Here is a 121896-nt window from a genome sequence, read left to right on the forward strand (position 1 = left end):
CCCATGGCTACTTAATGAAAATGAGAAGACCCCAAGATGATGACTTTAAGTCCTCATGGCACTTATTAAGAACAAGGTGCATTTCACTATTGTACTATAGCACTCAGACATCTCATCAGGACATAGATTTAGGACATGACATCTGCGAGCAAGAAAAGACAACTAAACCCTGGACCAACCTGGAGATATGAAGAATGTTATCTACAAAAGCCTATACATAATATAAAAATGTGGCGTACTCTGTCTATAAGCAGAAGACACGAATAACTTAAAGACTATCTATATGTGTATATGTACACACACATAGAGAGAATATTATCAACTGTGAGTCCATATCACACCACATCTCTGGTTGCAAAGTAAAAAACGCAACTGTGTGGATGCTTGGTTTTATAGCTATAAAATATCTGGGATTCTGAGAATTTTTCACTTTTTCTTGTAGTCAGGTTCACAGATACCTGATCAGGGAGACTTCATTCTCTTCTTCAGCTGAGGAGAGCACTTCCTAGGACATGAAAAATAATGGTGGCTTCTCTGGCCTTGAATCTGGACCAAGTTGTGGTCCCTGCAGCAGTGGTTAGTTGCTCGGCCTGCACACACACTACCTGTGGACTGAGTGTTTGCAGGTCTCCCTTCCCACCTCAAGGAGTGTGGTGAGGTAGCCACTCTGCGTCCTAATAGCACTTCTCTGTTGTAGGGCAGAGAAATCGGCCCTGCTCCTTTGCCAAGGAAACGAAGTCAACTTCTAGCTTCCCTTTTCTGGTTTATGAGCCCAACTTCCAACTGACCAACACAGTCCTCCCTCTGACACCTAGGAGGAGCCTATTAACTCCCCTCTCTAGACTAAGTCCCTTGCCCTTGGAGTTGGACGTAGGGCAGACGTGGACAAAGGGCAACATCCCTTCCCAGGTACACAGCCCACAGGATCTCAGGAGAGGATCTTTGCAATGTCACTTCAAATCCGAGGCCTGTGAGCAGCCCCCCAAAAGAAGGGCAACACTGTGGCGCTCTGCTGGACCAGAGGGTGACTGGCTGCTCCCTAGCACGTGGCAGGGACTCTGAGTACTCAGCCATACGTAAGGGAGTAGAGTCTTCTCCGAATAATGATGATGGCGATCACTCAGTCTGACATTCAGCAAATAGTTATTGAGGACCTACTGTGTACCAGGCATTGTTCTAGGTGCTGAAAATAGAGCAACAGATGAGACAAAGTCTACTGGAGAAGAGCAGTACACTGACGACAATAAATAATAGTTAACTTCAGGTATTGCTCAAGGCTATGAAGAAAAATAAAGCAAGGTAAGGAAATAGAGAATGGCAGCTGAGGGTGCTGGTGGAGGGTATTATTTTAGATAGAGCTGTCAGGAAAGGCCTCTCTGAGGAGGAAACCTCTGAGTAGCCACCTAGCTCTGCCTAACCAGCAGCCTCCACAATTGCTGCCCCTCGTGCCCTTTCTTCTAGCATCCTGTTAACCTGACCTGTGCTCAGGCCACCAACACAGCTCTTGGGGATCACTCACCATTCCCCACTGGCAGCAGCCTCACCCTTCACCCCCAGCTTGCTCCCTCTGTAGGCAGACCTGGGACCACAGTTCCTCCAACTACTCCTTACCCCTTTTGCTCTCTGTCCCCACTGCCCAGCAACTCACCAGGGCATTGCTGCTCCCCAGAAAACTCAGCCCCACCTGGCCCAGCTGATAAGGACACCTGGGCTGCATATTTCTATGCCCAAATGTCCCCTCACATCTGCCACTGTTCGGAGACATCCAGAGAAAAGGGGCAAAGGCTCTGGGCAAGGGCTTTCCTGGTGGCGCAGTGGTTGAGAGTCCGCCTGCCGATCCAGGGGACGCGGGTTCGTTCGTGTCCCGGTCCGGGAAGATCCCACATGCCGCGGAGCGGCTGGGCCCCTGGGCCATGGCCGCTGAGCCTGCGCGTCTGGAGCCTGTGCTCCGCAACGGGAGAGGCCACAACAGTGAGAGGCCCGTGTACAGCAAAAAAAAAAAAAAAAAAGCTCTGGGCAAAAAAACCCCAAACAAAAAACCCTTCCCTTGCATGGGGAAGAGAACGGGAGGAGCAGCGGCAGAGGGCGTGGGTGGTGGGATGCAACGGGAAAGGAAGAGCAGCCTGAGGTCAGGGGAAATGGGTACAGAAAAAATGAGGCTGAGTGGAGGTGGAGGGCTGGGGCCGGGAATGCCTGCTTCCCACATGAACCCTGTTCCTGGGGCTTCCTCCAGTGGCCCTGCCCCTTGAACAAGCATCGCCTGATGCTATGATGAGGTTAGTAGACAGAGCCGACCTCTGTAACACTGGGATTTATCCAGTTCCCATCGCTGCTGTCTGTTTTTGGATGCCTGTCTTCCTCCCATGGAGGTTCAGGGCAGCAGGAGTTAGGGGAGTGGGGACAGCTAATGTGAACGTGTGCACAGCTGATACACTTTTTCTGGGCTTAGAAGGGCTATCTCATTCAGTACTGGTAGTGGTAGAAATATTAATAGCTAACATGTATTGAGTGTATACTATGTGCTTACCGAGTTAAGTGCTTTGCAGGCATGATCTCATTTAACTCACAACAGCCCAATGCAGTAGGTACTTTTGTCTCCATTTAACATATGAGGAGCTTGAGGCTTAGAGAAATAAAATAACTTGCCCAGGGTCACAAAGTCATGTTTGTCAGTTCATCAAAACCCCTGCTCTTACCCATCATACTCCATGGCTTTCCTTTGCCAGAGGGACGGCGGGGCCATGCACATACCCCCACCCTTAGCTCCTGCACCCCATCTCTCCACCCATGTGATCAGGGGAAGCTTCAGATCAGACATACCAAAGGAGTGCAGGATCTGCAGTGCACGCACCAGCTACCAAACCAAGGGGCCACGTGGAGGCTACGACTGAGCCTCTGTTCCGCTTGCCGGGTCAAGCATGTGCCCTGACTTGGGGCTAAACTCTTGGGAAGACACTGCGGGCTAGTGGCAGTCCTGAATCAGCCCCTCCTGCAGGAGTCTGGCGCTGACACTGTCCATGGTACTACTCTTCACCACCACACGGGTGAGCCTGACTCCTCAGCCTCCCCCATCCACACGCCTCTGCACATCAAGGCCCATCCTCACACTGCACACCATCCCTTGCCTGGACATTTTTCTTGACTCTTCAATGCCTATAAAAAAATAAAACTCCAATTCTTTCTCTGGGCACAGAAATCTTTCACAACCTTGTTTCAGATCCTCTCTAGCATCACCTTCAGCCACTTTCCCTGAAGTTAAGTGTTCCTGCCAAATTCAGATTTCCTCACTTCCCTGGAGATGCCTGTCCTTTATAACCTCTACTTGTTTTCTCTCTGCCTAGAATGCTCTCCTCCAACTTTATTTTTGCCCAGAAAATTCCGATGACGCCATTGTCACCCAACTCAAGTGTAACCACTTTACAAAACTTTCCTCAATTTCTTTGGGCAGCGTGAGCTGCTCTGCTCTCTGAATCCCAGGTACAATTGTCATTATGCCAGAACTTATCTTTCTCCCATCCCTGTGTTTGAGACCTAAAACTCTGGGGCCAGGTTCAGACCCTGGCTCCAACTTACTCTAAATGTATGATGTTGGGCTTCCCTGGTGGCGCAGTGGTTGAGAGTCCTCCTGCCGATGCAGAGGACACGGGTTCGTGCCCCGGTCCAGGAGGATCCCACATGCCATGGAGTGGCTGGGCCCGTGAGCCATGGCCGCTGAGCCTGCACGTCCGGAGCCTGGGCTCTGCAACGGGAGAGGCCACAACAGTGAGAGGCCCGCGTACCACCAAAAAAAAAAAAAAAAAAAAAAAGTATGATGTTGAACATGTGACTGTATTTCCTTCCTTTTCAAATGTGTGGGATGGGACAATGCATGCACCTTTCTCAAATGCTGCTGTGAGGCTTCCATGGGATAAGGCAGAGTGTTTCCAGAGCAGGAAGAACATAGTAAGTGCTTGATAAATGGGAACGATTATTATTAACTTTGTATTTATAGTATGCATAGGAAGCTGTATGAGAGAAGCTAAAAATAATAATCCATTCATAATTCATTTATGTATTCATGATTTGTGGTCTCTACCAACTGTATTCATCTGCATATGACACATGATTAACTCTACAGAAAGTCAGACGGTAATAATCCCAGTCCTATAAAACAGAAAACATCATAGGTAAGTAAATAGGAATCCACGGAATAGACCATAAACATACGCATCTAAAGTTACGTGCAGGTCTGAGAATCCCACTCCACTCCATGTGGGAGGCCCGGCCAATGCCTTTTCTTTTATCATCTTGGTTTTTCCCATCGCACTTAATGCTGTGAACTCCGGATCTCCTACTAACTAGCTGTGGCCTTGAAAAATTACTTAATTCTGTGCCTCAGGTTTCTCACCTGTAAAATGGGGGGCGGGGGTGATAGTAGTACCTACCCTGTAGCTTTATTAGGAGGATTAATTAAGTTAATTCACGTAAATCACTTAGAACATATCCAGTGCACCTTCAGATCTCAATAGCATTTTCTGTATTAGCTCTTATGGCAGATAACTTTTTCAAAAGTTAAATAGTTAAATTATTTTTGAGGTAATGAAGAGAGAAATCGTTGAAATTTCCTAATGAATTTTGCTAAGTATTTCTGGGTCAGGAGGGAGCTTCCTCATCTCCTTGCTAATCATTCCAGAAATATACCAAGAAAAGGGAAGAGTTCATAATGCCATTTGGATCATCGTGGATGGACCTAGAGATTATAATACTAAGTGAAGTCAGACAGAGAAAGACAAATACCATATGACATCACTCATATGTGGAATCTGAAGAAATGATACAAATGAACTTATTTACACAACAGAAATAGACTCACAGACAGAAAACAAACTTATGGTTACCAAAGGGGAAAGGGGGTCAGGTAGGGAGGGATAAATTAGAAGTTTGGGATTAGCAGATATACACTACTATATACAAAATAAACAACAAGGACCTACTGTATAGCACAGAGAACTATATTCAATATCTTATAATAACCTAAAATGGAAAAGAATATGAAAAAGAATAAAATATATATATATAAATCTGAATCGTTTTGCTGTACACCTGAAACTAACACAACATTGTAATCAACTATACTTCAATTAAAAAAAAAAAGAAAGAAAAGTAGGGAAGATTTCATGAGCTTCTTGAATCACAGGAAAAGTGGTAAGATTTGGTGGATGGAGGAGAAGGGGCAGACTCCCTAGGATCACCTGGAATCAGGATGGGAGAAGTAGGAGGAAAAGGACATTGGGGTCTGCCTGCCTGAGAGGGTCAGACTGATGGAAGGGCAAGAGAGGAAAGAAAATCCTCGAGAGGCGATTCTGTGGAGCAGTATGAGGGCTGGGGCTTATCCCCTGAGCAGCGGGAGGTGAGCTGCACTGGAGGGGGAGGTGAGGATGAGGGGGGAGGTTACCTTAGTTCAGGTGCGAGTCAAGTGGGGCCTGGTGAGTAAAAATCAATCTGCATGAACTTTCTGAGCAACTACATTAAAAACAAAACCAAAATAAACAAACAAAAAACACTCTTATGGATGATTTAAGAACATCTACCAAAGCTAAGGGGTTTCTTAGCTAAGGGGTTTCTAATGTAACTGACATTTCTTTGTACACTTACCCATGCTTCCTCATTACCACTTCGGGCGATTTGAAGCAAATCCCAAACATCACACAATTTCATTCATAAATACACCAGTAAGTATCTCTAAAAGTTAAGGGACTCTTTTTCTTTTATTATTTTAACAAAACTGAAATGCCATTATTACAGTGAAAAAAATTAATAGTATTTCCTGAATACTGTCGGTGAGCACCTACATTTTTGAGGGGAATTTCACAGCTGGTCTAACCCATGTTTCCTGATTATCTTTTTTCGCCAGCCAGTTGGATTGTCTCTCCGGTAGTCTTCCTTCTATTTTAAAAATCCATCCCCTGTCCTCCTTAACTTTGGCATGTTCTCTTACTCACATATCGGACAAGAGTGCCCCTCTGGCCACCCTCCCCCTGCCCCATCATGGATGGACGTAACTGGCCACTTCGGCACAGAAAGCCATTCCACACTCACGGCTGCTGTGTGGGCCGTGCTGGGGTAGCTGGTGGCTGGTGGCTGGCTAGCTACAGCTCAGGGTGATGGAGAAGGGATCGCTAGAACACGACAGAGTGGACATATGGCCAGAGTACAACTTAGGCTGATTTTAAAGATGTAAAAACAAAAAGTCAGATGGATTCTTTTAGCTGTGGATGAAGAACTAGGGTGAGGGGCTGACGTGGCATAGAAAGCATTCTGGGGACTCGGGAGTGAGGACCTGCCAGACCCCCTGGACAGCAGCACCTATGAAGGCCTGAGGACCACTAACAACAGTAACAAGCTCCCCTAGCACGTCCTTTCAGGTCACAAATCTGTCACACATGCTGTATCTGTGAGTCCCTCAGGCCTGGCACCGGGGTACGACCAACACTCTGAGGGGTTAAGTGACTCACCCAGTCTCACACCCTCTCAGCGCCAGAACCGCCTAGAAGCCTTTGACACCAATCCCATGCTCGTTCTCCACACCGACCTCACACTGTCTGCCCTGGCGTGTAGTTAGTAGCCCGGTGACTAATAATAATATCATCAAAAACAACTGCAAACACTTAGCACTCACCCTATGCCTTCCCATTAACTCACTTAACCCTCCGACAGCTCAGTGAGACAGGGGCTCTTATTATTTCTAAGTTACAGACAAGACCCCAGGAGACAGAGAAGTCAAGTAACATGGCCAAGGTCATGCTGCTAGTAAGGACTTGCATGGGAAAATAAGGCTGAAGGGCAGTAAAATTCAAAAGCTTATACTTTGAAAAGAAGGAAAAAATACAAAAGTTTCTCTTTTGTGAAAATCATAAAATAAAAAACTACAGCAATTGAAAGAGCAAATTTTCTCTTCTAAGCAGCCTTGGCCCTGGACTAGACATTGGCCTGGGCCCCTGGACTTGTCCTCTCCTGTTGAGAGACCTCAGTGTCGCAAAGAAGAGGATCAGGTGACAAGGCATACAGGCAAGGCATGTTCTGAGTGTGGCTGTAGAGGATTGGGGACTGACAGCGCCGCACCTTATTGGTCTGCATCAAGCCTCAGGACAAGCCAGAACGAGTCACTCTAGCGGGACCATCCTGACAACACTTTAGACTTTGGAAAATGTTCAGAAAAGCCTAGTGGTTAGCGTCCCGGTCCAATTCTAAATAAATGGAAAAAAGAAATGAGTGTTCTTACTAGGGAGGCTGTGTGTGGGCACTGAACACTTACACGAAGAAAATGAGCCCATCCAGGAACGGAACATCTACTGTGTCGTGGGTGTGACAGACCGCCAGGGGTCTAGGGCTGTCACATCTACGTATCTCAATTCCCCTGTCCCTCTATTTTGGAACTTAGCTATCAGGACCTCCAGTGGCAGCCACTTTGTTTTAGTGTCTTGTGGTGTGAGCGGGAGGAGATATTACTTACTACAATCGCTAATGATTACTTTTTTAAAACTAATGATTTTTAGTGGTTGGAACCTCAAGCGGGCTTTGATGTTCTTGGTCTGTGGGCAGAATGCGGCGAGTGGCCGAGCTGCAGGCCGCGCTGCTGCCCCTGTGCTGTCGTATTTGCATGTGGGCCCAGATTTGTCTTTGGCTGCTTGCATGGTTTGGGATGAGACCCTCGCATCCCAGGGGAGGGGGGCAGGTGTTGCTCCAGTCGAGCGAATGGAACCAAATTACAGGCCCGTCTGTCACCTCCTCTGGGAGAAGGTGGAGGGAGGGAGAGGACGGGTGATGGGAGGGAGGGAGGAAGGGGGAGGCGGGGGAGGGGAGAGGACACTCTGCTTGCCTCCTGAGGAGCCTGGCCAGCGCCGGGGATGTGGAGCAGGGAGACACTGCCACCCTGGGGATGCGGCGTGGGCCTGCGACCCCAGGCTCTTCACTGATCTGCCGCGCTCTGCGGCCACTTTGGCCGCGTCTACGCGGCTCTGGCCAACACTCAGGCTGGAACTGGTTTTCACTAAATTGACTGATATATTTTCTGACTGCACTGATTTGGGGGCTGAGTCTCTATTCCACCCAATCTCCTGAAAAGAGACACACACACACTCTCTCTCTCTAATTAAGCCACACCAATTTGCAGGTGTAGACACAGATGCACCTCTGTGATTGTAGCCCTGGGTGGGCACAGCTACTGCACCTCTGCAGGGATTTGTCCTGCAGCGAGAGAGCCAGAGGGGGCAGTGGTAGAGAGAGATAATGCTGATTCTACCCTCGTGACGTCCTGCAGCTTCATTAACATTTGGAAGTCACTTTGAGGACGCCAGAGATAAGCAGAGATAATGTGAACACTTTGCTGTCTGGGGCAGCCCCTAGAGACTCTAGGGCCTTCTCCTGAAGGCCCCAGTGTGGCAGAGCAATGTTTTTCTAAGCTGCCTGAGAAAAATGCAAACAGATAATGTGGGCCTTTCATGAAACACCATGGACAGGAATAATAAAGTGTCATCATTTTGCTTTCTCTCATAGAGTGGTACCAAGAATACAAGAGAGAATGGGGGGAGTGGGGGAAACCTCAAACCAGATAGAGTGGTTCTAATAAGAAACAAGTTCTTGTCAAATTCTCCAGACTTGTGTGGAGAAAACCATGTTTCACATGTCTTACCCTTTCTTCTTCCTGCCTCTGGGGTGGGAAAGGTCAAAGCAATTGTCAGCTCCCACTAGCTCTTTCAATAAGAAAAGAACTGAGGCATAGAGTGATGATGTACTGCAGGCCCAAGAAGAGACACGTTTCTTCCCCTTTTCTTCAACAATGAAATGATTGACAGAGATAATTCCCTGAGAGGAGAAAAGAATTGCTCGCAGATAATGGGCTGTGCTCAGGTTGTGGCTGGACCCTGTCCATCCGATGTCAGGTGATGACTGAAAAGTAAGAAATTAATTCCAGTATCCAGCTGTTGTTGCTGCAGGGTGCCAAACTGCCCAGATGTTTGGAAACATCTGCGTATTTGACAGCATGTTCGCACCGTACACCCAGATGCTTGCTATTGTGTAGACAAAGGCCGAACCTAGACGTGGAGGAGGAAAATAACTAACTGGGAAGAGGGAGGCCAAGAGATGGAGGAAGAAAAGGAGAAATTAAAGGGAAAAAATGTGAAAAGAGGTAAAAAGGAAAACAAGTAAATATTCAAAAAGAGAACAACTTTCTGTTTCCTGACAGCCCACCTCCTGGCCTCACTCTTACCTGGCTTCCTGAGAAGCATTTCTGCTTGTCCACATCTGGGTGAGGGAAAAGGGGACAAAAGGATGACCTGGAAGACACCCAGGAGGAGAATAGAGGAGCCTGTGCCCAGACATTAGGCTCTCCCTGGGTGGGCAGCTGTGTGTCTGAAAAGAGGTGCAACTACCAAGTGAAAAAGTGATGAATGTATTGGGAGGAGGTGTTCTCACACACAGGAATGAAAAGGCAAAATTCCTGTCAAGGATGCCCGCATCAAGCAAAGCATTGAAATGTCCCGATTAGTCAACTCTGTTTCCAGTTATCAATCAGGATGATGAGCTTGGTATAGACAGAACCAGTGACGGTGTAACGGAAGGAAAAGGGTAATTGACTGGGGGAAGGTTGCACCGTTGGGTGACAGATTTAGAGGAGGGGACGTGATGTGATTGAGGTGATGGTGGGAGTGTTAGGGTTTCAGAACAGCTCACAAAGCCTCCTGTAATTCCCAAGCTGTCTGTTATCTATGAAATGCAAATCAGGAGGGGAGTGACATCATGTCGGATTCTGGCCACAGGGAGTAATTATTTAGACATTAAAAGCTACTGAAGGGAGTGGTTGACAATATTAATGATGTCCAGATGGACAGAGTGTGATGCTAAAATTATTTTCTAGTACAAAGGACAGGGGAATTTTTATCAGGTTTTCTCTTCTATTGGACGATCTCTATCTCTTGGAGGTGTGCCCCTCAAAGAGGTGGTGACACTATAGGAGATGACCTTTGGAAGCAAAGCACAATGGGTTTTGCAGAAGGGACCAGTCTCCAGCTCCTTGGAGGAAAGGCACAGTTAACACGTGAAAACATTCACATAATAATTATGATTTTAAAAGGAGGAAATAATCTCAAGGTGGTATGTAACAGGCTGCTGTTTGGAAACCCTTCTCTTCCACCACTTGCCCCACCCCACCCAGGCTTTCTTACCCAAACGCAGCAGTGTGCAGCAACTTAGTGTCTTCGTGGCCCTCTCCCCTCCCCTCCCCCTGCAATACAAACACTAGTCCAGAAGCCTTGCCCATTAGTACCGGTATCGACTGTATAAGCACAGGTGATGATATTCTCAGCTGTTGATAAACATGAAGAGAAGTGCAGCCTGGCCAAGCCCACAGCGTGAACAAAAAAAAGGAGGAAGCCACATCCTGGGATCCAAATCGGGAAAGATTAAAGAAAGGTTAAAGAGAATCAGTTTCAAGGAAATTAAGAGGCAAAGTATGGTGATCTGAACTGTAGATCTAACAATGCTGCCTGGAGTTCTACTCTCTTCCCAGAGCAGGAGGTGAGATTTGAGTGGGGATCCACCAGGCTTCCAAACCTGCTGCTCATCTTTCTGACCCATACCAGAGTGAACGGTGCAGCCAGGAGAAACCAAAATTCCTCTCCAATATATGTGGCGTTCCTGCATAAAATTAAAGGGATCGGGGCACAGAGGATGTTTTAGCCTCTTACATTTGAAAGTCATTAAACGGGTAAAGAGGAGGATTCAGAAAGTGAATAGATAACTGCAAAGATGGTTTCAAAGATTCCCCTCTGGTAATTCTTTTTGTCTTAGGTTATATACCACTAGAGATACATAGTCATATTTATTGTATTTTAAAATTACTTGAAATAGTTTCTCTCTGGATGGTAACACCACCAACTGGATTTATAGTTGGGAATCATTTATTTCATTTTGCTTTCAATTTTCCAGAACTGCTTCTTTAAATTTAATTTTGTTTTAGAATTATGCAGACTATTTACATGTTTCAAAAACCATATCTATAGAATTAGGTGTATATATATATATATATATATTTTTTTTTTTTTTTTGCGGTACGCGGGCCTCTCACTGTTGTGGTCTCTCCCATTGCGGAGCAACAGGCTCCGGACGCGCAGGCTCAGTGGCCATGGCTCACGGGCCCAGCCGCTCTGCGGTATGTGGGATCTTCCTGGACCGGGGCGCGAACCCATGTCCCCTGCATCGGCAGGCGGACTCTCAACCACTGCGCCACCAGGGAAGCCCCTATATATATATATATATATATATTTTAAATACATTTATTTTATTTATTTATTTTTGGCTGCTTTGGGTCTTCGTTGCAGCACGCGGGTTTTCTCTAGCTGTGGTGAGCAGGGGCTACTCTTCGTTGTGGTGTGCGGGCTTCTCATTTCAGTGGCTTCTCTTGTTGCTGAGCACGGGCTCTAAGCACGCGGGCTTCAGTAGCTGTGGCATGTGGGCTCAGTAGTTGTGGCACAATGGGCCTAGTTGCTCTGCGGCATATGGGATCTTCCCGGATCAGGGATCGAACCCATGTCTCCTGCATTGGCAGGTGGATTCTTAACCACTGCGCCACCAGGGAAGCCCAGAATTAGGTATATTTAAAGAATCAACTTTATATTCCCATCATTGCCTCCACTATATTTCCTCCCTCTCCCTACAGAAAACTCGTTTTTATGGTTTATCCTTCTCTTTTTTATATAAGAAAAAATATATATATATAAGCAAAATATGGATAGAGAGATATCATATCTTTCAATTTCTTAAACAGTGGCATGTTATATGTACTTCTTTTCATATTGTGTTTTCATTTAATATATCCTGGAAATCACTCTATAAGAACATGTAGACATAGTCACATGTCTTTAAAAAATATTTTAAGGGTGTAATGGAAAGATAATAAACTACAAATGTTTAAAGTGTAAACTTTTATCCATTTTGACATGTGTGTACACCACAACCAAGACAACAAACACATCTACTACTCCCAGAAGTTTCCTTGTGTCTCTTTCTAATTCATTCCTCCATCCACCCTTGTCCCCAGCCCATTTCCAATTTTTCTGTCACTATAGATTCAAGTTCACCTTCTAGAATTTTACACAAATGTAATCATATCATCTGTATTCCTTTTTCACCGGCTTCCTTCACTCTGCACAATAATTTTAAGATTCATCCATGTTGTTGCATGTGTCAGTAGTCTGTTCCTTTTTATCTGCTGAGTAGTGTTCCATTAAGTGGATAAACCACAATATTTACTCATTCACCTACTTGTGGATATTTGGGTTACCTTCAGGTTGGAGCTATTCCACATAAAGCTGCTATGAACATTCATGTGCCAGTATTCGTGTGAACATATTTTGTGGATTTCTTCAAAAGTGCAACATACACTTATATTACAACCCAGTCATTCCACTCCTAGGTATTTCCTTTTTTGTAGCCACACTATACTCTGTTGTGTAGAGGTACCAGTTCCCTATTGATGAACATTAGGGTTGTTTTTAGTCTTTTACTATTATAAATAGCACTGCAATATATAACCTTGAGCATCTGTCCTTGATGTTTTTGCCAGTGTATGTGAAGGGCAGATGCCTGGAAGTGGGATTTTTACCCAAGTTTTTCCAGTGGAGGAGGGGCTAGTAAGCAGAGATATCATTTAGTTATATGCATTCTCATAGTGATTGGATTCTGGAAACTTATCAGAGTAGAATCCAAACGTGAACCAAAAGTATCTGAAATTACAGTCTATCCCAACATTCTCCTAGGGCAAATCATGACAAGATCAAAGAGAGATTCACTTTAAATTCAAAGTTCCAATAGTTTAAAAGCACAAGGATGGAAAAAGGTATACTCTGCAAATAGTAATAATAAGAAATCTGATGTGGCTATATTAATAACAGACAAAGTAGAATTTAAGACAAGAAGTACTACCAGAGGTAAAGAGGGTACTTCATATGATAAGGTCAATTTACCAAGAAGACACGACCCTAAATTAACAGAATTTATAACAGAATTTATAAATTCTAATAACAGAATTTCTCCTTAATCCTATACCAAATTTCCATATGCCGTTGAGTATTTCGGGATTTTATAAGATCTTTTTCCATTGTTCTGTCTATTCATGGACAAATACCGTCTTGTTTTCATTACGGTTTACAAAGCTTTGTAAGGTTCTTTTAATACCTGGTAGATCTCGGCCCTCAACCCAGCCCCACTGCTCTTCTTCTCAGAGTTTTTCTAGCTATCCTTGCTTGTTTTTTGTTTTCTGAATGGACTTTATAATCAACTTATCTAGCCCAGAAAAAAAGGTCCGATAGTATTTTTATTGTATTACATTAAATTTGTAAACTAATTTAGGAAGACAAGACCTTTTTGTATGTTGAATCTTCCTATTCAGGAAAGGGTTATTTTAGAATTACCGTATGACCCAACAGTCCCACTACTGGGCATATACCCAGAGAAAACCATGATTCAGAAAGACACATGCACCCCAATGTTCATTGCAGAACTATTTAGAATAGCCAGGTTATGGAAGCAACCTAGATGCCCATCGACAGATGAATGGATAAAGAAGATGTGGTACATATATACAATGGAATATTACTCAGCCATAAAAAGGAATGAAATTGGGTCATTTGTAGAGACATGGGTGGATCTAGAGGCTGTTATACAGAGTGAAGTAAGTCAGAAAGAGAAAACCAAATATCGTATATTAACGCATGTATGTGGAACCTAGAAAAATGGTACAGATGAACAGGTTTGCAGGGCAGAAATAGAGACACAGATGTAGAGAACAAAGGTATGGACACCAAGGGGGGAAGGGGGCTGGGGGTGGTGGTGGGATGAATTGGGAGATTGGGACTGACATGTATACACTAATGTGTATAAAATAGATAACTAATAAGAACCTGCTGTATAGAAAAATAAATAAAATAAAATTCAAAAAAAATATATAACAGACCACAAGTATGAGCCACATATGTAATTTTAAATTCTCTAGTAACCAGATTAAAAAGTATAAAAATAAACAGATAGAATTTTAAAAAAAAGAAAGTGTATGTTTTCATTGATTCAAATCTCTTTTGTTTATTGATCTTTAAATTATAGAATAAAGCTATAGACAAATTATGGCAGGCTTAATAATGCTTACAAAATAGATGTTATCAACCTTGGAAATGCAAAAGAAAGAGCACAGCTGATCGTACTTGCAGGAGAGAAGGGAAGGTGGGAAGAAGCGTAGGGCTTTTACTATCCTTAACTTACAGATTAAGAAATCAGAGTTGATAAAACAAGAAAGAGGGGTTTACATATTTTTGCTGAAGTTAGAGAAATTAAAAAATAGTTATTTTACTATGTTGTGGGAATGAAGAAGGGTGGAGAAAGGTGTATAAAGTATTGCCCACCTTAAATGGAGTTAACAGGGAATGTCTAACTGATAATCTGATGATTTAGAGGTATGGAAGGAACCACCCTAAGAATTAAAAACAATTACCATTAAAAGTGGTTGCCTCGGGCTTCGCTGGTGGCGCAGTGGTTGAGAGTCCGCCTGCCGAAGCAGGGGACACGGGTTCGTGTCCCGGCCCGGGAAGATCTCACATGCCGCGGAGCGGCTGGGCCCGTGAGCCACAGCCGCTGAGTCTGCGCGTCCAGAGCCTGTGCTCCGCAACGGGAGAGGCCACAACAGTGAGAGGCCCGCGTACCGCAAAAAAAAAAAAAAAAAGAAAGTGGTTGCCTGTGGAAAGCAGACTTGGGCAGAGGGGCAAAGACTTGTGGCATTTCACTTTTGGACCATTTACTTTCGTAACTATTTGCTTAGGTAAATTTTTAAAACTAATTTTCATGTGACACAAATTAAAAGATAGCTTTCTATTGATCGACTGTAAATAAAATATTGTGATTTATGCACATTTCCCTAAGTAGGAGAAAGTAGTTGAGGCAATAGTAATTAGACTTCTGCCCGGATATTAGCAGACAATAGCTAATGAAAGATCAGCCTCACACTTCTGATATAATGGCCTTGGGGGAGTCAGACCATGGGAATATGGTTATGTGATGGACGGTTTCGGAAAGTAGGACACCCTTAAAGATTTGGGCCCCGTTCTCAAACTTGGGTTGGTAACACTTAGGTTGCCTTCTTTACATCAGTTGGATCTATAGGTGTCCAACTATAGATCCAACCTTATTTTGGAGGTTTTCCTCCTGACCAGCAGAGATGGGAAATTGCTCACCAGTTCATGTGAGATAATCCCCAACCTTAGGGGGAGCACGCCAGGACCAGGGGTTGGGAAATAAGAACTAGATGATAGCTATCTTTCTGTCTTTCCCATCTGATCCCTGTGCCCCAAGAGGGACTTCTTTTCTTTTTCTTAAGTTCCAAGAGTTGATTTGATTCCTCATGCATACTAGGGATAAGTAAGTAGGCTGTAAATTACTGAAGTGAGTTTGCTGAGTTCAGTCTACAATCACAGGCAGTAATTTGGGAAAGTAAATGATGGAGTAAAAGGACAAGGCTCCCTCAGTCAGGGCTTTGAAAAGCCCCAGGCTCAACCACACAACCAGCCCCTACGTCCTTCCATGACTCTGCAGCCAAGCTTCTCCCCTCTCCCAGCTGCTCCCCTCTGGTACTTTTACCTTTTAGTGCTGTCCATTTATTCATTTATTAGATAGAAACACATGGACTGGTGGGGAGAGAGTGGGAGCCAGGGAACACAAGACAGAGTATGTAGTGCTGTCTCCAGTCTTATATCATTTCCCCCCTTCTTTCCCAGATCACATCCCAAGTGTTAACTTTACCATGAGAAGTATGATTATTAGCAGACTGTATTCTCAAGGCTGCTGCCCACCACATCATCTTTCTGTGGTGAGCCTACAAGGCCGAGGGAATTATGATCCGAAAGAGTCCTTGGTGATCATGGAATAAAAGCAGTGAAAGCTGGACAGGGCTGCAGGACAACCCTCTACCAAGAGCAGAGAAAAACTTGGCAATGACAAGCCCCCTCGTAGTCTCCAACCTCTTACCTCTGGGCCTCACGGAGCACCTTAGGTGTTAGCTTTCCAGGAAAGTTGTCCACCAAAGCCTAATTAAATAAAACAGAATGATAATTTCCTACGGTGTTTGTTCAAAGCCAAAGTTATATGATGGTACATTTTGCATGTCCAGCCCAACCATGATGGGAGAGTATAGACAGGGTCGGCACAAGGACAGTCAAGTCCCAAATCCTTCATTCCCAAATCCCGTGTGATGGAAAACGCCCCATCTTACGTGACTTTCCTGATACTTTTCATTGGGGATCATCACATACTTACACTAGGAAAATAAAGTGTTTGTAAACATTAGCCTGAAACAAGGAAGCTGATGGTCTGGGCATTGACACAGTTACCAAGGACAAGGTGACCCAAGGTGACTCCGATATGGGCAGGAATGAAGAAGAGAAAAAGAATTGACAAGAGAAAGGGAGAGAAAAGGCCAGCAGGAATGAAGGAAAAGTAGGGCAGTTTTGTGTCTGGGAAGGAGTTGTGACAGAATATGAGTTGGGGAACATGTTTTCCTTTGCCCCAAGGCCCACCCTCTCTTGTCCATCACAGGCTCAAAGGACTGGGCTCCCCTCAAAGCCACGTGCAGGAGGGATCACATTTCCTCTCACACTGGGTTCATAGTTAGGGGTCTCCTCTCTCTAACCCTCTCCTTTGCCTGACTTGGGACAATGCATAGAGTTGGAGCCTGTGCTCATCTCATTACTGGTGAGGGATGGAGCTGCAGTTATAAACTACCTCCGTTTTCTGGTGTCTCTCAGGCAGCTTGGCCCCTGAGGCTGTGGAGACAGTTAATCTTCAATCAGTCTCCACTCAGATAAAGTCAACATCCTCTCTGAAGAGCAGACATCTTCCCTGGACCACTGATGCCAGATCTCTCTGGTGCCTGGAAGCCCAGCTTGGCTGCCCCGACACGGATAAGCTTCCCTTGGCCTACTGTCCTCGCACGCCTTCTCCAACAAATTCAACTACAACAGCCTTTCTTGCAGTTCTGTTTCGCAGGCTGGGTCTGCCTCACCCACATAGTTTCTATCACTTGTTGCCAACATCTCCTGTATTCAACAATTCAAACATGTTTTTGGACTTCAGGTTCATTCTCTCGTTGAAAGAAGTCTGATAACAGAACTTACTAACACAAACATAGGGCAAAAGTGGGTAGGGTGGAAATATAAATTAAACCCTATGGGAGCCCAAGAGAAAAGGTGATCAATTACAACTAAGTGAATCAGGAAATGCTTCATGGACATTGTATATGCACTGGGCCTCAGTGGGCAGGTTGCAACAGGCAGAATGGAAAAATGCATTCCAAGGGGGAGGAATGCCATAGGACAAGGGCAAAGCTGAAAAAGTTCAGGGTCCATGGAGTTCTGACCATTGAGGGTCTTGAATGCTGTGCTCAGAAATTTGAACTTCATTCTGTAAACCGTGGGGAACCAAGTGAAAGTTTCTAAGTAGAGGAATGACATCATCAAATCTGACAGTATGGACCGTTTATGGAGTGAGTCCTCACTGCGATCCAGGCTTTGTGCTCAGCACTTCACAGGCACTCACTCACTTAACCTTCATAATGACCCCTGAGCATGGTGAACTCACACAGTAGTTCGAGGATGGACCAGAGGCAGATGGTTAGGGGAGAGAGAGTAGGAGAGGACGTAACTTCAGCGGCTTAGGGTCCAGGGATAAGGGCCTGGACTCTACAGTCTGCTAGCAGTAACATGACAACTGGAGTTAGAATTCTGAGAGGGTGGAATCAGAGGACCTGGTGGCCAATTTGCTCCTGGAATCAAGGAGGGCAAGCGCCTAGGAGATGGAGAAGGAAAGGCTCCAAGTAAACAGCAGACCCCCGGCTTGGCATTTAGGTCCCCTCCCTCCCAGCCGAATGCCAATCTCAGGAGGATGGGGCATTCTGCCATCCGCTGACTGTAAGCATTGGAGATTCAGGGGAGTCACAGCCATGAGGGTTTTTCCAGTTGTCCGGCTGGAAGACCAGGTAGGATGCAGAGGCGAATAGATCAGGAGTAATGAAAGCGCTTCCCTACACGAAGCACTAGGTGGCAGGCCCTGTGCCAGGCGCTTCATAGATCTCATGTCATTTAATGTTAATATCAACCCTGTGATGGTCCCTGATTTATTATAAGGAACCTGAGATTCAGAGACATCGGGTAGCTGGTCTGAGCTCACATAGCTACTAAGGGGAGGAACTGAGACACACAGAGTCTGTGCTTCTGACTGGTGCATGAAACTGCAGAGGGGAAGATAGACTTCTCAAAAAGAAAGCAAGACAAGTCTGGCTCAGGTTGGGCTCATTCTCACATCTATTCATACATGGATTAATTTACTCATTAACAAATGAATTCATTAATTTATTCAAATACTAAGCAATTACTGAGCACCTACAATATAATATGGTTGGCACTGCGCTAGGTATTTAAGATAAAAAACTAATAAGAGATCATCTCTGCCCTTAATGAGAACAGTCTAGACGTGGAGACAGGAGGGAAGGGGGCAAAGGACAACCTTTGAAAGAATGACATGGCCACTGAGGATATGACATAAACTAGTTAGAACTGATTAGGCCCGAGGTAGCGGAAGATTCAACTTCCAGTAGACCTTGAGCGTTGTTATAACACTTATTGCAATAAATTAGCACATGCTACATGACACATTCACAGGTGTCATGACAGTTTCGAGGGGTCCATAAAAGGCCAAAAGGTGGGCGGTGGCCCAATTCCTGGAAATCCCCTCCCTTTCCCCAAAATAGTTGCAATAATCCTCCCACTCATTGGCCTATGGAATTACCCAGCCTATAAAAGCTAACCACCCCCATATTTCAGGGCAGCACTTGCCTTCTGAGGTGGGTTGCATTCTGTCCATGGAATGTGTATCTCTACTTTCACTTTCCTATGGCTCACCCTTGCATTCTCTCCTGCATGAAGCCAAGGACCCTCACTTGGCAGCCCGTCCCAGGGACTCATCCGAGACCTGGGACATGACTGTCCTCTGGTGCCCCATTTTCCTGCAACCTCTTACAAAGATTATTAATAACTCTGTTTCTTACCTATCATTTTGCCTCTTGCTTAATTCCTTCTGCACTGAGATATAAAGAACCGGAGCTTCATTAAGTCCTGAGATGAGTTGTGCTGTTTCCGTTGGAAGATTGTGTGTTCGAGTCCCATCTGAGGTACAGTTTCAGCGTGGAGGCAGACAAGTGCACAGCTAATTATAACACACAGAGGAGAGCAGGCAGCTAACCTGGCTTGCAGGGTGAAGAGGAAACTGGAGAAGACTTTTCGAGGTGATACCCGGGCTCAATCCAGAAGGAGTAGAGGGTGGTTACACTGAGGTGGGGAAGTGAGAAGAGATCCGTGAACCAGAAAGCAGTGCTGGTGCAAACGCACAGCCCAGATGAGAAAGAACAACGAGCTCTGTGCCGAGAATCAAAGGCAAGGAGGAAAGGCAGAGGAGGCTGGAGGCTGGAGGAGGGGGAAGAGGATGTTCCATTCAGAGTCCCTGAGCCTGAATTTCACCCTGCAGGCCATGCGGAGCTACTGAAGGGCCAACTTACTTTCGATAAAGCTCACTCGGGCTAGTGGGGAAGAGACAGGAGGCCAGGAGATGAGGGAGAAAGCTGCTGTGATGGTCCAGGTGAGGGAGGACAGAGATGCAGAGGACAGGGGAGATCCGAGAAATGTTTAAGGGTAACGTGGGCGGGTCCTGGGTGGAAACAAAGGGCCGAGCCTCCCTGAGGATGACTCATGGCCTCAGCTCCATCTTTCAGCAGGTTTCCCACACTCCCCAGCTCTGCACGGCTCGTTTGCATGCTCATCCATCCTTATGCCCAGTGCAGGCGGCCTGACTGGACGCCTGTAGTTACCAAGCACAGCTACTGGGGGCGCTGAGACTCCATGGAGCAAGGCTTCAGTCCTGCAGCCACTGACCAAGAAGGGTGTGCCCTCCCCAGGCAGGAAAGGGGAAGCTCAGAAGGTCTGGGTTTCTCAAACCCTGCACATTTCCAAGAAAAAACCCTGACTTCAGGAATGGCCCTTGGCCAGCCCCTGGGTGATGAGCTCTGAGGGCCTGGAATAGTCTGCCTAATAAAAGTGTTTTTGTAGGGCTGAGGCCTTGGGCCAGGAGTTTGATCAGATAGTTTATGCAAACAGTGTCATTCGTGGTGAACACCTGTTTTGCTCTGGGGGCTGGAGTCCGGGTAGCTGAGGTCAGCCACACGGCACAGCATGACTAGGTGACAGACCCCTCAATAAAAACCCTGGACACCAAGGCTTGGGTGAGCTTCCTCGGTTGGCAATACGTTGTATGTGTTCTCACACACTGCTACCAGGAGAATTCAGCACGTCCCCATCACTCTGCTGGGAGGGGACAGCTGGAAGCTTGCATCTGGTTTCTCCTGGACTTTGCCCCATGTGCTTTTTCCCTTTGCTGATTTTAATCTGTAACCTTTTGCTGTCATAAACTCTATAACCATGGGTATAAAAGCTTTCCTGAGTCCCGTGAGTTCCTCTAATGAATCATCCAGCCTGAGGGTGGTGTTGGGGGACCTCTGACACACTCCATCCTAGGGGGACGGCAGCTGGGACAGCTGGGAAAGCACTCAGCCCAAACGTGGAATTTCAGCCCAGAGTGAGGCATCATGAGGGTCAAGTCCTGTGCAAACGACCTAAGTGGAACACTGTGTGTGCTGCACAGAACAGCTGGGCAGGAGTGCCCAGAACACCAGAGGCTATTTTCCAGTTTATCCCAAATCCAAGGTCACTCTGCTGTTCTCCCGGTGGCCTCTTGGTCCTGCTTTGATTCTGACCTCTATTATCCAACAGAGCACGTTACCCTTTCATTTTCAGCTTTTTCAAAAAGCCTAATGTCCTCCCTCCACCCTTCCAGTTTGTTTCTTTTGCCAGATAGTTGTAGCAAAATTGGACCCATAACTGTAGGCAATTTCCAGATCCTGTAAAACATTATCTACCCTGAACAACAGATATGAGCATCTACAGTATGCCCTAGAAACTCAGTACATCGCTGGGCTGTTAAGTGTATAGGTTATTCGAACAACGTGATGTAACACAAGAGGGAAATTAAACTTCTCAGCAATGGGTATATGAGCTACAACCAGGAAATGTGAGGTGTGATTTCGTGTGAATACAAGCTTTGTGTGCACAACTTTTACCACTTCGTCAGTTTATTTATAGAAGATGAGAGGGAATTACTGAACAGTACCCACCTCCTCTTCACATTTATGTGGAAAAGGACTTTTAGATTAACAGGTATTGCTGCTTAATTTGCAGTTCGAGCTCATCCTTGTTTTGAACTCCAAGCCTAGGAACTAGAAACTTTTTGTAATATTTCAGTTAAACTAATGAGCTTTAAGAACATATTCTAGTACATCTTTGTAAAGCAGCCCTGAGGTCTCCCCAGGCCCTGACACACCCTGGCTTAGTTTCCTGTTTATTATTTCCCACTCTCTGTTACACTGGGGCCCTCACTTCTGTGCTTAGATCAGTGGAAAGCAAGACAGAGGTTCTTCATCTGTTTATGACTTTGTATGAAGCAGGGTTCAAAGCAGGAAACAGAAATCTGGTGTTTTAAGCAGAAACGAACTTAATACAGGAAATGCGGTAGGGCAAAGTTATTGGAAGAGCCAGGGGAGTGGATTCTAGACTGGGCTCCAGAAAGTCAGCCCTGGAACCGTTGAGCTCAAGTCCACACTGCCGTGCCTGCTAACCAAGCATCCATGGCCTCTGCCACCTCCACCACAACTGCCTCTAGGCACCAGGAAACTAGAAACTGACGCTGCTGCAGGACACGCCTATGTCCTTGACCTTGCTCTGCAGCAGCAACAGCCAGTGGAGCAAGAAGACAGGCCCTGGCTCACTTCCATGATTTGAACCCTGCTTATGCATGTCAGTGGCAGAACCTAAATTGCATGCAAGACCCTAGTTGCAAGGAAAGCTTGGGAAATGAAATGCTGGACTTTCCAGCACCTGCAGGAAGCATACTAGGAGGTGAGGATGGAAGCTGAGTCAGGCAATTTGCTGCATCTACTGCAGGCCGTTAAAGTCCCTTCAAGTCTAACATTCCACATATGACCAGGATCCCTGAGCAGGGAAGGGATCTATATCTCTAGAAAAGAGTATAGAAGAGGAAACTATGCCTTCTGCTACCATCTCCTCTCCCACTGCCATTTCCTTGGGAAGAAGTGATTTCCAGGTCACGTGCTGAAGCAAGAAGAAACCCAAAGACATTTGAACCTGAATTCTGACTGAAGCTTTGCCCTAATCATTTGGGGACCTTCATGGGAAGGGTACATAGCTTTTAAAACTATGATTCAAAAGTTGCAAGAGATTTCTGTCTTGTAAGAGGTAGAGGTAGTATTCTTTTAATCTGGGAAAACTCTTGGAATAGAAATTTAAATATGTAAGTAAAAAGCAGGGCCCGTAGTTGTGAAGTGGGATGCTTGAGACACCACAGCTGGGAGAGAACAATTGTAAGTTATTGGACGAAAGTTATCTCGGTTTTAGGCAAAGTTGCCTCTCTGCAGACCCTACTTATTTTGGAAAAAAAAATTTCTAAACAGAGATTTCAGCTCTTCTGTTGCTAATGTGAGCCTGTGTGTGTGCACGTGTGTGCGCATGTGTGTTCTCGGCCAATTAGTAGCCTCTGAAGCAGAGGCTGTTTTCCTGAATGTCTTTTATTGAGTTCTGGGCAAAGCTTTGAAGGGCAGCTGCGCAGATCCACACAGAGATGAGGAAAAGACTTTCCCCCCACTTTTCCATAAAATTCAGCACAGCTCTGCCACTTTAAGGACTGGTGGTGACTAGGAGCATGCTGGAATGGATCCTGCCTTCCTAAAAAACGGAGGACATCATCTAAAGTGTCAATATTGCCATTCCTTGAAGCTTCACGATTCTTCAAGAGGAAGAAGATGACAGGTACCATGTAGTGGTTTGTGAACTCATGAGTGGCACCTCTTCTGGGACTATCGAAAATATGGGGGTAGGGGAGAGAAGGAATTGAAGAGGTGAGGCAGGTGGGTGTTAGTGGGGACAAAAATAAAAGCTTCTACTGGTTGTTAGTAATTTTTTTTTTTGCAGTACGCGGGCCTCTCACTGTTGCAGCCTCTCCCGTTGCGGAGCCCAGGCTCCGGATGCGCAGGCTCAGCGGCCGTGGCTCACGGGCCCAGCCGCTCCGCGGCATGTGGGACCTTCCCGGACCAGGGCACGAACCCGTGTCCCCTGCATCGGCAGGCGGACTCTCAACCACTGCACCACCAGGGAAGCCCAGTAATATAATTTTACTTTCATCCACAAATTGAGAAAGCTGGCAATCTAGACCGCTTACAGTTCTAAGAGGGGACAGGGAAGAAATACAAAAGGTTGGGAACTCACCACGTGGCATTTACTAATATGGACCTCATCAGACGGTGAGGCTGAGCTTGTCAGTCTTCGGTGAGTGATGGCTGGTCTGTCTCGTTGGGCACTCAAGAATTTGAGACCAGGTTTTGCTCCTTCAGAAGTCCTCTCTCCGTTTTACTCTCATTCCAAACTCCCTTCCTCAGATACAAATATGTATACATCCTTCCCATCCTTGAGAAAATCGCTTATATTCTATGGTCTTTAGAAAATTATTTTGAGGATTGCGGATTAGCAGGTAAAGCATTAGCACTTGGCTTATGGTGATGGTGAGGATGCTGAAGAGGATATGATGATTTAAGGAGATCATAATACTCCCAGGAAAAGGTATGAGGGGATGAGACAGCTTCACTGAAACATCTTCCTCTTTGCAGCCCAGCTTGCCTTGCCCACTTAACTTCTAGCTCCTCTGACTAGTTCCAGAAAGACTTTCAATCTAGCCCCTTGTTCCTAAGAGTGGGCACTGACTCTAAGTCTGCAGCTGGAAGGGGTCCTGGAGACAACCCTTTATTTTACAGGAAAAAAGCTAGGACTTGAGAGTTTCTGTAACTCTCCAACTCTATCATTTGGGTTTTCTACCACCTTCATCAAAATATTTAAGGAAACTCACTGATGGCAGAGATGCCATAGCTTTCCATTTTCGAACTCAGCAAAGGTTAAAACCTCCTAGCCTTTTCTGTCAAGCATCAATCTCTTAATTTTGATTGCAGTTGCCCCCAAAAGTGCCCTGGTTAATTGGATCTTGGTGTGGGGGGGGGACCTTCCTTAACTCCGAAATAGGGAGTGTAGGGAGTATTCAGGAAAAATAAATATTTTAACCAGAGATGTTTTTGTTTGTTTCATTGGTTGTTCTATATATTTCTGTATTATCTTTCCTAAAACAATATGAGGTATGAAAAGCAAAGCTTAAAAAACAACACACACATAAATGGAATAGGGTACTTGAATGGGGAAATGGCAGAGATTTGGCTAGTAAAAGAGAAATGCATTTGGGACCTCTGATTTTGAAGAATATTACAGAACTGTTCCTTGGATAAATCTGAAGGGAGAGTCCAAGGAACATGAGAGTGGATTTTAGGAATTCAGGTGGAAGACATTAAACTGAAGTGTCTCAGAGTTTGTGCAATTGAATGTGACTATAACTGGTGAAGGGACAAAAGATTGTTTGAAGGTAGGGTTTTTTAACCTCAGCCCAATTGACATTTTCGGCCAGACAATTCTTTGATGTGGGGACTGTCCTGTGCATTGTAGAATGGTTAGTGGCATCCCTAGCCAGGAGTCGTTAGATACAAGTAGCAATTCCACAGTCTTGATCACCAAAAATATCTCCAGACATTGATAAATGTCTCCTGGGGCACAAAATCATCCCCAGCTGAACCAGTGTTTTAACGAACACTGCGTGTCCGTGTGTAAACTCACATTAGCAGAGGGAGTAGGGGAGAGAATGAGGTTGTTAGCATTTGGAACCTGGAAATTTAGCAGTTCCCCTTCAATTTTACACATTTCTTTTAAGGGGTGTCTTCAGAACCTCAGCAAGTACCTTCGTTTAGCCTTTCCTCCTTATTCCAAAATACCATTGGCATCTTCATTGGTAAGGGCTCCCCCTACTGGACATGTTGTTATGAATCCTTCAGCCTCCCCAAACTAAGATCTTGCCCCTTGAGCTGGGATATTGAAGCAACCCACCACATTTTATTTCCTGTCACAAATACACTGAAGAAGCTCAAAGGTCATCTACCATCCCACAAGTGGAGCAGTTTGGAAGCACTGTTCCACACGAGGGCTGTTAAATTCAAAGGCATCCTGGAAGAAGGAGAACGAAGTTCAGTGCAAACGTCAGTGATCCCTCCACTCAGAAATAGGTTATTGGGGTTCAAAGGAGGCAAAGAGGCATATAGGAAATTGTTGCCTGGAGTATTCCTTGCTTCCCTCCAAAGCAGGAACTTCTGTCCCCTCAGTAATTCTCTGCCTGTGACCATGTATCTGACCCCGAGAGATCTGTTCCTTGACTCAGAGACTGAGAAAGGCTCTTCCTTTTTCTCTCCTTTCCTCCTCTGTGGCACCATGGGGCCTGGGAACCCCAGTCGTGTCTTAAATACCTGTCTCTGAGGTGGCGCCAAGCCTCATAGTGGTTGAATTTCTAGAAGGAATTCCTTCTATATTGCCAGGCCTTTAAAAGTCCTGGACACCTCCACGAAGAATGTGACTGAAGAACAAATCCCTGGCGGGCATCCACTCATCTCAGGAGATGTTAGCAGCAGAATTCACTCATTCAATAACTATTTACTGGGTATTAACTCTATGCTGGGTACTGGCTTAGGTGCTAAAGAGAGGCGTGATCCTGCCTTGAGGAAATTCACCATAACATAGGGAAAATTGATGAACAAAGTGGTGGGATAGGGAAGCACAGAGTGCTGCAGGAACACTTTCAAGAGTGCCAACAGGGATTATCAATGATGGCTAAAACTGGAAACCAAAGGATGACGAAGGGCTTTGTAACAGGTGGCTCCGGTTAACATCATCTGAACACAAGGATGAATCCTAACATCTCTAAAGGTGAAACAGCCAGTCCTATGTTCCTCCCAATGTGAGAGACTAGGAAGTACATAGCACCACTTAAGGATTATTACTTAACAAACAAAAAAAAGGATACTGAATCTAGTCAAGTCTCTGGATTTAACTACCTATTTACAGGAAATATAGAGGTTACAGGAACATGGTAAATGACTCCAAGAGGATGCAATCAGACAAATTCAGAATGAGGGAAATTCTACAGAACAGATAACCTAGTTTCTTAAACAAATAATTGGAATGAAATAGCAAAAAACAAAACCAAAAAAAACAAACAAAAAAAGAAGAGCTGTTAGAGATTAAAAGAGATTTAACACATTAAGACACAAACCAACCAAATGTAATTTGTAGACCTGACTTAGATCTAGATCGTTTTTCTTTTTTTTCTTGCGATATGCGGGCCTCTCATTGTTGTGGCCTCTCCTGTTGCAGAGCACAGGCTCTGGACGCACAGGCTCAGCGGCCATGGCTCACGGGCCCAGCTGCTCCGCGGCATGTGGGATCTTCCCGGACCGGGGCACTAACCCGTGTCCCCTGCATCAGCAGGCGGACTCTCAATCACTGTGCCACCAGGGTAGCCCCTGACTTAGATCTTGATTCAAACAAACCAACTATGAAAAGACATCTTGGGGATAATTATCTGAAATTGAACATGAACTAGATATTATATGATATTAAAGAATTATTAAAGTTTTTGAGAATAATAATGGTATTGTGGTTATGTTACTCTTAAGAGTCCTTATGTTAGAGATAGACAAGGAAGAGCTCACAGATGAAATGATATGATATTTAAGTTGTCCAAAATAGAATTACTTGCACAATTAAAAGGTAAGTGAAAAGAAAAAGAAAAAAGAAAGTTTAGAGACAGGTCTTTCTTGTTCACTATTAACACACAAGAGAAACCTCATTTAATTAAGGTGTTGAGTAGAAGGTCTGACTATAGGAACCAGATTCCAACGATGTCGAAAATTGCAGGGAAGTCTTCTGGAGGGGAAGCAGAGAATTCAGGTAGGATATGTTCTGAGACCTTGCTCTTGAAAGAGTGGTCCATTACCCAGCGGCATTAGCATCTTCTGGGTTATTGTAAATGCAAAATCTCAGGCCCACTTCCGACCCACTGAATCAGAAAGAGCCTTTTAACAAGATCCCCAGGTGACTCAAATGAATGTTGAAGTTTGAGACCCACTGCTCTAAGTGCACGCTCATTTTTTAATGAAGTTGCTTCATTATCCACTCCGAAGGCTCCGAGTGACCAAATCTAAGAGTTCATGCAGGATCCCCTGAGAGCAAAGATTTGTGTATTAATCTGTTGCAACACCTACACTGGTTCCTTTACTGATGGCTGATCCACCATCTATTCCTGGCCCCCAGCCACACAACATCCTCCCTGCCATGCTTTCTAATTGGTAATGTGCCACCCATGACCTTGACCAGATGGTGTACTGCCTTGAGACCCCTGGCCTCATCAGCTGATTCCACACTCAGGCAGAGTCACACTATAAAAGGAGGCTAGTGCCTGGAGGATCCATAGAGATGGATGGGCCCCCAAAGATTGTGGCATGCAATTAAAGGGAAAGAACTCTATTAAGTATTTTTATGAGAGGCCAAGGCCCTTTACAGATAAGGGTCACCAGTCCAGCTATTAATCTAGTCTTGCTCTGTCCTTCAACTAGAAAACACTTTACATATGAAGAGATATGAGCAGGGCACAGGGGCAGCTGTGGAGTGCTTCAAATCCATTCAGATAAGTGGGACTCTCTTCCACCCTCTCTTTTCCCAAGACAGGAAGAAAGGTTTATCTCCATTAGCGTTATCTATCCTTTTGGACAGAGTCAACTTGGGAGCAGCATCTACGTCTTCTTTGTGATTAACTTTTGTTCATGCACATGGCTGTTTAATGAATATTGATTCTAGAGATTGCTTTGGTTAATAGGGTCTGAGGAATTTCACACTTAACACCCGAGTTGAGATGAGGCACGTGGCATCCTTTCAGTTCTCCAGGAACTGGCAACCATATCACAGCCTCTTTTAGGAAGTGTCTTAAAAGAAATCCTTTCCATATTTCTGAATGTTTGCCATCAGGTGCGCCCAACATCTTCAAGTCTGACTCTTTTAGTGTTGCTTCAGCTGCCCTGGGGTCAGAGAGACAGAGCTGAACAGCGGGACTGCATAGAGGTAGTGGTTTAGGATGTGGATCCTGAAGCCACATTGTTTGGGTTTAAATCCCAATTTTGCTATTTACCAGATGTGTAATGTTGAAATTACTTAGCCTCTCTACGCCTCAGTTTCCTGCATATAAAGTGGGGATGATAATGACTTCTACCTCACAGTTTTGTTGTGAGGATTAGATGAGCTCTCAGAACAGTGCCTGGAACAGAGCAAGGGTTCGTTAATGTTATTTATTTTTACCTACGCAACACCAATTCTCTGACACCAATTCTCTGACACCAATTCTCTGACACCAACTAGGTGTCCTATAGTTCAATTCAATTCTGATACTAACTACCCAGAGTAAGCACAGACCCCACAAGTTAAGGACCCTGAAGTCAGTGTCAGATTCCACAAGGTAAGGGGCAAGGTTCCCAAGACTGCCCTTACTTCAGATGCCAGTTGCAAGTGGTTTTCTCAGGATACCTGCACTTCTGTCTGACTTGGCTACAAATTAGGGGGTTTCCATGACCCTCCTTCAGGTTTGATAATTCACTAGAGTGACTAAAGGCTACAACTCAGGAACTGCCTAATAGAAGAGACATGTAGGGCAAACTCTTGGGGAGAAAGGCACAGAGGTTCCTTGCCTTCTCTGGTGTGTCACCCTCCCAGCACATCAATCTCTTCACCAACCAGGAAGCTCTCCTGATTGCTGGGTTTCCGTATATGGGCATGACTGATTAAATCATTGGCCATGTGGATAAAGAAGATGTGGTACATACAATATATATACAATGGGATATTACTCAGCCATTAAAAAGAATGAAATAATGCCATTTGCAGCAACATGGATGGAATTAGAAATTATCATACTAAGCCAGGTAAGTCAGGAAGAGAAAGACAAATACCATATGATATCACTTATGTGTGGAATCTAAAATATGACACAACTGAACATATTTACAAAACAAAAACAGACTCACAGACATAGAGAACAGACTTTTCATTGCCAAGGGAGGGGTTGGGGGAGGGAAGGACTGGGAGTTGGGGATTAGCAGATGCAAACTATTATATATAGGATAAACAACAAGGTCCTACTGTATAGCACAGGGAACTGTATTCAGTATCCTGTAATAAACCATAATGGAAAAGTCATATATATGTATATATATTTATATATATGACTGAGTCACTTTGCTGTACACAACATGGTAAATCAACTATACTTCAATAAAATTTTAAAAGAATCATTGGCTACATGACTGAACTCAATCTACAGCTCCCCTCCCCTTCCCAGAGATTGGGGGGTGGGGTTGAAAGTTCTAACCCTCTCATTATAATCACATGGTTGGCTTTTCTTACATGACCAGTCTCTGCCTTTAAACTATTTAAGGTCCCATCAAAAGTCACCTCGTTAGCATAAATTCAGGTATGGTCAAAAGGGGCTCTTATGCTAATAAAATACATCACTATCACTCAGGAAATTCCAAGAAGTTTTGCAACTCTGTGCCAGGAACCAAAAATAAAGGCCAGCTGTATTCTTTATTATATTGTACTCAACAAATATTCTGAGCACTTATGCTGGGCCAGACACTATGCTAGGCATTGGGGAATAATCTATATATTCCATGGTTTTCATTAAACCACAAGCCCGGAAGACAGTGCCATATCCAGACCATTAATCAGGACCACTACCTTTGCTTCTCCATCATGACGACCCACACAGAACCATATCTCAGGGGTTTTGAGAATCACAACCTTTCTGAGCTGCAGGGCACCTAAGACCTTACTGGAACAACTCTACCCCTTTTAGATGAGGAAACCAAGAGTTAGTTGGCCAAAGATTATATTCACCAGTGACTGACCACATCATGACTGCCAGTCTGGAGCTATTTCCATTCACCATGATGAGACATGGGATCAGACACATTGGTACCTGTGTCAAAGGTGGGAGGTAGATATTTACAGTCCTTTGGATTAAGGGCCTAGTCACCTTCCTCACTTACTGTTATGGCCCTCCCAGTTGGCTTGGAAGATGAACAGAACATGCTAGGGAGAGCTGTTGGTGTGAGGACTAGTATGCTCTTTCTCCCTTCCCCTCCTCCTCAGTCAGCTCTCCTACCACCACCTTCTACCCCTGGAGGAAAGGTCCTAATACTTTGGCAAGTCCATTCCATTCAATACTTGGGGAAGGGGGTACCCACTAGGTACAAAGCATCCTGCTAGCTGCTGAGTATACAGAGCTGAGTAGGTCTTATATGACATCTACGTACATAACTTGAATGCGAAAAAAATGTGGGAAATGTGGTACCAAAGGCATAATATACTATCAAAATATAGAGGAACAAGATGAATTAAGGTGAGGAGTCCTAGTGTAACACTGCTTTTACAAGGTAGTTACCCATCTGCTAATCTGCAGGCCAATGAGGAAGGATCAAGAGACTAAAATATGTTGAGTGCCTGCCATGATATGCAAGCACAGGTTGTTTTATTTACCTTCAATCTCCTAAATTAGAGGTTTTCAAACAATTTTGATTATGTAGATTCTACATCCAAAGACAAAGAAGAAACCACAAAGAGAGGGTAGGAGGGGTGCACTCGCAATATAATCAAATCCCATACCCTCTGGGGTGGGTGACCCACAAACCGGAGATCATAGAAGTTCTCCCACAGGAGAGTTCTGAGCCCCACGGCAGACTACCCAGCCTGGCAGTCTGGCATCGGGAGGAGGATCTCCCAGAGCATTTGGCTTTGGAGGCCAGTGGGGCTTGATTGCAGGAGCCCCACAGGACCAGAGAAAATAGAGACTCCATTCTTGGAGGGCACACACAAGTTGTCCTGCACACCAAGATCCAGGACAAAAGCAACAAAAGGAGCCTGGGCCAGACCTACCTGCTGGTCTTGGAGGGTCTCCTGGGGAGGCAGGGGGCAGCTGTGGTTCTCTCTGGGGTCATAAATGCTGGTGGCAGAAATATAGCAGAGTGTTCATGTACTTGAACTCTGGCTGGAGCAGACCTCTTGCTTGGGTCCTTTGCACCGAGATCTGACCCCACCCAACAGCCAGTAGGGTCCAGTGCTGAGGTACCTCAGGCCAAACTACCAACGGGGGGTGGGGTGGGGTGGGGAACACAGCCCCACCCATCAGTAGACAGGCTGCTTAAAGAATTCCTGAGCCTACAGCCACCTCTAGACATGCCCCTTGACATGGCCCTGCCCACCAGAGGGCCAAGACCCAGCCCCACCCATGAGTGGGCAGGCACCAGTCCCTCCCACTAAGAAGCCTGCACAGGCCTCTAGACCAGCCCCACCCACCAGGGGGCAGACACCAGAAGCAAGAAAACTACAGTCCTGCAGCCTGTAGAACAGAGTCTGCAAACATAGGTCAAACCTACCCTGGGGCTAGCTGGTCTCTGGGCCGTGGGTGACAAGAGGGAAGCATACTGCTGGGACACATAGGACATCCCCTATAGAGGGCCACTTCTCCAAGACCAAGAAATGAATGAAACTTCCACATACATAAAAATACAAATAAGAATTTAGACAAAAAGAGATGGCAGAGGAATATGTTCCAGTTGAAGGAACAAGATAAAACCCCAGAAGAATAACTAGGTGATATGGAGATAAGCAATCTACCTGAGAAGGAGTTCAGAGTAATGATTGTAAAGATGATCCAAGAACTTGGGAAAAGTATGGCTGCACAGAGTGAGAAGTTACAAGAAGTTTTAAATTTTGATTATGTACCCTAATTTTTGAAACATATTGACAATGTCACATATATATATTTAGTTATGGATAAAATGTGAACATGTACTGATATATTGTGCAAAATACATAAAATAGAGTAAGATAATAAAGATGAAAAATTTGGAAGATTGTATTTTCCAAAAATGGCATATCAATATGATCTACTCTTTTGCAACATGACATTGACACTCCTTGATTGAAGAGTGATGTCTGTGTTCCCTGCCCTGGGACCTGGACAGAACTTCGTGACCACCCAGCTAGACTAGGTCATAAGAGGAGATACTGCTTTGCTTGGCTCTTTTTCTCGTGGGATGTGTGCCTTGGGGGCCCTGAGCCAATATATAAGAGTAGTTGGCCCACGTGGAAAGGAGCTGACAGTCAGCTCCACTTGGCCAGTTTGATTAATTAACTTCCTGACTTCAAATGATTCAGGTCCCAGCCTTAGAACTGACCCAGGTGACACCATGTGGAGCAGAGAAAAGCTTTCCCTGCTAAGCTGAGCCCAAATTGTGAAACAGTAAGCAAAATCAGTATTGTTGTTGTGTAAGCCACAAAGTTTTGGGATGATTTGTTCTAGAAAATGAGAAAGATGAAGTGAAAAAATTTCTAAAATTATTTTACTTTATTAACGGTACAAAAACCTCTTAGAGTCTTTTAATGTTATAATTCATAATGTTTTTAGTGAGAGCAATATAGTTGGATACACTTTGTTAAAAATCAAACAAACTTGGTTTAACATTTTACAATGCAGTGATTCAAAACATGGTTCTATGCCCAGTTTATTTTCCCACTAGATTTTTTTTATTGAGATGCAGTTGACATATAACAGTATATTAGTTTCAGGTGTACAACATGATAATTTGATATTTGTATATATTGCAAAAAGATCACCACAATAAGTCTAGTTAACATCCATCACCACACACAGTTACAATATTTTTTCTCTTGTGATGAGACATTTTAAGATCTATTCTCTTAGCAACTTTCAAGTATACAGTACAGTATTATTAACGATAGTCACCATGCAGTACATCACATCCCCAGGACTGACTTATTCTATAACTGGAAGTTCATACCTTTTGACTTCCCTCTAGATTTTCATGGCAGACATGGCTGAAATGACACCTCACTTTCTGAACAGACAATATACACCATAATTGTACCCTGTGGTTAGTGTTACAAATTTGCTCTTTCAAGAGTCTTGATAATTTCTAATTTGGGGGCTTTTTGTTAGAGCTAATTATGTTGTTTTTGCTTTTACCCCATAATGTGGCTGACAGAAAGTTCAAGAGTAGAGGAGTGACCTTGCCCTTCTCCTGTCTGCTTTGGTCTGCTGTTTCTATGCAGGAATCTCTTAATGCCACTCATTCATCTAGTGACGAAGAGTTTGGTTAAATCAGATACAGACTATAAGCACTACTATCGCAGTGATCCGCTCTGGTCCTCCCTGTTTCCCACATCCAGCACCTCCTCGTCACCCTCAGGATAAATACCCAAGCCCCAAACCTGGCAGACCACAGCCTCCACTCCCGCACTTGCAACTGGATACCAGCCTTTCCAAATCCCCTGCAGCCTCTGTTCAGTCTCTCACAATGAACGGTTATGGAATGTTTTGATACACGGGCATTTAAGTCAAATGGTCAGAAGACAGCAACTCTTGCAAACGTATAAACATCTTGCCAATGATGGCAGAGAGAAGGGATCCAATTTACTTGTATGACTACCTTCTTACACAAAACAGTGGCAAAAACCAACAAAACATTCCTTAAAGGTGTCTGAAATTTTATGGTTGGGAGCTGGGGCAGGGGATCTCTTGTCATAACTACCATAGTATACTTGTCTCTTGTGACTTAGTAGGGACAGTATAATGATAGTCACCCAACAATTATCCTTGATCAACTTAACAGCTTTATTATCTTTTAAGTATGGTTTCTATTATCCCCCAGAGCAAGGCTTTTCATCTGGTGCAGAACTTTAGTTTTCAGACAGAAAACCATGGCAAAACAGAATTCTGTTCACCCAAAATTTACATTTGTAGCCAAGCCTTTCCGAACTCATCTATTCTGTAAAGTAGGTATAATTATATTCCTCTTTTCCTTTAGGGATAAAGGAGGGAGATGGAGTAGGCAAATGCATCCAGCTCACCAGTTATTAATGTTGTGGATTACATTCTCTGTGGATTATAAGGGGTGTGTTTTTTATTCTGGGCCAACACTGACCGAGGTACCTAGGGAATAAAAACTCATTTTAAAATTAGCCCAAGTGAAAATAAATAATGAGGAAAGAAAATGCATTGTAAAAAAGAACAATATGATGTAGGTGAAAGGCAGATACTACAGTTTTGATCAATCACCACTCTGGACTGTCTTTTCCCTGCTTTCCTTTCTATTTACATGAATAATTGAATGTTGACTACGTGATGAAAAGGAACACTTATGAGAAAATATTGCTACCAAGATGATCAAGATTTGTAAAACTTGTGCCTTACTAAACTTCAAGGCTCCCCTCTCAGGAAATGTCTCTTGTTTTCAGTCTGTACCTCCTTAGATTTTAGGTCTGATTTGCCTTTCATGCTGATGGACCTTCTAGGGGGTGAATTAGCTCTCCACACCTCTGTGTGTCCTAGGGATCTCAAGGGTAATGTTTTTTTTTTTTTTTTGCGGTACGCGGGCCTCTCACTGTTGTGGCCTCTCCCGTTGCGGAGCACAGGCTCCGGACGCACAGGCTCAGCGGCCATGGCTCATGGGCCCAGCCACTCCGCGGCATGTGGGATCCTCCCGGACTGGAGCACAAACCGGTGTCCCCTGCATCGGCAGGCAGACTCTCAACCACTGCGCCACCAGGCAAGCCCCTCTAGGGATCTCTAATAGCATTTCCTTTTGAAGTTACCTCAGACATTCACAATTCCCAGGAGATTCTAAAATGACATTTCTTAACACTCACATTTTCTTTTTAATTTCCACTTCCTTTCTCTTTTTCATCCTTTGGAAAATAGTTTGAAGATGTGGTCTCCTTTCTTTCTTAAATATATAGTGACCTAAACAGCCTTGGTGAGCTCTGTGACTCTCTCCCTCCCTTTCTTATTTTCCTTGTCACAGGAGTGAAAGCATCAGAGTTCACTCAAGAGGAGAAGACAGACTTCATTTTACACAATTTCAAAAGAATGATCAGGCTGTCTGTACATGATGGCAACACGGCTATTGTGATGAATCATTTATTAAAACATAAGATTAGTAATACCGATAAAAGAAAATTAATTGTTTGATGGTAGATTCACTTTCCCCACTGTGGTTCAGAACATCCAATAGCTCAGGCCTGGAGTTAGTGGAGCAATATCCAGTAAGTCTTTCTGATGTATCAGAGCATCAGGAAACCTTGTAGGATAATCCCTTGAGGATGTCCCATTGGTATTCAAGGAGCCATCTCTAGGAGCCAGTCAACCTCAATGAACTGTTCTGGGGAAAGTTCTTAGACCTTCCGGAGAGATGCTTTCCAGGCTTCTGTTGACAAGCTATTGATCTGAAGGGCAGAGGGCAAATTTGTTTTCTTGTCCACCACCGGAAATTCCAATATTTTCACAGACTCCCTTTAGGAAGAGTGGGAAGTGCCTTCTTTCACTCCTTTTGTGATCATATTAATGACTAGGACCTTGAACTTGATGCAAAGTAAGTGAAACCGTTCTTCTGCAACTCCCTACACAGGTGGGTTACTGAGCAGATTTCACTACAGCCAAATTGCTTTTATCCCCTTACATGTTTTCCAGTTTTTAATCTAGACTTACAAATGCAGTCATTGGAAAAAACCAAAATACTAGCCTTTGGGCCTAATGTATTTTTTTTTAAATAATGATTTTTTTAATGGAACCTACATTGGTCTGACGTCCTTTTGTCTGAATAAAAGCTCTAGCACAGTATAAAAGGGTTGCATGTGCTGAAATGTTGCCCAAGGATATGTGTTATTATTCCTCCCCCCTTGACCAGCAGGGTCTCAGTTCTCTTTCCCTTTCAGCCTTTTGTTTGAACAGATGGGATTGGGGAAGCAAGGGAAAGAAAGCCATTCTGTTCTCATTAACTCTACCCATACACAAACACAAACCTGGCCTTCTGGGACTCAGAAACGGGACAGCTCCCACTCCATTGCCATTGAGACCTGATGTAGTGTAATACAAAGAAAGCCAGGCCAGGACCACATCACCATTTCAATGAGAGACAGCTCACCAGTGAAATTACATTTATATATGTTTTTATAAATACATTTGCAAAAAAATGCGCCTATGTAATATACAACACAAGCAAATATTATGTGTACAGAATAAATCAATTTACTATGTATGCTATATAGAATATATTATTTTCATAAATCCCTTTATCATGTATAATGACATCTTAAGAATACAAATAACATTTGTGTTGATAGATAAAGGTATTCTGTGAACTATAAAATTCTTTTCCCTTTTGTCATATCTTCTCTCTATTCAATAGAGTTAAAATATATTGAGAATAGGGGGCTTCTTACTATTTCATGCTGTTTGTTCAGTTGTAATGTAAAAAATATTATTAAGGTTTCCAGTTTGGATGGTTTTGTTTGTTAAAGCACTCCTGGCTAAGAAAAATGTCACAAAAAATTTAAAAATATGGTCCAAATATTGAAGGCTCTCCCTTTGAGTCCTTATAAAAACATAAGACATATTTATATATATATACATTTTACACACACATATATATATATACATATATATATATAGAGAGAGAGAGAGAGGGAAAGTGAAAGGCATAACAGAGCTAGATGAGGTTGTTTCCCCCTTGGTGAGCAAATTCTGAGAAGTGCTATCTTTTGTTCTGCATGCTGGATGAGGAAGTGGTCTGGCCTATTTGTTAGATCATATTTGCTTTTAAATCTCCGTCCATCCTCATTACTATGATGAGGGTACTGAGGCAAAGATAAACAGAGCCTGAAAAGATGTCTTCTCATGGCCAGATGCTACCACCTGAGCTTCTGACTCCATAAGCGCCACGTCTCGGGAGGGCAAGGAAAAAAAAGCTCTGTCCAGGAACAGATGAATTCAAATTTCATAGCACATTTATACACTCAGAATGCAGTCCCAGAGCAGTGAGATGCTACTTTTATTCTTCTAGGACTTCTAAAAGCATGGTATATGCAGAATAAAAACGCAATGGATAAAACTATGGAGACTGTAAGAGGATAAGTGGGTGCTGGGGCATTAGGGGGAAGGACAGATGAATAGGCAGAGCACAGAGGATTTTTAGGGCAGTGAAACTATTCTGTGTGATATCATAATGGTAGATACATGTCATTATACATTTGTCAAAACCCATAGATGGTACACCACCAAGAGTGAACCCTAATGTAAACTATGGAGTTTGGGTGGTAATGATGTGTCAGTGTAGGTTCATGGATTGTAGGAAATGTACCTCTCTGGTGGGGGATGTTGACGGGGTGGGGGAGGTTATGGGGAGGGCAGAGGATACATGGGAAATCTCTGGACCTTCCACTCTATTTTGATGTGAACGTCAAACTGCTCTAAAAAATAAAGTCTATTTTTAAAAGAATTTAAAAAGTCTATTTAAAAAAATAGATCTTAAGCTGGGACAAAGTGAGAGAGTGGCAAGGACATATATACACTACCAAACATAAAATAGATAGCTAGTGGAAGCAGCCGCATAGCACAGGGAGATCAGCTCGGTGCTTTGTGACCACCTAGAGGGGTGGGATAGGGAGGGTGGGAGGGAGGGAGACGCAAGAGGGAAGAGATATGGGAACATATGTAAAACTGATTCACTTTGTTATAAAGCAGAAACTGACACACCATTGTAAAGCAATTATACTCTAATAAAGATGTTAAAAAAAGAAAAAAATAAATAAAAGCCATCACTTTAAAAAAAAAAAGATCACTATGGCATCTCTCTAGGTGGGATCCCCAAACATGGGGGAATATTTGTGTCAAAAGACAAAAGCATTTCTAGGCGGTAAACAATCCTTTGTAGGTCTATTAAATACTTCCTTGGAGTTTGTTATAAACATAAATTTGTCAGTTTTCTTTTTTTTAATACTGGAAAAAACTGGAGCATAAAATGGTCCAAACCTGAGTGAGAAACTGAGTGAAACTTTTACTCTTTATTAGCAATTGTTAGCTCATGAACACAGGATTGCAAAAAACCTGTTGAAAATAAAACATTTCCTCAACTCTCTAGATCACATCAACATATGCTGATATTTAATATCTTGTTAGGAAAAAAAGGACTCTGTTATATACCATAATTATTTCCTGCTGTACAGGAAAAAAATACAGATTTGGACTTTAGAAAATTTTGGGATATCTTTCAACATTTTTATTTTCAAAATCGGTTTAAATTGACTAGGCTGAGGACAGAGGGAGATGACTATAAATTGGCCAAACAACTGCAGGAAAAAAAGGCCAGTGATAAAAGGCAGTCAGTCCCAAGGGGGGTTGTCTAGCAGGGCGCTGCAGGGGTCAGCACTGGGTTTAGTCCTGTTTAATATTTTTATTACCAACCTGAAGGGGGAGGGGAGACTGCATAAAAATGAAATCTGCAGATGGCTACTCATTACTGAGGATTTGCGACCCCAGGAAGAGCAGGGATGAAATTCAGAGGTTCATTTGGAAAGGTGGTTAGAAAAGGACAAAGAAGGCTGGAAAGCAGTGAAATGGTGAATCCGAGGCAGGAACTCCAACGCAGTAGGTGAAAGGCATCTCGGGCTGCAGGAATTCTGAAAGTGTCCTGGCAACGGTCGTTAACACAAGCAACCCCTGCTTGTCAGGGAACATATCCATCATTTTAGGAGTTTGGACGGGCAAGGCAAAGGTCTGTGAGATTGTCTTTAGAGTGCTGGATTTAATCATAAGGAGACAAAGGGAATTTCAGTTAGGTTCTCTGCCTTCTTAATTGCAGGTGCTCTCGCTGAGGGGTGTTTTAAGGCATATGGATGATCGAGAAGATCAGTATGCAGTCAAGTCTGTGCCATTCTTTGATGTGCAGAGACAGCCCCTTGTCCTCAGAGCCCGTCACTCTGTGCAGCTTGGCTCCTTAGGGGCACAGTTAGCATAGCACAAAGTCTTTCTCGGGAAGAGCCCTACCCACCAGTCTGGCTCCCCTTTCCAATGGCCCACTCATAGTTTGAACAGCTGCCCCTGAAACTTCTGCAAGTATTTATTCGGCCTTCCTTATTCGCTCAACAGAGAAGTCATCATTCACTGATACACCTTCCCTATTGCTTCGAACCCTCTGTGGCTCCCCACTGCCTGGAGAAAATTGGCATTCATTGGCCTAGGATTCTTACTATCTCCCAAATAGAGTATAGGTTACCACACAAGCCCCGGAATCAGACCGACTGGGTTCAAATTACATGATTCAGAAAGCCTATTGTTTTCGGCATTTTCAGCTACCAAACGGGGATGGTAATAATATCTGCCTTGTAGTGTCGTTCTGAGGGTTAGGTGAGGTAAACGTATATCAAGTGCGTACATCGTGCCGGGTGCGTCATATGTGCTCAGTGATGCCAGGCCTCAATTTCCATTTGACAATTATTCTCAATCCAGCCTTAATCCCATTTTATAAAAGGATCTTTTAAAAGTTATCTTCCTTGGATAAAAGATGTGGTACATATATACAATGGAATATTATTCAGCCATTAAAAAGAACAAAATAATGCCATTTGCAGCCACATGGATGGACGTAGAGATTGTCATACTGAGTGAAGTAAGCCAGACAGGGAAAGTCAAACACCATATGATATCACTTATATGTGGAATCTAAAATACAACACAAATGAACATATCTACAAAACAAAAACAGACTCGCACATACAGGGAACACACTTGTGGTTGCCAAGGGGGAGGGAAGTGGGGGAGGGGAGGAGTGGGAGTTTGGGATTGACAGATGCAAACTATTATATATAAGATGGATAAACAACAAGGTCCTACTGTGTAGCACAGGGAACTATATTGAGTATCCTGTGATCAACCATAATGGAAAAGAATATGAAAAAGAATATATATATGTATAACTGAGTCACTTCGCTAATTAATTAATTAATATGTATAACTGAGTCACTTCGCTAATTTAATTAACAGAAATTAAACACAACGTTGTAAATCAACTATACTTTAATAAAATTATAAAAAAATTAAAAGTTATCTTTTTTGGTTTATCTAAATCAACTATACTTTAATAAAATTATAAAAAAATTAAAAGTTATCTTCCTTGGTTTATCTATGACATGTACTTTATCTATCAGAAATTGATACATCCAGGAGAAATATCTGATCTATCATATAAAAATGATATTTTCTTATAGAAGCTTGATGATCTGCTCCGTGTTCCAAGGGGTGCTGACGTTGGTGACTGCCTTCCTCACAGTGGACTAGCTTATCATATAACATCCTTCACCTCTGATCCCAGCCCTATTTTCCAGCCTTATTTTCGCCCTTCTCCTTCCCCAGGCCCCTCCTAGTGTGTCTTCCAGGCACATCTGATTGCTGCCCTTTCTCCACTCACCACGGTCGGGTTACCTACCCATGCTGTTTCCCCACCTCACACACCTCGAGTTTTCATGCCTCTGTGTTACTCACAATGTTCCCTCTGTCCTTCCATCACTTCCTTATTTGGAAAAAAAATCTCAGTTACTCTTTAAGGCCCAGTCAAGATGGCACATCTTCCAGGAAGCCTTCCCAGATCTACTCTGTTCTGTCGTTCTCTGAGAAAAGGAATCTCTTCTCCTGGGCTCCCACGACTACAACTCCCCACACTGCATATCTGTCTGCATCTCCACCGTGAAAGATTCTGGGGTCAGAACCGTGTCTTACTCAACCTACACCTTCACTTCCTCGCACAGAAGTCCTCAATCATCGTTTGTGAGTGTGGTCAAGCTTGTTAAATTCACGAATGGGAGGCTGTTCTCACAAAAGTACGTAAGACACACACACACACACACACACACACACACACTGCCCCCCCCCCCACCGGAAGTCCAAGGATTGCCCAGCAAAGGGGCAGATCTGAGGTCTGCAGAGAGAGGATAGCCTGGTCTAAGCCACTAGAACCTCCTGCTGGAGAGAGAAAGCCAGCACAGGTAGCTTTGAAATTAACTGTGGAACCGGGGAGCCCTTTGTCCCCTGGAACGGGGTTTGGGTTAGCCCCAGAGAGGTGTTGGAAGTGAGACTCCAAGATGCAATTTCACAGTTGGAGCTGCCTCCATCCTCCAGCGCGGCTGTGGCATGTCTGTCCTGGGACAGGCACGCAGACTGTGTAATCAGGCTCAGCTGGTAATCAAGGAGCTGCCAAACAGACGCAAGACGAAGTTACCTCCCTGTCCCAGACAAAGTGGCCTTCTTGATGAGGGTTAAAACCAGCGACGGTGGAAAAACAAAGGAAGGGAAGCGGCAGCTGCTACCAAACACCTGGCCAGTGGACGGCTCCCAATCCGTCCCTACTTGCCTGCAGACCCTCTAAAGCCGGGGCTGCTTAACGAGGATCAGGCGTTCCAGACCAAAGGTATTTGGTGCCAAAGTCATCATTACACGAGGAAAACAATGTATGACCACGGTGACAACAAAAGGGCAGAACCAATTTCCTGTCAACAGCTCTAACACTTGCCAATGTTGGCCAAGTAAACTCACTGGGACAATGTGCCTCAGTTTCCCTCTTTATTAACTGAGAGGCAGGTGCCCTCACTTCCACGCAGATGATGAGACCTTTTTGTGAGCAAAGATTCCATTTCTGTTCCTGCATGTGTGACCTTGAGGGACCGGAAGGGACCTTGTAATTACGGTCAGAACCATACGAGTTCGTGAGCTGTGGATTAAAAAGTGCGAGAGAGGGCTTCCCTGGTGGTGCAGTGGTTGAGAGTCCGCCTGCCGATGCAGGGGACACAGGTTCGTGCCCCGGGCCGGGAAGATCCCACATGCCACGGAGCGGCTGGGCCCGTGAGCCATGGCTGCTGAGCCTGCGCGTCCGGAGCCTGTGCTCCGCAACAGGAGAGGCCACAACAGTGAGAGGCCTGCGTACCGTAAAAAAAAAAAAAAAAAAAAAAAGTGCGAGAGAAAGGAAATAAAGCCCAGGAAATTAAATGATTACCTAGGAAAGGGGCACTTCTGAGGGTTGGGAGAGACAAGAGCCTGCTCTATTCAATTGATATTTACTAAGGCTCTGCGTGCCAGGTACATGCTGGGCACGGAGCATGCAGTGGTGAAAAGAAAACAACCAGAAGCCTACCCTTGGCTTCATGAAGCTTACAGTCTGGGGGACAAACAGACATTAAACAAATCAAATGTGAAACTGCACCTCTAAGTGCTCTGAAGAAGCAAAGAGCTATGGGAGTGGCTAGTGGGGGACTTGACTCATTGGTGAAGGCCACTGAGAAAGTGGCAACTGAGTTGAGAGCTGAAGGACAAGTGGCATTAACTCCCTGAGAGAGGGAAGGGTGAGCATTCCTGCTGGAGCAGCACGGGCCAAAAAAGCTTCTTCAATCGCAGGTGTTCACTGCATCAGTTATTGTCTGGTTCACACATTTTATGCTATAGGTCTGCAGTATACAGCCAAGGCTGTCTGCAAGGCAAGGCTGCTTTCCACTGAGAAGTGAGGTGATGAGGCAGGGGTTCTTCCTGAGTAAGATGGTAAACTTCCCCCTCTGCAGGAGGTGGAAGGCAGGTCCTGTGTTTCACTCAGTTGTCTGTCTAACAGGAACAAGGTCAAGATGTCCTGCTACAGCTCTTGGGCAGCAGACAGTACGATGGGCAGGACTTGCTCTAAGGGAGGGATTTCGACAGGGCCTGTGACATTGGATCGTCTGTATCAGTCAGCTTTTGTCACGATGCTGCTGAAAAACAAGTCAGTCCGGCACTCAGTGAGTCACCAGACCCGAATTTATGCTTGTGCTCATGGTCTGTAGTTTTTCTGCAGTTTGGCTGATCCAGAATGGGCTGCCTGAGAGGCTCTGCTGTGGGTCAGCTAGGCAGGGCTCCTGGCTTCAGGAGGGGTTCAGGTCTATTCCATGTGTCATTCTAGGGTCCAGGCTGAAGAGGCAATGCTACCCAAGGCATGTTCTTCTTGTGGCTGATCGCTGGATGCAAAAATCATCCATGCCAGCCCATTTAAGGCCTCTGCTCATGCTGCACCTGTTAACACTTCAGTGGTCAAAGAAAGCCACATGGCCAAGGTCAATATCAATGGGACAGGATGTATATTCCATCCACAGTGAGAGGGTGTAGGGAATGAATATTTTCTGAACAATAATCCAAATGATTAGCCCATCCTTAAGGCCAGTGTTTGGTTATCTTAGCATTAGAAAACTCGTGCTCTGGAAACTCGCTATTTGTATTGTCTGCTATTATTTCCTTTTTGTTCTCCCTTAGTATTTAGTTAAGTTCTTTTTGAAAATGTCAGATTGTCTCAGCTGTGCTGTGAAGAACCAAGGGAAACAATTTTGTCCACCCTCGAGCCTGAGTTTAAATGGAAACTGATGTCCCCTGTGGTGAAAATCCCAAGCAGGAGGTGAAACTCAGGGGAACTGTTTCTGACAATTCTTGTTCACAGCCCCTCCCCCCAGCCTTCTTCTCTGCTTACCCCTTGGGGGGTTCTATGGTTTGATTTTATAAGAAAACAGATCCGTGCAGTGTGCATGATGTGTCGGACTCCAGCATGCTGGATACAGTGTGTTTATATCCTGGACCAAGATGCTTCCAGTTGACTTGCCATCAGCAAGGCAAGCCTCCATAAGTATCACTAGTCATTCAGACCAGCAAGGCAGGGCTCTGTGCACCAGGTTTCAGGCATGTCTTCATGCCCAGCCAGGAAAGTGAAGTTTATCAGTGCTCCTTGGGACCTATTTCTGTGGCCAGAAGAGTAGAGTATGCTCTGTGGTGGGCAGAATCCATTAGAGCCACGTGGCTGGGTCCAATGGAAGACTGTTCTGAGAAGAAGGGGGAAAGAGGAAGGGACAAGAAAAAGAGCAGACGTCCACTGCACTTGACATTCACAGCTTTGCTCAGTCTGGGTCCCATGTATGTTCACAGCATTATTGCTCATGAAGGCTGCACACAACCTTCACTCCAGCCAGGAGGCCCCTTGGAATAACCTAGCGAAGAGTAGGGAGTCTGAAATATATACCTAGGGATCATCTAGCTCATGAGTTGTGTCACCTCAGGAAAGCCACTTAATTTCTCCGAGTTTAAGGATTCTCATCTGTAAAATTGGAGTAAGTGATAACATTAAATGAATGTGTAGGAATGTGTTGGGGCAGCAAACAGGTGGAGGAGATTATTTGTGGCCAGGGGGCCCCTCCGTCAAGCTGTACAACCTCACCAGTTTGGAAGCTGGTTTTAGTTATGAGTCAGAGGGAGGATTAGCCGTCCTTCTGCCCTTGGAAGGAGTGACAAAGGAATGTTTCTGGACGTCACAAACCCAGACCACCCATTGCCAGATAGAGCAGCTATTCCTGGAACATTGCTGACATGATGGTCTAGAGGGGATCATCCCTGCTGTAAAGCCCCCATGTCTCAGGGTGTCACTGATCTGCCCCTGCCCTAGTTTGGTCGTGTGTCCATGCCTCGTTAGGCCTGAGAACTCTGCCACAGGACACAATCCCACAGGACCTTGAGTACCTCCACTCCATCAGGCTGTTCATGTGCTGAGGATGGACAATCAGGGTGTTGCAGGCAGTGGGTAGCTACCATCACAGGACTCAGCAAACAGGACAGGCAGAAAGAGTAATCAGAGGACCATATTAAAGGATAACCCTGGGAAGAGCAAAAGGATCACGTAGGCTGTGATGACTCATCTTGGAACAGCTAAGAATAGAGTGTCCTTCCCAATCGAAACCTATCCTGTGGCCCAGGAGGCAAAGAGACAGAGCTGTGAAGAGCAACAAGCTCTACAGCCGGGGCTAGAGATGCAGGCAAAGCCACTGCCCTTGCACAAACAAGGAATGAGTGTGTCACATCCTCTTCAGGTCCTGTGCGCAGGGTTAAGATCACTGCTACACAAGTCACAAAGATCAAAACACGAGGGAGGGTCCGCAGAGGAGACTGTCAACCAGCCCATCGTGGTCTCCATGTCAGGTTCCACCCCAACACTAGTGGCATTTGGGGATCAGACAATTCCTTGCTGTGAGGAGATGTCTTGTGCATTGAAAGTTTAGTGCACCACTGGCTTCTAGCCACTAGGTACCAGGAACACCCCAAAGCCCTCCGCCAGAGTAGCGACAACTGAAAATGTTTCCTGGCATTGCCAAATGTCTCCCGGGTCTTCAAATCATCTTTGGCTGAGAATCACTGATTGGGCCGTCTGGACTTAAGCCTCAGAAGAACTGCTAGCGCTTGCAATAATATTTCCTGAGACAAGAGCTTGGTGTGAAATACAGGGACCTCTTATGTGGGTTTACTTATAGCTGTGAAGCCAACAGCCATTATTTGTGTAAAAATTTGCCCCAAGCACTTCACAGAGGCTTACAGTGTAGTGGTTAATTATACATACTCTACAGCAAGAATCCCAGCTGCTCCGATCCCAGCTTTACCACTTATTGTTGGGTGGCATTGGGCAAGGGACTTTCATCGCTTTGTGCCTCAGTTTCTTTATCTGTAAACTGTGGATAACCAGAGGAACAACCTCACAGGGTATCTGAGACTATGTATTTGCAGTTACGTGTAAAGTGCTCCCACAGTACTTGGCATGTGGTGAGCCCTAGAGGTGACCTATGCTAGCACTTCTCAGCTGGGGGCTATGACACTCTTCAAAGTGCTCGTGATATGATGGCATTAAGACTGCTTTTTCAATTTTGTTCTTTTACGTACCTAAAATACTAAATTAAAATCTTGCCACCTAAAATAAAACTGCTTGGGAGCCTCCAATTACATATCAGTACATGCCCCTTAGCGGGGTCAGACAAGCCAGCTCCTGACTCAGGCACTCAGAGTATCCCTCAGCTGCCACCGTGGTCTTGGCGATTGTAGAGCTTTCAGTCATCTTTATTCTTAGTCATCGCCTTCAAATTTGTTCCTATAATGCACTATTGTACAAAGGCAAGAAATACAAGGGACGTTGGTGCTGAAACACACATTAAGAGGAAGCATACAAGTATTCATTAATTCTGTGAATGCATCTGGAGGTGATCTATATATATAACTCCCCATTAATTTATCTGACCCAAATCCTAATTTACATATCCAAAATTTCTAAAGTTGGAATCCAAAAAATACTATCATAATTATAACCAATTGGGGTTTTTATTTATTAGGAATAGATGACTCATACCTATGCTGTATTATTTGTTCCAGAGTACTTATAAATAGCCCGCCGCCTACCCAGGTGGACACTGTGATGGCTTCCCCTCATCCCTCTGACGCTGAGTGTTGTTTGGGTATCCCACCCCTTCCTGGCAGCCCAGGGCTTTGAGGGAAGCTGACCCCACCCGTGTCCCAGTGATTCACTGTAAGCGAACCCCCGGGCTCTAGTTTTCAGAGGTGGGCCTGTGACCTACTCTTAGCTCAGGAGACTAAAGAAGATGGTTGCTGGTGGTTTCTGGGAAAAATACCCACACTGTCTTCCTGGAAGTGGAAGAGAAAGCATGAAGCCCAAGAGTGGTTTGCAGTCAGCTAACAACAACCAGGCACAGCCAATTATATGATGAGGATTTAAGACAAGAGAAGGCAGAGCAGAGAGATGAAACCAGAAAAGATTCTGATGACACCGTCAAGCAGATGAATCAAACCAACCCTACAGCCTTCCCTGCCTCCAGTGATACAAGCTAAGCCAGCTCGCCTGGGCTTTTTGTTACTTGCATCCTAGCATAATCTCACTGCTATACCTTTAGCTTTTATAATTCTTTAGAAATAAACTAAAAAAATTATAAACATGAATTTGTTGAGATAAGTGCAATCTACAAGAATGACCCACGTCTTTATAATAAAAGCAGTTGTTGTCTAGTTTTGCTTGTATAATCCATAGCTAAATTTTAATTTTCAAAGATTTCTGCTTCTAGCCAATACTCTCCCATCTGAAACAAGCAAAAAAAAACCTAGAAAAACATTTGAAATAACAGTTTTTAAGACACTGCACATTAGGCAGCAAAAGAGCATGATCCCTGAGAGAGAGGAAACAAAGGATTTAAGCCCTACAGTTGCCCCAGCATACTGCCTGGAGAGAGCCTCTAGGTAGTAGAACAGAAAGTGCTAACCAAGACAGAGTCCCTGTGTTGAGCAGAAGGAGCTGAGGGTCTAGGGAGACCAAAAAGCTAAAGTTCACAGGCCATAGAACCAGAGTAGAGAGCTGCACAAGGGTATTCTCTGCTCATATAGAGCCACTAAGAGGGCCTGTTTCCACCAGCCGGACTGAAAAACCTCATAATTCATGGGACACTGGGTAGACTGCTCAGAAGAGTCTTGTCTCAGCCATGGAGAATAATTAGTCTTAGGCTAATTGCTGCTCTGGTCCTGCCAAAAAAAAAAAAAACACAAAACTTAAAATTAAGACCAGAATGGATTAAACTGTTTCCAAAAAATTAACTTCATCGCAGAACAAAGTTGAAGAAGACTTATACGAAATTTAAAAATAAAGTACTTTATTTATAAATGAAGATTTATAAAAATTTTAAAAATAATTCACAAAGTCTGGCAGCCAATCAAATATTATCAAGCATTCAAAGAAGCAAGAAAATACAACCCATAATGACGAGAATAATAATAATTGAAACTGACCCAGAATCGACACAGATGTTAGAATTAGCAGACAAGGATCTTAAGATAGTTATTATAATTTTATTCCATATCTTCAAAAATTTAACTCAAGGAAGATATAGAAAGACCTAATCAGACTTTTAGAGATGAAAACTATAATGTCTGAGATGAAAAATACACTGGCTGGGATTAACAGAAGATTGTATGTTGAAGAAGAAAAAACTAGTGAACCTGAAAACTTAGCCATAGAAACTATCCAAAATGAAACACAGAGAGGGAAAAAGAATTTTAGAAAATGAAAAGAGCATCAGTGAGCTGTGAGGCAACCCCAAGTGACTCATTATATGTGTAGTTGGAGTTCTTAAGAGGGAGAGGAGACAGATAAAACATTTGAAAAAATAATGGTCAAACATTTAACAAATTGAATGAAAACTATAAACCCGTAGTTCCAAGGAGCACAACAAACCCCAAGCACAAGAAACATGAAGAAAACCAAGCCACTAAACCAAGGCTAAAAATCAGATTGCTAAAGATCTATGAATGAAAAGAACATCTTTTTTATTCAACCACAGGGAAAAAGAACATTTATATACAATGGAACAAAGATAAGGATGACAGCAATTGCTTGTAAGGAACAATGCAAGCAAGATGACAGTAGAACAACGAGTTTAAGAGAAAAAAGAAACAACTGTTAGCCTGGAACTTTTATCCAGTGAAAATATTTTTCAAAAACAAAAGCAAAATGAAAACATTTTAAGACAAACAAAAGCTACAAGAATCGTCAACAGACCTGCACCACAAGCAATGTTAAAGCAAGTCCTCTGGGTGGAAGGAAAATACCGGATGGCAATCTGGAGCTTCACAAGGCACTACAGACCAATATCTTTCATGAACAAAGGTACAAATTTTAAACAAAATTTTAGTAAATTTAATCCAAAATTTATGAAAAGGATAATATATCATGACCAAATGGGCTTTATCTTAGAAATCCAAAGTTGAATTACCTTTCAAAAGTCAATCAGGGGCTTCCCTGGTGGCACAGTGGTTGAGAGTCCGCCTGCCGATGCAGGGGACATGGGTTCGTGTCCCGGTCCGGGAAGATCCCACATGCCGAGGAGCGTCTGGGCCCGTGAGCCATGGCCGCTGAGCCTGTGCATCCGGAGCCTGTGCGTCCGGAGCCTGTGCTCTGCAACAGGAGAGGACACAACAGTGAGAGGCCCGCGTACCACAAAAAAAAAAAAAAAAAGAAAAAGAAAAGTAAATCAGCCAATCAATCTGGTAATTCACCAAATCAACAAAGTAAAAAGAGAAACCATATGGTCATCTCAATAGATGTAGAAAAAGTATTTTCAACACCCATTCTCAAAAGTAAGTTCAATACCCATTTCTGATCAAAATTCTCAGCCAATTAGGAAAGGAAGTGAACTTTCCTCAACCTCATAAAGGGCATCCATAAAAAACCTACAGCTACTATCATACCTCGTAGTGAAAGCCTGGATCCTCTCCTAAAATCAGAGACAAGGCAAGGATGTCCACCCTTCCCACGACCATCAACAATGTGCAGAAGGTCCTAGTCAGTGCAGTAAGGCAAGCGAAAGAAACGAAAGGTGTCCTAATTTCAAATGAAGAAAGAAAACCTTCGATCTTTGTTTGCAGATGACATAGCTACCTAGGCAGAAAATCCAGTGGAATCTCCAAAAATCTTCTAGAATAAGTGCATTTAGCAAGTTTACAGGATACAAGATCAACATATAACAATCAGTTGTATCTCTATACACTATCAACAAACAAATGGAAATCAAAAATGAAAAAACCTATCATTTTAATACCATCAAAAATATGAAATGGGGCTTCCCTGGTGGCGCAGTGGTTAAGAATCCGCCTGCCAATGCAGGGGACATGGGTTCGAGCCCTGGTCTGGGAAGATCCCACATGCCGCGGAACAACTAAGCCCGTGAGCCACAACTACTGAGCCTGCGCGTCTGGAGCCTGTGCTCTGCAACAAGAGAGGCCGCGATAGTGAGAGGCCCGCGCACCGCGATGAGGAGTGGCCCCCGCTCGCTGCAACTGGAGAAAGTCCTCACACAGAAACGGAGACCCAACACAGCAAAAATCAACCAATCAACCCATCAATCAATTAATTAATTAATTTAAAAAAATGAAATGCTATCAGATAAATCTGACAAAAGATATTATGAGACCTGGATACTGAAAACTACAAAAAACTGCCAGAAGAAATCAAAAAAGACATAAATCTGTGGAGAGGTATATGCCTTTTGATGTTTGAGAAAGCTCAGTGTTGTGAAGATGTCAATTCTCCCCACATTGGTTTACATATTAAACACAACCAGAATCTCAATGGACTTTTTTTTTTTTAACTTGATGACCTGATTCTGAAGTTCACATGGAAATGTGAGGAACTGGACATCTTGGGGAGTGGATCGAGGGGGCAGTATTCTGCCCGTCACAATCTCCATTTGGACACTTTGACGTAACCTCTCTAACCAGGTGATTTTGGGTTTTGGTTTTGGTTTTGGTTTTCTGTTCTTTTACTGCTTTCCCTGAGAAGTCTATATTTCCTTGTAGTTCCAGGACAAATAAACCGTAAGCTTTCCTTGTATCTGCTCTCATGTACATTTTTTTCTGAACTAAATTTCTCATTTTCTTTCTTCTCTTTTTTCCAATTGTTCCTCTTTTCTCTCTTGTAAAAAAAAAAAAGCTGATTTCTTTTTATTTTCTTGTCCTTTAAATTTTCTCTAAGTTTTTCTATTTTTGTTTCTTCCTGAAGGAGACAGAGAAGGGTCCCCCTCCTTATGCAGAATAGCCTGGGATCATGACAAACCAGACAGAAGAACAGGGTCCAAATCCAGTCTCTGCTACTTATCAGCTGTATTAATTTGGTAGAGCACTTGATCTTGAATCCCAGTCTCCTCATCTGTGAAACAGAAGGAATAATACTTAGCTTGCTTTTGAATTTTAAATGAGATGATGTATAAGATGTAATGAGCCCAATGACCGACTCATAGCAAGCACTGAAAACATTAGTTCCCTTCTTGCTTTTCCTCTTATACACACAAGAAAGCACAGGAGGTGACTCAGTACAGGGCCAAACCCAGAACATGTCCACAAATGAGCAGTCTCACATTGTGGGCAGCCATCTATTGTTCTGAAGCAATTTCTGGCTTGTCCAAGTGACTTCATGAGCCCCCCGTGAGAGGCATCTAGCTGTGGTTGCAAGTGGTAGAGAAAACAGAAACAAAGCACAAAGTCCACCTTCTGGGTTCAAACCCCAGCTCTGCTATGACTAGCCACGTGACCCTGTGCAAGTTAGTTAACTTCTCTGTACCTCTGCTTACCCATCTGGGAATACTAAAACTATCAACCTCCTGGGTTTTTAAGAATAAGTTAAATTTTGTAAAGTACTTAAAATAAGACCTGGTACAAAGTTAGCGCTTCACATTTATTTAACAAATATTTAATGAGAACTACTATTGGCAAGGCCGGTTTCAAGGAATACTTTGAACAGATGCCGTGCCGGCTCCTATAAGGCTCAGTCTAGCTGGGGAAAAAAGAATCCTCAATGGGAGGGATGTTCCCAAGGAGAAGTATGGTTGGTACCTAAGGGGAGTGAATGTCAGCTCCTGGTCTACCCTGAGGGCCTCCCTGAGGAAGTGACATTCGTTAAGATCTGGACCCGTTGCGGAGCACAGGCTCAGCGGCCATGGCTCACGGGCCCAGCCACTCCGCGGCATGTGGGATCCTCCCGGACCGGGACACGAACCCGTGTCATCTGCATCGGCAGGCGGACTCCCAACCACTGCACCACCAGGGAAGCCCCCAACCTTGCTCTTTTTAAACCTAGCAGTGATCTTTCTCTGTTCGGCTCTATTTAGGAGTTTTCTGGTGCTGGGGACCAGGGAAGGCTCCTGGGGCTGCCTGATATTCAGAGTCAAGAGGAAAAGGAAGGCCCTGGGGTTGCGGACAGGACTGTTCTGATTTGACCAGAGGAAGCCTCGGGCACCCGGCTGTAGACTCAGGCATTTCTGGGACTTTCTCTTGCAGGCCAGCATGCTGACTCCCCTGGCCCTTGGCGCAGCGGAATGGGATGAATGGGCTCAAAGAAAGAAAGATGCCATACTCCACTTTGTCCACTGGGTGGAGTATTTTAGCCAAAGAAGGGGCTTTTGGAGGCAGTGAAGTCCTAGACCTCTGCCTTGGAGGAGAGGCAAGCTTGGACTTGTGAGAGTCACGCCCATGAAACCCTCTTCCGCGGGTAACAGTCAACGAACTTCCTCAAACCTGTGGCCTGTGCCAGGGCCTATCCTGGGAAAGAAAAGATTCTATGGGCAGAACAAATTCTAGAAGTTTAGAGCCAGAAAGCGGCCATGGGAGACCAGTGAGTCTGACCCTCTTTTCCACAAATTAGAAATGTGAGGGCCGAGAGGTGAGGAGACTCACCAAGGTCACACAGCTGGGTTGAGCTGTGTCACACCAGCCCAGGATCCAGGTGTCCTGGCTTCCGGGTCACAGCTCTCTCTGAGCTGCCTCCGAGTCGTTCAGATAGGTTCCCTACCCTGTGGACCCACCCATGTAGGTGTGAGCCCATATGTCTTATTAACAGACAAAAAAGTCTGAGAGAGAAAACTGATGCTTCCATCGGAGGTGGATGCAACGCCCCCTAGTGGTGGAATCGCCGTAGGTCTCAGTGCGGAGGCACCTACCTCTTCTCCCTGGAAGAAGCATGCTCTCTGCCTCAGCCCTGCCCTCCCTGCTGCTCCTAGGTTCCCTCCTTGAAGATGCTTTCCTTCACCCCCGGTCCAAAAGGGCCACCTCCCACCCACTGTCGCAGGCTCTCCCTTGTCCTTCTCAACTGCTCTTTAGAGCACGTGCCTCTATTTGAAGTCCTATTTTACACGGGTGCACACACATATACCCCTTAAGTACATTGACTATTTACTGCTCATCTCCCCTCTCGGATGTAAACTCAGTGAGTTCAGATGAATAATGTGTCCAACCCCAGTACCCAGTAGAGCGTCTGGTACATAGAAGGTGCCCCATAAAAATGTATTTAATTAACAAATAAATGAAAGATCATGGCTTCAAATCCTGATTCATCTGTAAAACGAGTTATTGTGAAGATCCAGTTAAATAATATATGCAAAATGGTCCTGCCACCTGTCAAGGGTAAACAAATGAAAGGGGGAGGTTAGAATATGGGATTCTAGGGAGTGGCCACTGGAGTGAGGGACTGGAAATTGTTAGCAAAAACAAGGGGCCTATGTCATATATCGTGACAATAGTTAACGTACATTTATACTGATTTCCTTCCTTTGTTTTATCCTTTCTTGTTTAAAAACAAAGACAAAAAATACCTGCTAATGGCACATAAAGACACACGTACAATTCAGCAAAGTCACATAAACCAGGCATGTGCAGGTGACACCCTGACCTGGGTAGCTGCTAAAACTGGAATGAAAAGCTGATTTGCTAGATGCCACATTGACTCAGACATGTCAGAAGCATCCCTTGTTTACAAAATAAATACATTGGGAGGGAGGGAGACGCAAGAGGGAAGAGATATGGGAACATATGTATATGTATAACTGATTCACTTTGTTATAAAGCAGAAACTAACACACACAAAAATAATAAAAAATAAATACATTAAGGTTGGTGGGCAAGAAAGCAAAGGAAAAACAAACACAATAAAAAGCAGTCAGAAAAAAATGGCTGGGACATAAAAAGTCGATCATGCAAACCTAACCTTCCTAAGAGGGGGACATGCATTTCACCCCCCGGGTCCCGGTGTGGGTGGCCAGTGGGAAACCTGATCACCACAACACGTGTGAGTAGCCGTGCCGTCCTCAGGCCTGGGCTTTGAGGCCCCAAACTGAGCCAGGATTTAGGGACAGGAACTTTCCACACTGGAGCTTTTTTTCTGTTAATACACAGTTGGTCATAAGCCAGACTTGAGGGCTAAACTGAATTTTTTTAAATTATCCCTTTACCCTGGTACTTTTCATCAGTTGCAAGTCAGTGGGAAATTCAAAGACTCTGACTTTAAACATCTCTCAGTTTTTTGGTAACATTAAAAAAAAGCATATATTAAGAGAAGTGGAGCAAATTCTAAATAAAGATAAGCCAGCGAGATTGAGACAACTGGGAACAGTTTTGGGAAGCTGACCTTGAAAAGACAAGACATACATTGTTTCACTCAAAAATCATTTTCCCCTTAAATTTTCTAAAGAGAGCAGAGATCTTACACACTTGCAAGTGACCTGAAAAGCTAACCACATCTTAGAACGGCTATTCTTGGCTCTATCTTTTTTTTTTTTTTTTTTTGCAGTACGTGGGCCTCTCACTGCTGTGGCCTCTCCCGTTGCGGAGCACAGGCTCCGGACGCGCAGGCTCAGTGGCCATGGTTCACGGGCCCAGCCGCTCCGCGGCATGTGGGATCTTCCCGGACCGGCGCACGAACCCGTGTCCCCTGATCGGCAGGCGGACTCTCAACCACTGCGCCACCAGGGAAGCCCTCTTGGTTCTATCTTTAAAAGCCTAGAGAATTCACCATCAGAAAGAACTGAATGCTGTCATGGGTTTCAGCGAGGGGTTCCCCAAGGTCCTGGCTTCCTGGACATGAACCTGTCCTGAAGACAACTCCCGTCAGCCTGACTGTCAGCATCAGGACCTCTGGCTGCAGTGGAGAGGCCTGCTTTCACTCATGCAGGCCACTGAACTTCTTTTCTCCTTCTGTTCCCTGCAAAGTTTGTATGGGACAGAGTCCTTGCTATTTCCAAAGCTGATTTTCCAACCAGAAGAAGAAGAATTTGGCCTAAATCATGAGAGCCATTAGACTACTCTAAAGAGCGGAAAGACAGGGGTGGACTGTTGTTTGACCAGAAAAGATGAAGCCACTCAAGAAAAGAAGTGTCTGTGGGGGAATTGCCCCATCAGAGTGAAAGCACCCAGGAGCACCAGGCTCCAAGGCAGAGCTGAACCCTCACTCAGGCAGTTGATGATGCGATCTCTGCCAGGGTGCTGAGCTCCCCTGTGCAATGAGCCCTAATCACGTCTGCCCCAGTTGCCTGCTGGATTCAAGAAGGCAGAGAGAAAAGCGTTCACAAACCATTACTATTAGAAACTGAGAAGTAATTATTACAATAACCTACGTTCCACCATCTCCAGGAAGAATGAAGTAACTATAATAGCTGCCGTGTTTGGGTAACTGTTTTGTACCATGCCTTCCCATCTCTGTGTTCCAAGCCTTACAATATAGTCGTAATTATCCCCATTTTACATGGTGGGCGTGGTGATGGGGCGGAGAGGTTGAGAATCAGAGAGGGTGAGTGACCCTCCATAGTCTATTCAGCCATTAAGAGGCAGAGCACGGCTTTGAACTCGGATCTGTCCGGCTCCTGGACTCTCTACAGCAGTCTGTCTCTAATGAAGAGGAAAAGGGTAAAAATGATACATTGGGGGTTAATGTTAAAAAAGAAAGATGACGGGGATGATAGCGAAAAGCCTAAGAGGGCTTCTGAGGAAGACTGTTGAACTTTTATTTTATTTAATTTTATAATGGGGCAGGATCTCCTGGTGTCAGCAGCGTTCAGCGGTGAGCCGGGGCAGAAGGAGAGGAACTGTGACCCCGGGTGGGCTGGACTCCTGGAAAACTCCATGCTTTCTGTGGAGAAAGGGTGACCCTACATTCCTCGCACAGTGACCAGCAGAGCCACGGGGACACGGCGCAATGGCCAGCCAGGGAAAAGGCAGGTGCAGAACATCAAGTCCACCTGGGGGTCCGGCTGGTCCCCAGGTCAGCAGTGAGTAGGTAGGGGATGAGCAGCCTGCCAGGAAGGAACAGACTGAAATAGTTCCCTGGGGTAATAGACCGATTCAACGGCGTCTGAGTGGCCCTGTGCACATCCAGTGCCACATCTCTCTCCTCTCCTTTTCTCCTCCTCCCTCTTGAGTGAACTTCTCTCCTCTGACCTTCCCGCCCTCCCTATTTCATGTGCACACGTTCCCCCCTGTCTCCCTCCCACCTCCTCCTCCACCGGCCTGACAAACTGTATCAGCGAATCCCTCAACAGTGCCATATCTAACTTTTTAATTCATTGCATGATTTATTTTTAGCCTGAAACAACTGCATCCTAAAAATGGAGTTCCTGATGAGACAGGGGCTGGGCAGAGCTATGCGAGGTATCTGGGGCTGGGCCGCCTAGCCTGGCTCTGGTTCTACACATGCATGGGTGTGAGCCTCTGCACGCTTCGTCCCAAGCCTACGATTACAGTCAGCAGCCAGAGAAGGTGAAGAGGGGGATCTCGGGCCCAGGAAGGGCCAAGGAGAGAGACGAGATCGGCCTCTCTGCTCCCCACTGCTCCCAGCAAGTCCTCTAAGGCACCAGCCTCTTTCCTACGCACGGTGTCTCTGGGAAAGAAAAACAAAACTTTGCCCAGATGAAGAGAACCCACCTGTTCGTGGTGGCGGTCTACCTGCTGTCCTCCTGCAGGGCAGAGGAGGGGCTGAACTTCCCCACCTATGACGGCAAGGACCGCGTGGTCAGTCTAACCGAGAAGAACTTCAAGCAGGTTTTGAAGAAATACGACCTGCTCTGTCTCTACTACCATGAGCCCGTGTCTTCAGATAAAGTCACGCAGAAACAGTTCCAACTGAAAGAAATCGTGCTGGAGGTGAGTGGGGGGCCCCCAGACCACGTGGCCCAAGGGAGCGGGAGGTGGCCAGTGGTCGGCATGGGAGGACCTGAGGTCGCTGAGAGTATATCCTCAAGTCTTGCCGCATTTCAGTCTCAGGCAAATCTGAAGGTATTCTTGTTGCAAAGCTGGGATGTGTGAAAAACAGGGGTGGGTCCAGACTCTTAGGATGGGACAATTGAACGTGCTGCATGGTGCATAATAGTCTGTAAAGATGTAAAGTCTGTCATCTGATGGTCCTCTTGATTTCTCAAGGGTAATAGTTCCAGCGACTCTTTTTCTCAGAGAATGTTAAAGCTATTGTTAAAAAGCCTGACTGAAATGAAATCCAGGATTATTTGCAGGTTTCCTTCGGCGTGCTAATTTCCTACTCTTTGTTCCCTTAAGTCTCCCCATGATCCTGATGAAGCAGGAGTCATTTGACCTTGCCTGTCCTCGTGGGTCAGATGGGGAATATCACTAAGCGATGAGCCTCTCCTGTGACGCGGTTTTAGTCAACATTGCACAGTGTAGACGTGGGAAGATTTAAGCTGCGCGTTCATTAATGGGAATATTTCTCTTTCTCAGAAAGTTCTTGGTGTGAGTTCAGGGAAGATGCTGAAGTCAGTTCTTATTTCATCTGCATTACATGGTCTGTCCGTAAACCTGGCGCTGGGACCCGTTCTCTAATCCTGTGTGAGTGCCCCAGGAACTCCTCCCACAGTTCCTCCTGGACAGTTTCAGATCGCTTACACTCAGGAACACCTGTGAGTGCCAAGAATTCTAATAGGCACCAAGATCCCTTATCAGTCCCCAGGTCGGGCTCAGCCCAGGCACAAATCTGTGAAAAGGACTCCTGGAGAACTACAGCAGTTTATTAACCGGCGCAGCCAGAAAGCTCAGCTCAATCAGATGCCTTTTTTTCTTTCTTTTTTTCCAGTGTTATTGAGACATAACTGACATACTTTATAATCAAAGACTCTGATGAACAGAAGTACCATGTAAAACCCACGTGGATTTTAATTCTCAAGAAAAAGTGGCTGTAATAAAATCCAGGAAAACCACCCCAAACACATCAAAATATCTTTGATAATTAAAAAAGTATTGCAGAATCCTGTGTGTCCCGATCATCACACACGTATCTATTTTCAGAGGATTTATATACGACAGTGTGGTCATTACAGAGAGCTCTGGTGGACAAGAAACCTCTGTGGGTTACAAGTGAGGAAAAAGCAGGGACCGTTATTAGGTCTTTGTACTATATATACGGGAAAATTACAGGCTGGAAAAAACCAGGACATACAGCACAGCTGCTGCTCAGCCCATGAAATCCTCACTCACATGATTATCTCCATCTCAAACTGCCCTACTCAATTATAGAGACATATTTATGAAAAGTTAATTGAAGGTATAAGGATTCTACCATATCTGCTTGTATCTATCCACTTAGCCTAGAAATCAAAAAGAATGCCAGTGCAAGCAGTGACCCCATTTCTGATTCCCTGTTATATTAACACACATGCACACACACACACACACACACACTCACACACAAACTCCCCCAAGAATCTGTCTCTCCCAAAGATGAATTCTGTACTCCCAAGGAAAATCCTGAGAAGGAGCTTTGCCCTGGACTTACCATCCTTCCAGCCACCTTTGATCCAAGAGTGCCCGGCAGAGACTGACAAGGAGGAAGTTGAGCACAGGAGGTAGTCTGATGCCCCACGGACTCCTAAATCACTAAGGGAAAGAGATCACAGAACCTGGAGTCAGGAGTTCCTGATTTATATTCTGGCTTTGCCTCTACTGGACGCATGACATAGGGCAGGTTACTTAATTTCTCTGAGCCTCATATTCTTATCTATAAATGAAAAAAATAACTATCATACAGGCTTATGAGATGATTAAATAATAATAATCAGCATTTATTGAATGCTTCCTGCGTGCGGGGATTGTATGTGGTAGCTGGTTTGATCTTTACAGTACTTCTCTGATGTAGATACAGTTACTATCCCCCTTTTACAGATGGGGAAACTGAGGCACAGAGAGGCTAAGTTGCCCAAGATCACTCTACTCGTGCGGGTGAAGGCAGCTTTAGCCCCTGTACTGCGTTACTGCTGGAATCAGATGAGACGATGTACAAGGAGTTGGTGGATACCCTGTTCAGTATTATTTCAAGAGTCTTCCTTAAATAGAGTACTCAGCCTGTGAGCCCGGGCCTGGTGATGCCAGCTGTATCATCTGTATCAGCTGAAAGGCACGGAGCCCCAGAGGCGCTGCTCATGCAAATGTCCAAACCCTGGGGGAGGTAGGGCTCCCTCCACGCGGGTCGGGGAGGGGAGGGGTGGGCCTTTGTTGAGATACCTGTCAGGTGCCAGCTGTTCCTCAGAATCCAGGACAAGACTGGTTCCAGGAATCCCATGACTGATAAGAGAGGGTAGATGTGAACCTGTAAATTATTTTTGTGGTCAGAAAAGCCTATTTTGTCCTCTTAATTCCCTGGACTCCAAACCTACACTAAGGAAAATATCCTGCCCATCCCAGAGCTGTGTCTGTTTGGGATAGAAGGAAGGGAGGAGACAGTGAAATCTCAGCCCTGGGCAGACAGCACAGGAAGGGGCGGGCTCCTTCCCTCCCAATAGTTTGGGAAGGTGGCTTTCTTTCTTCTTTTTGAATTTTATTTTATTTACTTTTTATACAGCTGGTTCTTATTAGTTATCTGTTTTATACATATTAGTGTATATATATGTCAATCCCAATCTCCCAATTCATCCCACCACCACCCACCCAGGGAAGGTGGCTTGGCTGTCCATGTTTTTTATCATAACTCACTATGACCTAATGTGTACAGACACATACACAGGTGAAACAACAGTTTCATAGGACAACACATTATTATTTGGGGAATACTTGGATTTAAAATACTTTTGTCTCCTATTTTATTGTTATTTTCTATTCTTCTATTGTATTTCATTAAAAAAATACTAATCCCAACCTATTAAATTGATTTCCCTCTCCAGTGATGAGTTGCCATCCTCAGGTTGAAAACCCAGGGAATTTCTAAGGGTTAGAAAGTTAGGAATTAGAAGTTCAAAACTCGTCACATAAAGGCCATCCCATTCTGATAAAAAAAATCCAAAGGTACTATGGTCAATGTTTTGTCTGCTGCTGTAAGGACTGACGTTGAAACACCCAGAAACAGTCCCATCCACAGGGTAAGGAGGTCACTGCCTGACTTGGGGCCTTGAAATGCATATCATTTAGTCATACATCTGTCACTTACTCTAGGTTGGGCCTTGGGGTGCGCGCCGTGGATACCGGGAACGTGAGGCACTCAGGTGGCTCATAGCCTGATGTGGAAATTATAGTGCAATACAAATGAAAAGCCACAGTGCAACGGGGTCACTGTAACAGTAGGGCAATATAAGGTCCTCTGGGAGCGCGGAGGGAAGAGGAAGCACCCCGCCCTCTGGGAGAGATGTGGAAGGCATGACAAGGAAGAATTGATTTGTGGAAATGAGTAGAATTTACCAGACAAATAAGCGAGGGTCGGGGAGGGAACCGCAAGAGCTAAGGTTCTGATAGCTCCCAAATCTTTTTCCACCCCACTAGCTTTTTCCTAAAATTTGGCCACGAGGGCCTCGTTCCTTTAGGTAAAATTTTTATCCCTACTTAGTCAAGCCATCTGGGAGAAGCCATCTTTTAAGACATTGCTATCCATTTACACTTCCATCGGATCAAGTTTGAGTTTTATGTTGAGAGCAGGGTTTGATAAGGGGAAGAGGAGAAAGGGAAGAATATGAGGCCATTAAAAGCTTAGGCAGAAAAAGGCTAAGTCAAATGGCACCGGGAGGCATCTCATTCAAACTTTGCTTTGCGTTTGGTTGGGGTCTAATTCTGGGGGACCCCAGTGTTGGTGCATTGTACGTAGCTCTATACAGATGTTCTGTAAATGCTTGTTGAGTGAATGAGTGAAGTGTTAGAGCTCAGAAGAACCTTGTGAACCATCTAGATTTTTCTGAACCTCTCACGTCATACATGCGGCCTTACAGTGTTGTGACTTACACAGCTGGTAATCCTGATTCTTGGTTGGGCATTTCATCCACAAAATAACAACACACTAGTGTAAGAATATGTTAGACTATGTGGAAAAGACAAAGCAGGCAATAAGAACTGCCACCCAGAGCTAAACATGGTTAATGTTCTGATAGAGTTCTTTCCAGTATTTTTTTCTATGCATAAAATCACGTTTTCCAATTAGGTTTATACCTTTTTTTTTTTTTTTGCGGTACGCGGGCCTCTCACTGTTGTGGCCTCTCCCGTTGAGGAGCACAGGCTCCGGACGCGCAAGCTCAGCGGCCATGGCTCACGGGCCCAGCCGTTCCGCTGCATGTGGGGTCTTCCCGGACCGGGGCACGAACCCATGTCTCCTGCATCGGCAGGCGGACTCTCAACCACCGCGCCACCAGGGAAGCCCATATACCATTTTTATAGTTTTGTTTCCTGCTTATTTCGTTTCAGTATATTGTGAGTGTTCCTATGTCACTAAATAGCTTTAAATTCTTGACAAACATAATGTTAATGCTGGCATAGTATTCCATTGTATGATCATACATATTTTTAAGATAATTTCTCTGTTTTTTTTCCTTTTAATTTTTTAAAAAAATTTTATTGGAGTATAGTTGATTTACAATGTTGTGTTAGTTTTAGGTGTACAGCATAGTGAATCAGTTATACGTATACATATATTCACTCTTTTTTAGATTCTTTTCCCATATAGGCCATTACAGAATTTCTCTCTTTTTGGACACTGACACAAAATTTTCAGGGTTTTAAAAACCTTTGTCTATTTATATTTTTATTGTTGTTTTAATGGACATTCTTTGATTTCTAACTAGGCTGAATTTTTCATAAAATTATTCGCCATTTACATTTTTTCTTATTTTTCTATGTCTTTTCCCCATTTTTTCTATTGAGGTGTCAACTCAGATTATAAAGGGAGTTGCAATTTTGTATACTATTTCCTTCAGCTTTGGCCAAGTCAGCAAATGTAGTCATACCACAATGGCTGAATCCTGTTAGTACCGCAAGACTCAGAGACACAAGAGGAGGATACGGGCACTGAATTTGATTCTTCCTTACTCCCTTGTTGCCTGCTTCCACCTTCGCCTTGAAACTGCAGTGCAAGTGCTATGCCTATCATGTTCTATAAATATTGCCAGAGAAAGTCCTCCCACATTCGACATCACTGACCTCTCTCAGGTTGAAATGCTTGAGAGGTGGTATGCTCTAACGTGGGCTTCCAAATCAGACAGACCTGGGTTTAATTCCCAAGGAAGTCTGTCTGTGTTCAGGTTCCTTACTTGTGATGTGAGATGCTGGAGATGGTGTGAGGATTCAGTGAGGCAGGATGGCAAGAGCTCAGCTTCTGGCACACAGAAGGTACTGGAAAAATGCTGACTCCTTTCAGCCCTCACCCCCTTTCAGTTGGGATTTTAGATACAGCCCAGCCTAACCCGTCACTTTAGAGACTGAGGACCCCAGGCCACTTTCAGAGAGCTCAGGACTGGTGATGTGATGCCATGTTGCTTATTCACAGCCAGCCACGCCCAGAAAGGTGGAGTGACTTTTCCTGATCACAGACCCTCTCCCTCTGATCGCCAAGGCTTACGGAGGCTGTGTCTGATAGATTCCACAACATCATCAGCGTCAGTTCTTAAATTAGGCCCCTTCCACATTTTCAGTCACACTGCAGCCTCCTTGCATTTAAGAAGTTCTTCCATTCCCTTCAGGCTCCTTCTAACTCACTCTTTCTCTCCTTGGAGACATATGTTGGAGTTCTCCCCCTAGATTGGAAGCTTCCTGAAGGCAACTGAATTCAAAGCAAACTTGGTGAGGGGGGAAAGTTTAAAAAAAAAAAAAGAGATGGAATCAAGTTCCTATGGACAAGGACAAAAAAACTGCTTGTGAACCAAAAACACAACTGAATGAATGACCTGGTCATGTGACAGAGGATGCCTTGATGTCAGAAGGAACCCCAGCAGTATGGTGTCCACATCGTGAGTTCCTGAGCTCGCTGGAAACGGTGTCATGGTCCTGCCAAATGCCTAGGCCAGGTTTGGGGAACCATTTACTTCTTCCTCTTCCCCTCCTACCTTCACACAGATCTTATCCCCCAGTCCAAGGCCCATTTCCTTTCCTCTACACCACTCCACCTCTAGGAAACCAGCATTCCAACCTGAAAAAGAAGGAAGGAAAAGGTGAAAACTTTTCCTAGTGAGCTTCATGCGTACAGAGAAATGATTTCATGGCCACTTAAGCATCTCTAGAGGGAAAGGAGAAAGGAGGCCTCAGTGTTGGAATCGCTGGGCACTCTGATCACATTCATCTCCAGAGTTGAGGCTGTGCACTGTGTATGTATGTCCTATGGGAGCAACTAAACACACCAACCTGTAACCAATATACATTTACAGGATTAGGAAAAACTACAGGGGATTTTTCTCAGGCAAGTTAGTGAGTGTTTCATAACATGAAAATACGTACTGTGAATCCTTGAATAGAAATATTCATTCGTCAAATATCTTTTGCTCTTAGTGGGACTCTCAGGAATCATAGCATGAATGAATGAGTCACTGAATAGGTGGTGAACAAGCAATGCTTTCCACACTGTGAACAGTAAATATCACTTCATTTGTTTAGGGTGACTGGTCCCTGGGATTGGCTGGCAACCTGGGGTCCTGGCACAGAAATAGCCACATCACTCCGGTAGTTGCCCGCCAGGTTGACCAGCTGCACCTGTCGTTTCTCGGGAGGTCCGAGGCTGCTTCCCCTCTGAATCCCCTCTGATGCTTCCCCAGAGGATCCCCTCTGCAGGGTCTTCTGCTCTTCCTGCTTAAGGAGGTCCCACTTCGCTCACCACAAAAAAGCCACTGCCATCCCCACACATGACCTGCCCAGGGGCTCTCTCCCGAGCCCTCTTGGATATCAAATGGCAAGATCACTACCTAAAAATTATTGGAAATGGCCTGTCCACCAGCAGGGAGGGTTATTGTTTTGACTGATTGTCCAGGGCTGGTAAGCAGGTTATTTCCCAATACTTTTTAGATGGTGATTCCAGAACAAATCATCCATTAGGCCCTACAGGGGAGGAGGAGGCTTGTTCCATCATCTATGGCAGAACTAAGAATCTGAATCCCGTGCATTGCAGGCTTCTGGGTTCTGCTAAGTGTCCTAACGCCGCTGCTCTCAGTCTGCCAAAGCCCACAACAGACCGAGCTCCCTTCTGTATTCAGGTCTCAGTTTCCTAATCAATCTATATATCAGTGAGAAATCTTTGGTGGGGTGACTGCAGCCTCTTTAGGTTCTGCCATATGCCCAGTGTCGTCGACATGACTTTTGTGCACAGCCATCCTCGTGTATCCAACTTCAGGTGAGGTCGCAGTGCTTGGGCAAAACAGACAGCTGCGGGTCAGAGTAACTGAATTTCTCTTTCATCTACTATTTGCTCCTGGGCAAGTCACAAATATGCATCGCATTTTATTCATCTAAAACATCAACTGTGTGCTTTCTACCTCAGTGAATTAAGAGAATTCAATGAAAACAGGTGAATAAAATTTCTCATAAGAGTATAAGAAGCTGGACAAGTGTCAGGTGTTATTACTTTGTTACGTTGTTTACTACTTAGGAACTAGGTAGCCTGCTGAGTCCCTGAAATACAGCTGGTGCTTATCCAATGCTAATTCCCTTCACCTGTCGCTTGAAAGGTAGCCCCTGTTCTTGGCCAGTTGCAGTAGTTCTCAACCTTGGCTGCACGTGGGACTCACCTATGGAGTTTTAAAAAACACCTATGCCTGGGTCTTTCCCACCCCCCCGCCCCCCACCAGCACTGATTTAACTGGTCGTAGGGGAAGGGATGAGATCCAGGTGCTACAGTTTTTAAAACCTCCCTGGGTGATTCTAACGTGCGGCCAAGTTTGGAGACCACTTGAGGCTTGATGCTCAAAATGTGGACGGCGAACCACACCAGCGGCAATGGTATAACCAGGGTGCTTGTTCCATTTAAACAGGATCCACAGGTGATTCGTAGGCATGTTAAAGTTTGCAAAGCACTATACTGGTCTGTTGGGTTGGAGAAATTTTCCAGATGACCATAATCATGTTGCACCTGCTTGACCTTTGGTCTGTTGACTCTCCTGAATGACAATGGACCTGTCAACATTCCTCTGATTTGGAAAACTGCTGAGACGTGAAGTTGGTTTGGGGGCTGCAGGGATTCAGGTCTGCTCTAGGGACTCTGCCAGGTCTCCCAGTCTTCTCCCACGGTGCCCTCGCTCACACAGTCAGTGATTAATACTTTGGACTTCCTAAGAAAGGGAAGATCTGGGCCCATGGGAAGCCTCCCCCTCCTTGAGAGGTTTCCAGTGGAATTACAGGGGTTTCTAAGGCCAGATCAGAAGGTGCCTTAAAGGATCTTAGATCAGGGTCCAGGATTTACCTTCAGAAGGGGAGGAAAAGCATCTATTTGGTTGCCATGGCACACTTCCCTTTTCTCCAAAAGAGATGACAAGAAATCTGAGAACCCTGGGGGTATATGAATATGGGATACTAACATGTTAGCATGTTTAACAGAAGAGTACAGGGAAGCTGCTCAGAGAAAACTGGTGAGTGTTCTATAACGTGGAACTAAGACTTGTGAACGTCCAAATAGAAATATTCATTCTTTCATTTATTTGTCAAATATTCATGCACTGCTTACTTAGAAAATGCAGATGACATGGTCCCTGGTAGCTAAGGAGTTGGTCTTCTTTTGTTGATGATGAGAACTCACTTCCTTTAGGTCTACAGTGCTGTAGAGTGTAAAACCCACAGAGACAAGGACTTTGTCCTCTTCATTGCTGTACTCCAGCACCTAGATCAGTGTCTGATTCACAGTGGGCTCTCAACGGTGTTTGCTGAATGAATGTTAAATGAACAGATGAGGATGGAGGGGTATGGAAATGGCACTTATTATGAACTTACCATAAAACATGTCCAATATGGGTGCTTTGCATATGTCATTCTGTTGAACTCTTACAACGTAGTCTCACATTATGTACAAAGAAATGATTCCATAGAGTTGAGTAGAAATTGCCCAAAGTCACAAAGCTACAGAATGGCACAGCATGAAGCAGGATTTGAACCCACGTCTACTTGTTTCCAAACATCATGTTCCTTCCACTACACCAAGGAACTGGGACTGCTGAATTGGATCGCTTCCTGTTTGTAAGCAGGGCCAACTTACAAAAGGACAAGTGTCTCTAGTTTGAATTCTGGATTTTCACCCACACTTAAGCAGTGTTTAATTTCACAACTGGACTATGTGTGGAACTAAAGTGACTGGTGTGAGTAGAGGGACTAATGCTTAGCACCACCTACTTGGTATTTAATAACTGTTGGGTGGGTGGGTAGAAGGATGGATGGAGAGAAAAGAAAAAAGAATGGAATTACAGATTCATTGCCTACATCGGAAATATATTTCTCCTTGATATCTTTAAAAAATTAAATCAGTTTTTAAAAAAGAATTGAGTGGAAATGTGAAAAATTAAACTGAATCTGTCAGATTCAGGGAACTGTTTGTCATCCCTGCTTAATCCTGCTGAAATATGGGTAAAACAGATTTTTTTTTAACCATGGGACTCTCAGTCCAAAATACATACACAGTATGGGCAGAAACCTCTGGGTTCTCTAAGGCTGATGCTGTCTTCAAACCTATTTAGCACTGGAAAATGTCCCAGTGGTTGCATTTCCAAACCTCAAGAGAGGAAGGCAAAATGAAATTTTGGGAGGCAAGTGAATCCACAGATGGGATGATGTGGGAACACTGGGCAGAGAATCGCAACACACACAGGATTCAGGTATTTCTTCCAACTGCTCACTGCCCAAAGATGGGATTCTCCAAACTCGCACCTGCTGCACTCGGAATATTCAGATGAGGTCAGGCTTATTTTGTTTTGGCTTTGAGACTAAATCCTCGCGTGGAGCCAGTGCTCTCAGAAGATGAGCGCCCAGGCTCACTCTTCAGTTGCACTTCTCCTTAGAGCCCACGTGCCACTGAACTGTTGGATGCGTGTTTGCTCTGCACTTCTCAGTAATAAAACTAGAGCCTGGGGTGAGATGGTGAAAAGACAAGAAGCGCTATGGTAAGAGTGTGGATTGAGTTGATTACAGTTAAATGTTCTCTTCCATACACAGAATTAATACGGAAATAGAGATTTTACAAAATGGCAAATACAGTGTTGATCCAGAAGCTTTTAGACCATTGGAACCTTCTTTTCTCACTCCTCCCACCTGCAAAAGCCCTCGATAATATTCAAGCCCAAATAGGATATCTAGTCATCGTATCCTTGAGGCAAACCTCCTCCCAAAGTTATACATTTCTAAATGGAGATATGAGAGACCAAAAAAGTCACTGTGATAAAAGTATTATAAGGATAATTGTAGTGTAAAGTAGCAAAATAGAAACAAACAAAATCTGTTTCAGAATCACAAGATTTTTCTTTAAAAGCAGCAGCCCTATTGCAGTTTGAGCTTCACTGATTGGCGTGGAGTATTTTTGCATAATTATCAGCTCAGCCTTAGCATCTAAAATGGCTTGTTCCAAAGAATCTGAAAAAGGATATATATACATAATATATATATGTTATATATATTATATATCATATACCTGTACAACTGAATCACTTTGCTGTACACCTGAAACTAACACAACACTGTAAATCAATTCTACTTCAATTTTAAAAAATAAAAATAGGATGTATTGCAAAAAAAAAATAATAATAACTTGTTCCATTAAAAAAGCCAGTCCCCACAAAGTACTGCATCTGTCCAAGGAAGCCTCTGAGGTTCCCTCTTCTGTAGACTGAGTGCGGTTTGATCCAGATAAGCCCTTTCTGTTTGGAAAGACATGTAGGAACATGGCCAGAGCACCATCTTGCCGTGCGATGGGCTGGGCAGGCCAGAGCCACTTCTCAGTGCCCAGAGAGCCTGTTCCAGGAGCGCCCGCCTGCTGCCCGGCGCCCCAAGCCAGGCAGAGCTCTCCTCACCATCTGCCGTGTGCTGGGCAGGGAGACGGGCCAGCAGATACTCCTTCACACGCTCACCTGCCTCTACCTTACCCTGCCCTGGCTCAGCACCCCAAGCCATTCCTTAGCCTGGCCACACACACCCAGCTTCCCTGTGAAGGAACTGAGAGCATTTCCTGAACCCAAAGGAAAGAGTGAATACAACCCATGAACAGCAGCCCCGCACCGTGGTCCAGCAACGCAAGAAGCGTACACTGAGGAGGGAGACCCCGTGGGTCTGAGTCCTTACACTGTCCAGACAGTTGGCAGGTCACTGAGTTGCTCAAGGCTGAGCCCCTTCCTTTGTAAAAGACAGACCACCAACCCCTTGTCCCAGGGTTCCTCTGAAGAGAAAAGAGGGGTGTGTGTAACGTGAACGGCCCACATCTGGTGCTCAGGAAAGGACTATTCTAAAATGTATTGTGTATGTGAAAGTACATTGAAAACTAACTCTCAGGTTAGTTATACGTGGCGTTTGTTGTCATTAGCAGATGTTATCAAAATAAGCACTAGTCAGACATTTCGTAAAGTTCAGTCAAGCAGCAGCAGGTTTCTCTTCCGCTTTTTTTTTTTTTTTTTTTTTTTGCGGTACGCGGGCCTCTCACTGTTGTGGCCTCTCTCGTTGCGGAGCATAGGCTCGGGATGTGCAGGCTCACCGGCCATGGCTCACGGGCCCAGCCGCTCCGTGGCACGTGGGATCTTCCCGGACTGGGGCATGAACCCGTGTCCCCTGCATCGGCAGGCGGACTCCCAACCACGGCGCCACCAGGGAAGCCCTCTCTTCCGCTTTTTAGTGTACGCTATGGGGGAGATGCAACAAAGAGGCCTGTCTGCCATCATTTTACATTTAGAAGGGCTCTCCCAGCTGCAGCCTCCGTCCTTCGCTCTGATTTTCTTTTTCTTTTTTTTGAGGAAGTGCACCAACCTATGGAAAGTCTCGTTAGAAAAGGGGGAGTCTCTCTCTGGCTGCAGGAACGCGGTGGATAATGTGTGGGACTCTTCCCAGGAAGGGGGTTACCAAGGGGTGTCGGCATTTGGGCTACCAGACTGCATTTTCACAGGCTCTCGGGAACAGAACTCTGCTGAGAAAAAATTGGAAAAGGGCATGGCCTCACCCCCATGTCAGTCAAATCCATTTCCCCCCGCAAATCCCATTGCAATAATATTTTTAGTATGAAAAACAGAAAACAAAAAAAAACCCTGGACTCCAGGAACAGCCTCCCTCAGTCAGTCATTTTGGACATTACAAAATGCTACCCAGGGAGATCGTGTTTATATGTTAGAGACAGTTGTAAGGCGGTGGTTCTCAGGGTGTGGACCCAGGACCCACAGCATGAGCATCTCCTGAGACCTAGTCAGACATGCACACTTGTAGGTCCCATCCCAGGCCTGCCGAATTAGGAATTCTGGGTTGGACCCAGCAATCTGGGTTTTTACAAGGCTTCCCTCCAGGTAATGCTGACGCGGGCTCAGATTCAAGAACCACCGGCTTGGGTAATGCGGTTGCCCTATAGTGAATTTCTAGGGAACAAGCATTCATAAGCTCTTGCATACATGTTACTCCTGCAAGAATTAGATCTCGCATTTTCAGATTAGAAAATTGAAATCAGAGAAGTTGTGACCTGCCCAGAATCTCATACCTGATAAGTGGCAGAGCCAGGATTCGGGCCCAGGTCCCTCTGAGGCCCAGATGAAGGGAATGTAATGTAATGGATGAAAGCTTGGGCCCTGGAGCCAGAGTGTCAGGGTTGGAATCCCAGTTGTGTCACTTAAACGCTGTGTGGCTGTGTGCCCAGGCAAGTTGGTTAACCTCTCTGTGCCTCTATTTCCTCATCTCAAACTTCTACTTCATGTGGGTTTTGTGAAGATTCGATAAGATAATTCATGTAAGGTGTTGGAGCAGTATCTGGCATGTAGCAAGCACTCAATAGACGCTATTTTTATTGTTGTTGTTATACTGCTTCTCAATGTGGTGGAGTGGAAAGAACACATAGCAATGACCTCTGGGTCTTTTCCTTGGCCTTGACCAAGGCGATAGCCCCAAAGTGCTAATAAAAACAGTCAACAGCCTCCCTTTCCCTCAAGGCTCTTTTAGAAGCCTCCCAGTCCAGCCCCAAGAGGCCCCAATGTTCACTTGAATCTCATAAAATAGCTGTTCCATTCCCTTGCCTGCCTCTAGCATGGACACATCATGTGCCAACCCCCAGCTATACATAGCCTGGGCCTCATCTGAGGGCAGTGGAAAGTGACAGATTACGAGAGATGAACGTCAGCTCTCCGGTTTCAGGGGAGGACACAAACAGTAGTTGAATTGCTTGACGTGTGGCCAGATGGTATCAGGGACAGTGGGTGAAAAGAGCTGTTTGGCTCTTGGCTTACGTGGAAAGACCAGGGTTGCAGCCAGGGTATTTTTAATGACTGGCCTGAGGGACATTCACTTGGAGCAAAGATCTGTGACATTTTCCCCCAAATTTCTCAGCCCTTGATTTTTTTCAGATTCTTGGCCCTGCAGAAAGTAACCCCCCCCTCAGCTCCCTTTAATAAGTAAACACTCCTTCGTCTCTGCTACCGCATGCCTCCCCAGCTTCCTCTGACCATGAAACAAATCAGTCTTTCTCCTCCAGGAAGACCATTCTTGGGAAGTGGTACAAATGTATCTTTCTTCCTGTCCGTCCTTGGTTTAGGGCTGAGATGTCCCACAAAGGGACTGGACTTGGAGGGACACACATAGACAGAGAGGGCATCTTGCATGTCCTGTCCTCTGAGGCCAAAGGGAACGTGTCCCCTGGCGCTGCTCTGTTAGTATCCCCTTCCCTTCGTGGCAAACTTTTTGACCAAGTGATCCACATCTGCTCTAATGTGTCCTTGCCACCCACTCGTCGGCCACACTCTCACTGCTTTGGCTTCTGTCCCAGCTCCTCGCTAAAGGTCACCCATGTCTTACTATCCTGAAAGGAGAGACCTCACAGTGGTCCCATCTCTGTGACTCCCTGCAACACTTGATCTGACCACCTGCTCTTTCTCAAGCTTCTCATGACTTCGGAGTCACGAGACTGTGTTTCTTGGTCTCCTACTTCTCCCACAGACCTCTCGGCCTCCACACAGCCTCCTTCTCTCACCTCCTACAAGGCGGCCAGTCCTGGACCTGTGGTTTTCTCGTACACTCTCCTCACTCCTTCACCCCTCACTTGCACAGTGCCTTCAGGAGCTCTCCCCCAAGCTCCAGGTTGGTACCTCCAGCTCTTGGCTGGATTTCCATGCCCGTCAACTCATTGCATCTAAATCCAAGCTGAGAAGCTGGCTCGTGGTCCTGGCATGCCCTCCTGACATCTCTGTTTGCCCTTCACTCTGTTCCCTGGCTGGAGACCCTGGAACCATCTTGCCTCCTTCTCTCCTTGGTTCCCCGCAGCTTCTCCAAAGTCATGAAATAGTTACCAGGTCTGAATGATTCTCAACCTCTAACATTACCTCACAAGTTACTGCATGGGCTGCCTTAGCTGGAGACCAGTCTTCTCCCCCTCAGTCTCCCAACCGGTCGCCTGCGATTCTACTCTCCTTTCTATCTGTCTGGTCTACGCCCTTAGATCAACCCTCTCCGAACTCAAATTAGCCATAGTGTTCTTCTACTCAAACATCTCCCAGATCGGAACCGCTAGTCCTCATATTCCAAGTCCTATGTGCCCTTTTTCTAACATGGCTTAAATACACGACGCCTTTCAGCTCCCCTGAGAAGCCCTCTGCTCGAGGACAGAAGCCTCTTCTCTTACACTCACACTGTGCATCTGCCCCTCCAAACCTTCACCTATTTCTGCTGCTTTTTCTTCCTTGGATGTCTTTGCTGCTCTCCTCCGCTTATCCAGACACTCCTCCTGTTTCAAGGTCTAGCTGGTCTCTCCTCTTTCTTCCATTCATTTATTTAATAAACTAATATTTGTGAGCTCTCCTCTGCTCAGGTACTGTACTGGGTGCTGGAGATAGTATATGGAGAAAAGCAGACAGGGACATGGAGCTTACAGGCTCGCATGTGGACAGTTGATAGACAAATGATCGTATAAGTGCACGTGTACTTACAAACTGAGAAAGGGCTGTGAAGGGGAAGCACAGGGCACTATGGACAAGTGTAGAAAGGGCACCCAATTCAGACTGGGAGTCAGGAAACGCCTTTTGAGCAACTGACATTATGTGCAGACTTCAAGGAGAAATAGGAGTTGGCAAAGAGTGGAGGGAAAGATCTTTTAGGAAGAGGGAAGGGCATGCACAGAAGCAGAGCATGTTGAGTGTCTTTGTGTGAATACAACCAGGCATCCCTGTGGGCAGCTGCGGCCCATGTCTTGGTCTAGGACATGGGAGCTGAACGAGGTGATCCTGTGCAAAGACCTCCTGATTCAGGAAAGAATTTGCTGTTTTGAGCAGCCGAAGACGAGTGTGTTAAGTAAGAGGCAGAGTGGCCCCAAATGAGGCTGGAGAGGCAGGCAGGCCAAACCGTGCAGGGCATTGCTGGCTATGTTAGGGATTTTGGATTTCATCTTGAGTGCATAGAAATTAAATCTATACTCCTTATCATAGCTTATGAAGCTCTGTAGGATTTGACCTCCCTGCCCACGAGCTCTCTTGCTCTGTCTCCATAGCCCTTATTTTCTGTCCTAGTCCTTTAACACTTACCAGCTAATTTTTCATTAGCTTCCTCCCTAATGAAATCACAAGGTCCTTGACTCTGGAATGTGTCTTACACTTTTGTTTAGCATGGAACCTTGATCACGGTAGGTCCTCAATTAATAATTATTGTTCTTTTTCCATCCCAATATGTTAGGCTTTGGTATTTCTGAATTAGTACAAGGTTCAGAACCCTATCCAGCTGTCAGAATAGTAAGAAGAAAATATAACACTTATTAAGCACTTACTGCATGCCAAAAACTGTGTCAAGAACTTTACACATTATCTCGTTTAATCTTCTTCAAAACAGCCTTATGAAATAGATATTGGTATTGTCCATATTTTACAGAAGAGTGAGCACTTATGACCAAGTCAGGAATCCAGGTCTCTGATGCCAAGCTGTGTACTCTTAACCACTAGGATTCCTGGGTCATTTATTCATTTAAAGCTGAGATCTATTTCTACCACATCATTACAGAGGTAACAATGGTACAATAAATACCTATACAATGCAAAATTTAAAAAGAGAAAGGACAGGGGGCTTCCTTGGTGGTACAGTGGTTGAGAATCCACCTGCCAATGCAGGGGACACGGGTTCGAGCCCTGGTCCCGGAAGATCCCACATGCCGCGGAGCAGCTAAGCCCGGGTGCCACAACTACTGAGCCTGCACTCTACAGCCCGCGAGCCACAACTACTGAAGCCCGCATGCCTAGAGCCCGTGCTCCACAACAAGAGAAGCCACCACAATGAGAAGCCTGTGAGCCGCAGCAAAGAGTAGTCCCTGCTCGCTGCAACTAGAGAAAGCCCATGCACAACAAAGAAGACCCAACACAGCCAAAAAATAATAAATAAATAAATAAATTTATTAAAAAAAAGAGAAAGGACACACTATGACTATCCACATTTTTACTACTGAGTTATGCATATTATTTAATATAACTTTTTTATATAAAGTTATTTTTGTACTCAAAGGAATCAGCAATGGTCAAAGCAAATCCTAATGTTCTTGGAAAGAATGAGCACTGCACCAATGCCCAGCGGCTGCATGTACCAACTGATGAGACAACCCCATTCTCTAGGATGGACAAGAGGCAAGACCATCCGAGAAGTAACCAACCAACCAACCAACCAACCAAACAGACAAAACCAGCAGGGGAAAGATTATAAGTCAACAGGAGAAAACTGGAGTCCGATCTGAAAAGAGTATTCCAGTTTTCTGGGAATTTAGGAAACATATTGACTCTATCTTTTCTCCTCCTCATGGTTGTAAATTTTAATCACTGTAATTGGTAACAATTTCCTCTTCGCCCTTTGGCTCAAAAGACTCTTAAACTTTTGAAGTACTTGGGCCAGTCCATTCATTCATCCAAAGTATGCTGAGTGTCTCTAAGGAACGATATGAGATACAAAAGAAGCACAAAATGGGCTTTTTCTCCTTAGGGAGGGAAGATGCCCAATACAGAACCCTAGTGATTGCAGAATAAGAGCCAGAGTGCTGTGTCCCTGTAATGGGCTATTGGAATTCACAAAAACGAGGCTGGACTCAAAGATGAGTCTGGAGCTGGGCTTTGCATCCAAGGCCAGGCTGGCAGCAACTGGAGTGAGCCCGGTGGGATTGTGGTGCAAGAGAATGGAAACTATGAGCTGGAGATCTAGGACCAGAGCAAAGGTGGAGATGAAGCCAAGGGGGAGAGGCAGACAGTGTCTGGCCAGCCCCATCAGCCCAGCAGGGGTTCTTGATCCTGGAGAGAATGGTCATGTTAGGAGTCAGCCCAGAAGTTCCCAGTCTTTCGCCACAGCCCTTCTCCCCCATCCATCTCACTGCTCTCTCTTGGGTGGCTGCCAGCCCTGGCCACCCTTGACCTAGGCCCAAGAAGGGTGCTTGCTAGGGCTGATGGAAGTGATGACAGAGCTCAAGTGGGCAGGCTTTGGGCCTAATCGCCGTGGGAGGCGAGAGTGACAGGACGCCGCAGGGATTGTGTGTAAGGGTACCAAGGAGAAGGTGGGCAGGTGTCAGCTAGCACAGGTCCCTGGGCCATCTGTGACTGCCAGCTCTGTCTATCCATCCATGCCTAGGATGATAATTGGCTGTGCTTAAACAGAAAAGCCGAAAAACAGAACTGAGTTTGCCTGAGCTAGCACCTTCCACTCATAAATCTTCAAATGTCACATATAAATACCAATAAGGTAATGAGAAGGGCATGCTTTACAAGCCTAGGAAAGGCACACATTGGCATCTACCTAAGAAACCAATAAAATGTGGTGATGTATGTCTAGGAGAGGTCAGAGTTAAATTCTCTGTTTAATTCTCAGTTAATCTCTAATATTCTTACTATTATTAATATTTCTCTCCTACACTTAAGGTGAAGTGGCCAACAGGGCTAAGCATGGCCCGTGGGTCACAGCTGGAAAATATTATGCCAAGCACTTTTGGATGAACTGACCAGCATTTATAGCAGTTTTCCGGAGTGTGGTACGGGACCTGCTGCGTCGGAATCATGGGGCTTGGTAGTGTGGTTTATGAAAATGTAGACACTTGAGCTCCACCCCAGCTCTATTCTCTACTTTCCGGTGCTGAAGCCCGGGAAGCCCCATTTTAACCAGTGCTCCAGGTGATTCTTATGCACACAGAAGTTTAAGAACCACTGTTAGAGGCTCATGCTTTAGGAGTTGGGAAACTTACTAATATCACAAAGCCATCAGGTCTCATCATCATTAATTTTTAATGATAGAGAGGGAGCATTTAAGTTAAGGTTTTGATAGCACTAACTAGGACAGAGTGGCTTACACTGAAAACCAGAAAACTCATTCAAAAATAACCTTGTCTAATAAATTGAATGCAATAGACTAAAGCCAAGCGACTTCGCAGAAAGACCTGTTGAAGCATTACAGGGACGCTCAAGATGAGTCATAATCTAAACACTGATGATGCCTTTCATCCTGAGCCTTTCCTAGTCTCAGTCAAAATCTAAGAAAGAAGAGAAAACCGCCTGAGGGGTGCGGGTGTCATTTGTTATCTGTGTCGTGTCCACCCCCCCCACCCCCGCCATCACCAGAGGCACTCCACAGAGCAGCTGTCTGCGCTTCCGCCCAATATCCTTAGCCTTAGAGGAACTTAAAACTCTAAAACTTTTAGGGAGTTCCCTGGAAGGCTAGTGGTTAGGACTCAGCACTTTCACTGTCATGGCCCAGGTTCAATCCCTGGTCAGGGAACTAAGATCCTGAAAGCCATGGGAAACAAAACAAAACAAAACAAACAAACAAACAAAAAACTCTAAAACTTTTAGGAAAAAATTAGAAAAAAATTTCAGGATACGGGATTAGGCAAAGAGTTCTTAGACTTAACACCAAAAGCACAATCCGTAAATGGAAAAACTGATAAATATGACTTCATCAAAATTAAAAACTTTTGTTCTGTGAAAGACCCTATTAGGAGGGTGAAAAGATAAGCTACAGAGTGGGAGAAAATATTTGTAAACCACATATCCAACAAAGGACTAATATTTAAAAAGCTCTCAAAACTCAACTACCAAAAGTAATCTATTTGGAAAATAGACAAGAGACGCGAACAGGTTTTTCATGGAAGACAGTTTACTGATGGCAAATAAGTTCATCATCATTAGCCATTAGCGAAATGCATTAAAACTGTAACGAGATATCACCACACATCTATTAGAACAGCTAAAATAAAAATTACTGACAATACCAAATGTTGGTAAGGATGCAGAAAAACTGGATCTCTCATCACTACATGGCTGTTGGGAACGTAAAGTGGTACAGCTACTCAGGAAAACAATCAGCAGTTTCTTTAAAAACTATGCAATTATGATACAACCCAGCAATTTCACTCCTGAGTATTTATCATAAAGAAATTAAGACTAACCTTCACACAAAAAACTGTACATGAATGTTTATAGCAGCTTTATTCATAATAGCCAAAAGCTTGAAACAGCCCAGATGTCCTCCAATGGGTGAATAATTGAAGAAACTGTGGTACCTCCGTACCACGGAAATACTGCTCAGTAATACAAAAGAATGATCTATTAATATACACAAGAATCTGGATGAATCTCCAAAGCAATATGATGAGTAAAAAAAGACCAACACAAAAGGTTACATATTATATGATTCAACTTATATAACATTCTTGAAATGAAAAGAAATGGGGAACAGATTAGTGGTTGCCAAAGGTGAGGGAAGAGATGAAGGTGTGGTTGCCAAGGGTTAGGGAAGGGATGAAGGTGGAAGCAAGTGGATGTGACTATAAAAGGACAACATGAGGGATCCTCTTGGTTACGTTCTGCATCTTTACTATATAAATGCCAATATGCAGTTTTGATATTGTATTATAGTTTTCCAAGACGTTACTTTGGAGCAAACTGGGTAAAATGTATGAGGGATCTCTCTGTATTATTTCTTACAACTGCATGTTAATCTACAATTTTTTTTTTTAATTGTAAATAAAGAAATGTAATATTAGTATTACATGATCTTTTTGGTAGCTTCTCCACTCTATTCTATTTTAAGCTTCCATTCAGCCAGATGGCAGGAATTAGATCTCAGGCAACTGAGGGTCTCCCTACTTCCTTATATCTAAGTTTCAGGGAGCTTAACACGATGTCAGTCTTGTGCTTGGTGTCATCATCTAGGCTGGTGTCCACCCAGAGTAGTTTACAGCCATCTGTCCACCTGACACTGTTGTATCCTCTTCACCTTCGGGGCTATACTTCCACCCAGGTACTCTGATAGTTCTTCTTCTCAACTGGAAGCAGGAAAACTTCAGAGGCTGTCTCTGGTCTTTTTACCAGATACACTCAATGGGCATTCTTACTCCTCAAGCCCACGGGGTGGAGGGACTTGAGGATTATCTTGGGTACTGGGGTCACAGGTCTCCTTTGTCCTAAGGTCCCTCAGCCTATCCGGCATCTTTTGAGACCCCACCGAACCCAAGGTTCATTTGGTAGCTGCGATGGGCTCCAGGCCCCATGTTAGGTATCTGTGGGTATCTAGTACTTTTTGCTTCCTTTCTGATCCTGCTGTCTCCCAATTCAAATGTTATCTACCCTGAGGGCAGAGAAGGGTGTGCGACAAGGTCTTCCAAATCTTATACCTTAGATCTGGTCCTTACACTTTTCTCTCCTTCCTTCTCAGAATTCTACTGAATCATCCTTCTCCTGAGGGCATAAGCATAGAACCCCTACATTGCTGCTTGAACTGGTCACAGAGTAACAGGAAGTATGGAGGAAAATCCTCTTGTCAACATATCAACATAGTATCCCGTGGTATTTTCTACAGTCTTTCTGATCTTGATTCACTTACTCTCCCACTTGTCTCTCCCTTCAGCTTGTGGCCCAAGTCCTGGAACATAAAGATATAGGCTTTGTGATGGTGGATGCCAAGAAAGAAGCCAAGCTTGCCAAGAAACTGGGTAAGTGTGATTTTCTTTGAGATATATCATGAAGAAACAAATGTGTCTTGCAAAAAAAAAAAGTACGGTCATTTTTTCTTGCATGATAACTAGACTATTTTTGAATAGATTTAAAAAGATCCTGCATACCTTAGTCTTGGTTTGGGGAAGAGTCTCACAAAAGTAAATACAGGTCTGAATTAAATAATTTCACATTAGTCATCTAATATATCTTTGTATCAGTACAAGGAAGAGGGTTTCTTCCTGGAGAAATGGACACTAAAGATTCAAACCTTGGGCTTCCCTGGTGGCGGAGTGCTTGAGAGTCTGCCTGCCGATGCAGGGGACACGGGTTCGTGCCCCGGTCCGGGAGGATCCCACATGCCGCGGAGCGGCTGGGCCCGCGAGCCATGGCTGCTGAGCCTGCGCGTCTGGAGCCTGTGCTCCTCAATGGGAGAGGCTACAGCAGTGAGAGGCCCGCGTACCGCAAAAAAAAAAAAAAGATTCAAACCTTTATTTCCAGCTTCTAGATCATGTTAAAAGGCTAGCTTCTCGATGGCGTTGGGAAATATAAGTTAGGAATTTGGAAGTAACATATACACACTACTATAAATAAAATAGATAAACAACAAGGACCTACTGTATAGCACAGGGAACTATACTCAATATTCTGTAATAACCTATATGGGAAAAGAGTCTAAAAAAACCAAATATATATGCATGTATAACTGAGTCACTTTGCTGTACATATGAAACTAACACAACATTGTAAATCAAATATACGTCAATTAAAAAAAAAAAGCCTAACCTCTCTATCTCCCTGACATGGTGATCTCTTTGAGGGAGATCAAATCTCTTTTTCCAACACCTATTATTTCCTGACCTCTTGGCTGAAGCAGCCAACAAAGAATGTCATTAATAGTAGTGACTCTAGGGTCCCAGTGGTTTCTAAATTTAAGTCCAAAGCCCAGCTGGGCATTGTCACCAAGGATGAAAGGGAGGATTTAGATGAGGTATGGTTAAGCAAGCGACTGCACAGTGCAAGTTGTAATCTCTTGTGTCAATATGTCATGGTTAAGTGCAAGTGCACTTCAAGATTCTTACACCTCTAATCCCAAGGAGAGAGAATATAGGTTACTCCGCTGGGTTGAAACACCCCCAGATGTGTATTGCCCATTTCACTTTTTCTGCATGACCAGTGAAGGATGGCTATTAAAAGAGAGCAGGAGGTTATAAAACAGGACCTTTGAAGAAAGGTTAATTGGATTTGGAGTAGTAAGCACAGGATAAAAAAGATTAGTGGTCGGGCTTCCCTGGTGGCGCAGTGGTTGAGAGTCCGCCTGCCGATGCAGGGGACACGGGTTCGTGCCCCGGTCTGGGAAGATCCAACATGCCGCGGAGCGGCTGGGTCCGTGAGCCATGGCTGCTGAGCCTGCGCGTCCGGAGCCTGTGCTCCGCAACGGGAGAGGCCACAACAGTGAGAGGCCCGCGTACCGAAAAAAAAAAAAAAAAAAAAAAAAAAAAAAGATTAGTGGTGGTTCAGTAAATACCTTCAGGCACACGAAAGTGCATTATCTTAGAGAATTTCAAACAACTGTTTTCTATTTTATGTTCAAGAATAGCTTTTTTAAAGAAAGATTTAAATTGTAAGAAACAATATTTAAAAAAAAGAAACAATATTTAGGGTTAGCTACAAGGAAGAACTCATGACTATAAAATAATAATGAATTATTAAGAATGCCTGGGGTATCTCTTTCCCTGGAGATAAATTAAGAAGTTTTTTCCCTTGAGCAGGGGAACAAAGCATGTTCAACTCTTTCCCTAGTCAAAAGCAAGTTGATGAGCTGTCCAGCGCCTCTTGATACCCTAGTCTTCTCCCTTCCCACTGTTTTTTTTTTTTTTTTTTTTGCGGTACGCGGGCCTCTCACTGCTGTGGCCTCTCCCGTTGCGGAGCACAGGCTCCGGACGCGCAGACTCAGTGGCCATGGCTCACAGGCCCAGCCGCTCCGCGGCATGTGAGATCTTCCCGGACCGGGGCACGAACCCGTGTCCCCTGCATCGGCAGGCGGACTCTCAAGCACTGTGCCACCAGGGAAGCCCTCCCTTCCCACTGTTTTAATGAGAAGTTGAATTTGGGAGAATTTCCAGTAAATTTAGTTAGAGGAAAACGCTGGTGTTCCAGAAATCTAAAAATTCACAGAGGACAAGCTGGGTAAATATTCATAAGAATGGACTGGTGGATATCCTCCCCATGGAGGATGTGATGGGGGTTTAAATGTCTAAATGAACCTCTAAATGAAATGGGGCGGGTTCTTTCTGACTATTCGATCCTCGGAGTTTACAGGACAGTTGTATTTTGTGAACCTGCTCCGTGATCTCCATCCCCATTTCCATGTGCCTGAGTTTGGTCTCTGGACTGGTGCAACAACCTCCTAACTGGTTTCACTCAGAGAAAAATCTAACAGCGGGACACTGGCTGAGGTTCCCCATGGCACCCTTTGTGATCAGTCACTGCCTGCTTCAGGGATACCTGGCCCATTGCTCCTTTAGGTTTACAGACGGTGCTCCATGGTGTGCCACGGGTTCTTCAGAAGTGCCCTGGGACACGGTGGGCAGCCTCCCTTTCCTAGAGGTTCTGCAGAAGAGTTCATCTGGAGAAGGCATCCTTCAGCTAATCCGAGAGTTTGAAAGCAATTAATCTAAGGAATTAAGGATGCCATGCCATTGGACTTAAGGCCAGCCTCAGCTATTTAGCATCCCCGGGGGGAAATGCAGTTCTCCAGCAAGCATCTGTGAAAGTACACAGCATTACGCTGAGAGTGATGGAGGGCAGGAAAGAAGATGCAGAACCTGCCCTTGCAGCGTTATCAGCAGACTGGGAAAAGATGTGCAGAATTCAGTTACAATAGAAAAGCAAGCTGTTCATTCTGGCTGCAAACATTTATGGGGAGCCCAGTGTGTCCAGACTCCATTCAAGGCGCTGGGATCCCAAGAGGACAGCAGCCCTACCCTTATAGAGGGCTCGCTGTTATAGCGAATACCTCTAAATGGAGCTGAGAGCAGATCTATAATGGCAAGGGAGATTGGAGCGGCCTTCTCTGGAAAAATGGGTCGTAAGCTGAGACCCAAAGGAGTTGACCGAGATGGGCAAGGGGGTGGTGGTGGTGGTGAAGGTCACTCTAGGCCCAAGGAGAACATCTGTGCAGAGAATCATGTGCTGTGATTTTTCCTTCATGTTCCCTTTCACAGAAGCTCTTGGACAAAAAGCCAAGGGAGTTGCACAGGGATGAGGAGTGCAGTTCTCAAGGGAGCACGGGTCCACCCAAGGGAGGATATAAAGGATAGGGCTGGCACTAGGTTGTGGAAGGGCTTGAATGTCAGGCTAAAAAGCCAGGTAGGCAGTGGGCATGAAAACTTTTTGATAAGAAGAATGGGGTCAGCAATACTTTTGGAAAATTAAAACAGTGGTGGAGTGGAGATTAGATTTTTGGTTCTTGACTAGTTCATTTTGAGTTTCCACTCTGGGAGCCCTTCAGAGGTGTGGCTGCAAGGGAACTGATCCTAGGGTTCATGCTAGTTCCACTGAGCCTGACCCCATGTCACCCAGGGACCCTGAGCCAGACCGTGGCCAATAGGATGGCTCTTCCTACATTGGAATGACTTTATTTGGGGAACTCTTTGTTTCTTTTTCAGGTTTTGATGAAGAAGGAAGTCTGTATGTTCTTAAGGGTGATCGCACAATTGAGTTTGATGGCGAGTTTGCAGCTGATGTCTTGGTGGAGTTTCTCTTGGACGTAAGCATTTATGCACAGTGACCCTGCATGGCGCTGTTTGGGTTCAAATACAGGGGGAAGTAAAAGCCCAAAGTAAGAACAGAGAAGGTGAATAAACTGACCTGGTCTAAGAAAGATATCTCAAGCTTCACAAAAAACTAAAGCATGTCTATATCACGGCAATACGTCTACTGGGAAGCTGGCCCTTCCATCACCTCAGAAACTATTTTTTAGGGTCACAAATTGGGACTGTGTAGTAGTAAGATGTTAATTCTCTTAGCAATTATACACAAACATCCCCAGAATCCCCTTGGCTTTGTTCCAGGGCTTCTGAAGAAAAGTGTAGGAGAGAGAGTTGGATAGTCCCTGGAAGATGGGGTAGGGAAAGGGGTAACAGTCTGCTGAGTGACCCCTCAGGCAGGATGAAAAGAGGCAGGGCTAATGAGACACCCAATATCACACTCCCTCTCAGCCATGGAGGTCCAACACCCTGGGGTCCACGTGCTCAGGCAAACAGAGCAACAAACATTATAAAAATATTCTTCCATAGATAAACTCACACTTTCAATAACAGCTGTGAAGTCAAGTTCTTTTGAACACAGGTGCCTGTGCAGATATAGAACACCCATAATGGTGGTTCCTTATCTACCAGCTGGAATACAGTGGCCTATTGCCTTTTCCCCACTGCCTCAGAAACCCAGAGAGAGGGTCGGAAGTAAGTTGGAGGTTACTTCCTACAAAAAAGTGCGCATAGGCTCTGCTTGGCCCTCTCGCTAACCCATACCTATAAGCCCTCAAAAAAGCTGAGGGAGGCAACAGGATAACTGTGGGCCCCATGGCCCTGCTCTGGCTCTGTCAACCAGGAGGGGGCTTTTAGATGCAAGTACCTTAAAGAAGAAGCAGCGTCATTGACCCACACAAATGGAAGACCAGGACGAGGGCACATTTTAGGCTTGATGAGTCAGGGCTGCAGCTCCGTTTTTCTCTGTAAATCACAGATAATGCTCTTTTCGGCGTGTTGGCTTTGTCCTCAGGCTGACTGTTCTCAAGTTGGTTATAAGATCGCCAGAAGCAGGAGCTGATATATCACATTTCCTCATTCATATCCACTGAGGGGGGGAGGGAAATCCGGCCTCCCGTTGCTCTCTTAAAAGGATAGTAGAACTTTCCCCAGGCCTTCAGGCTTATCTACCCTGGAGATTCATTGGCCAGGATTGGGTCACATGCCATTCCTGAATCAATAACCGGCAAGAGAAATGGAGTTGCCCCCAGACCGATCAGCCTACCCCTTGAGGTAAGGTCAGTTCCTCTAAGAAGAGAACTGTGCTCACGGGGGAAGGTGGGGTGGCCATTGAAGCACCAGGACCTAGTCCACAACTTCCCTCCAAAGCCCTCTATACATGTTCCTGATTTCCCCTCTGGGGAGGGAAAAGTTCTCTTATTTGAACAGCTTTTGTGTCGTGTGTGTGGCATTCCAGCTCATTGAAGACCCCGTGGAGATCATCAACAGCAAACTGGAAGTCCAAGCCTTTGAGCGCATTGAGGACCATATCAAACTCATCGGCTTTTTCAAGAGTGAGGACTCAGAGTGTAAGTTGTCTGTCAGCCCCAGCCTGTCACTCTAAAGGCTCTTTTCCCAACAAGGTGTGTTAGATTATCCAGAAAGAAGATGAGCCATTAGCACATCACGTGCTAGGTAGCATAGAGGGAGAATCTTCCTTGCACCCTATGGAATGGGACAAATGAGCAGAAATTATGCAAAACAGGCAGGGGAGCTGAAAGAACATTAAGGTTGGGTCTTGTTTGCTGACCTTGAAGGGGGCCGAGTATTTGACAGAAGAGAGAAAAGCCCTTCCTCCGCCTTTTCCACCTGCCCACCAACCCCAGATGGGGCAGAGAGTGGGTTGTCTCTCTGACATCGGCAGCTCCTGTGGTCAGCAGTTGGAGAGCTTCTCAGTTACTTGGACAGCATTAGAGGAAAATCTGGGTAGGGATGGGCTTGGGAGCTACAGCACAATGTGGAAGACTGCTGGCCAGCCCCCCTTGACCACCAAGGCTGCCTGCAACGGCACAGCCACGCCCTTTGGTACACTCCCTTGGAAAGCTTTGTGGCCAGCTTTGGGGTGGGCAGAGGAACATATCAGACATCGCCACAACCCACACAGGGGTGATCGGCGTAGCGAGTGGGAGTCAGGAAGAGTCAGGAAGAGAAGGAACCAGGAAGGCCAACTACCTGAGGACACTTTTTTAAACTGCTTTGGCAGCAAGGGCCCTATATGACTTAAGGCTTTTTCTGGTGTCTGAGCCTTGGAGAGAGGGACAGTGTTAGAAGGAGTGGGCATAACTATGAAAGAGAATCTGGTAGCATTCGTACGTGTGGGAGGTGCAAATAAGGGCTGCTCGTGACTATTTCTGGAAACTTCAAAATATTTTGAAATTATTTGTAAAGCCGTTTCTGTACCCCATCGGCCAACTGGCATTCTTAGTCATCTCATCAACAACCCACCTATTTTCTCTCTCTCATGACCCGGCTGTCTTCTCACTTACTACATAAAAGCCTCTATTCACCCTCCTTAAGGGTGTGTTTGTGGGAAGGAGCCTAGCCAGGGAGTTTCAACCAAGTTCTTTAGGTGACTTTATTTCAATGTTCACATTCCTATATAGATGCTGACTACTCCGGGGTGCTTCTCCTGACCCCTTCTACCTTCTCCTCTTTATTTCACTTCCTTCTATTTCCCTTAATCTTTTTCTGCCTTCCCCGACCCCCTCAATTGTTTCTATCCATTTCCATCCTTCTGTTTCTCTCTCTTCCTCCATTAAGCTCAGGATAGCGTATAGGGAGGGAGACGAGGCCAAGATTGGGATAAGAAACACATCTTCCAGGGAATTCCCTGGTGGTTCAGTGATTAGAACTCTGCGCTCTCACTGCCGAGGGCCAGGATTCGATCCCTGGTGTGGGAACTAAGATCCCACAGGCCGCACAGTGTGGCAAAAAACAAAACAAAACACATCTTCCAGTTTATACCTTCCCCCACCCTAAATGAATAACAATAATAGCTCCATTTAACTAACATATATCCTATGCCAGGGCCCATGCAAGGAGCTTTCTGTAGACGCCTTAGTTTCATTCTCACAACTAGCCTGTAAGGCAGTTACCATCATTATCAGCATTTTAATGATGAGGAAATGAAGGAACAGAAGGGTTGAGTGAACTCACCCAGTATCACACAGCTAGCAAATAAATGGTAAAGCCAAGGTTTACACCCCAGACATCTGACTTTAATGCTCATACACTGAACTACTGGGCTGCACTTTCAAGACTTCACAGCTTTGTCGGGTCATGGCACACATGAAATGTGACCATGTTTGTAAGACACATAGTGGTAAACTGGAAGAGATTTACTTGGGCTTAGCAAAAAAAAAAAAATTTACCTTCTTAATATAATAATATACAAAATAATAGGAAAGATATCAAATATTACATTGTATAAAACTTCCAAGTAAAATATTTTTAGATTTTGAATGAAAATCTTGTGCTTGTTTCTAAGAATACAGCTTTTGAAATTAGGTTTTATGCTTGAAATAGCAACATACCGTTCCTGATCAAGGTGTTTTTTTTTTTTTTTTTTTTTTTTGCGGTATGCGGGCCTCTCACTGTTGTGGCCTCTCCCATTGCGGAGCACAGGCTCCAGACGCGCAGGCTCAGTGGCCATGGCTCACGGGCCCAGCCGCTCCGCGGCATGTGGGATCTTCCCAGACCGGGGCACGAACCCGTGTCCCCTGCATCAGCAGGCGGACTCTCAACCACTGCGCCACCAGGGAAGCCCCTGATCAAGGTTTTAAATGATCTCTTTGAATTCTGGATAGTCACCCTTGACCAGAGACTTTGCTGGCACATGTAGATGGTGGCAAATGACAGGACAACATTCACTGCTTTTTCTTTGATTGATGAACCATCTTTTCTTGCCATTGAACAGAATTTAGATAATCTAATCTCTAAATTGTCCTTCAGGAATGTGAGCATTCTTTCCATCTAACAGCTATTACTTTCCTTTTCAATGACAAATGTAGTGTTAATATTTCTTATGATCATTTGAATAGACTTCAAATCCAACTGAGCTCTTTTTTTTTTTTTTTTGCGGTACGTGGGCCTCTCACTGTTGTGGCTTCTCCCGTTGTGGAGCACAGGCTCCGGACGCGCAGGCTCAGCGGCCATGGCTCACGGGCCCAGCCGCTCTGCGGCATGTGGGATCTTCCCGGACAAGGGCACGAGCCCGTGTCCCCTGCATCGGCAGGCGGACTCTCAACCACTGCGTCACCAGGGAAGCCCGGCTCTTTCATATTATATATTTCAAAATAAGAATGAAGCATTTCCTTAGGAATATGCAATTATCGCTCTACTGGTCTTACACTTTTTCTTAAGATTTAAATAATAAAATTACTAGTGAGTCATTTTAACCTCCTTTTTAAGGTTAAATTTTTGCTTTTAAATTGACAAACTTTGTCAGTACACTGTGTATTTCACACGGTCCTTGGAATTTTCAGTTAACTTCATTCAGGATCTCAGCAAGGTCCGGCATGTTTTGAAGCCAATAATTTATCCTTTGAAGAGTTTTTAACATAATTCAGTTTTTTCAATTCACCTCTTAGCCTTTAGTAAAATTCACCTCTTAGTAAAATTCCCCTGGGACAGTTAGACTGCTTTAGTGTGAAACAGCAGAGACAGGTCTTCTGAACCCATTTCTTCACCTAGAGCTAAGAAGAGAAGGGGCTATCAAGATTTGGATGTTACCAGGATCACCTGTTTAATAACAATCTTATATGTGGAATTCAGACCAATAGGTGAAGTTTATATAACAAAGAATTTCTGTGAATAAATACTGCTTGAATATCAAGATTTTCAGAATGAACTTGACAACACAGTCGTTACACCTTCTTGTCATTACAGCCTCACTATCAGTTCTGAAGCCAAAGGCCTACAGTCCTCTTTAATGAATCAATTAATTATATTATGTCCAATTATTATTTTTGAAAGAAATATTTTTAATTTACAAAGACAAACAATAATACATTATGAAAACTCCATCTAGAATTAGATTGGCTAATTGTTAATATTTACAGGCATTAGAAAAAAGAAAGAAGGAAGGTAGGAAGAAAGGATGGTAGGAAGGAAGGGATAAATTGAATAATTCAGAAAATTAAGAAAATCAGTTTTGTCCTCTTTAGGAATACCTAATGCCATATTTTGTTGATAATACTGATTACGATGATTACTAACCTAATAAACAGATAGCAATCATGCATTCCATCGGTGTTAGTAGAAAAATATGAACATTACAGTAAATTAAATCAAAAGAAAAAAATTAAATACTTTAGAGTCTCACAAACCAAAAAACTTCACTGATGATAAACAAACTTGGACTAAAGTAACAATCACACCGAGAAGATCCAGTGGGGAAGACGGGGGAGCAGCCTCTCTCGAGCTGTGATGCTCGCTAGTCTTAGGCACAAAATAATTGTTATTGAAACAGAACATTTATAGAGGGAGCCATTGTTTTCAAATATAATATTAACTACCGTAAATTCTGAATGGCTGTAGAAAACACCTAGAAAGATTTATCACCAAAAAAATTTATGTCTATCAAGCTCCTTGTAACATACCCGTGGCCATCACACACTGGCTGAAAGCATCAGGATGTTCTACTTGGCATTCCCATCTCTCTGTCTGTTTCTTCTTGCCTTTCAAAAGAGGCCAAGGTCAGTGGGTGGGGAAGCTAGGAGTGGATAAGGCACCCAGGGAAGCAGTTGTTGAGAATCCTATACTCCTGCTGTAGTTTGAGGGTGATTGGTCAGGAAAGTTTAATGGAACAGAAGGCATTGGCTTTGCAAACGGTCCCAAGCTTTTCTGTAGAACAAGAACAATGGAGGCAGTGGAGAAACTGGAAGGATTTAAAACATAAGTAGACTGGAATAGGCTTAGCAGAAAAGGCTGCCTAAGAGATTTGGTACCGGATTAGAAAGGACCTGGAAGAACTGGGAGGCTACATCTTCCAGGGAGGTTGGGCATGAAAGTCCATCTCCAGCTTGAGCGTGTAGCTATGGATGCTAGCGTTGAGCGAGCGTGACAAGAACTTCCTAGGGGAACTCAGCTGATGGTTAAGAATGCCAACCTGGGGGAAATGTGGAGCTAAAGGGTCAATACCCAGTACGGAAAACCCGGAGGGATGGGCAAGAAAGGTGAGAAAATGCTAAGACACGTCTGCAATAAGCTGGAGGTTGAAGACTGGATGTTCAGGAGCCCATTCCAGAGGAGAATGAGGAAACAAACAAACAAAAACAGGACACGAGGGCAGGAAAAATCTAGGGAATCACATGAGATCAATAGAGCAGAAGACTAGACCGGGTTTCCTGGAAGACAGCTGTTGTTCGGGCAAGGCTAAAGGCTCAACCGCAGTTTGAAGCACCAACTTGGAGAATTACCTTTCTCTACCCTTCTTCATCTTGAAAGGGATGTAGATTGGCTCCTCAAGTGAAGAAGAGAGATCTCTGGACACAGATCAGGGCCATTCTTTCTATGACGATAGGGGGTCATGGAGGTGGGGAGAGGTTCACCCGGAAGAGGGGGTCTGGGAAGAGGGGACAGAGGATTCTCATGGAGCCCACTGCTGCCTTAGAGAGACGTAAATAAGAGGTACAGCTATAACCACTCCACTTTCTATACTCTCCCACTGTCTCTCTATTCATTCTCCACATCTCTCACCCATCTTCTTCCCCTCCACCTAATCCTCTATCCCAACTCTCAGGTTTTGTGATATATTTTCTTTTTTTTTTGCGGTACGCGGGCCTTTCACCGTTGTGGCCTCTCCCGTTGTGGAGCACAGGCTCCGGACGCGCAGGCTCAGCAGCCATGGCTCACGGGCCCAGCCGCTCCGCGGCATGTGGGATCTTCCCGGACCAGGGCACGAACCCGTGTCCCCTGCATCGGCAGGCGGACTCTCAACCACTGCGCCACCAGGGAAGCCCTATGATATATTTTCTGATGACACAACTACTTTTATGAGGAATGAGTTTGTGTAAACGTGTATCAGTTTGTACAGCTGTTCTTGTAAATTTTTCAACCCCTGTCTCGCCTGTGTTTATTGTGCTTTCCTCCATTCTAGCAGCTATCACTTGCATTGTGGTTCTTTAAGGGCCCATAACCCTCCTTGGCTGTGAGCCTTTGAGATCAGTGTCCTTGTCTTACTCGTCTTGGTGTCCCCTGAGTCAGCATGATTCTTGAAATGTTTTTCATTGAATATTAGAAAATTCTGCCTGCTCCTGGGATTCTAGCTAAAGTTTATGCCTCTGATGATTAAGAGATATGAAATTCCATGAAATGGAAAAAAAGGTAATCTTGTTAAGAATGAATCATACGTTCATTTACTCTCAGGATCATAGACTTTATGCAGAACAACCACCAACACCAACACCAACACCATTACCATCACCCTCACATATCAGACAGGAATACGAATGTCTTTACCAAACAATAACTATCTAGGTGTAGTGAGGCACAGCATGGCCACACTCATGTGGTCTCATGCTTATCTTGACCAGTTTAGATTCAAGTTTGGGGCCAGAATCAAGCAAGGGCTTGGTTAATTTTTTTTTTTTTTTTTGTCTGCATCGTACCTTAGTTGCGGTACACGGGATCTTTGTTGTGTCACTCGGGCTCTTCGTTGTGGTACACGGGCGTCTCTCTAGCTGTGGCGTGCAGGTTTTCTCTTCTCTAGTTGTGGCACGCAGGCTCCAGGGCATGTGGGCTCTGTAGTTGCGGTGTGTGGGTTCCGGAGTGCGTGGGATCTGTAGTTTGGGGCATGAGGTCTCTAGCTGAGGTGTGCGAGCTCAGTAGTTGTGGCGAGTGAGCTTAGTTGCCCTGCGTCATGTGGGATCTTAGTCCCCTGAACAGGGATTGAACCCGTGTCCCCTACATTGCGATGTGGAGTCTTTACCACTGGACCACCAGGGAAGTCCCTGGGCTTGGTTAATTTTAAGTCATCTCTCAGGAGATCAGAATGAAAAAAGAAAATTTAAAAAGAGGGAAAGAAAAACTAGGAGTTACCCAAAGAAGTACTCCTGTTAAGAAGTTTAAAATTCTTCTGTGATGTCATTTTTGATTGAGTTGCTTTGCATACTAAGTGGGTTTTCTTCTTACTCAGTGCTCACTTATACAGCAGTACTCTTTAGCGGGCACACGTAACTAGCAGTGAGTTTGAGTGAAAAAATTTCTTTTGGTTTTTCTCTCCCTTGTCCTCTCTTTGTTTCTTCTGTTTTCTCCTTTCTGTCACCCAATTTCCTAAAACACAGAAAAGTGTGATAAAGAGTTCCTCTTTTGGGTGATAGAATGCCAGTCAGTTCAAATTCCTTGGGGTTTAAAATAGTATCAAATAATTATCTATCTAAATAATGGCTACTAAATAACTATCCAATCAGAATCAATTGGTTTCCCACTTTCTCTACGTTATTTAAAAAGAGAAATTTCTGATGCAGTGTGTATCTTGAAAATGTCTCTCCGTTTTATCTTCTTCCTCTTAGATTACAAGGCTTTTGAAGAGGCAGCTGAACATTTCCAGCCGTACATCAAATTTTTTGCTACTTTCGACAAAGGGGTAAGTACCTATGAAACCCCACTTTAACCGCTTTAAAGATTGAACTTCCCACCACTTTTCTTTTGGCCACATTAACCATCCTCTATCCATTAACACTTTCTCCAGAAGTGTTAGAAATATGGCAGTAAATATGGCAGTGAATAAGAGATGAGTATGAAGATGATTAATTCAGAATCTCTATAAGGGTATTTCTGAAAGCATCCAATAAAGAGAGATGAACCACTCTTTATCACCTTCAACACTAAGAATGGGAAGTGTGTGAGCCCAGAGTGTGCCAGGACACTGGTCACTGCTTCCTTTTTGTTTAGGGCCATCCTCTGCCTTCCTGGGGTTGCATACTTCCCCCTCTACTGGGTCAGGATGGGGGATGAAGTGGAGAGGAGCACTGACCATCTGAAGCCCTGGTGCATCAGAAAGTTACTTTCATCCTCAGGAGAAGCTATTGACGTGCTTGTCTGTAATTCAATGGATCTATATTTTCTGGATGTGGCAAGTTCTTTTTTAAGCCAAAGAACAGCAGAGATAGAGGGATCTTGAATCAATGGGTAATTTATCTGGGGTCTACTAAGGTTGCAGTACTCCATTCTGGCTCCAGTTACTACTAAAATGGCTACTTATTGAGTATTTTCTGTGTGTTGGGCACAATTTGATATATTGCATCTATACTATTTCTAATCCTTTAAACAACTCCACAACAACTCTGAAAAGTAAAATACCCTGTTTCCCAGATGAGAAAAACGATTTAGCAAGGTTAAGTAGTATCCAAGGTCTCCAGCGAATTAGTAGTAGTGCTGAGATCACAATTTAGGACAATCTTTACCTAAAACTCATGCCATTTCTTCTGTACCACACCATTAAGCAGAAAACTCTGTATCTGCCCTTGAGATTCAGGGTGCACACCCACACACCCACATTCATACTCACATCCACACAACACACACAGAACACACATACACAACACCCATATAACCACACACAGTACACACACTCACACAACATACAAGCATAACACATACCTCCTCACACAATCACACTCACACCCACACATATATAACACCCCCAGTGCACATACATTCAAACTTACATCCACGCCCTCCTACACATACGTACCCCAACTAAAGCCCTAAATCACAACGTCTACTAGAACAAATAAATCTAGGACAAACGAAATCCTGATCAAATCCAAGTGGTAAAAGTTGAAAGTAAAAAAGGTAAAAGTTACTCCTACTGAGGAGTAAGGCATTGAAGAACAGTGCTCATGGGCCTTGCTACTTGGAGGAGTTCAAGTTTTCTGTGAAAAACAAGAGGCAGCCTGTAGGTGCTGGAGCAGGGAAGGAGTATGGTGAAAAGAGATTGCATTAAATATATAGACATAACCACTTCTATGGATCTGACCCCACTCTACAAGCCTATAATCCAGACGGGAGCTCTATAATCTAAGTAATGTAATCTAAACTTGAGGAAAGTTTACCCTAATTGTTTGGATTAGAGTTGGGAGAGAGCTTGAACAAGAGTATCAAAGGGAATAATAACTATCATTTATTAAGTACTTTTTATGTGTCAGGCTGTGTGCTAAGAGCTTTACACAGGTTTTCTCATTTAATCCTCTCAACACCCCTGTACAAGAGGGATTAGGATTCTCAGCCTACAGAAGCTGAAACCAAGGCACCGAGAGATGAAGTGAGCTGTGATTTGCTCAGGGTCACACAGTGAGTAGGTTAGGCTGACTTCAAAGTCAACTGCTCTGTACTGCTGCACTCCAGAGAGAGAAACACTACGTGTCAAATGATTAGCTGCCGCCTGGCACGTAGTAAGCACTCAGTAAATGTTAGCCAGTACTATTGCTAAGAAGAGGCAGTCCTCTAAGCCCAGGAGGATGGAGGTTGGGAGGGGATATTAGTAGAGAAGGGGAGGTCCAGAGGAGTCTAAAGGAAATTCATCGCTGGCGTTTGGTTACGATGGGCCAGGAGTGAATAAGGTGGCTTCTGGGTAAGGACTCATCTGAGGAAAGAGAGAGTCAGGTGGGCAAGCCAGGCCAAGCAAGAAAGCCTCAGTTCTTAGAAGGCTGGTCCAATGCTGAGTTCAGGGTAGTGTCTGTTTTTAGGTGTGCCTCCCGGCCCGACCATATGGCTTCATATCTGTGGACCATGAAGAAGGTGAGGTCGGGCTATAATCAAACACTCAGAAGGTTCTTCACTAAAAACTCTGTAAGACACTAAGTCATAAGTGCCCTTGTTCATAGAGACTTGTGGGATTTTAGAACATTTATAAGGAGAGAGCTGCACTCTCTACCTCTATAGAGAACACAGAAGGAAGAGCTGTTTCACTGAGCGGACCGGATCGTGCCCTTTGGGACTTGAGAACTTGCACTCATCAGTGCAGGGTGGGGGAAACGGTGGTGTCCAGAAGCCATGGCTGTCCCCAGTCCAAGCCTCAGTGGTGTCCAGCAGGGGGCGCTAGAGCAGAAGAGGTGGGTGGAAGGACCTGGTTGTGAGACACATCCTAGGGAATCCCAGAGGGACCTGGGGAAGGGGAGGTGCTTTCTAGACGTTTGAAGTCAGGAGAGGCAAGGGCCCGGGAAGCCCTAATACAGTCCCAAAGATGAAAAACTAACTGGCAGAGGTTGAGATGACTAGAGGACCTGGCCACTGTTGACATGAAGGAGAGAAAGACGAGAGAAGACACACCAGTAACTTAAGATCGCAAGTCTCTGCTTCAAGACAGCAAAGATTGTAAAGCTACTGAAAACATTAGGAAATCTAGGAAGAAGAATCTATATATAGGAACATAAGATGGGGTGATGAGCTCTAATCTCTACAAGCTGGGAAGACATTCAACTGGAAGGATCTTTCATTTATTGATTCATTCACTCACTTAGCAAGCATTTATTGAGTGTCTGTTATGTGCCAGGCACTCTTCCAGATGCCAGGGACACAACGTTGAGCAAAACAGATTTCTATCCTTGTAGAATTTAGAGCTCAGTATATGGGATTGGTGGGTAAGGTCCGGGAAAGGAAAAGACGGGAAGACAGAAAGTAAGTAAACAACCCAATAAATATATGATATTAAATGTATTATATGAGTTGGAGAACTGTCAAGAGGACGAGATATCAGGGCCGCTGATGTAGATTTGGGAGTTCAGTAGTTTCCAACCACTGTCCATATTGGTATGCCCCAAGGAGCTTTTAAAAGCAAGGATTCTTGAGTCCCATCTTGGAAATTTGGATTTTTCTAGCATTGCGACCAGGCCCAGAAATATGCACTTTTCTAAAAGCTCCCTGAGAGATTTTACCTGGTACACAGGTTTGGGACCAGCACTGATCTCTGGATCTTGATCCTACATCAAGCCACACAAGGGCCTAACCTCCCTGAAGCAAATGGAGCAAGAGTGAGAGGGCTAAGGATGGTGTCCACTCTGTAGCACCTCACAGCCTGAAAAATGTCAGTTCTAATCATCTCATGCTATCTCCCACTGGCCTGTTCTTTTCTTGGAGTGAACAGTGAGAAGCAAAATCATTTTTTGAACCATATTGGTCCAAAAGAAGCTGTGATTCTCTAAACAAAGTTGATGGGCAAGACAGATGTTGAGAAAACCTAAATTCATTGAGTTGTTTTCATCTGCAACAACCAAAATGGCTTGCTAAGTTGTAGAAAAACATCTGTTATCAAAATTCATACACATGCAAATGTCAAAAAAATTGTACTTTGTAACTTTCTTGTCTTTGGCATACTCTATTCCAACTATTTTTTTTTTTAAGTACAAAAGAATTCATTATACGGACCTCTTGAGTTTTTAATAGTAAAATCCATTCTTACCATCCATGAAACAGGTCTCCTCCCAGAACAGAACCTTGGATATAGTAGACCCCACTAAATATTTATTGAAGGAATGAAAGAATCAATGCCTCAATCAATCAAATCTCCTTCAGTCTTTACCATCCAAGATACAATTCAAAGAATGGAATTCTCTGAGATTCAAAAGGAGGAAAATCTATGGTATTGATGGGGATATAGTGAACAGGTCTCTGGAAAATTTTGCTCAGGGTTCCAAAGACTTAAACTTACGAACATCATAATCCAACTTTACATTCATGGTCTTAACACTACAGACCCTAACATACACACACATAAACACATGCACACTCAAGTGCATAGGTGCGTCTCCACTGCTTACCTCAATGGAGGGCCTGATGAGCTCCTTTTCACCTTCAGGAAGCCTTCGTTCTAGCAGACTGTGCTAGGGATGAACTGATGAGAGCATGTTACAAGAGGTAGAAGGAAACCTCTCACTGTGACATGCGCAGTGTCAAGGCAATATTTAAAGGGACATAAATTCCTTTCTGTACAGTGTCAAGAAGAAGGTAATTTTCAGATGAGAGGAAAGTTGGAATGGAGGCAAATTGTTAGTTGAGAACAATTTGAGAACTCAAATTGTGCCTCAGGTCTGTCATTTGTAAAATAAGTATAATAATAGTTCTTACCTCATACAGTCAAAGTGGGGATTCATAAAGTAATCAACTGAAAACACTGCAGCAGTGCCTGGTACATAATAAGCACTCCATATGTTTGCTATTATTAGTTTTTGCTCATCTGCTCACTTCCTACTTCATATAAACACAGTTTCCTGGTTCCTAGAATATGTAGTACGTGAACTCAGAAAACCAGAATCCAATGTCATTTTCAAGCCCATTCTATGATGGGCCCAGCTTTGTGAAGAACTGTGCGTAAACCCAAACAGTGGTTGTAGAGTTGCTCTTTCCTCCCTTCCTCCAACCACACTCCTCACCCCCACCCCACTGAAGAGGGAAGAAAGTAAGAAAAAAACCCCACACCTTCTTGTCCTTTAAAACCAAATCAGCATGACCATTAAATCTCTTTGACTGCGGCTCTTAACACAGCTTGTTTTCGTTAGCTCTGAGTAGGATGTTGGTATTTCTTTCCCTTAGGTCCTTAAGAAATGTCTTTTGGAATAGAGTGACCTGGATGAATAGCAATTGATGACAAAAGCCATAGGGATACCAGTGTGTGCTCAGAATGGACCTCCTTGTGTAACAGCTTATGTAATACCCAGTTCCTCCTCGTCACCAATTAGTCACGGCTGCCCTGGGCCTCCACGCTGTTGGTTACCACCACAGGGCGTCAGCTCTTAGGCAATTCCTCTTTATTTTCAAGGGAACCACTGTTCATCCCTGTGCTTTCTTGGACCACAGCTTTGAACTAGAAAAGAATGACATTTGGTTTTCTACAGAGCGTTGCACATTCCAGGCCTCTCAAATCATTTCACAAAAGGAGATGAGAGTTCAGCAGCTCTGCAGGCGAACACAGCAACCATTCTGCCCTGACCAGACCGCGTGGCCACGTTAATGAAGAGCGCAGATGGCTCCCAGGCTATGGGCTGGCTCCCCATGCTTTTTATTTGGTACAGCGTGAGCAACTCATCCCAGCTTGCTGGGTACTAACCCAGTGTTAGCACTGAAAGTCTGAATCCTGGGAAACCCCTCCACTCTGGACAAACCAGGATGGTGGGTCACCTTCTGACAGGTAACTAACCAGGCAGTTCCCAGAGCCTGAGAAACCATAAAACAAGCCCAGGACTGAGAGACAACCCTTGGGCCAATGCTTCAACCAAAATAGCAATTAGGGTTTATGAGCTGATCGAGGACAAGTTCCTGAGTTGGCCTCTGATTCTGAGTACCTGTATGCTTTAAATGGTTTCTGTCAATTGCCTGTTCTATCAAAACTGATTCAATTAAATCCATACATCCCAGGACACTGAACATGATCTGTTGACATTTGCTTCCTCCTCCAGCCCCTGGCAAATACAGTAGAGTGGTGGTGATAATGGAATTAAATTTCCCACCTTTCATTCTGACTGCTCTCTGGCCCTGATTGGATCTCATTTGCCAGGGAAGTTTTTTTCTATCTGTCCTTTGATCACAAAAGTAGATCGGTCCAGCCAGATGGACCGATGAGTTAGGTGATGAGTTCCTATCATTTCAATGTTTAAGTAAAAACCATGCATACACTTTCATGTCTTTTGCAGAGAACACACACACTTGTAGCCGGACAACCCATTGCCACTCTAGACTAGTGTTCAAGGAAACTATTGTCTTACTTCTAACTGTTACAGGTTGCAAAGAAATTGTCCTTGAAGATGAATGAGGTTGACTTCTATGAGCCATTTATGGACGAGCCCATTGCCATCCCTGACAAACCCTACACAGAAGAGGAGCTTGTGGAGTTTGTGAAGGAGCACCAAAGGTGTCCCAGATGGCATGCAGGGGTGGGGGCAGGGGGGATCCAAGGCCTGGGAGATGGAGAAAAGCCTCTTAGTCCTACCATTTCAGACCCCCAAGGGCAACACCCTGGAGTTAGTAACCGAGCAGAACTGAACTCAGTAGTGTGGCTTTGTTGGTCATTGATCAGCGGCAGGGATGTTGCTATATTTTCTGAATATGGGTCTACACTTGCAAACAAGGTTAGACCACCTCCCTGCAGTGAGGAAATCACCTCATACAGTAGGATGTAAGTAAATTCTACAATGATAATGATTTAGTGACAGCCTCCTAAAGTACTATGTTAGGTGCTTTTGGAAACTATATTACCGACTCTTCAACATTATGGGGTAATTATTATCATCCTAATTTTACAGATCAAGGAATTGGGCTCAGGGTAGTTGAGTAACTTAGTCAAGGATGAACATTTTATGCCTAGAACTTCTGGGAGGGGAATCGTTGATACCATCAGCTCTAGCATGGATCAGCAAGCTTTTTCTACAAAGGGCCAGATAATAAATATTTCAGGCTCTATGAGCCAGATGGTCTCTGTTGCAAACACTCAATTCTGCCGTTATAGTGTGCAAGCAGTCGCGGGCCATATGTAAACAAATGGGTGTGGCTGTGTCCCAAAGGGAGTTTATTTATAAAAACAGGAGCCATTGGCTGGATTTGACCCACCAGCTGTAGTTTGCTGACCCCAGCTCTTAAGGGAGGGACAATACTGGAACATGGAATATGGTGGTGGTTCACCCTCTCACCCACCCACCCTCCCCTCCACATGCTCACATAGGTTCGTTGAACCTGGAGCATCATGATTCCATCACTCAGTCAGCTTGGTCCCTCCAGGGATGCAGCACCTGGAGGAACAAATATCAACATGTCTAACAGTATTTGTCAACATTCAAAAAGAAATGAAACCATGAGCAAAAGATAGATCCGACCTGCTCCTCCCTAAAGGGCTTTTGATGGATGACCTTGGTGCTAAAACAACTGTAGTTCTTGGCTGTTTCCTCTCCTGGGTCTCCTCATTCTGGGCCTGCTCTGGGTTCTCAGGAGTGGCAGCTGTATGTGAGGAGGGAAATGGCTTCTTGGCCTGGGAGTGAGCTGACTCCGTGCCCTCTGACCTATGATTTGTAATAGATTTTATAATCCTTGGATCAAATGGGCCCATGAAAAGGCTGAGAGCTTTAGGCCCAGCTCTGTGTGTGACACAACAGGGTCAATCTGCTCTGTCTCCTTAGGGGAGACAACAGGTACGTAGACACTCTTGAAAATGGACTAACATCTCATTCTACATTTCACTGTGCTGAGGCTTTGGGTGTCAGCCAAGGTAATCCCTACTCAACAAAGCTCATCTTTTTTTTTTTTTTTTTTTTCAGACCCACTCTACGTCGCTTGCGCCCAGAAGATATGTTTGAAACATGGGTAAGAAAGTGGCAAACTCTTTCTGCTTTGTAGAGATGGGTATATTCCCCAGGAGGAATACCCCTTTGAGTTCCCAAACTCAAACCAAGTCTTATTTGCCTGGAGTGGATGTCTGGATGGTGGAGAATTTGAAATGTGGACAATATCACACTGAGTTACAACCCAGTTCTTCTGGGCTGGCCAGTAGGCAAAATTACTCTATCTCTGAGTTCATTTCCTAGAGTTTCTACTGGCTTTCATTCACTGGCCACCAGAGACCCAAGGTCACATGGTAGAAGGAGCTCAGACCATGAGTTACATACAGACTTGAGCTCAAGGCCACAGTCTGCCACCTAGTAGCTTTGCATCGTAGATCAAGTCACGTGGTCTTTCTGAGCTTTAATTTCTGTATCTAAAATCAGACTTTTTGTAAGTATGAAAGGTGTGAAGAACCCAGACATAGGGGGCACTCCATTCATGCATGGTAGCTGTTTTTGTAAATATCAACTCAAGGCACTGGAAAATGCTGAGTCAGACTGTCCCCTAGGTCTGTGTCACAGACAAGACGTAAGGTGGGTCAAATTGCATTAGAAAGAGGGCCTTGGAGATACACTCCCCCCACCCCACCCCCCAGCTTTATACAAAATTCTGTAAACAGTAACAACCAAAGTCTATGGAGCATTTTTCAAAGCATTTCATGCATCTTTTTACTTGGATCTCTCAACAGTTCTAGAAAGTGATATAGAACAAGTATTATTTTAGCTTCCTGGGGAAACTGACAATCATACAGATTAGATTAATTACTCACGGATACATAACTAATAAGCATTAGATCTTGGGACTTAAATTTAGACCACCTGGGGCCAAATCTCATTTCTCCAGTATACCTCCTAGAGTGGGCCACGTCCCCATAAGGCAACATTCTGGCGGGGAGGGGGCAGAAAGGGATTAACATGGAAGCATATATTTACTCTCTAACTCAGAGTCTAAAGTGACAGATGAACAGAACCGTGGAGTAACTTGACACCCTCTGTTTTACTGGCATGTAACTTCTTTGGATGTCTGAAGGTAGAACAAACATTTCACACCGAAGGCAAATGATCTGGTCCAGAGGAGAGAACTATAGAAGAGCAACACAGCACAATAGAAACATCTTTTCCTAACATTTAAACCTTTCAAAAATTTAACCTTTAGGAGGTCTCATTATTAGATTTAAAAATAACAAAAAGCATATAACAGTGCTTTGAAAATAAGATTCCTTTTTAAATTATTTTTGCTTTTCACCTAAAACAATTTCAGACTTATAAAAAATAGTGCAAAGAATTCCATGATCCCTTTACCCAGATTCCCCAAATGTTAACATTTTACTCCTTTTGCTTTATCACACACTCTCTTGATAGATATACAGATTTTTTCCTGAACTGTCTGAGACTAAGTAGCAGACCCAATTCCTCTTTGCTCCTATATACTTCAGAAGTTGTCTAAAAACAAGAACTTTCTCTTATATAATCATGGTATGCTTATCAAAATCAGGAAATTAATACTAATACAATTCCATGTTTAAATTGACCAGTTGTCACTAATATCCTTTATAGCAAGAGAAAACATTTGTTTTTTCCTGGCCCAGGATCCAATCCTGGATCACAGGCTTATGTTTGGTTGTTATGTTACTTCAGTTGCCTTTAATCTGGAAGAGGTCATTGGTTTTTGTCTTTCATGACACAAGGTACCATTTTAAATCGAGAGTGATTATTACTGTTCCGTTCTGCTATGCCTTTATCTTTACTTCTTCTTCTTACTTTGTTCATTCTTAAGAGATAAGTCTCTAGGCTCCTGGAAGGGAGACACTGCAAAACTAGAACCCTTCTCTCAGGCCTTTCCTCACTGACATAGCAGTATCACATCCCGAACCACCACACCATAGCAGGAGAGGTCCTGTCCCCTCCTTCACAGACACCCCTAATCCTCCACACTGCCCTGAAGAAATGCTCTCTCTCCCATATCGGAGGTAGATGTTCAGAAAGAAAGTTCACTGCCTGGCTTCACTGGAACCCATTCTCTGCTTTCTTTTCACTTAGTAAGATACAGCTGTTGCTATACTATAAGGTAACAGTGATGGCTCACATTATTATATATTCAATTGTTTTCTAGTTGGGAAAGGGCTGCGTATTGAAGTTAACCAGGTAGAGAAAAGGGCAACCAGACTGGTTTACTCCTTTCCAACACCCCATCATGGAATACCCACGTGATTCCCCAGAAGCCCTAGCCAGACCTAGTCAGCCCCTCATCCAAGTCTCCAACTAGGCAGGGAGGGCAAGACAGGCCATCCAGGGTTATCTTCACATCCTGAAAAAGGAGGAGCAGAAATCAGTCTGTCAGAAGGCTCTTTGGGGAACCCCTCTGCCTATCCCCAACCCATCCACATGTGCCCACCCCCAAAGCAGCATCTTCCTGGGCTACTTGGCCATAGCAACTTAAACCCCACATGTAGGGGAAAGTGACCAGCTCATGAACTTTAAAGTCTTTATCTTCAATACCCACTTCCTTAGACATTGCAAGATATTTAAATAAAATAGTAAAACTAGGTAGAGCTAAAGCAACTATTGACTTTCTTCTCTCCCAAACTCTACAGGTTTTTAAAGCAGCAAATCATAGAAAACACATAACTTATTATTCCTAAAAACATTATGCCTAGTAATATTTGCTGTGTGAAAAATCAGACAGCTATTTTTTTTTTTTTTTTTTTTTGCGGTATGCGGGCTTCTCACTGCTGTGGCCTCTCCCGTTGCGGAGCACAGGCTGCGGACACGCAGGCTCAGCGGCCATGGCTCACGGGACCAGCCGCTCCGCGGCATGTGGGATCTTCCCGGACCGGGGCATGAACCCGCGTCCCCTGCATCGGCAGGCGGACTGTCAACCACTGTGCCACCAGGGAAGCCCCAGACAGCTATTTATTTATTTATTTAGAATATTCAAAGAATGTCAAGGTAGAGCAGGGCGGTCCAGACCCAATGCTGACCTGTCCTTCCTCTTTGAGACTCCACCTTCCCACCAGCTCTCCATCCTAGCAAATGGCCAGCCAGGGTCCTTAGCAAAAGCCCACAGAAATGGGAGTCAGCAGTTCTTTCTAAAAGAATCTTCCCTTGGTTGCAATAGGCAAGTAATTCCCAGAGGGGGGCAGAGAGCTCCTCCAGATGAGCCCCTGCACCACTTCACTGCCCCTTAGTTAGGGAGTCTGACAGTTTTAACTGCTTCTTTTTTTCCTTTGCATCTCTTCATTCAACATGAGAGCAAACATTCAACCAAGACTGGAAAGAAACAGAGTTAAATATGAACAATGGTAATTGATTGGTGGGTAATTGATGTTTCATTTCTCCTTGGTATCTCTAATATTTGCTAATTTTCTTCAAGCGGTATGTAAGATTTTTATCACTATATTCTTTTTTTTAAGTCAATAAACATTAAGAAGAACCTATTACATTGTGCTAAGTACGGAGGTTATAAAAATAAGCCTTGCTGTCCTGTCCTTAGGAATTCGAGGTTAAGTAGATGAAACAGTTGCAATAATACAACACCAGCCCAGTATGCTTGCCGCTATGACAAAGGGACATACAAAGTGCTAGGGAATCTAGAGTAAGGTATTCACCAAAGTAACTCCCAAATTTCCACTTCTTTGGGGGATCTGGTGCTCAGCCACTTTGTATAAAAGCCCCTTCTTGGCCTCTTTCAACTTAAGTAAGAGCCACTCACCAGAGTTTGCAACATCTTCTGCAAAGCCCGTGGAGAGACAATAGATTTAAGGAGCCCATTCCGCTGTTGTTCATAATGTCAGGGAGGAAAATCTTTCCTCTACCATCTTAGGTTCATTTCTTACGGCCTACAAATTAACCTGACAAAAGACAGATTGGCAAGAGAGAGAGAGAAAAAAAAAGATTTAATTAGCTATTTATGCATGCGAGTTCACAAACGAGATTCAAGGAGGGGCTTATATACCATCTTAATGGGGAATGGGGGGCGGGTAGGGGCAGAGGAGCACTTCTGGGAGAACGAAATGACTTTTTGGAAAGATACATGGGCCCTTAGGAGATGAGATGGCAGATATGATAGTTTTGTGATAATGTCTATCTGAGAAAAGAAAATTAGAGTGATGACAAGTTCTTTGGGGAGGCTCTACTTTTAGGCAGATAAAAGATTTCAGGAATTCAAATGCCTTCAGCCAAAATAGTTTTTATGCCACAGTGGCTTATTCTGGACCCCTTCAGTGAGAAGGAGCATGGGCTTTGGGGCCAGACAGAACTGGCTTGAATCCCAGTTGTGTCACGTACCATCTCATGCCTTAAGGTAAGTCACTTAATTCTTGAAGCATTGAATAGGAATGAGACTTTGATTTGCGATTTAGAAACAATGTATTTACAAAGTACTGATACAGAGGGTGGCAAATATTATTGTCTCCATTTTCATCATCATTACCATTGTAAGCCATAATGCCTTCCCTCAGAGAGCTTGCCATCTGGTTGAGAAGAGATTTGTGCAATTAAAAAGGTTATTTCTGGGCTTCCCTCGTGGCGCAGTGGTTGAGAGTCTGCCTGCCGATGCAGGGGACACGGGTTCGTGCCCCGGTCCGGGAAGATGACCGCTGAGCCTGCGCGTTTGGAGCCTGTGCTCTGCAACGGGAGAGGCCACAACAGTGAGAGGCCCGCGTATCACAAAAAAAAAAAAAAAAGGTTATTTCCAAGGCAAGGTGATGACTAAATGGGTGATCTGGGCAGCAAAGGCTGTGGGGTTCAGAGAAAGCCCCTGGGGTATTCTCAGGCCCGTGGGTGGTCAGCTCGGCTCTTCCTCCCCCCATGCACGTTGGATTCTCATCGAGTAACCCTGACTTACTGGCTTGTCCGTGGATTCTTGCTCTGTGAGTTTATTACTGAAAATACTGAAAACACCTGGCACTAAGCAGCGCCTGCCTCTTTGCAGGTGTTCAATACAGGTTTGTGGGCTGAATCTTTGAGACCCACAGAGAGAGAGGCTCTTTCTTTGGGTTACGTATGGCTCTCCATCCAGGGACCACCTCAGGCGTGGGGAGTGACAGCTGTATTATAAGCAGCCTCTTAGCAAACGAATATGGATTCTTAATTCTAAAACCAATTTCCAAATGCATTCTAGAAGGGCACACAGAAATGAACAGAATTAACACTGCTTACTTCCAACTGATGGCAGGAGACAGAGACACGGGGCAGCCTAATGAGAACTGATCAAGATATTCTGTCTGGCGATAATAGCAAATGTAAAATAGTGAAACCTCAGACTCCCCTTCTGGTTGCTGTCGGATTTGTGTAATAAACCTGCACTCGTGCACGCGCGCACGCACACACACACGTTATCTGTAAAATTCAATTCCCCAGAGAGTCTGACCATGGCAGTGCCTACTCTCTTGTTTTTAATAATAATATTTTCCATTTAATCTCTCTTAGACTATTTGGAGGTTTTTGTCCATTCCAAACTCAAAGGGGAAAAATTAGCATTTAGATAGGATTGCACCAGCATTAAAATCAATTGAAATGGAAAGAGAGATCATGGGAGGGTTGAGATGCCTGGAGTTTTTTTTTTTTCCCTAGGATGATTCTGATATGACACATTCAGGGCATCCAGTGAATCCCTCTGCTGGTGTCAGTGATAATCATATTCACTTGGGTTTGTCCCCGGTGTCTCGTTCTCACACAACTTCCTCTCCAGGTCTTCTGAGGATCACATTTCCCAAAGAGGGGTCCCTCTAAGCTCTCGCTTCTCCTTCTGCAGGAATAATCAATGCAGAGGAGACACAAGGCACATATATATGGTCCTTTCTGCCCAGGACATAGAAACATGGAATGCCACTTGCTTGTCCATGGATTTGAAATACTCTCTCTAGATTCTTTACCTCGTCCCAGCCTTCACATCCACACACACTTTTACTGTCACACCCTCAACCTTCCCTAACTCCAAATTCCAGACTCTCCCTGTAGCCTCCCACTTTCATGACATGTTTTAGAGGCCTATCCTGCTTTGGCAAGCTTGGGTTCCAGAGCAGAAAGGACCCCAAGGAAACAGCCTGGAGGTCACAGTCAGCAAGGCGTCCCCTACTGACCACACAGGTTCTGCTCCTTCAATAAGAGATGTCTTAACAGGGAAGCACTACACTTGCATATGATCCTCGTGTGACCAAAACAGATTCACATCCTAATTTACTGCATAGAGTCCTGTCCGCTGCCTGTTTGGGGACAGCTTCAGGATCTGTCAGCAGCATTCGGAAGTTTCCACAATCTGGTATATCGCCGATTATATTTGCTGGAGGTGAATTCTTGAGAACACAGACGGACGTGCGCACTCACTGAGCTGTGTCCAGAATGCTTGTTGCCTTCAGAGCTCCTGATAAACCAGACTCACATTCTTCCTCATTTTGCCTTTTACTGCTGCTCTCCTGGACCCACCAGCCCACCGGGGTGAGGCCCCTTTAGTGCTAATGTCTGTGTGCAGTTGGTGTTTCCCTGTCTTGCAAACCCACTGATCAAATTCCACACATTCCTCCCAGGGGCTCATCAGTATTCCTGTCCTGAATGCATGCCCTGCTCGGCTCTTCTGTGCCCCTGCGTCCACCCCCCTCCACCACCTCCCATTTCCATTCCAGTCTCTGAGTCTGTCCTTGGTACCCCTTTACCCAGGAGAGTAACTTTGATTCTTTTCTCCCATAGGAAGATGATTTGAACGGGATCCACATTGTGGCCTTTGCGGAGAGGAGTGATCCAGGTAGGAAGCCCCCTGTCTGCTCCTGTACACCTTAAGCCTGACTGACCTCTCACCTTTGTCAGCCCTCATCCTCTCTTCCGTCACTTCCGGGTTTTCGCACCCGCAAGGTATCGGGCGCCCCCTGGTGGTCGCCTGTTAGGGACGACTCCACCTTCAAATGTGCACACAGCTAACAGAACGTTGAACCTCATTCTGCCTACCTGTCCAACTAGGAAGAAGCACCAAGTACTGAGGTTGAGGATATTAAAACGTCCTAGCTTTAAGGATGTGTGTGTGTGTGTGTGTGTGTGTGTGTGTGTGTGTGTAAACGTCTGTTCACATTTAAAGTTCATTTACCAATGTTGTGACCTAGCCTATGTGAATCACAATCCTACCTTAAAATAACAATCATGTACCCTTTGGTCTGAAAAATATTGTCTGTGCTTAGGAGACTTCATAGAACATATTCCCCCAAATAATCAGAACTGGGCAAAACGAGCAGCTTATTTCTAAAGTACAAAATGACCCTATAAATGGATAGGTAATTTTGTTTTATTTTGGAACTTTTTCCTGGTTTCACTCTTTTTAACACCAGTGGAAGGTGAAGTGCAGGAAAAATTAATTTTGCAGGTGGTAAAATGCCGGGTCCCTTCAGCAGTGCTCTGTGAATAAAGGGTCCCCAAAGGGAGGTGTCAGTGGTGATTCCGAAGTGTGTTTTGGAAGACCTGGGGCAATCCAGAATGTAACCAGAGAAGGCAGGGAACTTCCTTTGGGATGGCTAAGCAGTCAGGCTTTGGACTATGAGGTGCCTGGGCAGGGATTCCCAACCTGATAGTGCCACAAAGCCACCTGGGGCTGACTGAAACAGGACCTTCAGACACCTGTCAGTTCACGGGGCTCTGAGGCAAGTGCTGATGCACCGTGGGGTTGGGAACCACTGTTCCAGGTAAGATACAATTGTGTCGTATTTTCCTAGGACCTCAGCCTCTTATACATTCATAGGGACAGATGAGGAAACAGAGGGTCAGAGAAGTTCAACAAACTGCCCAAGAGGGCACAATGAGCTAGAGGGAGGCCATGAAGGAGGGACAGATTGTCTCATTCATCAATATATACCTGGTTCTCGCCCATGCCTTGGCACATAGAAAGTGCTCAATAAATGCCTGTGGGCAGTTGATTAGATAGGCAGATGACTGACTGAGACTGAGCCCGATTCTTCACTGTCTGACCAGTAGTTTTTTGGGTTTTGTTTTGATTTTTGATAACACACTATCAGCCTCCATAGTTTCTTACAGGCTGAAACCCAAATGTTTTATCACGCAATTTTTAAAATTGAGATATAATCCACATACCATAAGATTCACCTTTTTAAAGTGTGCAATTCAGCAGTTTCAGTACGTTCAGAAAATTGTGCAAACATCACCACTCTCTAATTCCAGAACATTTTCATCACCTCAGAAAAATCCCATACCCATTAGCAGCCTTTCCTATTCCCTTCTCCCCCACCCCCTGGCGACCACTTAATGTACTTTCTGTCGCTATGGATTTGACTGTTCTAGATCTTTTATATAAATGGAACCATGTAATACGTGGCCTTTTGTGCTTGGCATCTTTCACTCAGCATAATGTTTTCAGTATTCATCTGTATGTAGTATGTATCAATAATTCATTCCTTTTTAGGGCCAAATAATATTCCATTGTATGAAAAACAAATTTATGCTGCAAATTATCTGAAAGCTTCCTTCCCCCTTTTTTTTCCATTAATTTTTTTGAATGTCCATTGATATCCCAGTTTTCCTATCATTGACTTGCAGATTTGGAAAAACTCTTCAAGAAAATCTAGCCTGCGTCCAAAAAAAAATATACCAGTATGCTTCCAGCTTTTTTCCACAGATTCTGGCCACCCCTCAGCCCCTGGAGAAGAAAATAGCAAAGAAAGCCAGTTGCCCAAGGTTTACAAGCTATAATCAAACAGAATGGGATCCCCTGGTGTTGTGTGAACAGAGATGAGATCGCCATCCGCAGCAGCCTGCTGGCCAGACTCCAGGGGGCTTCCTCCCCCGCCCTCTCCCCCTCCCCTCCCCCTCCCAGGATTACGGGGAGGCCTGTCTGGCTTTCGGGAACAATGGAACAAAGAGGCCTCCGCGAGGTTGCAGGAACCTGTTTGACCGAGATTGCCGCTGTAATGAATCAGGCTCCAGAAACTACTTCCACCTCCTCCCTGCACAAACACCCCTGGGCCCGAAGCTGCGTCTCGCCCCAAAGGAGCCCAAGCTGGGGCTTGTTACCGGGAAGCTGGAAGAAATGCGCTGGGGGTGGGAGGCGGGGGAGGAGCTCACAGCATCTTTCCTTGGTCGGGGGGCGGGGGCGGGGGCGGGGGGGCGGGGGGCCTGGCCTGCTCAGGGCTGGGAAAGGGAAAGGCTTTTCTGTGAAAGTCCCCGAGTCTGCGACTAGTCAGTCATTACTCTCAGGTCACTGATGTGTAACCGGGCCAGAGGGGCCTGGCTGCAGGACTAGGAATTTCATTCCTACCCAGACAGTACTTCCTCATATACCTTGCTTTTGCTAACAAGCTACATGGGGCCCACCGCGCCAACCAAACCCCTCGCCAAAGAAAACGGGTCATACATCCAGGAAAATAATACAGCTCTCCTTAAAGAGCTCACAGTCTGGAGGAACTGTGCTGTGAGCTTTATGGAGGTGGTCCTATTTGGTCCCTAAAGCCACCCTGTGATATATGCATAATAATTATCATGCCAGCGTCAGATGAGAAAAGTGATTCTTAAGGGTTAAATGACTCGCCCAGATCACTCGATGTATCTAAGCCAAGATTCAAATTCTATCAGGCTTTCTTGACCTCTGAATTCATTCTGATTCTGAGGAAGAAGGTGATGATGGTGGTGACTTACTGTATGCTTAGGTGACAGAGCAACCCCACGTGGGAGGTGCTACTTTTATTTCCACTTTACAACTGATGAAGCTGAGGCCCAGAGCAGCTGACTTGCTGGGAAGCAGTGGAGCGGGAATTAAGCTCAGCGCTGTCTGGCTCCCCAGCCGCACCCTGAACCACAAGGCCCCGCCTTGTGTCTGCCGGCCCTTCGGAGTTACTACCCCTGAGGACGTCTGGGTGACCATTTAGCCCGCCCTCCTTCCTCTCTGCTGTCCTTTACCACCCCCTGCACCTCCAACATTTGAAAGACCCAGAGACGTTCAACGACGCGCTTGAGATCACACGGTTAGAGGCACAGCGGACACAGAAGCTTAGATTTCTGGTTGGCTCCTCTGGTCACTGTCCATCTGACCACACTGCCGTGTCCAGGACTTCCCAGCCAGCTGCAGGCTCTGGGCATGCGCAAAGCCGCTGCAAGGAATGGGGGCGGAGGGAGCCGAGAGCGCACGAGAAAGAAGAGGGAGTGAGGGGAGCGAGCGGAGCCATCTGGAAGCTTGAGCGCCCGATCAATGAAGAAAAGTCAAACTTCCTCCCTACTGATGTTTCCAAATTTGGAATCTACGATTTTTCAGCAGCAGCAATAACAAAGGTCTGAGTGACCCGGGTCTCCCAGGGGCTCTCACAGCGGTTCTGACATTCGCAGCCGAGAGCTTGTGTTCGGGGATTGCAGTGACTGCTCTCCGGCCCCGAGCGTAATCGCTAGGTCTCTTCTGCGGTGAGCTCTCATCCTCGTTGCCCCTGCAGGCGGGCCTGGCTGGGAAGGACATTTCCGGCTCTCTGGTCTTGCCCGGTGCCCTGTGGTGCGGCCCGGCTTCCTCTTTCACAGCCTCCTCTCAGCTCCTGCGCTCAGAATGCCGCCAGAGCTACTGTGTGACAGGTTTGAAAATGAACTAGTCTCCCCGGCCGCCCCCAGATGTGTCTGCATCAGGCTGACATCTTCTTTAGAACAGTCGATGAACGGTTCACAAAGCGGCCTTTCTACGTGAGCGCATGCTGGATGGATATCCTCCAAGGGCACTGGCAATATTAGCACTAACAAGCTGGAAATGCGCGAACCGGCTGCCGTCTGCGCCTGCGGAACACAACCAGTGAGGGGCCCCGAATCAAAGTCTCCAAGCCCTTGTTCCAACCGAGTTTCAACAGCCTCGGTTTCGTTTTTGACACCTGTTGCCTCAGATAGGCAACTGCTTAACTGAGCTTCTAAATTTAAATTTGATTTGTCAAATTTAAAATTCGGTTCTTGCTAAATGTAGTTCCGGCCCTTAAATATCAACACATTTAATCTTCACAGCAGCCCTACTGTACGCAGTAGGTACCGTCGCTATCATCTTCCCCGATATGCGGATAGGGAAACAAAGGCATGGAGAAGTTAAGTAGCGTCCCCAGGTCACGTGACTGATCAGCGGTAGAACTGGGATTCCAGCCCAGGCAGTCCAGCCCCAAGCCCAAGCTCTATGACTACCACCTACGCTCCTCTGTATTGCAAAGCTGTACCGCTGGACTTTTCCACCAATGCTGGGCCCCGAGAGCTAGGAGACAGAGCGGAGAAGGAGGGCTGTAGTAAGGAGTGTCAGGGTGTTCTGATGTCGCAGGTGCCATCTCGGAACCATGGGGCCCACACGATGTCCCCCGGTTCTGAGCGGATGTCTCACTCTAACAGGTGACTGGGCGACTCGCCTTGTCTGGGAGGTGCTCTCAACCTTGTCCTCCCTAGGCTCCCAAAGGGCTCAGCTTCAGATGCCCTGCCGCAGCTTTCCGAGACTTCCACACTTCCTGAGTGGGCCTTTCTGCGAGGGGACCTCGCAGGTGACTGCCCTCCACACCTGTGTGTCCCAGCACCTGGCCCTGGGTCTAATACATGTGGGCCCTCAGAACATACCTGCCCGATGAAAAATGAATCCCTCCCATTAACACTTGAAATGAATTAAATGTTGATGGAGTGGGAAAGAAAGACAGAAAATCTTTGCAGTTCCTTCTGCAAATGCCGCACATGAAAACAGCGGTATCATTATTATCAATGAGCCCCCAAGGTAATAAGGGAGCTGTTTTCTCCATCCTCAGATGATAAGATGGAAGCCCCAGAGAGGTTAAGTGACCTGTGCAGGGTCTTCAAACTCCAGACACAACCTCCAAGCTGCGTGATGCCTGCTTATCTGTTTCGTCTGCTGTAGAAGCAATAGCCACAGGATTGGGCCAAACAGCCCGGCTTCCGAAGCCTAGGCCTGTCTCCAGGGGCGAGACCCCGAGTCCCATAACTGCACATGGTGTGGCGGCAGGGAGGGTCTCTCAGTGCCTTTATGGAATGAGCACCGCCAGTCCCCGAGGTTGGGTCCAGAGGATGGTGTGAGAGCCGGGTGGGCAGCATGCTGAGGGCCTGGGCTGTTACTTTGGGGCCACTGCTTGGTCTGAGACACACGTGTCTCTGCCAGACAGGCCTTGGTTCCTGACATGGCTGCGACTGGCCTGGAACTGGTCCCCCAGGGCTGTGCAGCCTCATTCCCACCAGGCTCTCTCTGCCTGGAAAGGAGGAGAGTATAATCACCGGCTTCCCCTCCCACAGGATGTGATTCCCAGAGGTCTCTGGCTTGCCGTGGGAAACCTGGCCCATCCTGAGCCCTCGACCCCGGGTCGTGGGATCTCAGGGTCCAGGCCTGTGTGGCAGGGACAGAGTCACAGCTTTCACAGCACCGGGCCCCTCTTTAGTTAGCGCCACCTCTGAGATTCCAGGCGCACTCAGGGAAATCGCTGAGACAGCCAACCAAACAGGCTGTAGCTGGGGAGTGTGTGGCTTAGCGGCAGGTTAGAAGGAGGGGAAGGAACCCTGATTACTCCGGGGGAGGGCAGGGGCCGGCCACCAGCCCCCCTCTCCACCCAGGTGTCTCCTCATGCCCCTGCCCTTGCTTCCCTCACATTGAAGCTCTTACACTGGGCACTGGGCTCTCAAACACAAATTCGAGCAAGAAGATGCAGCAGTTTTGGTAGGAATGTGGAGACCACAGGTGGATTGTGGAAACGGCTCTCGACCTGCAGACCAAAGACCTGAGTTAGAATCCTGGCTCTGCCACTTGCTGGCGTGTCGTGCTGGGCAAGTCAGGTACTCTCCCTGTGTCTCAACTTCATCCTCTTTAAAATGGAGATAAAAACATCTTCCTAACCTCCATCAGGACTAGATGTGAAGATTAAATACAAAAGGGCTCAGTAGCCAGTAAATGCTCAAGAAATACTCATAAAGTCAAAGTTGGGCTACATGATCGCAGACTTCCTGCATGTAAAGAACAATGTCCTGTGTTCATAAAGGAAGAAGTTGGGAGATGAACTTCTTGAGAAAAAAGGAGATTTCAGCTGGATGCAAGAAAACGACTCTTGTCTGTCTGGGTTATTGACTCTATAGTGGACCTCTAGGGAGGTCCGAGGGGCTCAGCCCTGGAAACATTCAAGAGAGAAGACAGACAAATGTTCTGGGTGGGGCTATACACCTGCCTGAATCTGTGGGATGTTTGGGAGTCCCTTCTGGCTTTGAAAATGGCTGCTTCTCTAACTAATGACCGCAGAGAATTGTCCTCTAGTTTCAATGGTGAAATAACTGCTAGCCTACAAATTTCAAAATAATATTTCGTCTTTTTTCTTAACCTACCTCTGAAAAAAATTATGGGCTACTCCTTTTGAGAGCTACATGGCCACAATCTTAAAAGGCCTCTTAGCTGGGTATATCACTGATAAAGGAAACAGTCATTAATTTCAAACTCATTCATTCATTCATATAATTGCAACTGTGAGCTGTCTTCTGCTTCACACTGAATTACAAAAGCGAAATGTGGCTTCCTACACCTGCCTTCCTGGTCAAAAAGGGAGGATCCACAGTGGACGGGTCCCTTTTCCAGCTCACCTGTTTTACAAAGAAATAGTTACTGTCCCTAAGAGGAAACTGAACTTCTAACTTAAAATGTTAGCGACTGAATCCCTGCGAGGCCAGTGTGACTGCCTTAATTGCGCTTTCCCAGATGAATGAGAATCCATTCCAACAGGTCTATATTCAAGGCTGGGGAATAATGGGGGGAAAGGTATGGGGCTTGTGAGCCTTGGATCAGGAATATCCAAATTAGCTTAATGACTTTAAAACAAAGTAATTAAACCGTGCTTTAACCACGTACTGAGGCGAGGTACTCATAGTCATACCGCCTGGTACGGCCACCCCTGCAGACTTCAGTCACTGAGTCAGCAACAGGGCCCGGAAGGAATAGCTCCATGATACACCACCTCCTGGTGTAACTGCTTGGGAGTACGTCTTCTCTGACACACGGGGCCGAGACTGTGTCTAGCCGCCCCCTTGTGCCCAGATCATTGCACTTAAGACATATGCATTGAACGAACAGATGAGTGGCCAGGTTCCTTGTATTCAAGCAGAAGATTGTCAGAGCATTTCAGAAGAATAATGGCTAAACCTTACTATGTGCCAGGCACCATCTAAGTACCATAGAGACACTAACACATTTAACTAACAGTCATTCTATGAAATAGGTACTATTATTATCATCCCCGTTTTACAGTTGAGAAACCAAGACATTAAATAACTTGCCCTAAGTCACACTCTAAATGGCAGACCCAGGATTTGGACTGTTTGCCCCAAGTGTCCTTTGTGTTGAAACATCATGCTGGGCTCCCTCCCTAAAGAACAGGTTCTGTTCTGTTCTTGGAAATATTCAGGGATGCAGAAGGATGATGCCCATTATAAAATCCATCATTCTGAACCCCAAAAAGCTGCCCTTGACTCCGGAAGAAACTTCCCCAGCTTTTGTCAACTCAATTATTAATTTATTCTGGGCATGTCTTTTGAGCTTTGCTCCTCCATAGACAGAAAGAACATCCTCCTCACAAAAACTTTTTGTATTCTTGAACATAGGCATTAAGCCACAATTTTGACTTCTCTTGTTTATGTAAAAACTCCAATCCATTTGATTTTTCTTGCAGGACCCAGTTTCTGTTCCTTCAATCTTTCTCTTTTTATCTCCAAACCTGCTCTAAAACATAGAAACGATCCCTGTATGTACATTCTTATTCATAAATCCCGTTATGTGGGTTTTTCCATCAGAAAACCACAGTGCCATCTCGTGTGTTCGGCTTCCGTTCAGATCTCCTCCCTCTACAACCCTGTGCCTAGACAGTTTCTGCCTGCCCTTTATGTGAGTTAGTCTTTTGCCCTTCAAGTTTACTTTCTACCTGAATTCGGGTCTGTGTGGTTGAGTTTCATCCTCTTTGTGAATTTCTGATTTGTCACCTGTGATTCTCCTCTTCCAGAGTACTGGCAACATCACCTTATTTATTGCCATTCATCTCTTCTCGGCTGCTCAAAGCAGTCACTGAAGCTGTTGAGGAGAAGTCCCCTGTTGCAGTCTGTGTATAATGATACTTATACATCCGCAGATAACCCAGGTGGCACCATAGTCCCCGTCCTGTGACACGGCGACACACCCAGAGAAGGAAGATCCGTAGTGTCCAAGTAGCAGCAGCCAGTGGCACTCTGGAGGGATTTGACTTTCTCGGCCACACATCAGGCAGCAGGAAGAGTATCCCTACCTCCACCCCCATCTCCACCCCAACCCCTACAGTAATAGATAATGAGCGCTGAAACACAAGGCCCCATCCATCCCAAGTGTCTGTCATACGATCTAATTTGTCATATAGTTCAGAGCATAGATGGAAAAATCACCTCGGCCACCCTGATCTCTGCTGGAGAGGGCGGCGGGCCATAACGACCCTCTTCTCTACTAGCAGGGTAGCTCTGCCTTCCAGGTAACAAGGCCTGAGGGGGCCGAGTCGGAATCTTTAGTGTGATCTAGCTACAGTTAAAGAGACTACACCCACTCAAAGCGGAGCTCCTAAGAAGAGTGTGCATTTTGCCTAGAATATGTTAACTATGAGGAAGTGCAGAGAAAAACCTTTCCCAAGAGGCCCCAGGTAGCCAAACAAAGGCTAGGGTGCCGGAGAGAGGAGAGGTGTGTTCAACAGAGGCCACAGAGAGGGGCTTAGAATGGCTGGGGCCCCCAACAAAAGAAGGAAGCTTTTACAAAGAAAGAGCGGTGGCCGTACTGAATTTCTAAGTAGTGGGTGAACTAGTTGCTTATACAGAAGGCAAATTTCAGGCCACAAATTCATCTATGCAAGAGATACAACTGTATTTTCTAGAACTGAACCTAGACTTTACCACTGGATGGTGGAAACTGGGTCTGACAATGAATGGTCTCCCCTCCCCCACCCACCGTCCCTCGGGATCCGGCGTCTTGCTGGTTCTCAGGTATGATGTGTGAAGTGTGCATCTGGTCAGAGTTATCATCATCACCTATCCATGCTGGCATCTGCAGAGAAGTCCGTCATTCTGTCTGGACTCTAGCTTTATGCCAGGGTCACCACTGGTCCCCTTCATCCCAACTGCTGGACTTCTTCAGATCTGCCCCCTCCACTAGCCTTGTCCGTGTTCCTCAAAACCACAGAGAACTCGGTGGGGCCTCCTCACACTCTTCTCTGCCCTAGTCTTCCTGCACCAGAGGATTCGCCAAGAGAATCTGAGGTCTTTCCATTTTCATGAGTTTTAGAACAAAGCACGAATCCCCTGTACTCTGGGACTCCCTGAAACTGTGGCGTTTCTCTACATGGGCTCGCTTTCGTGCACATGCACATGTACACACAAACACATACACACAGGCACAGAGCTTATTCTCAGGGACTTGCCAGAGGCTAAACTCTTTGTTTCCACCTGGGAGTGGGGCAGAGACGCTGAGGGTTTAGGCTATCCTTTCTCTTACTAGACATTCTTCCAAAATTTTTGTCTATGGTATAAAGTTCATCTTTCTCATTTATTCAAGATTTAGGCTTTCTGTGCTCTTGAAGCTATGAGTTTGTCCTTTGAGTCTTGTCTCTGCTTCTCTTATGAATCATCCCTCCCCTGGGGGGCAATGAATGCTTCGAATTGAATAAAGGGAAGGCAGAGCATGCAGGGAAATGCTGACGAGGGGAGGGAACCCTATTTACTATCTCAAAGCTTTGAAACCACCTGTCAGTCACAAGCCCACTTAGTCTGAAGGTTGTGGGAACTCCAGGTTGTAGAAAACTAAGGATCCAGGCTAAACATTCTTGCTCCATAGAGCAAATGCTATGGGGAACTCTCAGGGGTAGTATCAATAAATTATCAGTTTTAAGAGATGGCACAGAGCACTGAGGACCAGATAGGAGTTTCTCTGTTCTGGGGTTGCACTTTCTGACACAGGGCTGGTCAATTTTCATATGCAATTTCGCTTTCCGTTACAACCAGACACTTCCCTGGGAAACTTTCAATTTCTTTATTCAAAATGTTTATTGTTTCCTTTGAAGAAGCTGCTTTGTGGCTGGAGTTCTCATCTGACTCATTTTATAGGATAATCCTATAATTGAGGGTATGCACCAAATGGCCTAAGAAACACTTGTGGAGTAACGGCACTCTGCTCTCCACATTAGAAACCATGTATGCACAGGGCTTACTCACCCTCCTTGAATCCCGCTTCAGATGGCTATGAGTTCCTGGAGATCCTGAAGCAGGTTGCTCGGGACAACACGGACAACCCTGACCTGAGCATCGTGTGGATCGACCCAGACGACTTTCCTCTGGTGAGTGGCTCAGACTGGGGCCCCGTCCCTGGCCACCTTCACAGCCTCATGTTTGTGTTTAGTGTGAGACCTGGATGCACGAAGGAGGATGTGAAATAGGAGGGGCACTTGCAGAAGCTCAGTGGCTGTCCCCACCCGCTGTGGGAGATCTTAGCCCCTGGGGCAACATTGAACTTAGGGCCTGGTGCCTACCCGACATGGTTAGACTTATTGTTCTCGCCCCCTAGAGGCCAGAAGTCCTTCTGCAGGGCCCACTCAAGGGTGTTGGGTGAAATTCTTCTGCCAGCAGCTCCATAGCTGCCCTTCACCCCACCACCACACCACCCCTTACTATAACCTCTTTCATTTTCTGGGTGAAGACCATCGCTGTGAGGCAACCTGAGTTACTAAGTAATAAATGGTCAGAGATGAACATTTTGCATAGAGTTAAGAACAACCTCTGCTGGAAATTCCCTGGCAGTCCAGTGGTTAGGACTCTGCACTTCCTCTGCAGGGTGCACGGGTTCAATCCCTGGTGGGGGAACTAAGACCCCGCAAGCCTCGCAGCCAGGAAAAAAAAAAAAACCCTCAGGGAGGGCAGAGACCCTGCCTGTCTCGTTCAGCATGTTCTCCCAGGTCCTTAAAGCCCAAACTCTTGCTGGGTCAGTGATCAATGGCCAGAAAGCCTTGCTTATGCTTTGTTTTAAAGAGAATAAACAGAATTTGTACAATACATGAGCCCAGTGGTAATGATAGTGAGGGTGGCTAATAGACTATCTGCCTAGAGCTATGGTAAATTCTTTCCATGCATCATCTCATCCAATCCTCCAAACAACCCTGTGAAGTACAGACTATTATAATCCCTATCTTTTTTTTTTTTTTTTTGCGGTACGCGGGCCTCTCACTGTTGTGGCCTCTCCCGTTGCGGAGCACAGGCTCCGGACGCCCAGGCTCAGCGGCCATGGCTCACGGACTCACCCGCTCCGCGGTATGTGGGATCTTCCCGGACCGGGGCACGAACCCGTGTCCCCTGCATCGGCAGGCGGACTCTCAACCACTGTGCCACCAGGGAAGCCCTATAATCCCTATCTTACAGGTGAAAAGAATGACAGCTGGAGAGGTTAAAGCTGTAAGTGGTAGATATACTCTTCCAGTCCCCATGAGACCATATATTTGTTTGGGAGACTTTTTTTTCTTTCTTTCTTTCTTTTTTTTTTTGGCTGTGTTGGGTCTTAGTTGCAGCATGCAGGATCTACACTGAGGCATGCGGGATCTTTTCCTTGCAGTGTGTGGGCTTCTCTACAGTTGCGGCACACGATCTTCTTCTCTAGTGGGCTTCTCTCTAGTTGTGGTGTGCAGGTTTTTCTCTCTCTAGTTGTGGCGCACGGGCTCCAGAGCGCGAGGGCTCTGCAGTTTTGCGGCACGCGGGCTCTCTCGTTGAGGCGTGAGAGCTCAGTAGTTGTGGCACGAGGGCCCAGTTGCCCTGCAGCATGTGGGATCTTAGTTCCCCGACCAGGGATTGAACCTGCGCCCTCTGCATTGGAAGGCGGATTCTTCACCACTGGACCCCCAGGGAAGTCCCATGTTTGGGAGACTTTCTACCACTGAATATCTCCATTTTCTTAGCCCCATGGCCCCTTACTTTTTTAGTCCTGCCCTAGTCAGAGATTAGTCCTCATGGAACCCAAGTCTGGATGAATGAAGAAGCCCTCTTCTTACTCGTGTGCCCACTTACAGCACACCACTGCTTTCCCGGGCATCTCACGAGCAGAGTGGTGCAAGGTAAGGGATTTTTAAGTGAGACATTGAGAGAGAGGTGGAGGGAAATGGCTCATTCACCACACATAAACTGTAAAAAGCCACAAGTGACTTGGGAATCAGCTTTGGACTATCTCTGTAATATTCTTCCTTACAGCTGTAGAAGCTTTTATATTACATGCTTTCACAGTTTGTGTTATGACTTTTTTTTTTCGTGTTTATTTAAAGTGCTGAACGCTGGGGCCAAGTCTTCAATTTCCTCAGTGCCCACAGCTGTTTTGGAGACCTGTAACCAATGGTGACCTAATTACTGTGATGGGATGGCAGGTGGGTCCAGCCACAAAAAGTGGCTTTAACAGGGAATGCCTTCTGCCTGCTGTCTAATTTTATTTTTTGTGGATACAGCTTGTTGCCTATTGGGAAAAGACTTTCAAGATTGACCTATTCAAGCCACAGATTGGAGTGGTGAATGTTACAGATGTGAGTATACCTCGTGAAACTTTGCTCGGGTGCCCTCAGCCTGCCCTGGTTTCTGCCATGCAGCCCAGACTATGAGATCACGTATAGGAGCCTGGCCCCATGTGAAATGAGCAGGACCCTTGGCCTTGCCAAAGCTCAGGAGACTTGCCAGTGTGGCCCAATCCTAGTCTGAGCCAGTCCCAGCCTATTGTTCCATGGTTCTCTTCCATGGGCACATTTCCTTGCTTTGGGAGCCAGCCTAACCTGGTTCACTGACTATTTAGAACTTTCCACACAAGTAAACTCTCCTATATTTTCTTCCAAAGCCCAACAAGGTCTCTTTGCACAAGGGAACCCACACCGGGAGTTGTTATTGCTCAATGGGTGATGGGGAAGCTGTGGCCCAGAAGCCCATGGAGACAATCACCATTGTGTGTGTGTGTGTGTGTGTGTGTGTGTGTGTGTATGTTCATGAATATATGGATATATATGATATATAGGATCTATATGAAACTTCTGGTAGGACAGCCATGAAACTACCACCAATGAGACTAGGGATGGGGTCAGGGCAGCCAGAAATACTTTTGCTTTTCACCTGGTATCCTACTGTTCTGTTTTAAAATGTTTTAACTTAAGCAGAATTTTAAATTATTATTATTTATTATTATTATTAATCTTAAAAGTAGTTTACAAAATAAAGAAATGTAGAATTTCCCAGGTGACTGAACATCTACCAACAGGATAAAAGGACATTGCTAACTGGCCATACATACATACAATAGAAAAAAATATCTATATGCAATGGAATACACCTTTCCTTTTAGGTTGCACAAACAGGATACTACACATGCCATTCTGCAGCTAAGCATTTCCATTTAACAGTGTGCACGTATTCCTGACAAGTGTAAGTGACCTGGAGCCCACGCAGCACAGCTGCTTGGAGCCCCCTGGCCTTGCTGACCCTTCGTGCACTCACTCACTCACTCATTCTGTCTCTGGCTGCAGGCTGACAGTGTCTGGATGGAGATTCCAGATGGTGATGACCTGCCCACAGCTGAGGAGCTGGAAGACTGGATTGAGGATGTGCTTTCTGGGAAGATAAACACTGAGGATGATGACGGCGAAGATGAAGAGGATGAAGAGGATGACGACGACGATGATGACAATGACAATTCTGACGAAGAGGATGATGACAGTGATGACGATGAGGACTAGCCCCCAACTCCAGCTGATTTTCATGAAAACAGAAGCACAGCTACCCACCCCCATGCAGACAGCACAAGGTAGCCGCGAGCAGCCCTGGCCCACATCCAGCCAGCTCCTTTCCCTTTTCCAACATCTCTTTTCCCACTTCCTTCTCACCAGGAGATGTGCAACTCAGCAAATGCCTTTCTAAATCCAGCAATCCCACTCAGCAAGAACAGTGGGGGATTTTTCCCATGTCGACGGTCTTGATTGTCATGAAAAAACTCTCGTTCTTTGCCAGATCACCAGTGGCCATGGCAGTGCCCGAATCTGGCAGTCTGGGGAGAGCAATCCCCAAACACCTTGACTCAAATTTACCTGTTGTCTTTGACTATGGCAGTAACAGAATTCACAGCTTGCTAACTCACAAGCGTGGTATGACCTTATAACCAGAGCCCGGGGAAGACACACAATCCACGTAGCCCCCATGCCTACGACGTCAGTTAGGATCCCCCCTAAAGCCAAGAGGATCCCTCTTAGGGAAGACTCAGGCTTGGAAACAAGTTTATAAATCAGCTTCTCTTGCTTCTGTTAAACTTATTTTAAGTGTAGGTCAGACCATTATGAACTCACATCCAAACCTTTGGATGGCTGTTGAGAGGCAGGTCTTGAAAAACATGTGTACTGATGTCACCATCATTTCTAGTATATTAGGATACTGGGATGGGAGGTTGATTTGCTCTCTGAACTTCCCTCTAGGTGACCGTCTCGCATAGACACACAGGGGTTTGTTTTAATTCTTTCTGATGGCTTTAGGTCTCTGATTGGGTCAGCTGGCATCCTAGCCTGAGCTGGGATCCTGATAACCCCCCTCTTTTTTTTGGGGGGGGGGTACGCGGGCCTCTCACTGTTGTGGCCTCTCCCGTTGCGGAGCACAGGCTCTGGACGCGCAGGCTCAGCGGCCATGGCTCACGGGCCCAGCCGCTCCGCGGCATGTGGGATCTTCCCAGACCGGGGCACAAACCTGGCAAAATCGGCAGGCGGACACTCAACCACTGCGCCACCAGGGAAGCCCCCATATCCCCTCTTTTGCTCCTAGTCAGCCTTCCCATTCAGAGTCAAAGTTGGTTTAACCAGAGGGCAATTAACTCTCCATCTATCAGTGCTGCCACAGTTGAACAGAACAATAATAATTAGAGTTCATAATGATACCCCGAGGCACTGAAAAAAATCCCTCAGTGCCTTCCGAACTATCTAAAAGTTATATTGTGCTCGGTAATTTTAGTGTTAAGTGTGCATTATAATGTTCTAATTTATTTTCTCAATCTTTTAACACACGTGTAAGACACTGCAAATTCTTTGAAAATAGGGCAATCCTTTATGGAATAGTAGCTAACTAACTCTGTCATTAAAGTTATATTTTGAAAATACTGAGACTATCTTGAACATCCTCTCCTGAGTTTTTGTTTCTGCTCATTATTTCTGGGCGCCTGTTCTTCCTCTCTATTCTTTCTTCGTTTTCCTTTCTGGCCCCTCTTCCTCTGCCTGCCCTTGAAATGTTAGTCTTCCACAGGATCACTCAGCTCACACATTCTTCCAAGACAGTTTATCATCCGTGCCCATCAGCTAATAACTTCCAAGTCTGAGTCTCTAACCTTGACCTCTCTCCTTAGCTTTAGACTCACTCATTCAACTGCTTCTGGACATCTTGGTTTGGACGTTGCACAAGTGCTTCAGACAACATCACAAAAGCCAAGCTCATTACCTTCTCCCCTAAACGTCTCCTCCTCCTCTTCTTGGAGCCCCAGTTCAAATGATTAATATCACCATCTGTCCAATTGCCTGGGTGGTCCGAAGGGGTCCCCTTCCCCTCTGCTCCCATGGCATTTTGTGTATACCCCAAATCCTGGCACTCGTCATTTAAATGGTAGCACATATTTGTATGTCTGTCCTTTCACTAAAACACAGGCTCCTTGGAGACAAGGAATTTATTTACTGTTGTATCCCCAACACCTAGCACTTTGCTCAGCATGAAGTAGATACTCATTTATTGAACTGATGGGTGAATAACTGTTTGATCAGCACTGTTGGATCACAGTGCTTCCAAGGCCTCCTTAGTTTTATCCCTTCGCCTCACAAAACAAGGCAGACACTTCCCAAGCTGGGCTATGTTGCCATCCAGACAGGCCCAAATAAGTTCCTGGCGAGGTGAGTTTTCAAAGTGATCTTTGAAGCTAACATTTCAAAGAGCCAAGGAATGTGCTCTGTCATGAAGGTGGTCTATTTCCCAGCCCAGGAAAATTCCCTGGTTCTTACAGGCCTGAGTAATATGCATGAAGTTTAAATCATGCTATGCTGCTCCTGTGCTGGAAGCACTGAGTGTTAAACTAGTACTATCTGTAAGTAGTAGTGCTGTTTAGTTATTGGTCTAAAACTTTCTCAGCTGTTATTTATTGAATGTTTGGTATGTGCCCAGTGCACTATGCTAGATGCTTCGCGTGTATTGTCTCGTTTAATCCTTCCAAAGATCTTATGAGATGAGTTTTGTTATTTTCCCCATTTTACAGATGAGGAAACTGAAGGAGGCACAGAGGCCTCGAGTAATTTTCCCAGGGTCACACAAATACTTTAAAGGAGTGTAAATATAACCCCATTTTTATAGCTAAATCAAGGATTTAAACTATATTTAATTCCTTAAATTAAGCAATCAAAGGATTCCATTTCTTTTCTTCAGATGGTGTCCCAAGATGGACTCAAGTGAATTTCTCGTAATCCTTTTCACTGCTTAAGCCAAGATGCCCTTTCCCCTTTCATTCTGGAGGCAAGTAATCGATTATACAGTACTAGAAATGTAGGCTAATTAGAAGTGTGAGATCTGGCCATCCTGCTAGAAAACAAAATAAAACAAAAAATCATTGTGTTATCAAGAATGCACAATCATTTAGATATATTTCTTTAGAACATCATCTCATAGTTGAAATGAGCTTGTCTCTTCTGTAACAAGGTTGTGTACTGTCCAGGCCCTAGTTTATATTGCCCAGGAAGCCCTTTCTGTTAATGATGTCACCAGTCACAGGTCATTATCGAATAGCTTTTGATCAATAATCCCTGCTACACCCAGACACACACATCCCTTGAGTGGGTCCTATGGCCTGTCTTCAAACTTCCCACTCTCACCAGGGCTCCTCAACCCTGCTCAGTGAGCGTCAGAATCATGTCTGAGCTTATTTTAGAAAACACAGACTCCTGTCACCAGCCCAGACTTACTGATATACCGTCTCCAGAGTTGGGGCCTCACCCTCTCCATTTTTTTTTTTTTTTGCGGTACGCGGGCCTCTCACTGTTGTGGCCTCTCCCGTTGCGGAGCACAGGCTCCGGATGCACAGGCTCAGCGGCCATGGCTCACAGGCCCAGCCGCTCCACGGTATGTGGGATCTTCCCGGACCGGGGCACGAACCCGTGTCCCCTGCATCGGCAGGCGGACACTCAACCACTGCGCCACCAGGGAAGCCCGACCCTCTCCATTTTAACAAGAGTCACTGGGGATGGATGCAAG

At 45.1% G+C, this 121896-nt stretch overlaps 1 protein-coding gene across 1 annotated transcript; it reads left to right on the forward strand.

Moving 5' to 3' along the window:
* Positions 1–55829: 55829 nt before the first annotated feature.
* On the forward strand, positions 55830–119731 carry CASQ2 (calsequestrin 2). The gene is made up of 11 exons (XM_082675472.1): positions 55830–56349; positions 77446–77530; positions 81203–81303; positions 82761–82872; positions 89857–89930; positions 96061–96191; positions 97588–97633; positions 104338–104392; positions 114859–114959; positions 117102–117176; positions 118161–119731. Exons 1-11 carry the CDS (start codon positions 56116–56118, stop codon positions 118368–118370), a joined length of 1224 nt encoding a protein of 407 aa, XP_082531598.1. The 5' UTR covers positions 55830–56115; the 3' UTR covers positions 118371–119731.
* Positions 119732–121896: the final 2165 nt, after the last annotated feature.

The sequence above is a fragment of the Grampus griseus genome, assembly GCF_964374135.1.
Source record: "Grampus griseus genome assembly, chromosome: 1".
Lineage (NCBI taxonomy): Eukaryota > Metazoa > Chordata > Mammalia > Artiodactyla > Delphinidae > Grampus > Grampus griseus.

What these genes read in the sequence shown, in the direction of transcription:
- CASQ2 (XM_082675472.1), top strand. Translation starts at nt 56,116, where the DNA reads ATGAAGAGAACCCACCTGTTCGTGGTGGCGGTCTACCTGCTGTCCTCC. An exon ending in AAGATATGTTTGAAACATGG is followed by an intron (nt 97,634 to 104,337) that starts GTAAGAAAGTGG and finishes TTTCTCCCATAG; the next exon opens with GAAGATGATTTGAACGGGAT. An exon ending in TGCGGAGAGGAGTGATCCAG is followed by an intron (nt 104,393 to 114,858) that starts GTAGGAAGCCCC and finishes ATCCCGCTTCAG; the next exon opens with ATGGCTATGAGTTCCTGGAG.